This window comes from Actinia tenebrosa, unplaced genomic scaffold (assembly GCF_029948245.1).
Source record: "Actinia tenebrosa isolate PJP-AT-01 unplaced genomic scaffold, QUT_ActTen_1.0 PGA_scaffold9__36_contigs__length_13948895, whole genome shotgun sequence".
NCBI classification, from domain to species: Eukaryota; Metazoa; Cnidaria; class Anthozoa; order Actiniaria; family Actiniidae; genus Actinia; species Actinia tenebrosa.
In genome coordinates this window covers 8,427,786-8,571,964 of record NW_028292586.1, presented here as the reverse complement: position 1 = coordinate 8,571,964, position 144,179 = coordinate 8,427,786, and the positions used below count along the sequence as shown (strand labels likewise).

The following is a 144,179-nucleotide window of genomic DNA, read 5'->3' as shown; positions in this document are numbered from 1 at the left end:
AGAGACAAAAGGAAACAAAAGGATCGAAAAAACAATAAGTGAAAAATGGAAAGCGAAGCAGGACTAATTAAAAGTGAAGCGTTCATTCATCCCATGGGGACTGACAGTGCCAAGTGAGTGAATAAGCCGCATTTCTAAAGTTTTGCTGGAATTATTACTGCCGTGTAATAAACTTAAACCAGATTCTGTTAGATTCTGAATGATTCGCGGAATTAAAGTGGCGGGAAACTGGTTTAGAAAGATCTTGTTTACGAATGTCGTAAAGGTGATCTCTAAAACGGTCCCCTAAACGTCGGCCAGTTTCGCCGATATATAATGAATTGCAAAGAGAACATTGAATACAGTAAATTACATTAGAAGAAGTACAATCAAAATGATCAGTAACACTAAAAGTCGATTTGGGGCCTTTAACAGAGGTACGTGAAGAAATAAAAGGACAAGTGTACGTTTACGCGAAAAGCGAAAAGTACCAGGGTCACTATCAGAGCGAAGAGTTTATTTTATACATACTGAGATTTTCTTATCAAATTTCCCTGTGTGAAAAACAAGTTCGCGACTTTTTTTAGCCAATCAGAAAAGCGAAACGATTTGTCACACGTGAAAAAAGCGTTTCGTCCAATCGCAAACCACTGTCGAAGCGAATCGTGTTTTCGCGGTCATCGCGGGTAGCTTTGTCGAGCAGCTTTCAAATACTTTCAGTGTATTCAAGTTGTTCGTAGTTCAAATTAAACTTATCTAATCAAGAGCTAGGAGATATTTGTGAGGATGGCTGAACAATCAAGAAGTTTTTTGTGTCTCTTGACAAACCTATAGACAAGTTTATCGAAGACCAAAAAAAAAAACAAAAAACAAAAAAAAAACAAAAACAAACAGAAACACTCTGTCAAAACACGAAGAGATGTAAGTTTGCTGACTGAGTTTCTCAACTCCAAAAATGAAACGAGAAGAGTCGAGAAAATCCCGCCAGAAGAGCTTAATGGGTATATCAGTGAATTGCAGAACTATCTCAAACGAACAACAGAAAAACATGTCTTTGATTCTGAGTGGAAATACTACAAGTACGTCTATAGAAAAAAGGCCAGTTTACAAAGTGCAGTGGGCAACGAGTGCCGTGAATCTTCATTCATGAAAAGTTCTAGTTTCCCTGCAGCAGGTCCATTCAGTGGAGCAGTTTTTCAATGAGGACAGTTTGACATGACAATAAAAACTTTAAACAAGTCGCCGAGTCGACCCATTGCTTCATGACGCATCAAGCGTGTGTTTGAATCGTCGAGACGAAGACAGCCCTCCGTTTTGACAAACTAAGTTTATAAGACTTCATTGACCACTGATTTTGGTTGCTTATTTCGTTATTTTCTAAAGAACAGTTTCATATTTGGTTTAGAATTTAAACGTTTTGCTATTTACTTTGTACCAGATATGTTTTTTGATTTAAATAGTGATATTTTTACATGTAGCAAGCTTTTAGCTTTTCGAAGGAGAATTTTAAAATACAGCAGTTTTGTATTTTTTTAGAGAACCCATTAAAAGTGAATAAATAAAAACAACAAAATCTCAGTATGTATAAACTAAATAAATTACAGCATGGAAAGCGCTTTGTACGGGATTTTCCCATTCGTTGGTTTTGTATCTGAAATCTCACTCTTTCGCTTCGCTCGCTCGTTCGATTTCAGATACTTCACCAACTCGTGCGAAAATCCCGTACGCGCGCGCTTTCCATGAAGTAATCTCTATATCTTTGATCAAAAAAGAACGCAAATTACGATCCCTTTTAAAAGAAAACATAGGGCGTTAACTAAAAATATTAGCGGTAGTAGAGTCCGAATGAAGTAAATTAAAATTTTGATTAATGATGGGTTTAATCGAATTGTTAACAGGATGAAATGTAAGAGTGAAAAGACGAAGGACTAACGTCCGAAACGTTAGTTTCACAAAGCTTTTTACGGTGATCCAGTTTATCTACAAGTTCCTACTGTTTTATTCAGAAACATCGACGCAGTCCACGCTACGTCTACTAGTTATCACCACTGATCTCTTATACAGGCTTGAATAGAAGCAAATTGGCAACATTTAGGCTTCAGATGAAACTACTTATCAATTAATTCGTAATTTTAGAACACGCTTGCAAAGTGTTTTTGCCCATAAGTTAATTGGGGATGGGATTGGGCTTTAGGTACTCAATTTAGTATGAGGCTGAATAATTGCATAACAACTGGTTCCAAAGTATTTTGGGTTTTTCCATTTTAGAAAATAATAAATTAGAAAGGCTACTACTCCTCTTTAATTTCGGATAGTTCGTCAGACCCTAAAGTGCTTTTTAGCTCGGTTGACAATTTGCTCCACCGTAAAGCAGAGAAGCGCTTTCCAACAACTTCTTCTACTACTGAGCTAGTAAATAATTTTGCAAAGTTCTTTGAAGGAAAAATAGCTGATATAAGATCTGAATTCAATGAAGTGAGCCGCCATATCCAAGCCTGTATAGAAGAGGAGGAAATTTTATGTGTCTCATTCTCAGAGTTCAGAATGGTGTCTGAAAAGGAGGTTGATGATTTCATGGGTAAGGCTGGCAAAAAATTTTGCGAGCTTGACCCTATACCAGCCACGATTCTAAAAGAGTGCAAAACCACACTATTACTCGTTATCACTAAAATCACTACAATGTCGCTCCAATAGGGATCCATGCCAACTAGACTGACGAAAGCTTTGGTTAAACCGAAAGTAAAGAAAGAGTCCCTTAGATATCGAAAAATATCCCAATTTCAATACTGTTTCAAATCTTGAAGTTGTATCGAAGATAATTGAAAACGCAGTCGCCTGTCGAATGAAAGATAATATCTCCGATACGACCTTGAGGAATCTCTTCAGTCGGCTTACAAACGCTTCCACAGTACTGAGACAGCTCTTTTGAGAGTACAAGATGACATTCTCCGTGAGATTGATAATCAGAAATGTGTTGCTCTTTTGCTGCTAGGCATGTCGGCTGCTTTTGACACAGTTGTTTATGAATTGTTGCTTAAAAGGATGTCTAAGCATTTTGGAATAAAGGGTAAAGTGCTGAGCTGGTTTCGTTCTTACCTCAAAGACCGGAAGCAATTTGTCATGATAGACGGAATTAGGTCAATGGCAAAGGAACGTCGTTATAGTGTTCCTCAGGGATCAGTACTAGGACCGATGTTATACCTGATATACACTTCACCTATAGGGGACATTATCAGACGTCACGGTCTTAACTTTCATCTTTACGCTGATGACACCCAGCTCTATCTCTCTTTCAAACCAACAACTACTGATCAACCGGGCTCCATAGCAAAAATCGAAGCGTGTGTACGCGACATAGACTCATGGATGGTTAACAATAATCTGAAACTAAACAGAGATAAGACGGAGCTTCTGATCCTTAGTGCTCGCCACCGTCCACCTCCATCAATAGATTATATCGATGTATCTGGCGAGCAGATCCATCCTACTACTTTTGCAAGAAATATTGGAGTTACATTTGATGAGCATATGTCCCTAGACAAACATGTTACCAATATTTGCAAGACATGCTTTTTCCATCTAAGAAAAATTAGCAAAATACGGGATTGCCTATTTCTAACTGACACCGAAACATTAATACATGCATTTATAACTCCAAAATTAGATAACTGCAACTCATTATTATATGGATTGCCTAAATTCTTAATTGGCCGACTGCAGAATGTTCAAAATGCTGCTGCACGTCTTATTAGTCATACTAAAAGGTATGACCATATAACACCTGTGCTAATGCAGCTTCACTGGCTTCCTGTTATTCAGCGCATTAATTACAAAATTCTTCTGATGACATACAAAGCGCTTAACGGCTGAGCACCTAATTACATCAACGAAATATTACAGCCATACAAACCGTCAAGGAGCCTGAGGTCTACTTCTAAAAATCTGCTGAGACAACCACCTGCAAGATTGCCATACAAACCGTCAAGGAACCTGAGGCCTGCTTCTAAAAATCTGCTGAGACAACCACCTGCAAGACAGCCATACAAACCGTCAAGGAACCTGAGGTCTGCTTCTAAAAATCTGCTGAGACAACCACCTGCAAGACAGCCATACAAACCGTCAAGGAACCTGAGGTCTGCTTCTAAAAATCTGCTGAGGCAACCACCTGCAAGACTGGTAAATTATGGCCACAGGTCTTTTTCATATGCAGCACCGAAACTCTGGAATGCTCTTCCAGATCATGTCCGCCAGAGCAGCTCATTGCCTACTTTTAAGAACAATACAAAAACACATCTTTTTAAACAGTTTTTTGATGTACTTCTCCCGTAAATTAGTTATGTTAACATTTATAAGTTTTAGATATATTGTAAAGCGCTATTGAGCTTCAGGAAATAGCGCTATATAAATTTTGTATTATTATTATTATTATTATTATTATTATTACTATCATTATTATTATTACTATCATTATTATTATTACTATTATTATTATTATTATTATTGTTATTATTATTATTATTATTTTATTAGCCAAACTAACATGCCAATGGATGAACCGCCATTCGTTGTTGATTAATTTTTTTAAACACTAGCAAACTTCAGCGAAAATTCAATTTTTTTGGTTTGAAAACCTAAGAGAGGGACTTTGGAAGCTACTTCAATAAATAGGCAATACGCAAGTATGGTTCTCCTTTACTTTAATCAACAGGCAAAATATCTGTGTTTACAATATGTACATTATGAAGGCATGGATTACTTTAACCTGCGATAATGATAACAAATCGCTTCTATTTTTCTAAAATGGAAAAGTCCAAAATACTTTGGAACCGGTTTAATATCATAATAGCACTGAAATAGCATCAGTGATTCAAAGTTTCTGGCTTATCTTTTCATTTAGAAACAGCGTCCTTCCAGACCAAGTTCAGCTCCCATCAAACGCGAAGTTCCTCTTTCAACACAAACCGTTCCCACGCCTCCTCGATCAAGAATTACATCTGCACAGGTAAGCTTTTTGAAAGCATAATAAAGCTAACAACTGAACCTGTAACCACAGATCTAGCCTCCTTCGCAGCCGTTCTTAGGGTCGTCACGCAACGTTTTAAGAACGGCTGCGAAGGAGGCTACCACAGATCTTGATTCAGACTGATTTAAAGCATTTCAAAAGTGTTCAAAAGAATTAAAATTGACAATTGAAAATAAAACTTGAATATATTATTTAAAATTTTATTATCAAAATCAACATCTGAAGGTCATTGCTGTAATCTGGTGATTTGTTTGGGGGGGGGGGGGGGGGGGGGGGGGAGGGGGGAGGGTGGGGCTAGGAAGAAGGATGGGGGGGGGGGGGGGGGAGGATTTTTGTAATGGATAGGATAAAATCGTGGTCACTTCCTGAGATGCGTTCTAGGGTTTTCGAACAAAGATGTTAGCTCATGGACCCTTTGGTTTTTATATATTCTCTTGGGGGATGTACGTGGTCAAGGTCAATGAATCGCTTTTAACTTTTGGCTGGTGGATTAAAGACTAAAGTCCATATAAAAGCATCTTATATAGTTATACACTCAACTTATTCACAACGTTTGATAAGGATTGAGCAATTCAGCTATCTCAAACCCTAACACATCTTATCTTCAGCTTTCTGAACACTTTTTTTTAATGCCTTAATTTGCATTACCAAGCTCAAAAGAATAATCAATACGTTGGCGGATGATACACGGCAATTTTTTACCCACTGCCATATTTATCGATGTTTATTTAATCACACACTGTGTCGATATCTTCATTGTCATCCTATTAAAACTGAGAATCTAAAGATCATGTTTAAAAAATTTTAGTCGCGGACACTCAGCCTCACGATAAATAGTTCCCCGCTGTTCTACGGAAATGTTGTTCAATAATCAGTTTGGAAATGTAATGCGTTGCTGTCAGTATTCCTTTTAAAGGTAGTCGGCTATCAAGTCATTTAAAGAGCTTTCGAAATGACCTCGAAAATAAGGAAGACGAAAACGATTTCAGTCTTATGCATCGCACGTGCCCTTCCATGTTTTATATTTTGCTGGTGATTGCACATGCGTATTCTTTCAGTTTACAGAAAATAGAAAAAATAAGGGGAGTCATTTTCAGTAATGTCAGCGTGTTAAAAATTGATTGTTAAAAGTTGAGATGTTGCGATATTAGTCATGTTTACAGATGATAAAGTACATCGATTAGAAAGTCAAGCTCTAATGGTAAGACACTTTAAACGACGGAAATCTTCTTAATGACTATAGGAAATGTACATATTGAGCGAATATTGAGACATATTAAGTCATAGGTGTATGATAAATAAGACTTTCGAATTTATTTATTTTTTAATTTTAATTTTTACGATTGTCAATAAAAATATCATAATCATAAATTATTAATGAGAATAAGTTTCATTGGCTATACAATTTAATAATAGATAATACTGAAGAAAGAGAAAATTTGACACTTTTATTCTTAAATATTTCCACTTTCCAGTCGCCATCAATAGTAGAATTGAATATTTAATGAGAATCTTCAAGTGAAAAAATTAATCCCGCAGCTGGTAATATTATCATAAAGTAGCCTTAAAAACTATTTTGTACAGTTCGCGCGATTTTATAACTAAAGGGTCTTTGGACTTTGGCCTGAGTATGAAGTATTACTGACAAACGGTGTATAAGATGTTTTGCGGATTTTTGTGTCGCTAAATCTTTGTAAGCTTACTCTATGCTATATATTTTCAAAATGAATTTTACATAATTCATTGCCCAATTTTGTTTAATAACCAACCGTCCTTTGATTTCAATCATCCCTACATTCTCATGGTTTTGTAATCATTTCACTATTTTCTGTCTTTTCGTCTTTTCCACTCTTTTTGCAGAAAATGTTAAAAAAAAATGGTTTGATTGAACTGCTCTTTTCTGCTTTTCAAGTTTCATGTAGTCTCCTCTTTTCGGCCAAGTACCTATATTAAAGTCTTTACTGAACATTTTTTGAGCGTTGATCAAGGCTCTGTACAGCTGTTCTGCTTCAGATCTATGATTACAATCGTTGTCCATAATCCCTTCTTGACACTTTTCTGATACTTCATATTATCAAATTGATGCCACTTTTAGTCACGGTAATTACTTTTGCTGTCTGCTTCGTTATTGATCTCTTCCTTATTGTTGTTGCTACTGCTGACTTTGTTAATGTTGTTGTATGATTTATCATTATTTCATTAGCTATATACTTTCAAGGATTTCGTATTTTGAAAGCACATTCTCTTCTCTTCACTATTGTTTCTCATTATGATGACGATGTTCGTCCGGTTCTTGACCGTCCTTTATCTATCCATGGCTGCCGACTCGAAAATTCGAGGTTATCCTTTTAAAAGCAAGTCGAAAGTCGCGACTTCTTGCACCGTAAAGCAGTGGATTCAATGATGAACTAATAAACATTATTGTATTTGTCCAATAGAAGTATTCAGGTATCTTGCTACAAGGCTGGAACGTAAAGGCGTAAAATACATTACAGATCAAATTGGGCGCGAATGAAACCAGAAATACCACAGTTATAATTGCAAAGGTTAAAGAAGCTTTCCGGTTTTTGATATTGTTGCGGGCTTCAGATTCGTTACATATTTGCTCTCCGCTCTGTAGTACTACAGCATGGGTCTTTTGCTGTGCCTTTGTTATCTTTAAAATCTCCACATAACAGAAACAAATAATCCCAAGCGGAAAGATTAGAGTGACCAGTACAGTCACCAGCCAGTGGATCATCAAACCTTCTCCGTAGATAAACAAACCCGGGAAGGCTAGTAACGACGAGGATGTCCAAGTGATCCCAATAGCTACTGAAACGAATTTCGTCGTCAAAATCGTCAAGTACTGTAAAGACCATTTTATGGCAATATATCGGTCAATACTTACTAGTACTAGGTTGAATGTTGTCGCCATTAAGGTTTGTAATACACAGAAGTCAAAAATCTTTCCGATTGCCGGTAGATAACTGGCTGGAATTGAGGGCTCTATTCGTAGGATATTCAGCGGTGAAGCGATTAGACCAACCAAAAAATCCGCTACTGCTAGCGAACATAGGAAGTAATTGGATGTTGTTCGGAGACGATAAGATTTGAAAACTACAAAGAGAAGGAAAAAGTTGCCAACGATGGCTAGCAACGCAGTAAAAACGTTGATAAGAACGTAGATGAATCTTGTGGCCAGATCAGTCTGAATTCGATAGCTGGAGGAACAGTTCATTTTTTTTCTTGTTGTTCCACTTTGAAAAGTAAAAATATATGACTGGTATGTTGTTTTGCTCTGGAAATGTGAGGCAGGCACCAAAAGGAGACGAACCCTTTTCAGATATCCTTGTTTGCAAATTATTTTATTGGATAGTTGGTATCTTCACCCAAAATCTAGAGATAACGAAACGACACGTTTTAAAAATCATTCCCAGCTGGTTTGGAAACATAGAAGGCTCGAAGCATTAGCAGAGGACGTGCGCTTCCGACTCTATCGCCTTGAGTTGTTTCTGGAAGATTTAACCTATTCTTTCTGTTTTTATAGGGGCTTGTTTGACGATTATAAATATAATATATAATTTACCACACACTTGTGTGACATATTTCAGTCTCAGCTGGTACGAAAAAACGAAATTAGTCTCAAAGGAACTTGATGAAGAAAAAGGAGGTACAATATGGTTTGACAAAAAAAAGCGCCTTTGAATTAATGAAAAAACGAATAAAAAAAAAAAAAAAAAAAGGGAAAAAAAGGGGAAAAAAGCGGGGGGAAAGACGAGGGAAAAAAAACAACAAAACAAAACAAAAAACAATATCGAAAACACAAAACAAAAACCAAGACAAAAACTAAACAAGCAAACAACTTCTTAGGAAACGACATTTACGCTACGAATGCAATTAATTTTAACTTTTTAAGGCCATGATTTCTACGGCAAACAACTTATTGCCTTCTGTTCAAGTGCCATCTTCATATCCCTCTATTTAAAGTTTTTTAACGCTATTTAAGGACCCAGGTTAGGCATTTCGAATAGAGAGATCAAAAGCGCCCGGCAGATCAATAACGTCGGGGCTTTCAATATTTGTTCAAATATACTAGGCGTCTTAAACAGAAAGATAAATAATCAAAAATCAATGTTGACCTTATGGTCTTTAACTTGATATTATTAAAAGGCGTTACCTAGGTAACGATGCGGTTTTAAAACAATTATAAAGAGTCAATAAACTAAACAACACTCGAATATTTGACTAACAGAAATGACCTTTCCTTTCGTATGTTTTCTTTTTGCTATAATTCTCGCTGTTCAGTTTAATCGATATTTTTCATATTATTAGTTTCATTGACCAACGCACCTTTTTTAGTGCAGCTGATAACAATTGACTACCATCTTTTCTTCTTCTTCTGATTACTAAGCACCTAACCACAGATTTTTTATTATTGAGTGGAAAGAAAATCAGTGACTTATGATCGAGTCCTACATTGAAATCATCCTGGGAGAATGCGGCTAAAGCGGTACTCTCAGAGCAGAGGCGAGTTGGAAGAATAGGGTGAACGCCTTATGCACGTACTGGCTCGCTGTGAGATGATAATAGTGACCATTAGATCCGACGACGAGTACGAGATCGAGTACGAGTACGAGTTTTAAGATTGGTCCTGTACACGTGGTTAACACTAAATCGTAGTCGATTTTCGGTTTTTTACAATTTAAAGTTTCAATCTACGTACACAACCACGAATACGAAATGACAGTGCCAATCTTGAAAAGTTAGAAACTCGTACTCTTAATCGCTCTCTTACTCGTCGTCGGATCTTAAGGCCTCTATAATCAGTCGGTGAACAACGCCCTCATCAAGGATTGGATCGAAATTTGGTTGTTGAAACCTTAGTGGAAAAAAAAAAAAAAAAAAAAAAAAGAAAAGAAAAAGAAAAAGAAAAAAAGTAAACGCTTGCTTTTCACACAGTTCCCTTAAACTCGTGTTTTAATAGCTTTACAATAATGAAGAAATAGAGAGCGCGCGCGCACGTTATCTTAGATAGAAATAACGCAACTGAAAGCGCGTGCAAGTGCTGTGTGCTCTCATAAAGCACGCGCTTCCACCAATGAGAACCCGAAATTTAAATCAGTTATCTTAAGCGCAAAATAGATTTAGCTTCTAAAGTATCAGAATATGTTTCAGACAGTTATCCGCAGAATCCGCGAAATTTCGCGGGCGTTTGCGCGCTTTACAAGGTCCTTTTATAAACTCATTGCTCTATGACTGTTTATCGTTTAGCCACTTTAGATCGAGACTAAATTCCTCTCAGTTTTAATAAAAGAGGTTCTTGAGGATATTTGCTTACTATTCTCAATCTAGGTTTTGTAATTAGAATTTTATAACTTGTAAGTAAAAAAAGTATTGAGTGAAGGTCTGGTGTAGAATAGTTTACCAGCTAATCTTAGAAAACAAGCGAATATGATGGAGGAGATTTCGGGAGGAGCAATTATCAGTACCTTATTTCAGTGTTTGCATATCTATAATCTTAGTGTTTAAGTAGTATTTAATTTTATCTTTGTTTCATCTTATCTTAATATATTGTATTTCATAATATTTTTGATCATGGGGGAGGAAGAGACAACTACCTGTCAGAATGATCAGTTTTTCATTTGTGTAATACTCGTAAATGGTTGGAGTATGCACATACAGATCAGTGACATGTTCTGGATCTATAGGTTCAGATAACTTGCAGGTGTGCCGAAGAGAAATAAATGTGGTCTACGTGCGTTAGGTGTAATTTAAAGTTTCCATTTTACCGTGAAGTGATATCGTATCACTTCACTAATATGGTTTTTATTCACGGCTATATCACGCTCATCGAATCTAAATGTGTAATAAATTATGATACCACGTACCACAGGTGGCTCAGGCTCAATCTTAGCTTACCTTTTCTCTTGTTTACTCAGTGAATCATCAAATTTCATTTGTTAATGAACTAACTATTATCATATTAGTTATGGTAATAGTTATGATATTTCTTATTTTGAGCTATTATTTTTCATTTTATTTTATTTTTAGCACAATCGAAGTGGATCAGAAGGCAGTCGACGCGTAAGACCTGTGTCTGCGCACATCAAGAGGCCGAGGTAAATTTAACCATCCCTTGATAAAATATCTTGCAATCATTTATTTATTGTTTTTATCTTTTGCTACCATTTTCCTTTCAGAATCTTTAACTTTGTTCGTATGATTTATATGTTTTTCACCTGAAAGGCCCTAATTCATCAAATTCAGCCCAAAAATAAACATTTATTGAATTCGGTTTTAAAGATATCCGGGATTATCAGTGTCACAGCAAATTGATAATTCCAGATATCATCAAAACCTCATCCAATAATTGTTTAATAACTAGCTACACCGACGCTTTGAAGACATAGTATACTTTAGTATACCATGTGATATGTGTAGTGCTGCTATAACACCCTCTGGCATATTATCCAACAGACATTCCCACGAAAGGGCGCGCGAAAATGTTCGTATCGGGATAAAGGGGAAGTTTCTACCTTCCTCCCTGTGCTGTCCTTTCGATAATTTTTTTTTTTTTATCTTGTTTAAGTGCCAAAGAAAATCGCCGGGTACGAGAACGAATTCATGCACCAATACCACCAGGTAAGGGATTGGGTACTTTCGTAAAAGATTTTCGCCCTAGAATATTTTAAGTTAGTGAATGTTAGTGCATTATCTATTTGACGACTTAACTGATTTACATTCGGTTAGGGTTAAATTTATTTAGTTATCTGTTTTTATATTTAGACAGTGTTTATTCATTTGATTTCTTTTTACATTTAACTTACATAGTGCGATAATTGTTTTGATGCATATTTATTTTAGTAAAAACACGCAGGTGATTATAGAAAATCTCGCGCGCTGATTGGTCAAGAAACTCACACTATCACACGATAATCACCTCGAGCGAAAATCCAAAATGGCGGCCAGCCGCTTTGTTGCTTTTACCGGAAAAAAATACCTTTTATCTTCTTTCTTTTCTTTCTTTGAAAGAATCACCTGTGTATTTATACTGAAACAATTACTTACCTCAGGCTCAGTGATTATTGGGGAATATTCATCTCGCCGCTCAAAGACTCGCGTCTCGGTAAATATTCCCCGATAATCACTTCGCCTTCGGCGAATAATTAATAAATAACTGCCATAGCTTATTGAATTGACGCATCCTATGCGTCGTATCTTATGCGGGTATACAGCAAAGGCTATACACCGTATGTACACAATTATAGTTTGCTTAGAAATTTCGATGAGTTTATCCCCTAGTCTTTCGTAATTAACTCCATCTACTCTGACATAAGATGATCACCATCAAGGGAAAGGCTGTGTTGGTGTTCATTAACTTTGTTGATGTTAGGTTTTGGTATAGAGAAGAACCTCTATTTAATGGTTTTAACCATGTTAAAACATCTATAAAAAAGCTTGTTGTCAAAATCAAAAAGAAGATTTTTTGCACTACTTTTTAGCTCTATAAGCGGTCAACCTCTATCTATCGGCCACTTGACAATTCCCAGCTTTATACAAGTTTGACTGTAGTCCTTTGTTCCACATAGAAACTGTAGGAATGTTTTCACATCTCATGTGGATGTTGAGATATTTAAGTATATACGCGCTGTCGTGCTGTAACAGGCTGTATACCATGCATAAGAGTTATATTCGTGATCCACATTATCAACAAGGATAGTGGTTAATATTCGTATTTTCGATGCGCTTTATCCTCTTTTTTGATTGAGAAAGCCATTATAGTAGTTTTAATACTCAAGATGGACAAGCACTAAAGGCGTGGTCTTTGTTGATGTTGGGGCATTCAATATGTTTAGCCCCGTGCTGTGGTGTACAACCTCATTAATCATAGTAGTGTTAATATTCTAGATGGACAAGCAAGGCGTGGTCTTTGTTGATGTTGGGGCATTCGATATGAGTATCCGTGCTGTGGCGTATAACCCCATTATAGCATTGTCTAGATTCTAGATGGACAATCAAGGCGTGGTTTATGTTGATATTGGGGTATTCGATATGTGTATCCGTGCTGTGGCGTATAACCCCATTATAGCATTGTCTAGATTCTAGATGGACAATCAAGGTGTGGTCTATGTTGATATAAGGGTATTCCCGTGGTGATAATGGGGTATTCGATAACTTTATTCCCGTTCTGTGATGTATAACTTCTTTCCTTTCTGCATTTCCAGCACTTGCATATTCAGTACCATTGGACTTACTGATTGTAATACTCTTTTTTCGAGACCTCATTCACCAGAAGCTTCGGTGCTATACTGCAAGCCGGCCTCAATCGCTGGCACTGACAGTGGTCACAGCCAGGGTTTTGTTGTGTTCTCAATGTTGCTTTTACATCCCATTTTATTGGAGACGGGACTGCTATTTAACGTTGTCGTCCGAGCCAGGTTTTGACACCTCAATATTGGCATTAGCCAGGGATTGAACCTGGGACGTTCCACACCAAAGCTGAGCACTAAGATTGCGCCACCGAAGCTCTCAATTATAGCAGTGTCTATACTCTAGATGGACAAGACGTGAAGGCGTGGTCTATGTCGATGTTGGAGTATTCGATAAGTTTTTCACTGTGCTGTCTTGTACCCGACCATAAACTATATTATTCCTGGTGTCAATCATGTGAATAGACGGAGGCTTTGTCATTGAGTTTTGCCCCAGTCGACAACATTTACACGTCAAGCGAAATAGTGCAGCTCGGAACTCTGGCATTCTGCTGGCATAAATAAAAGTATTGATAAGGGAGTTCATGTAATGTAAAAGTTTAATAACATTTAGGGCAGTTTCGTTGATGTGTAAATAAGTGTAGTAATGAATACCATTTATAATAGCGAAGGGGAACCAGGCTAGGATCGACGCAGCGGAAACGATAAGTAATGTCTTGGCAAGTTTCTTGTTCTGGTAGTGATTCTGCCTCACACGATTCTTTCCAGCCATTCTTTGACTGCAAAGCTTAAAGTTCGCGAAAACCACAGAATATGAAATGATTATCAAGAAGAGTGAAGATAATAGAAAAGAGAAAGGAACCCAAGCTGCATAGACGGCGTGGTCTTCAAAGAAACCATTAATATACGTCGTCACAGCTGCTACCATCGCAGCGAATATCCACGTGGAGATAATGATGCTGACGTAAGCTCGAGATGTCGTAACTCGATGACGTAATGGCCACACCGTTGCGAGCATGCGCTCCAGAGAAATAAGAGCAAGATTCATGATTGACGTTAAACCTGTAAATATATCTAGATAGTGATAACCATGGTATATAATAACGTGCACTCGAGGTGATGGTTTGGACCATGTTGAATAATGTAGACCAACAATATATATATAAAGAGGTAATGGCAGTATCCCCACGAGGAAGTCTGCTATTGAGAGATTGATGAGCAGATAAACGCTACGTTTCCTAAGGTGCTTGTTCAAACCAAACGTGACGATTGTCATGCAGTTACTAACGAGGATACCGATAGCTTGGAATGAGAAGGCGCTGCACCACAGTAAGCCCACGCTTGGGTTACGAAGAACAGTGGAATTTGAACCATTCATTTTCTTCGTTTCCTTTTGAAAAACAAAATGCATGACACATCATTTATAAGAATATGGCAAGTGCTTTTTTTACAATAACAGCATATAATATTCTAGACGATAGGAATAGTGTATTGGATAGTTATGTAATCGCCATCCATGCTGAAAGTATATTTCAAAGAATATTTGTTTATACTCATACATTGTTGACATCCAACTTCCTTCCCTTCAATAAACCTCTAAAAAGGCTTTCATCGATTGTTGAAAAATACAACCTGAGAAATCCAGCCATTTTTTTTACTACATTAACCTGTGCTCTCTGACAGTCATATTTTAAAGAAGTAATATGCCTAAGGATGTGAAACGTTTTCAATATTACTGTCCCAACATACTGATAGAGAAAATAAATGCCATATAAAGTCGAATTAGGAAAATTCAATTCAATTTCTGTGAAGAATGAATAGGAATAATAATTGATATTTATTATTTTATACTGCATGGGCGGCCATAGATATCCGTAAGTAAACCGCCCAGACAGGAAAAAGGCTTCTGTTTTAGATTTTGTTTGATATAAAGCAGTTTACGGCATTTAAACTATTGTAACTACTATTCAAAATAAGGAAGTTTTCTCCAAGTGAAAGAAAGATGGAAAATGAACTGGCAGTTGATAAGAAAATATTCTACTATTTTTTTACTTAAAAGTTTAAAATTTCTAAATTTTCAAACATTTTGTTAAGCACGAAGTGAAATGATATTAATGAAAAAAGCTCTCAAAAATATTATAGATCTCAAATCGTTTAGCTATGGACGAAACCTTCTACATAGCTTGAAAGAGGAACATTATAATCCTAGGGGCTAGACTCTTCATTGCGAAACCTTGGTCTTCGTGTGAACTTGGTCTTTGACTGATAAGCGAAAAAGAATAGACAGGAAGTAATGCCAGTCGCTGAAAGATAACTTTGATTTTAATAAACCATAAAAGAATAGACAGGAAAACAACGAAAATCCCATGCCGAAATTTGTGAATAAACTTGACTTTAATTAGTGGCAGAACATTATCTTAAAGACATGTTTATTGATATTAGAAGAGGTTTCATGACGAATTTGCTCGACAGATGTGCAGAGAACATTTGTGAAATTTGGGCAAATGATCTGCTTTTCGATTCCCTTTAACACCAAATATCTTATGACAAATAAATGATAACTGCTGGGATACGCATATTGTAATACCTAATACTAATTAGGTCGAAAGAAATAAAACATCTCTGAGCAAAAAAGAAAATTCTGTCGCATCTTCCATCTGTTTTATGATATAGAAGTATCCTCGCAATCATGATCACCGCGGTATACAGGTTATACCTATATCATTGCCAAAATCAACATTTGTGGGCGCCATCCCCTCCCTGCTGGTCGTAAATATTTCTTTCTGCTGAATTTAGTACGTTTTCGACCTAAGAACACAAATCTCATTTACAATAAGCTAGTTTCTCTTAATGAATTCTTGCTTTACCCAACTACTGCTTTTGCTTTACCACTAGGAGCTCTTAGTCAAACATATTCTTTATAACGAGTTAACGTAAAGCTTTTTGAATGCTTAGCTTGTCATAATCACTGACTTTAGCTGTCTGATTGACTTTTACAATCCAATGTTATTAGTATAAGCATTTGACAGAATTTACACTAAATACTAAAACTCCTTGCTTGACATACCAGATTCTTTCTTGCGTGTCAATGCCAAAACACACGCCTTTATCCTTGCCTCTAAGGAAAAGAATATTTATCGTACTGGACCGTTCTTCTCTTTGTTGTCCTCATAATGTGACCACATCAAAACTAATTTTCTTTTCATTCGCAGTTATTCTACGTTTTGTTTTACACGTGATGTGTCTATTTTAACTTGACTGAGTGACGCATGCTCAATTAATTGGTGGCAAGCGTGGAACTCATTTTAAAATCCTATTGATGAAACAAACGATAGCTGCTCCCAATAATGATATTTCTCTTTCATGACTCACATTTTGAGATATTATGTATTCATGTATCATTACTGTCTTACTCACTATTGTTAGCCACTTGAAACATTCACTGGTTTGAACAGGGTAGTCCTATATTTCTCTTCTGAATTACGTGTTACAACGAGGTGAACACGTCTTAAGCCCTTCAGTTCTTATCAAAAGATCATAAGTCATTTAACATTTTATATTTAGTACGTTATTGTAAAACATTTCTCATTTTCTTTACTGTCTTGTTTCCATTCAAATGTCTAGTCCATTTATGACACTTATTCAATAATGCTTCTTCAAGCTTTGGCAGTTTTTCTCATTTCATCTCATTTTCCCACTCTATTTTTCTCCTCTATTTATTATTTGTCAGGCTCTCAAAAATTAGCCAGTCAACCGATCGGTAGCTCGTAGACCAATATTCCATACTCACTGCAGCGTTTCGACTCATTAAGCATCAGCTCTTATGGTGAATTACAAATACTTCGCCACAGAAAAGGCGCAGCATTTTGTGTGAAAAGCTAATAATAATTAAGACTACAATTATGAGGCTTTACCAGTATTTTTCTTCCAATTCTTGCTCTTCCTCTGCATCGAGTTTGGTACAACTGGTTTTTGCAGACCGAGGAGAACCCGAACTAAGAAAAACGTCGCGGCAGAACCAACAAACGACTTTACTGATTAATGTAAAACACCACCATGACCAGAATTCAAAGTTGTGTTACAGTCTCAATCACAGCCAAAATAACAGGAAATATTTCAGGAAGATTAAGCAACATTGCCCAGTGTCTCCACACTAACCTCAACAAATTATCCCCTTCTCTTAAAACAGGTGCGCAATGGGAAATGGTTTCACAAGAACCCTTAGAACTACCCCTCCCCTCACCCCCTTATCGTATGTTCTAGAAATTTAAAAGTAAACTAGCTGAAATAGATTATTTAGAAATAAGTAGGTACGAGAAAATTCGTTGTCATAAAATAAAATTTGGTTGGCGTCTTCCTGGCGGATTGCTAAATTGTCTGGTGATAAATGCTTACTAATTGACTTGGTAAATAATCATATCTTAGATAGTCGACTCTATCACGCCTCATTTGCTATCAGTTTCTTGATATTTTGTTTTTATATGGTTTATATTCGAGCATCGGGGTTTGCTTTACACCTCATAATTAACAGCCATTCCTGAAACCATCTAGAATCACGTTTCATATGAGGTATTCTATGTTATGTAACTTGGATTGTCAAATCTTTTGAATCTATCTTCAAGAAAGTGTATTTTTGTACTATACACCAAGCATGGGTAAACTTACTTAATGGAAAAGGGTTCTTTCTTTTAGAGTCGTATAAATAAGTATAACAATCTCGATATATTTGTTTTGAATATTCGAGATTCCAAACAAATATGGCTAATAGTGGATTGCGATTATTTTGGACTGTGATCTTATGATTGTCCAACCTTTGTTTTGGATAATCTAAATGTGAATCATATGGAAGTTCAGTAGCGTAAGTAGGATGCTGTTGGAGCCTCAATGTGTTACTGATGAAGCCAAAAAGATCTTTATCGTTTTATGTATCAATAGTGTTCATATTGTAAACAAGAAGAAAAAACATCCCATTACAAGGAGTTTCCTGGTAAGATGAAATCCCATTTCATTAACTTCCCTTGGTATAATGCTTAAATCAAAGCTTTATCTCTTTATCTCAGTCTGCAGTTGCGTAACTTCCCCTCTGCCTCGAAAGGCTAGACTTTAAAAACCTGCTCCTATTGTAGTCCAAACAAATATTAAGGGCTGACAGAAAAGGGCATATATGATGATAATTTTGTTTCCTATTTTCATGATCTGTTCCTAATGAAAACAACGGAAATACAAGTCAACTGGAACTCGTATCATTCGTTCATTTACCAGTTTTTGCTGCCATTATGCTTTTATAGAACTAATTAAAGACGAAACTTGTTCTGCTGTTTGGATGAACAAATCTAGTGTTATATTATAAATCTACTTTTGGTTCTCTGTATTTCTAAACTTGTGTTTATTGTTAAAGTCATTAGCAGATTGTAAACTAGCTTTATGGTATTTTCCAGCGAACATATCGATCAAGTTGCCAATTCCTTTACAGGCAGCATTAGATTAGTTAGATGTGGATGAAGTTATCAATTCTCCTTTGCCATTAAGGTAAATGACATGAACTTGATAGGAGAATATTGACCTTGGTCAACCCTTTCTTCTAAAGCCTTGCCTAATTTTTTTCTATAAAATTGCAGTGTTTACTTTTACCATGCTTATTTACTTTGCATAACAAAATGAGAAATTATAGATTTTGATAGCGTTTGTTTTATCAAAGTGAACAGAATTATTATTTTTTTCATACTTACTTTGAATCCCTCGTTTTCCAAATAAATACCATCCACTTTGTTAGGATTTTACAGAATTAAAATTTTAGAGAATTTGTAGCTTTTGAGACCCTATTATTTACCAGACAGAAAATTGAGAGGTCTGTGGAGGCTGTAATCGCATCAGAAGCAGTTTGGGGTTTGACGGTGGGTCGTGCGATATTGCAATCTCTCAGCCGTCCAATAAAACACTTGATGCGCTTCTTAGATTATATTGTATTAACGTCGTAACACGATTGTATTTCAAATTTATAGGACGACGTCACTTAAGCAAAAAATTAGCAGCAATAATAAAAGCAGTCTAGTTAATTTCAATCGTTCAGAAACAGAGCTTTCATTCAGCTTGAGTGTTGCACTGAAAGAGCCGTCAACGCGCCTGAAAATTCAAGGGCTTTCATCCGATCATTATCATATTTAACAGCTTCCTTGATGGGCTATTGTTTTAAACAATAGTTGTGGTAGTGCAGGAAATAAAAAGATATAACTAGCTAAAAACTAGTGTGAGCTGCGTCGGTGTTTCTAATGAAACAGTAATGATGAAAAGGTAAATTATACACCGTGAAAAGATGGAAAAACTTAAGTTTTTTCATCTTTTCACGGTGTATAATTTACCTTTTCATCATTACTAGTGCAGGAAATATTCATCTGGCTGATATTTACTAAATAATTCTTTCAAGTTTGTGATGTTGGCCTTCTTTTCCCAGAGCAAATTTTAGAGGAAAAACTGAAATGCGATCTAGTTTGTCTCTTCTTTTTTGGTCGCCATTTTGAATATTAAATGAGGATGTCAGAATTCCGCTATTCGCATCGGTTCCTAACAGAACGAGTATAAATAAGTTCGCTCCCAGATCCACCTCGCACAGTTTCGTATGAATCTTGTAGTCAATTTAACAAATCGTTCATAGATTTCCATAGATTTCCAAAATGTTCAAAACTCAAGTGGAACCACGAGCGCAGGGAATGAAGAATCGCTCGCGCTGACACTTTGCGCAAGCGATTCGGCATTCTATGAGTTCGTCCTCTTATTAATCAAAGCTATCAGCCAATCAACTTGACGAAATATGAAATATTGACGACTTCCTATATATTCCTTTGATCTCTCGCGCTCATCCTATCCGTCCATCAACTGTGTTCAGCCTTTCCCCTCCCCCTTCCCACCCTCATTGTCAGTTTCTTTCTGCTCCGTTTTAACTGAACACGGTTGCAAGTACCCCATTCATATTTATCCAGCGTGGAAGGGACAAGTGCAAATAGGATACTATTTCATTCACAGCTTCATGTTTCCATATGAACAATATTTCAGTTTTGAAAAAAAAAAGATGTTTCCGAGTAAAATTTGCTTGAAGAAACACGAATCGCATCTTTGATATTTTTTTGTTTTATGACGTTCAATAGATTCCTTTAGTACTCTAAAAAAGAATATGCAAAGTATTTCCATATTTTCCGAATTACATCTCTTTCTCTTCGCATCAGCATTATTGAAAAATGAGGATTTCGAGCCTTTCAGAGGTTGAAGGAAAACATGAGGAGCTTAAGAACGTTCATGGGCAAAAAATCCCATCGTCAGATTTAAAAAAAATTTTGCATGATGAAAGAACATCTTTCTAAAAGTAAAATAAACAAATAAAAATGGGGGTCCCCGACATCGTTTAGCCGTCAGAATTCGTGGAAGTTCACCCTTTTTACGGTACAAAACACGCCGTGAACAACGTAAACATGGAAAGCTGTCAAAAATAAGTCATATTTTATTGAAAAAAATCAATTGGTCGACGCCATTCTTCACAGAAGACCAGAAAATAACGAAATAACTAGTTAGCATTTGAAATTTGTCAGTTAAAAATTAGAAATATTATACACTTAATGTCTGGTCGCGAGGGAAATAGTTTTGTTTTCCCGAGTGTCTCGATGTTTTGGCGCAGCTTTGTTATATAGCAATTGAGAAATATTGAGAAGTCAGTTTACGAAATAAGAACTTTATTTAGCAAGTTAAATGCATGAAAACTGACCAAATGACCATGATTTTGCAAATACAACTCACATACGGTCTTGTATTTCTCTACCAAAAAGCGAGGAGAGTAGCAACAGCATTTTTAGTCGCTTTTTTCGTATTTTCCAAATCCTCTTTCTCAATAAAAGTCTCTAATTTCTCTATTATTTCGCTTCGAGCTCCATTTGTAATGAAAATTCAAGCAAAATATCTGCTCCCGCTCTGTTGTTTTTGATTGGTGCAAAATTTCACGCCATCAGCGATTTTCACGTTCTGATCACGTGCACTTGTTTATTTTCACGATTGTTGTCAGGTACAACTTATTCCCTGACTGGGAAATAAGTAACTTATTTCCCGGTCGAGATACATTTAGATTTCACTAGTGTCACGTGGTCTTCTTTCAGCCAATGAGAGTGTTCGTTATATCGGAAAATTTCGTAGCTATATAACAAAAAATTTTATTGGGCTACGAGTGTGGACTTGATTTTCTCTAAAGTTTGGTATTACCGAGTACTTTCAAAACACTAAATAAAAAAGGGGGTGCCCGACTTAGTTTTAGAGCTAAAAAGATTAAAGACGTTTTTATAATATTTTGCTTCTCGAAGCATTGGAAAGTCGTCATCACGACGAGCGCCCGCTCACTAAATTCATGCGTAGAAAGGATGCGCGCGAACAATGCCCATGAACGTCCTTAATACAACTCAGGATTTCTCTTCATGATGTATATGACGTCACGTAAATCTCATTTAATCTTTGGTTGCAATGTAATTGGTTGCTGAAAGATATTTTTAAGAATCTATGTTCTTAATGACTGGGTCGAGTTAATATTGTGGGATTTTTTTAGGGGATTCTTTCTCAAGATAACGACTATGTTGTCACAGCTCCACAATGCCCAGCAACGTCTACTCGACCCAGATATTTCTCAGCCTCGGAATGGCTAATTGTCAGGGCTTTGCATCCGGTTTTAACTTATTAATACCTTACTAATAACACTCAATTGATCCACCATTTACTAGCAGTTTGATTGTTCGATAAAACAGATCCAAGAGTGAAGAGGAAAAAGGAGAACAAAAAAGATCAAAGTGAACACAAGGACATGGGCTTCGTATGGGGACCTGTAAGTATTCACTTATTCATATTCACTTATTAATGTTTTCCCATCTTAACCCACGTCTGGGTCACTTTGGTAATGCCTGTGGATATAAAATTCAAACAAATAAACTTATTATCACGAGGTTAAAAATAGCGAAGGAATACAAAAACTATAGGCCGTAAATATTTATTGAGTGTTTTGTATTAGCGAAAAAAATGGGTCACGTTATTACAGTGCAGTGTGGGATTTTAACATGGGACAATAGACGAAAAAAGGCGCCATCTTGGAAATATGTCCCCTAAAGCAGTCCCATTTTGCACTGCAATAACAGCGCGATCCATTTTTCCCTCCACCTCAGAATGGCTAATAGCTGGCTTTATATTTTCCAACTGCAAACAAAAGTCCGACATTTTATAGTCAATTCCTATATACTGAATCCAAATATGGCGAGCAATTTAAATAGCTATTGTTCTGGACTGACTAGCCTCTCTTACATATGAAAACGATTTTGTCTTTCCACCGAGCACGAGGCAAGTCAGTCCAGAACAATTAATATTCAAAGTGGTCGCCATATTTCGGTTAGGCGTATATCTTATGTTGCTATATTTTTATTAATACTAGCCGCTATGTTGAATGATTTACATAGGTTTTTTTTTGTATACTCTCCAACTTGGCTGCATCGTCTTCTTGGTTTTTTGTTTTGTTTTGTTGTCATTTCATTCTCTTGGGATACAAAATATTTTTTCTTATGGATCTACTCCTGAAGCGAAAAGTTATTCCGAAACTACCGTGAAGGCGCGCAAAATCGACAACACTCGCTATCAATGACACATGCAGTATTAATTTGATAACAAAGGGGACGGAAGTCTTGCATATAACCTGTATTCCCACCTCCAAAATCACCCTAGTTCAGTTTCTAACATTTTTGCTTATATTATATTTTTATATTATATAAATTATGATTATAATACATAAATTATAATATATTATAAATTATGATTATATTTTATATTTTATATTATATTTGCTTTTTCAAGGGAGAAGATGATGTTGCTGCATCTGAGGAATGCGAAGAAGTTTATGCCAAATTCAAAGAAAAGGGAATCAATATATCTATGCAGACTGTGAAAAGGTAAACATTCTGTAAATAAAAGGAAACGACACGGTAACTTATAACACGAGAAAGGTTTTAAGTATGTGGCTGAGGCATAGATTCTACTCTTAACTAGCCCAATGCCATGAGTAACAACATCGATTCTTTTAGTCTGTTTCTTCAAGAAGTTTGTTCTGTAGATATAGTTTTCAATGATGAATTAAATGTCAAATATGATATAACAGCTTGACAGCTACATCAAAGAGGTTGAGTGGTAGAACAAATTTCCATTCTAAGCCGGACAACAAAAAAGAAGCAAAAAAGAGGGGAAAACAAAAGTATTTAAAAAAAACATATTTATCAAGAGTTTTTCATATTTAGAGGCTTGATGGCGCCCGCAAGAAGAGCGTCTGAAAACTGTATGGCATCGTTTTCCATGTCATCTAGTTCCGGGTAAGTTCCGTTTCGCCTTAGGGCCGGTTACACTTTGAAAATGTCTGACAAATTTTAATTTACACTGATCCAACAATTCTAATATTGTACGAATCATGACACGAGCCCATATTTCTTTTTAAGAAACCCTTCAAATTTTATCGACACCTTGAAACAGCCTCGAGTGGGCTGAACAAAGTCGAGGTACGGCTATCTCACAGATCGAATTAGCATTTAGATTGTTGAGTTTTGCGGACGGAGAGCAAACCAGGGAATCAGGAGAAATACCTTCTAACCATGAGTGAGACATAGTAGTGTATGAATTGAAAAATCTAACGCCAAAGTTATTTCCTAACTCTTCCAGTTTGTTGAGCAGACCAGAAACATGGCTTCCTGAAGAATACGCGCGTGTAAAAATATGGGACGACGTGTTAAGTAAGGACATTCCTCATTCGTCGGAGTAATCGTGTTTTAGATATATGTTTATTGACCAAGCTTTTTTTCCTTTCTAACAGAAAAAGGCCGGTGACAAGATAGAGCCGGCTGTCTGAGTTATTTATGCACTATTCGTCATGTCATATGTACGCCCATCGTTATTCACGTGACGAAGTGCTATCACGTGAGCAATAACTTTTTGCTAAGAGAATGTGAGATGAGTCACACGATATAGCCTAAACAGTGCCAGCCGGAAAAAGCTGTCACAAGATGGAAGTCAACTGCACGTGACAGAAATCCATTTGGCTTTTGACAGATGACACATTTAACTGGACTGTGGGCCTTTATCACGCGGCAGCCATGTTGACTCAACAATAGATGAACGATAGATTTTCTCACGTGACTAAGCCTAAGCCAATCAGGAAAGTCATTATAAAAGGTATCGGGTGACAATCAAAATGAATGTTGCTGCACTAAGTTAATAACAAGTTGCTCACTTGAGTTTAAGCTGAAGTATGCGCTATTAGAAATGTTTGATTTGAGAGCTTTATATACTAAAAATTTGAATAACACTTGACATTTTCTATAATCATTCTTTTGGGTAAACTAATTATTATTGAAATTATCTGAAATCTTTTGCTCAAAAAATTCTTTCTCCAAAATATTTATCGTCCATTGAACATTGATCGTGTCAGTATACGACAACACGGTACAAAAGAGGTGCAGTACCATCAGGTTACAAACATAACTTTTTAAAAAAATGCATACAAATCCATCAATACTCTTCAAGCAACACTGACCTCTATGATCACTAGAGATCTACATTTTTTACTGCGGAAAAGTCGACTAATTTATGTTTTGCTCAAAAAATTCTTGCTCCAAAATATTTATCGTCCATTGGAGATTGATCGTGTCAGTAGACGACAACACGGTACAAAAAAAAGAGGTGCAGCACCATCAGGTTATAAACATAACGTTTTGCTAAAATTTGCATACACATCCATTAATACTCTTCAAGCAACACTGACCTCTATGATCACTAGAGATCTACAGTTTTTACTGCGGAAAAGTCGACTAATTTATGTTTTGCTCAAAAAATTCTTGCTCCAAAATATTTATCGTCCATTGGACATTGATCGTGTCAGTAGACGACAACACGGTACAAAATAAAGAGGTGCAGCACCATCAGGTTATAAACATAACGTTTTGCTAAAATTTGTATACACATCCATCAATACTCCTCAAGCAACACTGACCTCTATGATCACTAGGGATCTACATTTTTTACTGCGGAAAAGTCGATTAATTTATGGTCAATAATTTATCTTACTGGTAGATTATTCTCTGGTAGTTTTACCTACAATCGTGGACAAAATTATTGTTACATTGTCCTTTTAATGACATAATTTGGATGCCGGTCCTTGGCACTTTTCTGCTGTTTCCTTCAGCCCCCCCCCCCCCCCCTCCCCCTTCCCAATACCCCCTCCCCCGGGGCACTTCTTGTTCTGGTGACTGATTTGTCTCAAAACACAGCATTGGGTAGATAGGGGGATGGGGGGAACTCTTTGAAAATAAAAGTTATAAGTTATATTTTGTAACTAATTTTGTCCCAGATTGTAGTAAATCTAATGCATCTATCTATTTACGCACCATTTTCTAAACATTGTTGCCGTTTGATGTAAGGTCCATACTTGTAAAAACGTAATGTATTATGTATACAAGGTATATATCAGTTGAGTGAAAAAAGTCGCATGTAGATAATATATTTTTATTAAAAAATAAAGCTAAGATTTGATACGAATAAGAAAGAAACATATCGTTCTTTGAACCTTCCATTCTTCAAAGGTGGAGACACCCGACCAAGCAGAACATCAAAGCGTCACTTGACATTATGAATCTCAAGCTAGACTATGTTTTTGATAATCAATCAATCGTTATATTATAAAGAGCGATATTGATGATTTGAGATGTTTGATAAGACTGCAATGTAATTCATGTTCCTAAACGAATTGGTTGAAAAGCTACGATGGTTGTCGAATATATGCCTCTATAATTCTTACATTTGCTGATAGAAGGATTGATTTAAAGTTTTTCGTACAATTTGCTCCGTTCATTTGCTCCCGTAAAAAATACTCGGGATGATGGGTGCCAGATAAAGGTTTATCTTTATTGTGACTATTAAATAACACAAGTATCACAATATTTAATTTCTCTGTGCATTTACAGGCGTTATATTGATTAATACTATCCTATTATGTGATAGATAGCTACTATGACACGCAGCAATTTATTGCTGTGTCACCGAAGTAGCTATCTAATACATATTCACTTTTTAGTATCCCACCCCATTGTTCTCTCTCTGCACTATATCGTTGATTGCTGTGTGACAACATTTGAAAGCAAACATTCTCAGAAATACGGGAGCGGTGTTTTTTGTCAGAAGGGAAATTAACAGGGGTAAACTTAGTTTATAGATAGATAATATGTAACACCGTATGGTATGTAAAAATGAAACTGACGTTTCGGACGTTAGTCCTTCATCGGAGTGAACTTATACGCGCTAAATACATAGACCAAACTGCAATATTAAAAATATTGCACATAACCGACTGCAATATGTTTAATATTGCAGTCTGTTGGCTGAAAAATGCATTTTTCTTGCAAGAAATATAGTTCTAATAGATACCTAAAGTAGATTTTTGCTGCATTCGCCATGAAGAGGGAAAATATGGCATGTTTTGAAGTCATGCAGCGGGCGAAACAAGACTAAACACTTCGTAGGTCTTCACATCATAGCTCAAAAAATGCCATATTTTTTCTCTTCTTGGCGAGTTAATAGCAAAAATCTACTTTAAATATCTATTAAGAATATAATTCTTGCAAGAAAAGGGGATTTTTATCGTTATTTAGTGCGCTAACTTACCTTTTATCACCAAAAAACTATCCGAATCCGCCATCTTTTTTTACACTCGCATACTAAAATCCTGTAGAATGCCAGCGACAATGGCTGATTTGATCACGTGACCTCTTAGTGCAAGTCGCCTATTGTCCAACGAGGCTGTCCCCACGATAAAAAAATAAAAGACCTTGGGAAGCAAGAAAACTGTATGAGAAACGCATTAACGCATGCACAATCATGGAAAAATGAGCAAATAAACATGTTTTTTTTTTCGCGGGAGGCGGTCTTCTCACAAAACAAATTTCTGATTTCAAGGCACCTTGGCAAACGTCCCGCGAAAATGCGTAGCCGTTAACAAAACACAGATTTCTCACAGGAAATTACCCTATCTATGATCTATACTATATGTAGACATATAACATGTGCCAAACATATAAAGAGAAATATATCTGGTAATCCAATTTACCCCTCTTATCGACTTGTTGCCTCTTTATAGATAGAGAAGTTTAGGAAGATTAATCTTTAAATACAAGAAAAACAAGGAAATTCTCTCAGTGAAACTGTGTTCAGTACCGCCTTTACATTGTGCGTACATGAATTTTCATGTCTTCCAAATCTTGTAGATGATTTGTGAAGCTTTCGAGCCTTGTATCAATACAGAGACCCTGCCTCGGTGATGGTCAGTACCTATCGGTCAAGCGTCAATTGTCTCGCCTCTTACATGAAATATTTCCATCTTATACATTCGGTGTTGATCTGTATAGATTGTACCAGTAGGCTTAGCTTACTCAAGAATGCTTCATATCTACTTAGTAATGTTATTGCAAAGAGATTATACTAATATCCCATGGTCTTATCGTATTAATGTATTGATTACGAGTAAGTGCACTCAAGTACCTTAATCTGGAATAACGGCTCGATAAAGACATCAGACTTGATATGAACAGACTTTTGGAAAGCACCATTGACAGCAATAATTCTTTTTATAAACATTTGAGAAAAAGGAATTTTTGACAGGAAATAATTCCTCTTTTACTCCGACGAAGGACTAGCGTCCGAAACGTCAGTAAGTTTTTTCATCTTTTCACGGTGTATAATTTACCTTTTCATCATTACTGTTTCATTAGAAACACCGACGCAGCTCACACTAGTTTTTAGCTAGTTATATCTTTTCAGGCTAGAGTATGTTCTTTTTCATTTCTAGTTCGATTATACACCCTTTATTTTAAATTAAAATACTCTTGAAACTTGGCTCGTGTTCTAAGATGAGAAGACATCACGCTAAAATGGCTGAAAAGGTTTATCTATAGTCGTTTGCAAGATAGCGTCATTTTGACTCACTGTATTCAAGAATGTCGCTCTAGACTGCAACTTTTCTTTCTGTCCCCTGATGAAAATAGTAAGGAAATTAGTGCTAATTATTAAACTAAAAAACAAAGTGTACAGCTGAGGATTTTGGTAGTGGTAGTAAATGGATGATAAATGCAAACAATGCAGTATCTGTTTTGACTAGAGCAGGAGAACAGTTTACTATTACCTTAAAGTCATTCGGCCAGTCTGCCCTTAGGGGCACTTAGCTGGTTTTTTTTGTTTTTTTTCCGCTGTAGTACTAAGTCTTACCACTGGTTTGCTTGTAAAGCGAAATAATCTTTAGGATAAAGTTCAACTACTCTGATACGTGTTGTTTCAAACAAAGAAGATCTCTTGTCAAAAAAAATACAATCAAGGATTTAGAATTATATATGTTTTCGAATTATTACCAAGCACGGATGCGGTGCTTGGTTTATACTCAACCTCGTGACTGGACATGATGGATTAAATTATCTTTATAGTGAACTCAGGTGTATTAAGGCCTGGTAAATAGTTTCAAAATATCCCCCGCGAAGCTTTTTCCTTTGCTGGCAAATCCAAGATGGCGGATGCTTAGGGATACACGCGGCCGAAGATTCAAAATGAGATTCGAAGCGTTGTTTGCTATGAAAGGTATTTTTCTTTCTTGGTTGTACAAAGCTGAGTTTGTATGTTTGAAGATGGGAACAACAGAAGTTCATGAGATATGATGAATGAAGGTGAGTGATACCAAGTTGTTGTTTTAACTTGACCTTTTAAGGTCAATTAAAATTTTAAAGATTCGAACGCAACGGTAATGAAACCGTATTATCACGAAGTTTGCATTTTTGTTTGACTCTGCTACAAGTCGAATTGAGAAACATTAGAGCCGTTGAAGGTTAAACACAATAAGGCTTATCCAAAGCGATGCAAATCTTATTCACCAAGCTTTGTAAGAATGTTTTTCAAATTTTCCATTGTTTTTTTTTTTGCCCGGGTTTTTTTGCTGCTTGTTTACAAGTTGAACTTATAAATCTTATATGTTTTGCGGATGAAACAGGTCACAATACCGAGTTCTTCTAACCTAGGAATTGTTGTTGCGTTGTATTTTTATCAGTGATTGCCTCCAGAAATTTGCTACAACACTAATTTTGTATTTGCTTCCAGACAATGTAATATTGCTGGGTGTATTTGTAAGCTATTTGATAGGCTTATAATACATTAGCTTGTCATCATAATTGGTGGACAAAAGTTGTCGTTTCTCATGGTAAGTTTCGTACATTATCAATTTAATTGATCTTTGTTTTAGTTTGATGTCCCAATCTATAGCTGGATTATTCCCTATATACAACCCATAACATGATGATTCTAACTTTATAAATAAATAATTTATTTAGAAATTTTTTGTGCCCTCAAAAGTATGTAAAAAATTAATAATACATGCTTGATGTATATACAAAATCGTTTAAAAATGTGAAAATAGCAAATCATGTTTCATCTATATACAAAGTTATTTAAAATATTATACACTCGAATGCAAAAATAACAATACATGCTTCATCTATATACAAAGTTATTTAAATATTTATACAATTAAATACAAAAATAGCAGTAATGGATGCTTTCTCTATATACAAAGTTGTTTTCAAACATATTCACTGCAGTAGGTAGTTGTGTTTGTGAATGCTTCTTAACATCTGTATTTAGTCATTGGTGTGAATAGTTCTAACAGCAGCTTCATCTAGAAATACTATCTTATTAATCTCATACAAAAAAATTATTAATTTAATATACATGATGTATACATATAATGGCCCTTTTATATTTCTTGAGACATGTAAACATCATACTACCTATTGGAAGTGTACAGTTATTTTCCATAATTTAAGAAGTTCTGAAGCTGTTTTTAATTGTATTTTCTTTGTTTTGAACTCATCTACTTGTACTACAGGCTCTTCAGCATCGTCAAGGAATGAGCTCAGATGTTTGAAAGCTTTGAGAACTGCAATTTGGATTTTCACAAGGTGAGTTTCATATCTTTCAATGTGAAACCTTGATTTGGAATTATGTCTTAAATTCTCTCTTAGTTTGTCATACTTCAAAACTTCCTCACAGGGGCCTAGCACTGTACATAAGGCTTTTGCTGTCTTGGAGTTGAGTTGTTGATTGTTTGTTTCATCTGAATTCTTTTTCTTTTTGGTTTCTGGTGTACATTCATTGACCTCAGGAAATGAGTATGGCCTTTTACCATGTAGTTTGTTTCCTTCTTCAGCAGTTGTTGGTGTTTTATTTACAGCAGTCAATACATTCTCTGTCCCTCTGGTCTTGTCATCACCCAAGACACTTCCATGCATTTCTTCAGTCATCTCTTGATGTGCAGCCATTTGTTCTTCTTCTGATTCTATGTCACATGTAGTTGTAAAGGCTTCTCCATCCATGTTGTCCTCATCATCAGCCAAGGCATTACCAACATCACTGTCTTCTGTTATTAGCTGAATCATTTGCTCTGTAGAAATGGCATTGTCATCCTCATCATCAGGCACAGTTCCAGAGCAATAGCATGTTTCAGGGACATGCCACTTACCCTTGGCATCTCTCAGCTTTGTTGCTGGAATCTTGACCTTGCTCTCTAGGCATTTGTTCCAGGAAGTGTCTAGATGTTGTTGCTCCTTCTTTATTGTACTTGATCGAAAATGATGAAGCTGTGGTCCCTCTTCTCTGAAGCTTGTTTCATCATGACCATCAAGGAATTCTATTCCACCAACAACTTCTTTCCACCATACTCCTTCTCCTGGCTCCAAATAGTCTGCAATGAGCTTCAGGTGTGCCTCCCAGTCCCCTGCATATTTCATCAGATCAGTTGTGGGCACAAAGGTATTTCCCATCCTTGGAAGAGACTTAGCTAGTTTGCTGATCTCCCTTTCTTCTTTGAGAACATAGTTTAGACCAGGTTTGGATGGATCTTGTTTGACATGAAGAATGGCATTCTTTGGCAGATCTTGTATTCTCCTGCTCCAAGTCTTGGAAGTGATATCTGATATCTTCTCAAAAAATCTTTCAAACATTTCAGCATTAATGGACCTGTGGGATGTTATTCTAAGAAGCTGTGAGGAGTGTGTGATGCAGCTGTGGAAGTACAATCCAAAAAGTTTTCTGTAGCTCAGGGACTTTGGAGGAGTCAGTACTCTTCGGCATTGAATAGCATGCCTCCAACAAAGGTTGTGGAGGCGTAGGATCATCTTGGGGCATCTCTTCTCATCCTGGCTATAATAGATCTCAGCCATTTCACACAAAGTTACAAGTAGAAGTTTAACTTCCCGGTTGGCCAGTGGGTAAAGGGCAATTGTCACATAAAGAAGTGTCTTTCTGTAGTCCACACCTCTAAGTTTCTCTTTACCTAGCTGTACAGAAAGGATTTCCTTAAGCTTGATCAATGTGTCAATGTCTGTTATGTGATGAGGCAGTTCTTGCAAGATGTTTTTGATGTGGTTCATCAAACAATGTAATGGTTCAAAGCACAGCACTTCATACATTTCCAGATTGAGATCTTGAACTGAGGCATTATGGTGTAGCAATGCAGGCAGTCTAGTTGTTCCACCTAGTACTTCTGCTAGCTCTTTCTGTAGCTCATTCTTTTTCCCTTCATCAGACATACCCCTAGCTCTAAGCTCAGCTTTGAGTTCATTGACTTTCAAGTCCTTGAATGGATGCAGTGAATTCTTTCTCCCAGCAGGACCAGCAGTAATCAAATTCTTTTTCTCTTCTAACGTTTTATATTTCCTCTGGAAGGAGTATTCCATATCACAGCTAAAATTAATATCACCATCACAACCTGGACATCCATAGTGGCCCCCATGTTGAGTTCCATCTTCCATTTCTGCTGCTGGATTGTCCCCATTCATGAATCTCATGACATCCTTTATTCCTATTCCAGATTCAGTTGTGATATTGTCTTTCAATTTCTTTAAGTCTTCCTGTCTTGTAGGCACAAACTGCATTTGGTCCTCTACTGTTGATCTACTGGGACCCAGTATATACAGCTGTGGCTCTTCAATTGTGGCTTGGATGTCTATACTTCGGCCTGTCTTAGTAGCAAACTCTTCTGTGCTTAAATGAATTGCATTGTCATACAGTTCTCTTACGCAGAACAGCATATGCCCATGATTTGCCACTGTTGAGTGGTCATGCCATGTTAGCCAATGTCTTTGGCGCTGCAATTTCTTTAAGCGACTTCTCATTTCTTCAGTGTCATCTCCAGTTGTTTCGTTAATTCTTTTCAGCTCACTCATTATTTCTTCTCTGGTTAATTTGTCATATGAACTGTCATCTTTGATTCTGAGTAGATCCTTGTTTCTAACGAGTGCTTCAGATCTAATTTGCTGTAGGGGGATTTTTCTTGCAGAGACATTAGTCTTTTTTTGGATAACTTCACCCTCATTACTAATAGCTAACTTAACTATTTCGGTTTGTACCACTGGGACTCCAACATCATATGTCCCATCCTCAATTAGTTGCTTGATGGATGCCCGGATCTTCTCATTGGTGCGAGGAACTGGAACTGATATCTCACCTCCTGCCTGCTTCTTCAGTGCTCGTCTTACTCGAAATTCTGTAAGCCACATATAAAAGAAATTACTATATTTCAACTCACAGTACATCATATAACTAAGCACACATTATTATTGTTTAAGATAGTAAAAAAAAACCTGCACATGCAATAATAGAAAAACAAAGTTCATATTTGTTTTATCCATTCCCTCATCAACGTTTGAATTTCCCATTCCCTAATAGAACAAACTTATTGTACTGGAGCTTACCGGTATTTAAATATATTTACCACAGGCATCCCAACTACATTGATGACAATTCAAAATCAATGATATATAGATTTTAAATACCTTTTGGACCATCCTTATTTTCAGGCTTATCAAAATTTGCCAGGTTAACACCTTGAGTTTTCTGCAGTAAGGTCTTCAATATTTGACCACCATTTGGAGGAGTGGAGTCTTGCCCTTTGTACCGTATCTTGTACACCCTAGCCTTTTCAGACCAGTTTACTTGTTCATGCGGCCATGAGTTGATGTCTATCAAAAGCTGATCGATATCACCTGTAATGTTTTCTAGTGCAGGAATGTGGGACCTCTCTTTTATTTTAGGGGGTGTTGTACTTGCCCTTTCTTGTGCCTGTTCTGGTGTTTCAAATGACTGTGCTAATCGGCGTTGTTGTCTTGCATTGTAGGATTCCCTTAAATTTAGGTGCACACCAGTGTCATTCTCCATTAAAACCCTGTTTTCAACATCTCTCTTGGTCTGTCGAAGCTTATTCCTTTTTTCTTTTTTCTTTTCCACAGGGGAAAGTTTTCTCTGAAGACCAGCATCTGGGACAAGAACTAGTATTTCCCTTAGTGTCTTTCCAAAGTTTTCTTTACATTTTTCATTGTATGTCGAATAAATTGTTTGTCCAACAGACTTCAGCTGTTTTTTTGTTGCCTTTAACCCTTCAGAAAGCAGTGTATGTTTTTTAGAATCTGTGGCAATACTGGTAAGCGGGCCCCTTTTACCTAACATGGACATTTTTTTCAAAGGATACGCTGCTTGATACTGTGAGTTATAGAGTTGGCAAGCCTTGCAATATGTTATCGAGTGTGCTTTTCGTGTTTCGCTGGTCATCATCTTTCCCTGATCAGACCAGTTTGTCATCGAAAATTGAGACAAATACAGCTCCTTGTCTTTTTTGTTTCTCCAGTTAGCAATTTGCTCATCTATTTTCCTCGCAACACGGTTAAATTCGTACTGCGTTAGGTTAAATTTTGCATGGCCACTGAAATGTTCACTGTAAAGTTGATACCTTTCATGCAAAACCCTTGCCCCAAACTTTGCCTTTCCCTCATTAAAGGCCTTTTTTATAGAACACAGGCTCTTGGTTTCTCGAATGCACACTCTAGCCCAGGCACATTCTACTTTTACAGACATATTGAACTTAAATATTGTTCAAGTGAATTAATTATCCTTGAAGAAAAGTAAATTGCATAAACCATATAGCTTCTAAAGAAGCTGTATGCAAACTAAACTTAGGTCTTCAACTAAATTAATCCCCCTCAAACAAAAATAAGTTTGAAAAGAATTGATATAGCTTCTACGGAAGCTGTTTAAACACAAGTAATTACTTGTAATAAGGGTATGACTTCAACAGACTGTCTCGTAGGAGATCCCTTTGCCTCGACTAAACCGATAGAATTGAAGAGAAATTTGAGGCTCTGTTTGCAAATTGACGCGCGTTGCAAGGTTTTCCCGCCTAAAACTCAAATAAACATGAAGATATTGAAGAATATTTAACATTTTAATAGAGCAGAACTTTTATTTGTTAGTAAACGATCACTCAAACATTGTGGTGTGCATAACCTTTTTCAAATCAAAATTACCTGTCTAAAACTTCCAAAAAGGAATATCTTTGCTCATTTTATAATAGAAGAGGTATCAAATGATTGAACCATGCTCGTAGAATCATCAATATTATCTGTATTTTATGAGCAATTTGAAATCAAACATAGAGGGAATCGAAGGTTTTCGTCCGCCATTTTGAAATTGTGCCATTTTTTCGCTTGGGGAGGTAAGACGAAGATTTTAAAAGCTTCAAAACCAATGGGGTTTTATATCCCCTCTCTCCCCTGGATGGGGAATTTGACTATTTCGGGCCCATTCCCAGCTCGGTATGCAAACCAAAATGGCGGCTCCAAGAAATGGTTAGAAAAAGCAATAGTTTTTCTAAAATGGGGAACATTTAATCATATAAAATCATGTAAATTTATATTTTTCTGAAAAGTAGCATGGTTGTTCTTTATAAAGACGCCTTTCAACTTAGTCCAGAAAGCTTCGTTTCCAAACAGTAAAAGGAAAAGATGCTCAAAATAGTAATTTACTCGTGACTTTGGAATTTTTCTTCATTTATCTACATTGTAGTCAACCTTAAAAAGCGTATTTGAATTATTCAATTACATATGAGTACATAAGGGCCGGATAAGGCAAAGTTAAAAGTCTTTAAATTTTCCCCATTTTACAATTCTTTTCACCGAGTTTTTAATGTAGTATTTTTCAAGAAATTTTACAGACAAGGGTTGCCATAGCAACGAAAATGAAGAAAAAGACTTCATTTTGATATGATTAATAATATATGTCAGTTCGGTGAAGAAAAAATTATTTAGGGGTTAGAAATTTTTTTTTTGATTTTTAGCCTCGTTTCCATGCTAAAGTCAGGCCTTAATACACCTGAGAAACTAAGTGGGTTTAAAGGTAGATTTTCCACACTTGACACGGGATTCAGGGACGTAACAAGAACTTTTACAGGAAGGGTGCACATCGAATAAAGTCGGACCATTGATCGTATTTCTTTTAAGAAAGCAGAACCGAATAAAACAAAAACAAAAAAACAAAAAAAAAAAAGCCAAAAGGTAACCGAAAGAAAGCAGAACCAAAGAAAAAAAAAAGAGATATGGATGAGGGGACCTTAAGCTTTTATGGGATGGGGGAGGGGGAGGTGGATGTGCACCCTGTGCTCCCCCCTAGTTACGGCCCTGAATCCTTTCTATGACTAAAAATGTAGTCTGCAGGAGTCACAAATGACGTCAAATGTCAACACTAATCATAGATCAACTGCACAATGATAAGCATGAATAGTATTAATGCTGATCTGTTATAAAGAAGACTCGCATCAGCATGCATTAGCCAAAATTTTCTCTAATTGCTCTTCTGGACTATTCTTTAAATGTAGAGCGAGACTTCCATGTAAGAAAAACATACTTTGGTCTGATAGGACGGAAACATATATTATAAAAAGGCTGCTCTAAAAGAATAGAGTATTGAATAAATATAAAGAAGCCGCTAATGCATCGAGGAAGTCTGTGTTTCTACGCCAACAAGGCTAGGATTCCGTTCTCATCTTACTGATAAATAATATATTTATTTCTAAAGACAATGATTAAAATATAACAGCAATATATCAGTAGACATTAGGGGTGGATCTAGGATTTGTCTTGACTAGTTCCAACCTTTAACCCACCCATATGAAAATTGATAGAACTATAATATTTACTACATTTGGACTGAGGAGCAATAAGAACAACAGAAAATGTCTTGTTAGATACATCAGCAGTTTCATCTGCAATGTTATAAAAAAATTTTGCTGTCTCTAATTTCACGTGAAATATTATCAAGAATATACTTTCAAGCAGTACTGATCATTTCGTTCTGAATTGTTTTCGACATGACACTGATAAGTCGTATTCCTTTCTGACAAATTTAAGGCCATGAAACGATTTTTGTGGCTTTTATCAGGGGACAAACGGTCCGTGTTTGAATTGCAGTTATTCACAGTAACGGATTTCTAACGGATTTGTTTAAATAATTTGTTATCTTTTTTTTCTGTTTTTTGTTGTTGTTGTTTTTTTGTTTGTTTTTTTTTTGTTTTTTTTTGTTTTTTTTCCCCTTCCTTTTTCCTCCTATTTCATACTTTCTTTCGTGGCTTTTTAGATCTAAAATATTTCTTTTTGGTTTATTTCTTTTTCGCTTTTATTGTTAATTTGCATCTTTTTCGAGTAATACTTGGTCATATTCATTCACAAAACCAAGCTTTAATCATTTTTTAAATCAGTACTAGTATCTTTTCTAGTGGGTATTCTATCCTCAATCTTACAAAGTAGTCTCCATATTATTCATGTCATTTGAGAACAACTTCCTTGGGATTTTTTTCTCTCTCTCTCTCTCTTCTTTTGCATGGCGTACAAATTTCGAGAGCCTGTTATTTGAATTGAAATGAGATATGATTACTTAAGATTACCGCCAAGTTTATTGCCCAGATTAATGCAATGTCTACCTATGTCAAAAAAAGTATGTTGGAGCCAACGGTGATAGGCAACACTGAGGCGATAGGCAACTAAGGAGATCTAAGAATCAAGAATAACTGGAATAACTTATAACTTTTTATTTAATTTGTCAAGAACACGGACGAAGCTGGTGTTAAGATATATAGTTTTCCTGGAATCGACGAAACCATGTTAAGTCCAAATAACTCCTTAGCTTTCGGTCTTGGAATGACTTATCTCCTATCGGCTATCATGTCTCATTGGCTATCCCCTATCCCGTATCACCTTAGGCTCCGAATACCTCCTATATGGACCATCGCAGGAAAGCAGAAAGAGCCTACTTTGAGGTAATCTGACACGGAAAAATGAAGTGCTTACATCACTGGACAGATGACATGGAAGGTTAAGTGGCACTGAACAAATGGCAGGAAGAATTCTAACCTTTTTTATGATCTACTTAGTAGGCATCATCATCATGATCAGTGCATCATCGAAACTCAATGAACTCTTTAAATCAAATTGGATATGCGAGGGAGAATGTTTACGTAACGTGCTTTAGGCGCCACCACACCAACTATATTATCACACTGAAAAGTCACGTGATCTACTCACTTTTTTGTGGTCATTGCAGAAATCGCGAGTATGGAAATAATAGAGGGAAATCTTGAGCCTTTTTCCTAATTTAGATCTTCTCTTTCTCAGTATTTGCCACAAAAAGGATCATCAGAGTTTGAATTTGCTGGTAGTACGGTTTTTAAACTTATGACAGTTGACAGCCATCTTCCCAGGCATTTTTGAAAAAATAAAAGACTTGCACATTGTTTTTGAACAATGACAATCTCGATTTACTGGGAAGAGAATTGCTAGTGATTAAAGTTTCATCTAGCAGCTTGTCCGAAGCAATGGCGGGTTTTCCAGAGTGCTTTATGAGCTTTAATGCCCACCAGTTAGCTCATCGAGAACTGCCTCTCCTTGTTTAAATTCTTTTTCGTTCTCAGTTCATCATGGCTCTCTTTGACGCTTTTTTCCTAGTCAAAAGTACTAGCTACCAAATCGTTTTACTCCGTTATCAAACTACTCCGTTTACACATAGTTAATAGAGGGACTGGAGTATAGTTAATAGAGGAGACCCAGTCCAGTCTATTAACCATGGAACTTATAACTGGTAATGTTTTTATACGAAGCCGTCTCAGTTAGATTGCCTCAGGGTATTGTAAATTAGCGTTAAGCCAACCAACCACAGACGCTGCTTTCTAAACTAAAGAAAGATATCTTAATTAGATCCTAGAATCCAAGGTGCATTAAATACATAAATTTTTATCAAACAGCAAGAAAATGAATGTTTTCATAAAGAAAAAGAAAGGGAACAAAAAAACTTGAATATGTGTAATGGCCTGATAAATATGACACAGAATAAATATTAATCATGCAAGACATGTGCCGAGTCAAATCTAATAGAGTTTACAAACTGGCTCAACTGGTATTCTCTTTACTTATGACTGACTGATCATGACTTTACAGCAAGGTGTTTGTGTCTTTCTTTACATCCTTTCTCTTAAAGGATAGCGTTAGGTTTACACCTAAGCAGACTCGGCACTTTTCTCGCTCTCGTCAGAATGACAAGACTCAGGATATGGTGTTGACCAAAAGTTGTCTCTACGCAGGGATACGTACTTTTTTGACTTACAGTGAAATTTTAAGAATGTGTCAAGACGTTTGATATCGGACAAGAGCAGGCTAAATGTTTCCTGTCAGGAGGTGAGCGTCATTGGTTTTTTAATGGAGTTATTTTTGTAAGAAAAATAAAGTAAAAATAAAATACAACACCAGGAGCACCGTTTTTGGAATGGATTTTTTAAATAATTAAAATAAAAATAAATATCTGGATGATTTCTTTGATGCCCTCGACATTTTACCCTCGACACTCGACATGGTACCCTCGAATCTCAAAGCTCGACCAAAACTCGCACTAGGTGGGTTTGGGGGGGGTCTTGACCTATAGACAAGTTATGGAAGTACGTCCCACGAGGGTTTTATAAAAAATTGATAAAAATGAAAGTAAATGTACATAGATATATAAATAAATAAGTGTAATGAATTAATAACTATTTAAATGGCCTAATTATAAACGACTGAAGAACAATAATGATCATGAAATGTGTTTTTGTCACTCGGTACAGATCTATATGTTAAGTGTATGCTGCCTCAGTTGGGTTCTCGCGGGACGCGAACCACTGACCTCTCGTTTGCTAGACGAGATCTCAACCCCTCGGCCACTGAGGCTTTTCGGGAGAAGGTCGTGTTACATCTATATTCTAATCAAATCCGCGCGTGATCTTTTACCCAACACGAGACGGGACGAACAATGTTCGGAACCCGCTCGGAATATCCGTTAATCAACGGAATTTTTTATTAATTGTGAATTTATGAAATGTTTTTATCAAATGTTTTTCTTATAGAGCGAGCAAAATCCTTGCATTTTATTTCTACAAGAAACGATATATAAATAGCTCGACTCTGTTCATTGGGCTGTAAAAGGGGGTGTAATAACCAGCCCAATACATCTGTGAGCTATTCCAGTCACAGGCAGCCCAAACAAGGTTCCTGTGTATGGTTTAAAGGGAAAGGGAATGTATGGGAGTTATGATAAAGTTACGAAAATAAAATGTTTCACTCAACAATTTGCCTCAAAACTTGCTGCAGTCGTTGCTTTTACTTTGTTCAGTCTTCTGGCGACGTTTCAGCGCGATTTGAGGCCGTTTAGTGGGTTTTTTCAAAATCCGCTCTTCTCTACCTAAATGATTTTTTTGCAGTGGTTCATCTTGTATGAACGATACCGCTGTTGCCGTTAGCTCGTCTCTTTTGTGTTGGTGTATCATACATACATTTCGCGCGTGTGATTGAGCTGTACCTCTGTAACCGACATTGCTTTTATTTTACTTTAAATTTTACTCACTAGCTAAAAGTTTTATTTCTTGGCCGGATTAAATCATTCTACTGGGTATTTTTACTGTGTGTTATTGCTTAAAATGCAAAAATGGAGTCGGTATCTATCATTTTTTTAAAATTCAGAAACGCGTATTTTATGTAGACGTATTATTATGAAAGGATTGATAGCTTTCCAACGTAAGAACGTGCAGTTGGAAAGCGTGTTCATTACGGTTCGTAGCACATTGATCACGTTAAGTGAATATGTTTATCTTGTATATTCCCTTGTGAATATTTTAGTCGCATGACATTTGATTATTCAAATATACGCTAAGTATATAAGTTAGTGTGATACTAAATGTATTTCTCTCGCTTGTTGGACAGCCAACATTTGTATCCAAACTTATACAAATTAACCGTTACAAATCTACAATTTAGAATATAGCTCTAGCCCTCGGAGCGTTAATACGTTGCATCGGTCGAGGACTACGTTTACCAGTGGGCTTTTTCCCCAAGAGGTTTTATCCTACTAGTTTTTTCGTAGTGGGCAGTGTATTATTGTAATGTAATAATGTATGTTCGTTTTCTAAACAATTGTAATAATTATATATTCATATTAATGATGAAGTGCACATGATTGAAAATAAAATGCTGGTCTAACGCTGTCCACCAGGCACCCAGCACAGTCACACTCCATTATGTTGTAGTGTCGTATATACTAGCGATTAGCGTTTGGTGCAAAGGGTAGGAACGAATACTGCGTGCTACGCACTCGTGGTATTGAGCCTCTTTCATCAAATATATACGCGTATTATTTTTCATTTATTTTTCGAGAACTCGCAGACCCATTACCATGTAACCTTGGTGTAACACAAGGAAGTATTCTTGGTGCACTCTAGATTTATTTATTATCTACATCAACGATCTACCTTACATTGTCCAGCATTCCCAATTATCCCTGCACGCTCATGATACAGTCTTATACTATTTCTACTCTTCAACTTCTGACATTGAAGATAAGCTTAATGAAGATCTTAAACTAGTTGCTGTTTGGTATAAACTCAATATTAACTCCGGCCTCTAAAAGTCATGCTGTTTGGAAGCAAGAGGAAAACCAACAATATCTCAACCATATGTCCATGCATGTACACTCGAAAAAGGTTGGTCAAATTTTGCACGGGACTATTTTGTTTTTGTTTCTTTTGTTTCTTCCAAAATTGTACAAACGCATGTCATTTCAAAAACGAGCTAATGGACACCGTAATCTTTTTTGCATTTTTGAAATCAGCATTAAATTTTAGGTCAAGGGAGGTATCAATTTTTAATTTTCTGTTCATTATTTACCAAAGTAGTCAGCCAGGTTTTACAGGACCTTCTTGAAAATCACTATAATGAAGAAGCATCCTGTTTGAATATTATTGTAAATAAATAAATAAAATAAAAGAATGATGCCTGATGGCGTCGAAACGTCGAGAAAAGTGTAGTTTACTTGTCGTCACAAATATTATAAGGAAAATTTTCAAAACGAAATGCATTCATTTATTATATGTTTATAGTCAGTGAAAATGAATTCTTAACAAGCCCCACCCCTGATAACTTCATTTTACATCAAACCGGACATGCACTCGGGCATTTAGTACATAATCATTGCCTAAAAAGAGTTGTTTAGTCATGAAAGCCTTACTTTCCAAGCCGTTCATAGTTAGTTCAATTTCGCAATAACACCTATTTCCTGTTGAAAACATTTGTCTAACGTAAGTTCAGTTTTCCAGATTTACAGTTATCTAGATTGTCAGTCTATGTTTTAGTTCTATACTTTATCCATTGTTACATGACTCCATTAACTAAGATCAGAAGAAATGCGCCGAAGAATGAAGAGGATTTCTTGCGCCCAATTACCGATTTATTTAAAACACAATATAAGAAAGAATAAGAAAGCCTGAGAAAGCCTGAAAATAAATAAAGTACAATACTAGCCTAGAATGAGTAAAAACGATTGAAGTTTGTGAGACCGAGTTTGCTGGGTTGCGAACTCGAGTAAACGATTCAGATGATATTATTTTTTGGGTACTAACTAAAAAGGACATCAAACATGAATTGGAAGCTTTTAGAGCGGAATACAACTTCGCAATAACACCTTGTTGTGGGGGAGCTGAGCCTCCTACGTGTTTAGGTAGAATCATAAAATCTTTTTTAATAAGAATAAGCGGAAAGAATTCAATACTAGATCTGTTGTTGTTTCTTTTTATAATTAACGAAAACCAACATAATATAAATGTTTGAAAAGTCGGCCAAAATGCATTTACAATCATTAAGGGAAGCCATTCAAATGCTAACCAATAAAATTCGAGACGTGGTACTTTTATATGCGGACAATTTTCCAGACTAAAAAATAATATACATAAGTACTCGACAAACTCTTTCAGCCACTCAAGTACTCACATTTCGTTTGTTAACATTGCCAAAGAATATGTTAATGTGAACGGACAACGTTTATTGTATTTTGGAAATTTTTAAAAATGATCTCCCTCACGATTCAAAGGGCTCAGCCGCCTCTGCTCAAGTTCAGTTTTCCAGATTCATTCAACCATCGATAAAGTTCAGTGAATAGCTGAATGAGTTGAATTAGCTTAATCTTCGTATTTCAAGTATTTAAATGTCTAAAGTGTTTGGATAAGAACAAAAGCGAGCAAGAGCTGTCACGAATGGTCTTGACGCGATATATGGTTTGAAAATGGAAGAATCTTCCACAAACTTAGCTTTAATAAGTCAATTTAAACGTTGTTCTTGGTTTTCCTCAGTAGTTTGATTCAGGTTGATTATTTCCAACCTAAACAGAATTAAGAGGGAATATACAACAAGTTAGTGAAAATGGAGATAATTGAGAAGATTTACCTATCATTTCTTGAATGGAAAATATATTAGAATAAGAAAACCTTAAGTTTCATTGTCAGTATTGAGTCGAACAATGAATAACGGGAAGCAACGGGATTTTCTTCGTGGTTTTGTTTAACGAGGTATTATGAATGATGTACGTTCAGAATTAAAAAGAATTAAGAGAGAATTTACAACAAGTAAGTGAAAATGTAGATGATTGAGAAGATTTACTTATCATTTCTTGAATCGGGAATTATATTAGAACAACTGAAAACCTTAATTTTGTCAGTATTGAGTTGAACAATGAATAACGGGAAGCAACGGGATTTGCTTCGTGGGTTTGTTTATGACAAGGTATTATGAATGATGTACGTTCAGTTAACGGGACACAGTCTGTTTCGTCGGTCATGGCATCAACACCAAACCAAACCATTTCCAGTTTTCAATGCCCGATAACTTTTGATTTTGATCCAACAAACATTACCCATCTTCCAGCATCAGTCGTCCCAACGTGGATTTCTGTAATTGCCGTCAACGTCGTCACCTCTCCGCTGACTGTCCTCATCAATTTGCTGGTTATCTGGACCGTGGTGGAAAATGAACAGCTCAAATCTAACAGCTACTACCTCTTGGTGGCCATCCTGTCGCTCAGTGATCTTCTGGTAGGACTCGTTATACAGCCGCTGTTTATCGCTTTGATAATCTGCGTCATAAACCAGTGTACATATGTATGTGAACTGATCATGGCCTATACGTTGTCTGCTTTACTTTGCTATGGATGGACAGCTGTTACCATGGTGATTGTCAGCCTGGAAAGATACTTTTTCATAGAACATCCACTGTACTATCAGACTTCAGTCACCCCCAAGAAGCTGATGATAGCATCGGCAGCTAGCTGGGCCCTTGTAGGGATTTCAAGAATATTTATAAGATTCCTGATGAACGAGTCCTTCTGGGTCAGACAGCTTCCTGGAATCCTATTGTTTGGTCCCAGCTTCGTCATCATTGTATTTTGCGTCAGTAAAGTACACCTGACGGCCCGTCGACAGATGAGAGCCATCGTCGCCCAGCAACAATCGGTAGCCATGAAGCAAAGTAAGATCAAGGAATACAAGCGCACTTTCACTCTAGGCTTGATAGTGCTAGCATCCGTGGCGTGTCTGTGTCCATTATTGGTTTTGAAGATCGTAGGAGCTGTGAAGGGCAACTTCAATGACGACATCAGATATACATCGCAAGCTATTTATTTCACCATCTTGCACTTGCAGTCGATTATCAACCCCATCATCTATTCCCTTCGTCTATCGGACATCCGCACTGGGGTGGCTAAAAGACTCCAATGCAATCGCCAATAAATATGAAACTCAAAACTATACCTATTATTTTCAAGAGCACGTTAAGACGAGTATCCAAGCTTCGGTTAACAACCATATAAAGATACCTCATGGTCTTGCAGTAAGAAATTCCACAGAGCATGAATCAAAATTCCTGTGAAACATTTTATTGTTCTATAAGTAAGTAGTTGGTGTAGCCTGTGCTTTGAAGTATATATATACTCAGATGGTTGAAGGACAAATAAAGGCTTGATGGGTGGGGGGAGGGGGAATTATAAGTACCCCTCCCCTCACCCCTACTACCTTGGAATTTTCCCCTCTAGCCATGGCCAAAACCCAAGTAAAATGAGATAACAGCAACAAGTTAGGCTAGGCTTTGAAGAGAGAGAACTGCCTATGATAATTTGAAACTGTCTGTATTCCTCTGAGATAAGAAGTAAACCAAGGCATGAGGCTGTCCTTTAGTCCTAAATATATCTAAACTTATGTTTATCTCTTAATGGTAACCTGTTGTTGTTGTTGTTTCAAATATCTTAGTAAAGGCAGAACAGTCGTGATGATATAGCTCGTAACACTATATACTCATACATCATATTTAATATTGTCATTTACATCATATTTAATATTGTCATTTACATCATATTTAATATTGTCATTTACATCATATTTAACATTGTCATTTGTAAGTGAATGATGGGGAGCTGGCTTCGAAAACTTTTGGTACTTCAGCTCCCCAGCACCTCATAACTATTTTTCTCGCTATTTATATTTTACTTTCTTTATTAGTTGAAACTTGTTAATTTATCATCTATTTTGTTATTGTAAAGTGTATCATGAGTGCAAACAAATAAAGAAAAATAGAGAAAAAACCACTGTGACCAATAAAGATATTTATCAAATAATTGAATCGTGACGTAGAAATGATATCACTGTAAGGCAGAAGTGTTCGACTGAAGCCCGGCTGCGAAAGTCTTATGTGAGTAGAGTTGTTTGTTGGCTTTGTTTTGTGCTTTGACTGTTTTTCTTCGGTTTTTCAGCCCTCCGCAACAATCAATTTCTATATTGCCTTCGGAATCTTATCGAAAAAGAGACAGTTTGTGCAACCCCTGTTAATTCACATTAAAAGCGATGCTTCAGTTTTGCAATTTTTTCGACTGTGATTGGCTAACTAATTTTCCACATCAGCTGGATACTCTAAGAACTAAAGGTCGATTGGTGCAAATTATCTTCGATAGAAATTAATAGATGCATAAGAAAAAAGAACTCGGATAGATTCAAGTGTTGAATACGACGCTCACAATTTACTGTTTTAAAATTTTTTACTAAGAACTGAACGAAGCTAATTTTTGAATGTCAAACAATTTATTACACATATATCAGTACAGTATTAGTTTGGTTTACAAATTCATGGAAAGATCATTGCCCTAGAATATGTACAAAAGAGAGTGGAATTTAATTGATGGATACTGAACAATGATTAAGCAAAAATCTTTGCTGAAAAAAGGTAAGTTATCGTCAAAAAAAAACTTATTTTCTGACATATATACACGTAGATAAACGATATTGCACAGGGAATTGGGTGAAGACAGTTGGGTTGCCACCATTGACCATTCCGTCATAGTAAAACCATTCATTGTGATATCTAAATATACACGTGTAATGACGCGCTGTTTCGTTTAGTAAAGTCGCTGCGTTAAGCTGATATCTGAAAGAAACAAGAGAAAAAAGAACCTCTAAGTTGAGGAAAATTAAACATTTTAGAAGAGGATCACTAAAGACGTCATTACAATGATAACAGATTAACGTCCAACCATGGAGCGTCCCTTTTATAATGCAAGGCTTGTTCCAGCAAAGAAACCAAAAAGCGTTCCTTTCGACTTCTGTTTCAGACCATTCAAATTGTTGAACAGACATAATATAATTAAACTTTGCTATTTGAAGGTACAAAACCTTGATGTTTCATTCCCCTTTTTTTATTTCTCTATACAATAATTGAGATAGAATAGACTGCGTATGCTGAAGTACTTGTAGAGTGGTTTTTCAGTAACTGCAAAGGACCAGAAATGTGCACTTTTATATTTCTCAACGTTATCCATCACTAGACACTCACCTGGTATTCAGCACATCGATGGTTTCTGGGAGATCTTTCCAGTTCAAATCCGTCTTTATTTGCGACATGAGCTCTACATCTACGGGTATAATGAGAGGCAGCCCATCCTTGAAAGACCTGGCATGGGTTCTTCTGCGACCATCACAACACAACGCGCTAAAAAATATTAATATGAAAATGTACTTAGAGATCACCCTTGAAATTATTTTGCCCCAAAACTAACAGAGAAAATCAATGCAAATAAAAGCCGTTTTCTTTCGCATATCTTAATTGGGATTCTCATTGCTCAATAAGCAATAAACTATTGGTTACGACCAACCAACCAATTCAACCAATTCAACCAACCAACCAACCAACCAACCAATCAATCAATCTATTTATGAAAATAAGAAAAACAATAAAATAAACAAACAAAAGCAATATAGCTAGCCAGACAGCCAGGGAGCATCCTTATTAACAACAAGATTAAGGCAAAAAATATTTACCTATTACTCTGAACAACTATTGGAGCTTCTTGTGGAGGGCGAGATGTAAATTTCTGCCCGCAATAAGAAACTTCTTTCTCTGGCTGGAACCATACTTGTACCTCCTCAGATAGTGAGATGTCACAATTTGCCCATGTGATGCAATTAGAGTTTGTTAAATATCTTTCCTTCGCAGGACAGTATCTAGAACAGCATGTAGACAACTGGGTGTTTTTGAAAAACAAGTCCATGTGTCTAATATAGTTATTCCACTCATTTCCGAAGAAATCAACCCTACCACGAAAGTCTGGGATCTTATTAACTTTCATTAGTTGATATTTCAACTTGTCAAACTGTCCAGAGTTATAAAGGTCTTCCAGTTGTTTCAAAAATTTCCCATCTGGCCTTTGTATTCGTTTTTTAATGGCTTGATTTTCCATGCAGAGATGATGGAAGATTACAATCCAATTGTCAATGGAACAGGTGTTTGTAAAGAAAACACTGCCGATGCTACCTCCCCACTTGGGAAAAGCGTGCGCAGACGGTGATTTGGAAGTCAAAGTAGAAGACTGCTTGGAGTGTTGACGACATATAGGAGGAAATGAATCTGGTACTTGTAACTTACTGTCAGTGGTGGCGCCATTTGTGTTTGAGCCTTGACCGTATCCGATGGAATTACTAAAAAGTACCTTGCTGTACGATTTCTTTTTCTTATGCTTGTTATTTCCTGAATGGGAGGCGTCCCTGTTTTCATTTTTCCCGGGTACATTTCTTGTACTGTTGTTGTCAATGACCTCTCTGTAGAAACCAGTAGATTCCTTCCTAGATTTTACATTCTTACATGATGGACGATCATCCAGTTTGAATGCTGATTCTTTCTCTAGCCCTCCTTTTATCTCCGCGTTAGGCGGTGCTTTCGCACAAGCTGAAGTAGTATGGTCCATTTTCCTATCTGCATATGCTTTTGATCCTCTATCTTTCTCAGCATCCTTCTTTGGGTGTGTTTCAAATGGAGAGGAAACCTTATTTGAGCTGCTTGAGATTTTAGGCGTGTTCAGCGTTCCCTTGTCCAGCGGCTGAACTCTGTTTTCTGAAACGTTAGGTTGCGCATCTCTATTCCGTTGACCGTAAGCAATGGAATTGCTAAATAACGTTTTCCCTTTTTTCTTTTTCGATCTATTCTTTCCGTTTCCGGAAGATCTGTCTTGATTGTCATATTTAACGATACAAGGCTCATTTCGTACCACTGAAGACTTTGCATGTTGTGTAAAATAGTCACTCACTGACGCTTCTACTACTTTCTCTGTATTAGTGGATGACTTCCGATTGTTCGTCTCCGAGCAAGGGATATTTGGACTGTTAGAAGAAATATATTTGTCTTTTTCTCCATTGTCTGCATGTATATTTCTAGAGGGACACTTGCTACAGCATCTTTCAAGCTTTTTTAGACGTTGCTTATGCTTATTTTTGGACTTCGTCCCAACAGAAGATTTTTCCGCGCTAGGTAGCGACTTGTCCAGTTTTTCTACCTCTACTTTTGGGTGAGAAGTTAGTTTTCTAGCAGCAGAGTCCGCCACTACTTCTTCTGTCTCAGTTCTTTCTTGTAGGGACGATTTTCCGGCAATCAATTCCTCTACACGTTGTTCTGTTTGTATTTTTTCCTTAAGGAATGATTCCTCGGCAAAACAATCCTCCAATACTTGCTCTGTCTTTGGGCATTTCTGAAGCAATAATTCCTCATTAGGGCAATCCTCCACAACTTGTTCGCTCTGTGTTCTTCCCTCTTGGAATAATTTCTCACTAGGAAAATCTTCTACAAGTTGTTCTAACTTTGGGCTTTTCTGGAGTAATAATTTCTCAGTAGGCGACACGTCAAGATGTTCGCTAAGTGTTCTTCCCTCTTCTATTTCCTGCAGCAATGATTCCTTTACGACGTCCTCCACTACTGGTTGTTTCTTTGGTGTTTCCTGGAGGAATGATTCATCTACAGTGATGTCCTCCACTACTTGTTGGGACACTGATGTTTCTTGGACACATGATTCCTCTACAGTGATGTCCTCCACTACTTGTTGTGACACTGGTAGTTGCTGGAGGCATGATTCGTCTACAGTGAAATCCTCATCGACGTGTTGTGATACTGATGTTTGGTGGAGGAATGATTCCTCTACAGTGACTTCCTCCACTACTTGTTGGGACACTGGTAGTTGCTGGAGGCATGATTCCTCTACAGTGAAATCCTCATCTACGTGTTGTGATACTGATGTTTGCTGGAGGAATGATTCCTCTACAGTGATGTCCTCCACTACTTGGTGTGACAATGGTGTTTGCTGGATGAATGATTCCTCTGCAGTGACTTCCTCCACTACTTGTTGTGATACTGATGTTTGGTGGAGGAATGATTCCTCTACAGTGACTTCCTCGACCACTTGTTTTAACACTGGTAGTTGCTGGAGGAATGATTCCTCTACAGTGACTTTCTCAACTACTTGGTGTGACAATGGTGTTTGCTGGAGGAATGATTCCTCTACAGCGATGTCCTCCACTACTTGGTGTGACAATGGTGTTTGCTGGATGAATGATTCCCCTACAGCGATGTCCTCCACTACTTGGTGTGACAATGGTGTTTGCTGGATGAATGATTCCTCTACAGTGATGTCCTCCACTACTTGTTGTGACAATGGTGGTTGCTGGAGGAATGATTCCTCTACAGTGATGTCCTCTACCTCTTTTTGTGATACTGGTGTTTGTTGGAGGAATGATTCCTTTACAGTGATGTTCTGCACTACTTGTTGGGACACTGATGTTTGCTGGAGGAATGATTCCTCTACAGCGATGTCCTCAACTACTTGGTGTGACAATGGTGTTTGCTGAAGGAATGATTCCTCTACAGTGATGTCCTCCACTACTTGTTGTGACAACGGTGTTTGCTGGAGGAATGCTTCATCTACAGTGATTTCCTCCACTACTTGTTGTGACACTGGTAGTTGCTGGAGGAATGATTCCTCTACAGTGACTTTCTCAACTACTTGGTGTGACAATGGTGTTTGCTGGAGGAATGATTCCTCTACAGCGATGTCCTCCACTACTTGGTGTGACAATGGTGTTTGCTGGATGAATGATTCCTCTACAGTGATGTCCTCTACCTCTTTTTGTGATACTGATGTTTGTTGGAGGAATGATTCCTTTACAGTGTTGTCCTCAACTTCTTGTTGGGACACTGATTTTTCCTGAACGAGTGATTCCTCATCCGTTCTTGAGTCATTTACTTTTTCATCTGGTTTTGTTCTTTCTTCCTGTATTTCAGTTGTACCATTTTTCAATGACTTTGTTTTGAAGCTTTGAAGCCTTAAAGAAATTTGATATAGAGTTATTAGTAGTTGTTGGGGGAAAAGAAAGACGTTTTTTTTTTCTAGTGCAAAAGCTACATGTTGCAGCTTGTTTTGGACGTTTTCTAGAGAACTGGAGATTTTGACAGGTATTTTGTTTATATCTGGGGTACTCAAGCACATCCCCAAACCCTGAGACAATTCCATTTAAGGATCAGTATTATCTCAAAAACCTGTGTGTAGTTGAGGAATTTCAACTTCAAAATTGACTTCTGGCTTTTTGGTAAGTTTTTTTAAGGGTTAGTTTTACAATGTGCGCGTTTAAAAGGGTCTAAACGACACATTAAAAACACATTAAACGTTACATTAATCTGTAAAATGATTCTACAATCTGGTAAAATATAATAGTCACTTTAAATACTTACCATTTGATCGGTGTTACTATAAGAAGTCCTAAGGGAAGACCACCAGGGAAAATCCACAACAGGCAGGGGATTGAGGAGAAATGTGTCCTGTAGATTGAACCAGGATATTGGCTTTGGCCACAGCTGGACCATTCAAGATCTAGATGGATATGGAAAAGATTATAAAGAAATAGTCAAATTTCTAAATTCTTAGTAAGTTGTGGTATCTGAGTGCTACCAGATTTTTCTAGGCGAAAAGGAGTTAAGGGGGTAGGAGAGGGGAAAAAATTAAATTAAATTAGTAGATCAAATGCCTGCCTATCTGCTTGCCTGAATGGATGAATAAAAGAAAAAACTAAACTGACTCATAGAAATAGAAAAATAATTAGTTGCACAGACCTGCTAGTGCTTTGATGTTAACATTGTCTTCGTTTTCCTTTATTAGAAGATTTTCTAATATGGGAATAAAAACAAAGAATTGTCGAAATAAGAAAGTTAAATAAATAAATAAATTATCAATAAATGGATGTGAATGTGGATGTGGATGTGAATGTGAATGTCTCATAATAAATCAATAAAATAAAAACACACACACGAAATCTCTACATTTCTTTTTATATTTCTAACGGCACTCGAACATCACTCAGAATAAAATTTATTTTAAAATAATTCCATCAGGACGCTCTCATTGCCTTATAAAGCGAAAAAAACAATCTAGTACCGCATATTTTCCTGAACAGAAGTTTGTTCAAAAAATCTTGAAAAGCTTGAAAAAGAAGCAGCTCGTTATTGGTTTTTGTTCAATATGTAAATCTTGTTTTTGCCTCTTTATTTCTTTCAAACTGTAATTGGTTAAGAGTATATTGTATTAAATGTGAATAATATCCAAGTAAAAACGGTTTTTTTCTTTTAACTTATCGTTAGATTATTACAAAGTTTGGGGTTTCTTTTTTTCATATTGAAATATTTTTGGACATGAAAATCTTGTTTTTGCCTTTTTATTTCTTTCAAACTTTACTTAGTTAAGAGTATATTGTGTTAAATGTGAACAATATCCTAATAAAAACGGTTTTTCTTTTACCTGATTGTTAGATTTTGACAAAATTTGGGGTTTTTTCTTTCATATTGAAGTAAGCTTGTAAAATAAAAGTGAACCTAAAATCTACGGCTAGCATGCACCAAAGTTTCGTCAAGTTTTGTCTTATTTGAAAAATCAACCAAAATGCAAAGACGACATATCTTCGTTATTATAAAAGAAAAAAATGAATTGCAAAAAAGACGAGTTTATTATACATTAATAAAGAGAAATAGAGCTAACTATTAAACTTACTTTTGTACCAAGAATCCCAATGTTGAACGTTTTTTGCCAATCACGGTTTTTCGAGTCCATTTTTGATGTGTTTCAGACATTTTCATTTCCCAAAATAGCTGTATTTGTTCTTTAAACATCGCTTCGAAGTCTTACTAAACCTAAATCCTCCTTTGCCTTAATAATGAGTGCTTAATAATTCAAGAATTTTCAAATTCTTCGACTCTGTAAAGTCAAAAATCCCGAGTATCTTTTTGTCCAATCAAACTACCGGGCAAAATATTCAATGGCAAAGCTGTCACTTTTGAAGGCATTTCGTCCAATAAAATTGCTCGTCAACTCGAGGCGCACTGACGTAGATATGGCTTCTGATGACTGAAAGCCAGTACGTGTAATACACAATATTTCACATAAAAATTAATTTAAAAAAACCCATTAATATAAAGTAATAAAACTATTTTGTTTCCTCGTTATACGACTCTTAAAAAATAAGATTGCTCTTCGAAGTTCGAAGCGCACTGCCATAATAGATATGGCTTCAGATGATTGAAAGCCACCGTGATAATAAAAAAAAGTGAAAAATAAAATAATAGAAAGAAAAAACATTTGTTCCCCCTTTATAAATATCTTTAAAAATTATGTATTTAAACAGTTGGGGTGGGGGGAGGTGGAGTAAGTCATCTGTCATCATCTATGTTAACAAAATGATCTGTAATTTTTTTCCTTTTTTCCCCTTTATTTCGAAATCACGAAAACGGACGACAGAAAAAGTACCAAGAAGAAAGACGCTCTATTTTATTGTTTATTTTTGGAGGGATAATACAAGACTGCTGACAATATTCTTTAGCCAAAGGGTAACATATCTTATTACATCCAAGAAAGTGTACGAGTTCGTTTACTTACCTTTTTTGAAGAAAGGAATACGATGTATTTTAAAGAGATCATACTTAGGGTAGTACAGTTTGATAGTTATGACACCTGCACCAACGGCAGCGAGTGCTGTTAGACTAATCTTTCCTAATTTTGAATTAATAACTTCAATCATGTTTACTCCGCGACTTGTTCAACTAAACTGACTTTGACAGCGGAGATACTTGCTTATTACGTCCAAAATACAATTATGACGTCGAACCAAACCCTGACGTCATGTATAGAGTGCGCGCTCTAGTCATCAAATCTAAGGCATTTTTCTACAAAAATCTAAAGATATTTATCGACGCAAAAACAAATTTTAAAAAAATGAATAAAATAAAAATGAAAATTCCCAAGAGTTTTTTCCTAGTGGTATTTTAAAAAGTACAGTTTGTAAGGATTTCACGAAATTCTAGATGTTTCATAAGGCACAGGGAGCCCAATTTGTAGTAGCACGGACTTCCTACATTCTCGTACCCAAAGCCTCCTCATAATATGACTCCCGGGGGTAGCCTGGAAACTAGTCGTTCTTCCTCCTTCCAGGATGGCAGGAAAAACTTTTCATTTTTCAACTTTTCAAACAATTCAGTTTTATCCTTCAAAAATATAACTCAATCAAAATACAAATTATTCAATAATAGAAGAAAAGAAAATCAAAAAGAAGCTAATTATATATGTACGATAGCAAGACATGTAAAATATCTATAAGGAGCATTCATTTTGGGCCGGAAGGCCTTGATCTTTCTTTGCTGTGCTAAAGATCGTTGCTGGGCAACGATATGGTAGTTAACCGAGTCTTGGATACTCGACTTAATTTTGCTCTTCAAAACATAAGATATAGTTTTTGATTTCATTCATTGGCGATTGCAACAGAGTCTTTTAGCCACCCCAGTGCGGATGTCCGATAGACGAAGGGAATAGATGATGGGGTTGATAATCGACTGCAAGTGCAAGATGGTGAAATAAATAGCTTGCGATGTATAACTGATGTCGTCATTGAAGTTGCCCTTCACAGCTCCTACGATCTTCAAAACCAATAATGGACACAGACACGCCACGGATGCTAGCACTATCAAGCCTAGAGTGCGCTTGTATTCCTTGATCTTACTTTACTGCGCTACAGATTGTTGCTGGGCGACGATGGCTCTCAACTGTCGACGGGCCGTGAGGTGTATTTGAGTGACGCAAAATAAAATGATGACGAAGCTAGGACCAAAGGTTAGAATCCCAGGAAGTTTTCTAACATTTAGAAGGTGTCGTTTGTCAGGAATCTATTCGGTAAGAATGCTATCCCAACCAGAACCAAGCAAGCTGCCGATGCTATCATCAGTTTCTTGGGGGCGACTGAAGTCTGATAGAACAGAGGATGTTCTATGTAAAAGAACATCTTTCCAGGCTGATAATCATCATGGTAACAGCTGTCCATCCACAAGAAAGTAAATATTGTTATTGAAGATATTGCGAAGGCAATGGTAAGCTCACATAGACGCCAACAATTCCTTATGGTGAAGACTCCAAAAGCAACAAGCAGCGGTTGTACGACGAGTCCCATCAGAAGAACACCCAGAGAAACAGGGACGGCGGAGACGGGGGTCTTTGCACCCCCCCCCTCCCCACACACACACTTTTTGCAAGAATTATTTTTTAATTTTGTCTAATTTTTGGGTGTGTAGGGTAGGGAGGGTAGGCAAGGACTGCCCGTGTCAAATAGTTTCATTAAATGTATTGATTTCACTTGACAAATTTTATTATGACTGGAGATTGAGATATTACGAATGCACTACTGACAATGATATGAAAACTGCAGTATTTATTCAGGAAAACACAAAAAGTAAATACAAGGATTCAAAACGAGTAGAGTGATTGATTTCGGCCCGTGACAAAGGTAAGATGTTGGTTTATTTAGACTAAAATGGAAGAGTAATGATAACACTAATATATTATTGCGTTTTTAAAAACTCCTATGATAGGCATATGAAAGATAAATGTCGATTATAGTGAAATACCCGTGTGTAATAAGAATTATTTAAAGGGGCACTTGGATGAAAACGCCCCAATTTTTGAAAGTCCGAATAATTGAAGTATATGAGTATAATATGACTCAATTATGATAATGTAAACCAGATTAGTGAACATTTTAGCCTGGGAGCCACTTGCTATTGAGATATTTTGGTCCAAAAGCAGAAAGAACAATAGGGTTGAGTAAATGACGTTATTTACTCCAAATTTAGATGCTGAATAAAACTGATAATTTTTATCCGCTACATTTTACTGTTAAGAAAATATGTTGCTTGGCTACTATTGGGGCCATATAGATAGGTTTAAGTAAGTTTAAAGTCATTTCCAATTTTTATCCATTTTCATCCAAGTGCCCCTTTAAACTATTGAGGAAAAAATACGAAATTGGCTTAAATAAGTTCTAAACTCAACCATGTTAACGGAAAGTATGGCTTGTTTACTTTCGTTGTTGATGAACTTTCTTAAATAATTCACATCGAGTTATCTTCTCTTCCTTTTGAACTTACCCTTTACAGAAGTCTTAAGGGGTTTCTTACTCATAAAATTTGCTTTTCCCGTTTTTCTTATTTTCTTTTCTTTTCTTTCAATTTCATTAGCGTTCTTATCTTTCCTGGGCTTCTTTTTCGTGACAGCCTCACTTTTGTCGTCGGATTTTCTTTTCATTTTTCGTTTGGTTGATGTTTTCGATACTTTGCTCTTATTGGTCAGGATGAGATCTGGAGAAAATGACAAGCGTTAAATTAAAATCAGGCCTGGCCACAGGGAGCCCATACAAGGCATATTTGGATATGAAAATAAATAAAGCAGATGCGTGGTGTGCGCTGCTGCTGGGGTCGTTGGTGCAATCCTCAGACCTGCAAACTCATGTCGAAGGGGCGTTTTTTCCTCCCTTTGTAAAATCAAATCTTCAAAATTCTTATAGGACTTTTGCATGATGACGTCATTTACTAGCACTACCAGATTCCCTTGAACACTTTCTTTTGTTCAGTTAAGAGCAGCAATTGTCTTACCTTCTCAAGGGAACACAAATTTGAAAAAAAGAAAATTCTCCAAGCATTTTGGTGGTTTTGGTAAAATGAGATCATCATGCAAATGGCCTATTCAAGTTACAGGGGTCAAATGTTTGTTGGTTTAGGTCTGCTGGCGCAAAGTTAGCCGTTTGAAGGTTAAGAAAAAACTGGGTAGGGTTGGCATTACAGTGCATTATAATTGAATGTTTTTGAGGGCAAAATGTTACCATCAGGGAAATATGTCCCCTTAACAATCCCACAATGCACTGCAATGTCAACTCAATCCAGTTCTTTCCTCTACATCAGAATGGCTCATACAGTACTCAAGGCTTTAAATCTAAAGTAGTCAGTTATTATAAATTTTCTGACCTGGATCCGGGTCTTTTCCAACTTCATATCGATACCAGTAAGTATCGTCATCTTCTTCATTGCTGTCATCATCACTTTTATTGGCATCTTCATCATCACTCAGTGTGGGATCTGTTGCACCTGTGAGGACAGCAACATTAAATTCATTAATATAGTTTTTCTGAATTTGCTTGTATCACAATTATTAATAGCTCCAAATCCATGATGTGTGTGAACACATCAAGTCCAACTTTGACTTGGAGCTATTAATTTTCGTGGTTGCCCAAATGAATAGATCTTTTTAGCTTTGTTGTTTGTCGTGCACATTTCAGACCATGTGATGCCACTCTTGGGAGTTGATTCTTTCATGTGTAAATATTTTAACATTTTCATCATAAAAGAACAATTCTCAGGGGAAGGTCATGAGGTATGAAATGGGCAATTTGCACATGAAGGTAATCATACAATGCATCATTGTGTTTTTTCATTATTTAAATTTACAGTGTAGACCACTGAACAGAAATGTGAGAAACAAAGTCACAATTTTAAAGAGGGTAAAGAAATATTATCCAAAAAGAGTCAATATACGATGTGCACCAATTAAATTTTAAAAAAAACTAAATGTTTTTTACTAAGGATAGGAAAACCGGAAGATCAGAGGAAATGATGGGTTAATGGGAAAATTCTTATCATTCTCATAAATATACTAAAACTGATTCATTAACCTTCTTTTGAAGCTTGTTTTCGTTTTTGTCCTGCTATGCTGCGCTCTCTGTGATATCAATCATAACATATTTTAGTAAAAATCTAATATACCCAAATAGACTTTCACATTATCACATCAACAGCAACTTCAGTGTTCATGTGTAAGAAGGTACAGTAAGTAAGGATGGTGAGCGCTGCTATGCAATGCATCTCACAACTGTGTTCTTGAGTATGACTGTGTTGTTCCAGAAATTATTCATACCCCCACAGAGATTTTTTTCACACCCTGCCCCTGGAAAGAAATATTTTGTCAAATGGCTCCAACATGGCCACAATGACATGGGTTTTTTCAAGGTTTTTTCTCATAGCCCTCTGGTTTTCAAGCATCAAAAAATCAACTCAGAAAAACTCAAGTTTTTATTTTTAAAGTCTGTTGCTCAGGGTTAGCCTCGACTTTGTGTAGAATATTCATGTGTTCCAGTGAGGACCTGTTGAATTTCAAAGCTTCCAGGTATTTTTTAAATATTTGACAGTGATACAAGGATAAGCCTGAGTAAATGAGTCTGTAATCAAGAAGCACAGCAGCAATTTGGACTTGAAAGACGTAATATTCAATCAAATTTTTGGTTGAGGTATTTCAGTCATGAGCCTCTGGTTCATGAGAGTAAACAATTTATCACTCCTTGCACAATTGGCTGACGTACACTGTATGTTGTACTTACTTGTTCAACTCCTTTTCTTTTTCCTTTCTTTTCACATTTTCTTCTTGTGTTTTCTTTCTCATTTCTTTTAATTTTCTAGAGGAAAATAACAAATACTGTACTACTAAGTAAAAAAAATTATGTACAAAAAAGAAACATTAAATCTCCTACCTTTTCTTTTCTCTCTTTTCTTCCAAAGCTCTTTTTTCAGCTTCACTTTTAGAAACTACAAATTATTAAATAAAAGATAACAATTATACAGGATTAAGTAAATATATGAGAGATGATGTTGGTTTACTGATTTCTCTGGCTTTGAGACACATATGCAATTACAGTAAAAACAGCATGTAAGAACTTAGTAGTTTGTTAGAGTGTTGATCATCACAGTGAATAGGCAATCTAAGCGAACGCTGCAAAGAAAGACCTGAAAAAATGATTTCAGGCTTCAACGGGAATCAAACCCATGACCTCCGCGATGCCAGTGCATCATGCTTTACCAACTGAGCTATGAAGCCAATCCTGTTGGTGAGCGGTCATTCAATTCACACTTATTACCTATATAGTGGCTTGATGAACCCAACAAAAAATGACCGCTCATGTAATGTTACATGCAATGTAACTCAAATAAAGGATCTTATTCTCAAGAGAATGAAACTAAAGTCTGAAATAAGAAAACATTATGCCCAAGGTTAAGTATAGGGCTTAGTTATTGTTACAAGACTTACTAAACTCATGGTGTAGAACTTCACCATTGCAGAGTCCATCTTCAATCTTTACCAACTGAATAACCATACGAGGACCCAACTATGCATGATAACAAACACAGATTAACCTTAATAAAAAAATTACAATCATGTATCTATACAAGACAGCCTAAACCAGGAATATCCAACTTTTAATATTCTGGTTGAATGGTCAAGCACAAGAAAATCAAAGTCAAAGCTTCAGGGAAACAATAATGTAATCATAATTAATCTTTTGTATCAATGGAGCCTCAACTCACATTGCTTTGTGTTTAATCACTCAGCCAGAAATATTGAAAGTTGGCTATTTCCTGGACATATGTGAACTGTAATTCTTTTTAATTTTTTTCATTCATTCAACCATCAACCAATAGGTCAGCTGCATTATTAATAGCATCATTTACTACCACTACCAGAATCCCTTGCACACTTTCTTTTGTTCAGTTAATTAGCACTCATTGTCTTACTATTCTCATGAGGAATAACACAATTTGAATAAGAAAGAAAATTTGCTAGGTCTTTTGGTAGTGGTAGAGTATAAAGATGAGGCCATCATACAAACAGCCTATTGGCTAAGTTGATAAGGAGTTCCAGGTTCTAGCCCCATGGCCCAACCAGCACTTGAAGTGTTTAAAAAAATGAAAGTTTGTCCGTGAATATATTTCACAGGTACTGTCTTTGCTCTAAAAATGGCTGTACCCTTTTTTTAGAGGACTTTAAACCCTGTAGAGGAGCATATGTTTATCAGTTCCCATATGACTGTCACGTGTGACCTTCTCTTGGGACCATTCATTTTTTTACTGGGGATTGTGGGAGGGGGGGGGGGGGGGGCGGTGGGATTTGAGGCAGTCAATAAAAAATCAAGCTCAAGAGGAGAGAGGGTACACAAAATAAATTCCAAGTACATTTTGTAGCATAGCAATTTTATAATAAAAGTTAGAATGGAAAGCAAGGGAGGGGCAATATTTTTTAATCCAATAACAGAGAGGGAGGGTCAGATACAGTATCTTAATGTACTGGTTTCAAAGCAATCTCGCTACCCTCGATGAAAATGAACAGTTCAATAAATTAAGGTTTTTTGTTATTTCATTTCATTTTTCACTTACTTCGGTCAATCTTATGGCACTTTTTTGGGATTTAATGTTTCCTCTTCCTGGTACACTTTGAGGTAGAGTAACATTACTTTCCATTGGATCCTCTCCTTCACTCTCTGAACCATATCCACAACCACCTCTGAAAAGGTATTGACAAAAAAAGTTAATTACATGACAGAATGATAGAAAAAATCAAGTAAAACTGTCTAGTACACAACAGCCAGGGCATGGCTGACCCTGAAACAACCTCAAGCTGATAAACGTCAGAACATGTATGCATGGATGCTGTAGGATGGAATTTAATATTTTATACCAGGTTTTGTGGAGGAAGGAATGAAACTTGAAAAAAAAACTGGAAAAAAACTTTTGAATCAAGGTGGGTATAACATTAGATGCTGAATCCAGAAATCAAAGTTATCAAACCAAAGACTGTGAGGAAAACAAAACTCTTTCCCTCAGATATACATGTACTGTATCTCAGTACAATAAGCTATGATAATTATACTCACCCCAGTACATAATCACTAATATCATCTAGTTTAGACAAATTGGGAATTTTCGTCTGAATGAGTTTTTTTACCCCTCGGCTCATTCCAACAGGTACAACTCGTATGTTACTGATTAAAAAAAAAATAACCAAGTGATTTTAACATAGTATACTGTATCATACTGTAAAAATCTGTAATGTTAATTCCTACAACTTTTTAAAGGTTGAAGGGGCGAACAGTGATAGGTAATACATATCAAGTGATGAAGGCAATAAGTGATAGGAGATACAAGTACGACCACAGTAGGTCATTCCAAGATGCAAGAATAGCGTAGACTAACTTTTTTTCTTATCATTATTCTTGTCAATAACGAATATGTTGTTGTTGAGATATTTAGTGTTCACTTGTCGACAAAACCATTTAAAACACCTTTTAGTCAATTATTTACGTTTAGATGCATGCCGACGACTGTGCCTTTTGGTCATGCTATTGCCAATCATGCAAGCAGCCAGCTTGCAACTAAAGAACTCCCACAAACCAACATATAAAATTATGTCTCATTCCTTTGAGTATTGGAATTATTCAATCAAGTAATAACGGATGTTTAATGTATCTACAGTAGAGCTAATAATTAATATATTAATGGTTACCAAAAGATATCCAATCAAGGGAAGGGACGTGAAATGGGAAGACAGTCAGATATTACTACAACATATTTTTTACATTCTGTGCAATGCATGCCTGCAATGTGCTGAAAACATTCTCCTAACCGAGCTTCTAAAAACTTCCATGAATATGCAATACTGTGAGACCAAAGAATGCATCACTCTTCATCATACTTACTAATGTCTGAAGTCGATAAGTTTTGTCTCTTTGTTATAGTTTAAAAGAACGCATCTTCTTATGTCACCAAGGCGAACCTAAAGTGTTTAAGGATTTGAAATATGATGTGAACTAAATAAATTGAATTATTAACTTAACCTTTTACTTTGTTTATATAAAAGATGGCACTTGACAGTACTTCAACTGATAAATTTGTAGTCCTCTTAATGTCTCTACAGTTGTAGTTGATGGGGATGTGACCACCATTAACATGGTTAATCCAAGCTCCACGTGTGAAGGTCTAACCATTTGAAGATTTTATTACAAAGGCAGCACCTTATTTTCAGTTATTTTAGAACCCTGATTGTTGGTCAGGTGAGGCCTGAACCACAGCCTTCCTTACAACAGACAGACAAATCTTACCAACTGAACTAACAGGGTGACAATATATTTATGTATCATGATTTTATGAAGCAATGCATTCACTGAATAAAATTTAGGTGCAACATGTTTACAAACCTTCTGAATATTGATAGATGGAAAAAGATTCTGAAACATTGTGGTCATGAGCTTCATTGGTAGAGTATCTGTATTGAAGCCATTAAGTACAAGCTGTAAGGGAACAAATGACATAAAGGAATTATAAATACTTAGTAGTAAAATATTTTTGTACGATTTCCAAGTGTGGGTATAAATAAAAGGGTTGGTTTGCTGCTTAACCATTCTACATGTACACTACATGTGAACTTACAGCTGCATGTACATTGTAGCTCTTATCAATATCTCGACAGGAGAACTACAGTGTACCAGTGAACATAATAAAACTGCAGTAGGATGTGTCATTGCTATGCCAAATACTTTAAAATTTGTACATTAAGCATGTAAGCACAGCAAGTACACAGGTCGTGTATACAGTACATAACACTACAAACACTAACTCACACATGTCCTTCCCACAACATGTAACTAATTATATTGAATGATGTGGTACTATATTGTGTCCCAATACCACAGAAACTTCAAATTGCCTAGTTAATTGCAGAATTGTTTCAGTACTGAGTTGTTAATACTTTTCTTTTTCTTTTTTTTTTAAAAATCTCATCTCAAATCATACATACACTGAATCAGATTTACATCAAATACAACCATAGACCAAATGCGACACCCACCCTAATGTGAGGCCCAACCCGCGAACCAAGCGAACCGGTGTGATCCGTGACTTTCAATCACGCCAGATCCCCCCGCCCACAAGCCAAGCCCACACCAGCGCGAGTCCAAGAGTTGTTAATACTATTATAGTGACTTACCAAAGGAGGCTTTTTGTACTGACTGCCAAAAGTCTTGGGTCTTTTCAGTAATGATATGACATCTTTAGCCAAAGAATACTTTCAAATAAAAATTCAAAATCTGAGTAATGATCAAATTTGTTTACACTTTGTTCTGTAAGTGAACTGATATTATAAATAATATAAGGTGACAAAAGAATAAACACCATCAAATTTATGATACTTAACTATTGGATATTAGTAATGCTTTCATGTATATTAATAAGCCCTTGTCACAGTATACAGCGTATTACAAAATAATTGTATGCAATCATTATACAAACACAGTTGAATACCGGTCTTTTCGAACCAAAGTCTTTTCGATCCAGGTCTTTTCGAACCAGGTCCAGGTTTTTTTTGAACCACCTATATACACTTTCGATCCACATACATACACATTCGATCCAATATAGTTGTGAAATATTTTATAGATGTTTAGTGTTTTCTTTCAGAAATATTACAGAAATATCACAGAAGAAGTGAATTAATCCAACTGAGTGAACCAAGTATCGTGTGTGATCGTGTGTGATATGTGTTAGTATCGCTTACGAAGTCAATAAGTTAGCCCCCATAGTCACTTCCAACGTAAAGTCTTTAGCCAAGAAAAGATGTTTTCTCCTTCATTTACGTGAAAGTGAAGGATGAAGAAACCCCAAAACTTTAGAAGCGAATGATTATTGTTGTGTGAGAAGCGTGTATGACAATTAGCGTGTGTGTTGTTACTGACTCGTCAATGAAACCGGTAAATCTTCTATTTGGTAACGAGTTATTTATTGATTTTTTGAATCTTCTTCAAAATCTTTTTTATATTCAAGATGCTTTGAAATACCTTTCAAACAAATAAAGTAGGGGAGCGAACATCGCGAATGAGTTAAAAAAAGTCTGTAAAAGACGCGAACGAATAGATGTTGTGTGACGTGTTACATATGAAACTTGTCAATGAAACCGGCAAACTATCCGATTTATGTAAGAAATATTTGCTTGTTAGCCCAAATCTTTCTGCAAAAACTAGTAAATAGTTTCAGAAGTCAACAGTTTTCATTTTGATTTAGATGTTGATTAACTTTAGAAAAAAGCTTTAATATTCAAGTATGTGAAACACATAAATAAGCTTAATCAATCAGAACTGAATGGCGTTTTGAATGCATTATTTCGCAGTGTCTAAATTATTTCAATCCAAAACGATTTGATCGATTACAAAAACAGTTAGCATTTCATACGCTAAACTTAGCCACTGATATTTCCACTTTATGTTTATACACAGTAATTAGATACCATAAACAAGAATTTAAAACGATTTTCTACTATTCAAGACAGGTTAAAGGCGTTTGTTTGAAAAAGTCCGTGACATCGATGTGTCATCATGCCCAGCCAAATTCATAGTACAACGCGCATAGTTTTGATTTCTTTTTTGATCATAATCTTTTATTCAGTGCTCAAGACAACTTTTTAAACTATACTCTTTTAAATCAACTATGTACACAGCATATAGGACGTGTTATATGCTTTAGTTATATAGGTGGATCGAAAGTGTATATAGGTGGTTCGAAAAGACCTGGACCTGGTTCGAAAAGACCTGGATTGAAAAGACTTTGGTTCGAAAAGACCGGTTACCACACAGTTCATATATACTAAATACTGTAATACTGTATACTTGTCAGTTGTTTGATCATACATAAATTTTAACAAAAAAATAATAAAGGTACCTCATGGATCTTGAAAGTCAAGGTTGGTCCTCTAGGAATACGAACGAACCTCTAAGAAAATGCATAAAAGAAAACCATTTAGCTATTTAAAGGAATACAAGGCTAAAAGGCAATTATTTACTGGGAAAATCATCTTTATGAAGAATTGAGATGGGAAGCAAATGTCCTTACTTTTAAATTTGTTATTTTGAAGTCAAACAAGTGAAGGTAATGGATCAGTAAAATGCAGAACTCATAAATCAAACCCTGATATTACATTTTTTAAATACAGTATACATAATCATTGATATTCTTTCTCTGACGTCAGTGTGGTCTGGCATCCTCTGATTGTTGCTAAGCAACAACAAAAATTTCAAAAGAAAATGAAAAGTACTTTAAATGGGAAAATTTATTATCGTTATTATGACTGTACATGTACTGTATACCTGTAAGTACAAAGTTGGTATGTACAGGGGAAATTAAACTGTGCCCTTGGCATTGAAAATGGACCTCAGCCTAATACTCTTGTGCACAGTCTTTCCCTAACCAGACCTTCTTGCTGGTGTTGTAAATAACCTTTCATAAATATACCGTACATACCAGACGTCTTCCTGGTAAATAACCTTTATATGTATGTACGTACCAGGTAAGTACCAATCTCAGTCTTGGACAGAATCATGAAATGACTGACACCAAGTGGTCCAGCAACATTCACAAAATCCTTCAGGACATTGTTTTTCCGAACCTGCAATGATAATAAGACATTAATGTTTACCCTTCTTAAATGAAATTTAAGTCAGTCGTAAAGGTTTTTGTAGGTTGGATTCATATTATGAAACTAAAGTTGACTCATCAACCTTTAGATAATTTTATATTTTCCTTAGCTTTCGACCGACACAGTCATCCTCAGAGGAACTAAAATACGTTACAATATCGCGTAGTTTTTATTAATATTGTAGCCTATTTTAGTTTTATATTTTATAATTTTATATTTTCCTTAGCTTTCGACCGACACAGTCATTCTCAGAGGAACTAAAATACGTTACAATATCGCATAGTTTTTATTAATATTGTAAGTAATGTTTAATAAACGAGCAGGAGTGTTTTATCGGGTATAAAACACGAGGGTGTTTTATCGGGTATAAAACACGAGGCGCAGCCGAGTGGTTTTAGACCCGATAAAACACGATCTGCGAGATTATTGAACGGCTTAGAAAACTTATGATGTTTGTTCTCATTGTGTACCGATTTTTTTACGAAATGAACCAAGTTTGATAGAGAAAATCCAAGTTAAAGTTTATGCAAATGAAGACGAATCTTTATCAGATATAAAATCACCTTCATGGTCATGATTTCTATTGTGTTTTCTTCATGAATTATTAATGAGTTTTCTAACATATTTTAGTCCCTCTGAGGATGACCGTGTCGGTCGAAAGCTAAGGAAAATATAAAATTATTTAAAGGTTGATGAGTCAACTTTAGTTTCATAGTCATTTAAGTCATTTAAGTCAAGACCTGTACGGATGTTATAATATAAGAATGTTGGCCATTAAATATCAGTATAGCAAGGCCCTGAAAAACTGCCCAACCAAAAGCCAACATTTGTTTGGTCAAATGTCCGGACCATTTGTCATGATATATGCCAACGATAATGTTGGGATGTGATTTTTTTATGTTGGATGAATGTTGGGTCAAGTTTGATTTTGAATGAATATTTGCTCAACATCACTCCAACATTTCTATTCTAAAAATACTGGGCTCGTTCAACATGGCTAATAAAGATTTAACCATCATGTGTTCACAAAACACATGCGCATACACTTTTTATATCTGTTTCTAAACCGAGTCTTACAGGTCAAATTATTGGAAATACTGGAACAAATGTTGGGCTTGTCATGCCATTTTTTATGACAAAACATGGCCCTTATCAGGACCCTTATCTTTTACTTGCTCTAGATCAGTTACAAACTGAGCAAGCTTGATTTATCATATACCATTACCTTTAAATGTGTTGCAGTGTAAGGCTCCATCAAATGTCGTAAATCCTGTTCCAAACACATGACAGACTTCCCAACAGCTCCTCTGTGCATTACAAAGGTATGAGGGACTGTGATGCTTTCTTCTTCTTGAGGGTTTATTGTCTTCTTCTGCTCATGAATAGTCAATCACAGCAAGTTGTAATGGTTTAAAACACTGACATAACTCAGTGATTTAGGGCTCGTATGTATCCAAATATTTAAGAACAAAAACGTCTAAATGATCAAAAACGTACCTTTTTTCTTCTGCCCATTGTCTGTATTCGTAATAATTTGATAAACCTTTAAAAAAACCTTCAAATTAAGGCAAAGGAATGACTAACTTTTCTTTTTTGAACGTTTTGCTCCACGTGAAAAGACAAACGCCAGGCGTTCTTCGTAACCTAGTTCCAGACTACACTCAACACAGGGACCCCACAATAAAATCAAATCATCAAAAATATCTAAAAGTAATTTTCTAAAAGCAGTATGCCTTGCCTGCGAATAGAGCCGACTCACTCTGTATTCGCAGGCTACAGTATGACTTGGTTAATAGAATTTGTTGTTTCTTTGGACACGATGTTTTCTATAAGACCACGTGTCATTGTCTAGAGTATCATTTCTTTGCTTAACGGTTGTGCATGAGAATGAGAAGACACATGGATAAAACTAAAACAAAAATCTTATTCAAGTGAATAACTTGTGGTCTGTATTGGGAATTGAAAACATAACTGAATGAGCTAAATGAATGAACGGATGAATAATGCCTGTATTTGTGTATCTTTACGCTTGGGGTTCCTGTGGTGAAGGTCAATATGGCGGACATTTCAAAACAAGAAACAGTAGAATCAGATGAACAAGAGCTCAGCAAAGCCTCCGCTAAAAGGAAATATCTCTTAGTAGATGCAGACCTAGAGGATTTAGATCACGAACTAAAGGATAATCCATTGAGCAAAGCATATGGTCAGTACTATTTGTCTCTAACTTATTGGCGGGCTGCAAGCATTCCCAAAGAGAGTTAAAAGACAAAAGCATGCATGGCGCCCATTGTAGTGCCGTTACAATGGATGCTAATAAGAAATCTTTTGTTAAATGGCACCAACATGGCCGCGATGATGTAACGTGCAATCGAAGAATAAAGATTAATGTATATAATGTTATTAATAGTTATTTACATCTACATCGCATCAAGTCAATACCCGGGAATTCTTCCCTCTCGCTCAAATATGCTGTTTGATTAGAGTTTCTCTCGTGTTTTCTTAGACTTTACTAGCTTAGGTCCTTGTAAATATTTTGAAGACCAAAACGCAAGGGTTTTCCCCTCCCCTCACAAAAGTCAACTTCTAAAATTCCAATTCGATCTTCGGTATAGACCCCCTGCATGTGATGTCAAAACAGCTCCATCTCGAGGACAAAACAAAAGAATCCCAACGATCTCCTTAGAATTGGAACCTATTGTTTGGTACCCCAGATTGAGCTGCATTCCGACATGCTGCAAGGGGTGTATACTGTAGGAGATATTATTGATTTGCCGGCTAGGGTTAACCTAGCTCTTATACATGTATCTCCTTTTGCACTATGATAATGCATTAAAAAAGAGTAAATGATAAGTTGGAGTTTGGTACCGGACAGTAACAGTTCATGCCTGACAACACCCTTTCAAGGAGGTAACCATGGTAACTGGGCAACAGCTTATTACTACACATGGCTGAACTTGTGCATTCTTACTTTTTAGACACTGATACGAGGCTGTAATCAAAGAACACAGCTGTAATTTGGAACTCGAAATTTGTCTATTTTATAATTATTCTTTATTATCCAAAAGTGGAGGAATTAAATCCCATTTTCATTTTGTTTTCAGCTCCCATGAAGGTTTTTAAAGCAGGTGAGGTAAAAAGAGTTGCAATTGATAAATGGGGGAGTTTGGAAAACATAAAAATTGAACAGCAAAAGAGAAACGAGAGACAGACAAACTTGACAGAACAGAGAGAAAATGAAATGAGACAGTTCTGGGATCGCGAAGAAACTTATGAACCAATGAAGAAGTTTATGGACAAAATTGATCTTCCAAAAACAAATTTAGCAGAAGAGCAAAGTAAGTCATTTGATTAGCATATTGAAATAAGATGATTTAAGTTTTGTAATATTACATTGCTGGTCCAACGAGTATAGCTGCCACACTTTATGTTTGCCAGCAAAACCATTTTCACAAAAGCTTATCACAAGTTGCTTTGTGTCACTAACTAATCAATCTCCAGATGGCACATAAGTAACAAATGCTATAGCCTCCTGTGCATGTAGGATACTTGATACTGTATTTATTCCAACCCAAGAATTAGTAATAGATGGTCCATTTTCAAGTTCCAAATTCCTGCTATGTTTCTTAATGGCGCACTCATTTACTCAGGCCTTGAATCAGTGTCTAATTCTTCACAAATACCAACAGTAAAGTAAAGAATGCACAACTTCAACAATTCAAACAGTTCAATGTTCCTCGGACCTTCACTGGAATTGTATATAATTATTCTGCACAAAATCAATTCTAACCCTGAGCAACAGAGAACTCAAAACTGGAGTATTTGGATTCCTGTGTTAAAATGTATGGCAGAGAAGAAAGGAGATGCATGTGCATGAGGCTAAACATAGGCTTATGTCACATGAAGTATCACTACAGGGTAAGGGATGTGTGGTATTAGGAGTGTGGTGTGGGTAGGTGATAAGAAGGGTCTGACTCCTTTAGACCAATGCTAACTAAATGTATAAGACTGAATAAATCTTTCTGCTTACATGGACATATAATTAATTATTATATCTCAAACTATGCTTGTCCTTCCCTTTACTATAGCTTCTCTATATTTAATAACATGTGAGAGTAAAGGTACCCTGCTCCTAGAGGTTTTCTTTCATGCTTCACAGCTGGCAAAGAAAAGAAGATAAACCTACAAGAGAAAACCTCTGAGACCAGGGTAGAGTAAATAAATTAAATATACTTAATATAAATTTTATACATTCAAGAGAACACATGACACATAGACTGATGTTAATAAACCCCAATACCTGCATGTTGGCATTAAGTACTAGACTGGGGTATTAGTTTGAATTATTTTCCTTTTCGTAGCATTTTCTTTTTTTTTCATTTGAGCAGTCATTTTCCTTTATGTAAAGCTTTACAGAAGCCCCCCACAGTAGATGGATTGAAGTTAAAATTGGAACTAAAATCAAAAAAATTCAAAATGAAATGAATGGTGATTTTTATGAATGGGATTTTGTAGGTGCAGATGGTTGCAAGAATATTCTATCCAGTGATGTTATCTTGTGTTTTTGTGACTGTATGAATAGCAGACCACCAGGGAGTAAGTATCAATACATTGTCTTGAAATGGGATCGGCAATCAATGGCCTCCTCTGGTGTAATATGATTTATACACAGGGATGTAGGCAGGGTGGGACCAAGGGTGCAACCCCCGGCCCTCCCCTCCCCCCTTCATGGCAGCAAAATAGCAAATTTTTAGAATGGATGTTAGGGTCTGTTAGGATACAATTCTAAAGAGTATCTGATTACTGTTAGTAGTGGATCGTCGGTGTGACTCCCATCTGAAAAAATATAATAGATCTACCTCTAAATCTATAAATCTATTATTATATATATTTAATCTATTCTATATTTGTATTCATCTACTGTATAAAATACATAAAATAATTTTTTTATTGTCGGCTTGATATATTAAATAGATACTTCAGGTATTAATTGTGATCACCATAATATTGGATCTTGTTGCAGGATTTGGAAAAATGATTTACAAAACATTTCCAGCTGCCTCAGACGTGAATAAGGCAACACCATACAATGATAGAAGAAAAATGGGACATTTTTCATGGTCCTTGGTAAATAATGGTGACAAGGATCAGCTGATTGTAAATCTCTATGTAGTGCACAAGGTAATTGGATCACAGATACTCAGATATTGTTTTTTTGCATGGGAGCAGTCTGGTAAAAAAAAGTACACACTCATATTTTCAGGCTCTGCACTTGTGCATTTGGGATACTTGTGGTAAAAATATTTTCCCCCATCTCTCTCCCCTGAGTGAATATCAATTCTACTTGGGGGAGGGTGTGGAGGGGCAAGGATATAAGAAATCTGACAAACCAATGAACTCAATTTACCGCCATTTGCATTGCTACGCAGCCACCCCAGACAAAAATCGCGACGTACACTTTGCAACAGACTGCCGTCAATCAAACACGTTGACGTCATTTACACGTGTTTGGATCGGCCCGGATATGCTTGGTGAGTGTGGATCAATAATACTTGTAAACAATCGACAAGTTTTGGCGCCTTTTGAATCACACGCGTGTAAATGATGTCTCGATTTTTGTCTGGGGTGGCCGCATAGCAATGCATACGGTGGTAAGACAATTATCAATATACTTTACTTGTTTCCCATTTCAAACCATGTGCCTTTGTTTTGAGAATAGGATCCTTTGTTTGAGTTGCATCCATATTCATGTGTTTTCTAATGCACAACCTTTTAGCAAAAAAAAAAAATTGTCTGAAATAATGGGCTGAAATGGGAAAACATGTCAAGACAAATAAGGTAGCTAATAATGTCTATAAGAATTACACTTTACAATATTACAGAATGGAGTATTTTTGTTAAGTGTATTATAAGGAGCTAAACAATACCCTGCAAGCATTTTATAATCCATTTTATTAGTGGACCTTCAAGTCAAAAGGCCAGACGTCATTTCCGGTGCTTATTTTTGGTGCTTTGGAGCTTGCCCTCAAGAGATTATCAAAGCTTCTTGCAGACGAATGGAAGAAAAACTCACAAAACGAGTTTGGTTTGAGCATTGGTACATACAGTCCTTACAAAGTTGAACCTGAAAAATGTGAGAAGCTTTACAATTTTGCAATTTCTATTCAGTTTCTTGTCTGCCTATCTGTTAATCTGTCTGTCTGTGTAGTTTCTCTCATTCATCGGTCTATCTGTGTGTCTACTGTATTCCTGTCCTTCAATCTATGAAATTTTTTTTTTTTTTTTTGGAGGGGAGCTATTTCTGTGGGGTGGGTGGGGGCGGGGGGGGGAGGAGGGCGACGGAATGAGGGGAAGGAAGAGGGGGTGAGGCGTAGAGTGAGGAGAGGGCGGGACGGGAGGCGAGGAGCGGAGGAGAGGAGAGGAGAGTAGAGGAGAGGCAGAGGAGAGGAGAGGATATCTTCGCTTCTCTTTCCTTCTATTCTTCTTCTCTTCTCTTCTCTTCTCTCTCTTCTTTCTCTTCTATTCTCTTCTCTTCTCTTTCTCTTCCTTCTCTCTCTTCTCTTCTCTTCTCTTCTCTTCTCTTCTCTTCTCTTCTCTTCTCTTCTCTACTCTTCTCTTCTTTTCTTTTCATCATTTAGCTCACCCGTCTGGCTATCCCTGTACCAATTGTACACGAATCTCATATTTCGGTATATTTTTTTATTGTCTTGCAGTCAACAGCACATTAAAGGAAAGCTTTGAACTTCCTGTTAAAGTATTCGCTGATTCAGCCATTGATTAAGCCCCAAACACATCACTACTACTCACTGTTTCCTACTCTGCGGTCCTATCTGTGTAAATGGACAAATTGCGTTGTTGTACTTGTGTTCGTGTTCTAATTTAAAAGTCCTTTACTAAAAGACAGTCTTATTAAAATAATGATTATTTGAACTCTTGAAGGAATGGAGTGCTTCAGAAAACGTGAATCAAGAACGAATACAAAACAAAACAAAAAAGCCATTAAATACATGTACATCAGGTCAAAAACGTTTCTTGCTTCTGTGGTCTTTCTTCTTTATTGGACTTAGATTAACTCGAACACTCAACAGTAATATTCACTTTCGCCATTATTTCCTATAAAAGTTTCTAAGCGCTTTGGAATGTATCCGTAAAAAATGGTGCGCTAAAAAATGAATCAGCTGCTAGTTCGGGCATCTGTGTTTTTGTATTTTGAGGCGGGAAATGACGTTAATTAAACCAATATTCATATGGTTTTTTAAAATTCTGATGAAGTATACGAAAGGCCTTTTCGAACTTTTTCTAGTTGAAGAACTTATTTCGTTCATTAATAAAATTAAAATATAGAAAATAATGAAAACATAGAGCTGACATAGGGCCATTATGTTTAGTGGAAGATGTGCGCAAGGTTTCATCGTCCTCTGCTCTTGATAAAATCATTATTGTTATTAATTGTTTCCTTCTAGTGACGTCATAATTACCGTCAGAATTAGTATCACTATGACGTCATCATTTTGAGAATCAATGATGCCCTTTTGTTTCATTTCTGTCGTCATAATAATACATAATGGCATTGTGATGTCATCAGTACGCATGATAATCGATGAGGTCGTAGTTTGGTTGTAGATTTGTGACGTCACATAATTACGCATAATGGCACCGTATGTCATCAGTACGCATGATAATGGATGAGGTCGTAGTTTGGTTGACTTGTGACGTCACATAATTACTCAAAGTGGCACTGTGATGTCAGCATTATAAGGACATTGTCAGTTTGTAAATTTGTGACAATGCTTTGGTACTGACACATCGGTAAAGAGCTCTCTCCAGCTCTTGAAATAATTTGTAGATGACATTTGCAGTTAACGGTCACGTGTCTGTACTGGTGAGCAACATTTATTTATTTATTTTAAATTGGAGATTCTTTATAGCTACTCGTAAAGAACTGAATGAAACGATCTGTAACCAGTGTGTTACGAAATGCAGTTTTATTACGATCTCTCGAAACAGGTTGTAGAAATTTTGTTTGCTCTCCAGTATATTTCACCCATGGGAATCAAGATGTTCATTCATTTGCTCTCAGTGAATTAATCAGCACGTGATTACTGAGCTGCAAAGAGCCTGGAACTCAAAATTCAGGTAATAGGGACCTCAAGCTGCAGGACGGCAACGTGGGCGACAACGTGGGCAAAATTGAGGCGCTCCAACATTCTATTGTTTTATTATTTCGTGTTTACCTAGTATTTTACTCAATAAGCACCCCCGTTTTAGAGTGAAATGTCGTCTTTTGGGAGCGCTTTACTTATAAGGAAATCAGCAAAGATAAGCTTTTGGCATAGCCGTTCTCTTTAGTACGTAAAATTAGGACATTTCACGTCTTACTTTCAGCATAAGACGGCAATGATGCACAGTATTTCGTACATTCCAACGAGTATCTATTGAATAGTGCAGTTAGTGCTATTTTATGTTTGCCGTCGACGTCGTCGTCGTTGCCGTCCTTCAGCTTAAGGTCCCTAATATTGCTATTTGTGGAACCCGGGGTAACTATAGCTTTGCGGTGTTTGCATAACATATGTCAAAATAAGACGAGGGTAATTATCGAAAAAATATCCGTTGTTTTTTTCAAGTCTTTGTGTTCGTAAACTGCATAATCAGTTCTGCAACACTAGCTAAAAGCCAACTCAGGAAATTTTTTAATTTAATTTTATTTTATTTTTGATTCAGAAAAGCTGTGCAGTTCATTAGGAGTTTCTCAGAAATCTGTCAGTTCTTTTTCTTATACGAAATGCGTTCTATTTTTTTAAACACGTCACGTCTTGTTGAACAAACACCGAATTTTGATGACGCATATACTGAGTACGCGCGTGTGTAATGCCGCGAGCTCTAGTGACAAACTTGAATACGCGCGCGCGTGCTGTTTGCTAATGAAAACCAATCAGGAAGCGAGATTTACAACGTCGAGATATTTCCTTTGATTCACAACGGTTATTTCGCAAATCAAATGTTATTCGCTTGTTTCAGGAATCAGCTTAGCAATGGATTCCCATATTCTTGCAAGATTCAATGCTTTTGAATCAGGTAGCATTGCAAGATACAACGCCTTTAGGAAGGATGTCACAGAGAGGTTCTACAACATGACGATTGTAGCATCCATCTTTAGTGTAATGGAGTCCCACCCATTCTTAGATCAAGCCATCCGTCTTCTTGCTGCTGTCTCTTGGTACATACTAGTCTTGAGCATGGTTCCAGTTATGTTGCTGCTTCTCTTCCTGTTCTGTGGTCTCATTGCCGTCTTGTTTAGTTCGACATGCTTCATCCTAATCATCTTCTCTCCTTGGCTCCTTCCATTTGGTAGTGCATTTCTCATTCTTATTTCTATTTACGTTTTATTTAGAATAGCCAGAACAGTTTTTGTCAAGGTATATAAAACTATACAAGAGCCTTTATCGTTACAAGCTCATTATATCATCGATTCAACACCTGCTTGTATTCCAGTCGTACGACTATGGCGAAGCTGCCTGCGCAACGGTTTTATTCAAACGTTTGTTTCCTGTGGATCGAGAACTGCACTTTATGTTCCTGAGAGGTCGATTGTTGTTCTACAACACCTTGCTAACCAGCCCGGACTATGTACAACTTTTATCCAAGATGTTATTACCTTAATCCTGACTCCATTAGCTCTCTTGGTGAAATTAGGGATACTTTTCTTCTACCCGTTTGTCACTGCTTGGAGAAAAGTCAGAACAACTCTAAGAAGATTTTTCTCAGTTTTGACAACCTTTGTCAAACTTTATATTTGTGCAAACGTTAAGATTATTTGCTCTCGACTTTCTAGCTTCCTATGGTCAATTTTAATGGTTTTTCGATACATTTTGGCAAAAGTTATTGGATTGTTTCTGCTACCTCAAATGCTGTGGTTCTGGTTGGCTTCCAAAGTCGTATCGGAAGAAGTACTTGCCATGGGAAGTGGGGAAATCATTCTGGAAATCCTCCGAAAAATTCCAGTTATTAGGAACATTGCGGTGGTTCAACGTACGGCAGAATATGGTGTCAGACGAGCTAACGACACATTGGAGAGGTTTGTTTACATAAGGGATTACGTGACGGGTGAAGTGTACTGCCGTATTCGAGCTGCGAGGGACGGCATTCATTATCATCTGGATTCATACGTGAATCTTCCAAGGGAGGTCGTATTTTTGTTGGTTCGTGATTATCTGATGAATGGACCTATGAACACAGCAAGGCGATGGATGCAGGTAAAAAGATGTGGGAAAAAAACATAACCTCGTTGATAATAATGCTTTCAAGGGAGGTGACTCGAGCCGTGAGCATTTCAATTTTTTTTTTCTCAGGTTATTATTTCTTGAACTTTCTGCATTTTCATTCAAACATTTTAAAAAGAAACATTGAATTGAAATACGAGTGGTGATCAAAATAAATCTTATTTCCAATTTATTGGTTCAAGGAATGATTTACAGTATGCGTTTTAATGGTGCAAAAATCTCACCTTTCACTGTTTGAGTGTCTTCACTGTAACCAGTAATGACAGCGGTCGTGGTTGCTGTTGCTGTTGATGGTTGGTGATGATGGTGAGGAGATGATGGTGTTAATAACGATGATGACGATGGTGGTGGTGGTGATGGTTAGAGGTGATCGTGGTGATGATGGTGGTGATGATGATGGTGGTGATGGGTGGAGGAGGTGGTGGTGGTGGAGGCGGTGTTGTTGAAGTTGTTGGCCGAATTTCTTCATAAACCTTTACATTAACATGACACATTTTAAAGTTTGCTTTGTTTGATTCGTTTCAATTCGTCGCTCGCTTGTAATCCAGTGGAACAAGAGACCATGAAGCAGGCCTCCTTATGGTCTCTTCAGTGGAATTAACTTTAAAATATAAAAGACAGTTGATTTTTGAAAACTGATCGAGCGCAATTACACCTTTTGCTGTTCATTAACAGAAAATGTACATTCATTTGAGCCAAAAGTTGTATCAATAACGTGTAATATACTTTCATCAACACCACAAGTAACATCATTAGCGCGGATCAACTTTCAATAACGATATTTGACTATGCGTGCACATTCATGGGCATCAATGGACAATCAATAGTGCGTTTGTACATTCATATGCGCGGAATGTATTTTCTTGTGCGCGAAATTCAACTTCAATAACACCAATTGACAAACAGTTGCGTTTATTGACAATCATTCGCCTAAAAGTGAAAATTCATTAGTGCTATTAGCATAATCATTGACAATCTATAACGCGTTTGGACAATCATGAGGGTCAACGTTATATTCTATAGCGTGGTTCGACAAACATTTGCGTGATTCGAATGAACAATAAGAGAAATAAAACAATCATTAGCGATGTTCTTTTTTATCACTTTAAAACATATAAAAAACTCAGGAAACTGCCTCCATAATAGCGGCTGCATAGGAGAATAGCAATTAGCTCACTTAAAGCAGCAATCAAAGCCGACATCAGCCGTCCAGAGATCCAACAACATACGAACGATCGGGCCTTAGGCAAGACGACAAGGGATTGCTCTAGGTCACTACAGAATGCAGTTGCAACTATCACTATCGCTAAATGTGGTCAGTGGTTCAGATATATGCAAAACGTATTTGCCACGATGTATAAATGGCGAAGAAATTGAAGGCTAAAATTAAAAAAGAACATCGCTAATGATTGTTTTATTTCTCTTATTGTTCATTCGAATCATGCAAATGTTTGTCGAACCACGCTATAGAATATAACGTTGACCCTCATGATTGTCCAAACGCGTTATAGATTGTCAATTATTATGCTAATAGCACTAATGAATTTTCACTTTTGGGTAAATGATTGTCCATAAATGCAATTGTTTGTCAATTGGTGTTATTGAAGTTGAATTTCGCGCACAAGAAAATACATTTCGCACAGATGAATGTACGAACGCGCTATTGATTGTCCATTGATGCCTATGAATGTACACGCATATCCAAATATCGTTATTGAAGTTGATCCGCGCTAATGATGTTACTTGTGGTGTTGATGAAAGTACATTACACCTTATTGATACAACTATTGGCACAAATGAATGTACATTTTCTGTTAATGAACAGCAAAAGGTGTATTTAGTTTCTGTTTCCAAAAACAACTTTTGTGTCATTACCAAAAATAGTATGTTAGGGTTTTCTTACTCACTTGTACTAATATAGTACTGATATATTTTCCAATTTTGTTTAGGCCAACCTAGATTTCCCATTCTTGTTACGAGAATCAGCGGGGATAGCAATGAACGAAGTGCATTCCGAAGCGCATCGCCATGCCACGTCGAACAGCATCAAGGTACACAAACCGTGTCTTGTACGATCTGAATCGGAGCCCAGTTCTTCGAAACGTCAAACCCATGCGAACAAATCCCGGCGACTCTCAACACTAGCTTTTAAGAACACAATAAAAGAACCTTTTCTTGGAGAAGACGCAGAAGAATAGAGGCTAGGATGGGGGTTGAGACCGATTTCTTTGCTTGCTAGTTAACGGTGTATTTGAACCCATTGCAAACAAGGTTGAACCAGCTTTGGTACCGATTGTAAAGTCCGCAATGTAAAAATAAAATTATAACAATAAAAAAGGTGTTATCAAATGGTAGCGAATTTAATGAGTTGACCTGGTTTTTGCTTGGGGGATACTGGATACTATCAGATATCGATTTGCATGCCATGGCCATGGAATATCCCACGAGTAATTTTTATGGCATTGGCTAGTGGCGTATCGATATCAAAGGTTGTGGGCTGTGCAAAGCGTCCTGGCCTTTTTCCAAAAAGGGGTGGCTAGCTACACAATCCCCACCCTTATGGATCCGCACTTGGACCTTCAGCTAAGTGTGTATGTGTTTTCGTTATTGTTGTTGTTTTGGTTATGGTATGGGATAAATCAAAGAATTAAAAACCCGACCATGCCAAAGCTATAACATGACAAATCGCCACGCGGATCTTGGTGTACTAGATAGCATTTCTCTAATGTAACTGCTCTAATGCGTGTTGAACGTCGGTCTTCAAGCTGCTCCTGGCGAATAGGCGGAAAGTTAGGCACGAGGAGATTAATCAGCCACAATCAAGGGTAAGTAGACCCACTTCATAATGATCCTGGATGCATACGATAATAACAGGAAAAAAGGAAAAATAAATCACGTTTTTCTCTTTGGGTTTTGTTGCTATTTTTTTCTTGTTAGCCTTGTATGCATCTGAATAGTTTTGAAAGGGAATTGCATGAGACCAGACTGTGCGCTAAAATCACTTTTTCCAGTTTAGTTGTGTTGAAGTTCGAAAAACCATCATTATACTAGATGCTGCAACTAGATTGATAGCAAGAGAATATTCTCTTGATTGATAGTAAGTGTAAAAATACATCAGACTTGGTTGACATTTGAAGATGATTTTATTAGATTATTGTGTATAATGATTACAGTTGAAAAAGCGATGTGTCTACAAATGTCCAGGTTATTCATACCTAATGCATGTACGGCTTTCAAAACCTATTGTTCATTTTCGCTCAAAATATCCAAATTTCGTTAAGCCCCGTTTACACTAGCGATATTTGCTGCGATTTTTTTTACGATTTTGTCCATAATAAATAATGGTAAAGAATTTACTTGTAAATTTTTTTTAGGATACCAAGATTTTCCTAGACGAATGTCTCTTTTTAAGGATGAGATTTTATATTTCCGAAAATTGCCACAAAAATCGCAGCAAAAATCGCCAGTGTAAACGGGGCTTTAGTCTGCGCCATATAGAATGGTAACCTGGCCTCGGTCATAACCTCGCGGCTGAATCTAAAGTTGATAATGGAAACTCAGGACTTGTGCAGAAACTCGCAATTTGGATACTTGAGCACTTTTCGGCATTTTCTTGAAAATTCTAATTATTTTACTTAGTGATTTTAACGGTAGCCCTAAGCTTGGAAAGTTTGGAAAACTTCATTGTCACAACAATGGACTATAGACATTAGTGGCCCAAGGTTTCCCCAAATTAGTTTCAAAATGGAAAAGTTGGAAAAATCGATTACAAGCTGATTAAGCAAACGACGTTGCTTATAGGTAACGTCGCATAAGGAATACTTGTCAAACCTGAAAAAATGCCTTTTCCGGCCTTAAGTTGTGCGGAGACTGGCATATATATTGAAGGGAATTTTTCGAAATTGCCTTTTTAGGTACTTATCCTATCTAGCTGCTATTTATTTATGTTTTTGTTTAATTGCACATAGAAACTTTGAAAGCTCTTAATGAAGCAAGTTCAGTTTTAAAGTTTTAAGCAGTATACCTTTGCCTCTTTGAAAACTCGGAGAACTAACTAATCAGTTCACATAATAGCTAAATGTATGAATGTGGGTGGGTTAGTGATAATAGTAACCAACAGCGCAGTTTCGATTAGATAATTTATCTCTGCTAAACTAATAACTTAAAAATGTAAATTTTGTTTTTTAAATTGTTACCATTTAAAATGGATTAAAATTTCAAATGCATACGCCTACCTAAAAAGGTCAATACCTGAATTGCAGAAGCGTAATAATGTGCCATAAAACTTGGCATTGTTCGAGAGAGCTAAGCCAATTTGAAATGAAATCACGCCCTATGAATGCCATCTTGAAAAGGAAGCAGGCCTGATATAGCTTCCATGTGCCACAAGCATATTGTATTCTTTGATAGCTTTTTCTACTGCATAACTTGGGATCTTTTTTATTTTTGTTTTGTTCGTTTTTGTTGCTATTGAATAAAACTGTGTCCGGTACCCGAAAAAGGAGCCGACATCGGAGTGGTGGCTACCATTTTGAAAAATATACAGGCCTCATGACTGCCATATTTGAAAGGTAACCAGGCCTCTCATGAGTGCGATATTGAAAGGTAACCAGGCCTCACGAGAGCCATTTTGAAAGGTAACCAGGCCAGATGGTTTCCATTATAAAGTGGCTTCCGCTATCGTTTCAAGTTGCGTGCTATTTTTTTACAGACGTCAAACTAAGAAAACCTAACCTAAGTAAAATATGTCTATATTCATACAGAAAAAGCTAAAAAAAGCTATTCCTGGTTTGCTTATAGAATACATGTGCATAAAAGAGGTTTTTTCGAGTATGTAAACAAACTATCCATCTACTGTAGTTTGGTAATGACGATATTTTGTGTCTAGCAGCTCTCGCATGTGATTGGTTAAAAAACAATTCTCATTCCAGATGGCATATTTTAGGTGTTTGTTTTCTTAGTTTGACTGTAAATTCAAAATGGCAGATTTGCTGAATATGTACCTATAAATATACAATTAATTAAAAAAATATGACAATTCTTAAGGTAAATAATAATAACTAAATTAAACATTGAGTAGTTTTAAATATACCCTACCAAATTCCTTTTAAAATTGCTATAAAAACATTCACAGATTCCCGGCGGAAAACATTGAGTATACTGGTCAACGGGTGACTACATTTAGACCTCACGTGATCTTAGAATGATCACCTGACCATTAGTAATTACGCGCTGAAGGCTTTTCTAATACCTTCATTTAACAGCTAATTGTATCGACAATTAATAGAGAACTACTTTTCTTTTCGCTCTTCCTTTAGATCTTCACGTAGTCGTACCCATTCCTCTAGACTATCCTCGTCCTTTTCTGTAAAGTATGCCATGAGACTTTCTGCCAGCCCTCTGTCCTCAACTTCCTCCACATTTTCAAATGACTACTGATAAAGAAAACGTTTAATACGCTCATTTGCAAAGCGTTCTTGTTTATTGTTTTAGATTTATGAGAGTTTAAGGAGGAGTAGTTAGATGTATATGGTTCATAGATTGTATTCATATTTCTTATTTCTAGCATCTCGTTTTTTTGCCATGTATTCTCTTATATGGCTATTCTTTTTAATTTTTTTTACCTGTATAAGCTCAGTTATTTATTTTTACCCATCACTGTTATTTATTATTCATCGTTAAATCTCACCTCACCTCACCTCACCTCACCTCACCTCACCTCACCTCACCTCACCTCACCTCACCTCACCTCACCTCACCTCACCTCACCTCACCTCACCTCACCTCACCTCACCTCACCTCACCTCACCTCACCTCACCTCACCTCACCTCACCTCACCTAGCTCACCTCACCTCACCTCAACTTACCTAAAATAATTATTTTTCAATTAAACACGTTACATTTTATAAACGATATTAAATTTATTTATGTAAATTAAATTTGTTAAAAGATTACCGGCTGAATTGCAATTTCAGCTTATGTCTACGTGCACTTGCTTATTCTATCTTAAATTTAAAACAAAAAACAAATTAAACAAACAAACTTACCACTGCAGTAGGCCTGGAGCCATCAAGTAAATTACTTTCTTCATCGCTGTCATCTTTGTCAAGATCATCCGCCGACACATCAGTTAAGCTATCGTCATCTTTATCACCATGAGAATCTGTCTTTGTATCCTTTAAAAACTCTTTTCGCTCATTATCATCATCGTCATCATCGTCTAAAAGATTCGCTGCCCTTGGGGGAGGGGTTGGGGGTGATTCGCTGGCTTCAGGTTCCGGTAACGCTTGTGTTCTAGGGGGAGACAGTGCCCTTCCTTTACTTGCCGACGTCTTTTCGTGGGTCACTGCACTTGAGCTTTCAAAACTCTCGAAACTTAAAACGCTTTTCTTTTCTGAAGTCTCGGATTTTTCAAACGAGGACGTGCTCGTTGTCGACTTCTTTGTCATCTTCGTTACCACTTTTTTGGTTTGAGTTGTTGAAGTGGTGCTTGACGATGTACTCAGAGTTCTAGGAACAGCCGAGGGTGTCCCCGGGGGAGTCCTGGATGGGGTACTTGTAGAATGCTTTCCTTCGGCAAAGAAAGTTCTAAAGTGACTCAGTTCTTCATCAATTTCTTGTTGGTTCAGCAGGTAAGTCGGATGTTGAGCAATGTCGTCTGTGCTGCCTTTAGGGCTTTCGTATTTCTTAAGTTCAACTTTATTTGCATCGGATTTTTTGGCCATACGAATGACCTCCTGGCGAGTCAAGCCTCGAAGTAAGCGAGGTGATCCTTCTTGTGGTACGGAGAATGGGTCTTCCTCTTCTTCTTCAGGTGGCTTAGATTTACCTACCTATATAAAGCAAGATAATACAAATCATTTAGTATAGTAAGTGGCTATTCTTGAGAGTCAGGCACGTAGCAGGCTTCTTTGAAAAGAGTTTGAGGGATTCCATCCAAGTTTGTAGAGAGGTCTCGATTATAAGGGGGCAAAGTGCTGTTTTTCCCGCCAATACACAAACCTACGCGTTTGCATTTTCCCGCCAACACACAAGCGTACGCGTGTTATATATAGAGTTTCCCGCCATATCCACTCATGTGTTTGGAGGGGCACCCCTCGCTACGACATTGATTTTATCTGAGTCGATCGCTCAAAGTAATCATGAATTTAAAAGGAAAAATCGCAAACAGGGGTTCGAGCTCTGTAGTGGATTTACTTCTTAGTTATCTGCCACGCTTCATTGGAGAGCTTTTCATCGTTTTTCTCTATCTTTTTTTTCTTCTGCTTTATCATGAATTAAATCATCAAGCTCGTACCTTCGCATATACTGGCTCACTCTCTGGAGGTTGTTCCTCTTTTTCCGGTTCGATGGGAGGCTCTTCTTCAGGCTTCCTGACTCGCTCGTACAACGGATCATCAATGGAGCTCATCGAAGGCTCTGACTGAGGTACAGGCCTAGTTACAAAGGCTATTATTGGGGATCGTCGATGTTCTTCTTCAATCAGCGGCACTTGTGTCATTAGTGTCTCTTCTCTCTCCTGTGGTTTAATGAGAAAAAAAACCCAATAAATTATTGGATATATTCAAATCTCGGATAAGTCAATCAATAATGCCGACCACAAAAAAAGATATACCAAAAATCACACTATTATTATTTTATTCTATTTTGAAATATAATAACGTAAGAAAGAAGATTGAAGCGACGTTTGACGTTTGAAAATCTGAGCCCAATACGGGAATCGAACCCATGACCCTCCGGATACTAGTCGGATGCTCTAACCACTGAGCTACTGGAGACTCTGTTTGGCAAGGATACAATGGGTGAACCATATACGGACCACATCACGCAGCCACGTACAGTCAGAATAAATCAGCAGCCCGGCTCTAACCGCATCACGCGGTCACATTAATATATACATATCTAAAATATAATAAGTTTTAACACGGCTCGTCTTGACCATTCACTATACAATGTCCTTTCGCTTGGTATCAATGGATGAATGAATCTCATTATCAGTTGCCTAAAGAGACAGGCAAATAACGTGCTTTAAATAACACATGATAGTTTCTCCAACCAAGAACGATATGTTTATGGTACTATCGAGAGATTACCAGCCCATAATGACAGACAAACTGGACTAGAGTGTTTGATAAAATGTTTGATATAAATAGCCATTTCACACTTCCGCTTCGCCCTCTTGAAAGGTAACCGTGTTTGAGCATTGACGAGAGGACAACGGTGACCCTGCAATAATAACCAGGGTGTCAAAAATTGCAAGTCATTGCAAATTCACCGTTGTCCTCGCTTCAATGCTCAAACACGGTTACCTTTCAAGAGAGCGAAGGGAAGTGTGAAGGGGACTATTAGCTGACTGAAAGAGTGTCATGAAATGAACCTCCCATAGTTCAAAAGATGACCTCAGTGCATAAGACTGTGGGCGCTGAAAATAGCATCGCCATTTTTAGCAAGCAAATACTGTTTTCTTTATCGTGTAGTAGAGTGTAATCGTACCGCTGGTTGCTCTGCTGGAGGTCCATCCTCCCAGTAGTCATTCCCTTTCACCCTGTACCTCCCGTGTCTCCCTCTGCAACAGTAGCAGCAACATTCTCTGATGCCATCATCAAACTATAGAAAAAAATAACAAATTTTAACAAAAATCTTTGTTTCTTGTGACAAGCAGTTCAGCAGGTTTGCGCAGTTTGAATTAGTAAATGGCAGACATCTTGTTTATAGGTTAATAAGAGAAAAGATCTTGAGAGAAAGAAAGCGCATGGTTAGAAGTGGAACAAATAACACAAATATTATAATTATTCCAAAAACTCTTGTCCTCTATTCAGCAAACTACTGAGACTTGATTCAGGGCATTCGATTTGGTATGTTTAGGTATGAATCAAGGCATTTTGATCGGATAATATGAATTTCCGTGCTATTCGATCGCCTTATGAAAGCTGCTCTACAGTCGATTAATTCGGTCACCGCGCGAGCGGTGGCCCGTTATAGTAGGGTCTCCGTATTAAGCGAGCGACTGTAATAAGCTAGCTCACGTAACTAAAGCAGAAAAGAGGGTCTAAAAGAACAGTCGAGCAATATTAATTTGAACACCGAGGGGTCCATTCAAGGGGCGGTCAAAATGTTCGTGCTAGCTTCACTGGGCCGTAAGAAGCCGTTGTAACGAAAGGAATAAGGTATTTTACTTCACCTCTCGGTCCAAGATAACATAGAAGATCAAGATGACCAGTCCCTGAAAGAAAACAAAAAACAATATATGAAGCATTATTTGGCAGAGTTGTGTCGTTGTGAGCTATAAAAAGCTCTTTTCCAGGAGGCATTTGAAAATTGTTCCCGATTGAAAAGATATGGACAACTCAGAGTAGGATTATTAAAGTACCCAAGAGAGGGGTCCAGGGGTTCATGATTCTTTTTTATTATATTTTCAGAACTATTACTATCTGTGTTTCCCCTTTTTCGAAATTTATGTTATGGATCCACGCTCGTAAACTAACCATATTCTTTCAGTTGTATACTGTACAAAAGCATTGATCGATATGTACTGTATTTTTAAATTCAAAAGGGTTGGAATCTAAAGCCAATATATATTAGAAGGATAGAAAGCAATCTCGCACTCAGAGCTCCTCGGCTTCCTTCCTACCCCGTAGGAACGAAGCCGAGGAGATCTGGGTACAAGAATGCATAGAAAGTTACTAATGCTAGTCCTCGCTTCCACGTCAGTGTAGCAAGTTTGAGACTAGAACGAGGATTAAAAATTTATCAAAACCTGAAACGACGTACTCACTAATCTTGGTCAGTGCACGTCAAATTCACAAAACGTACCGTTATTGCGCAACAAGCGATGAATAAGATGCAGAACACAAGTTTTAGAAGTGGATCGAGGTGGTAAGTAATGACAAGAACACCCAACAGCCATATTAAAATAAAGAGGATTAAGAGAGCAACGCAGTAGCGAACATGAACTCTGAAAAATAAAAATAAAGTATGGTTCAAAAATGCTTAAAGTCAATAAGTACATAGACCTCAAGGAAGGTAATCTGGGGGAATCAGTCAACTCCAAGTATTGTGAAAATGCAGCAAGACGACTTAGTTGTCACAGGAATTTAGCAACCCCGGTCAGCGTAGCTAGTCCCCCTGGAAAGAGGCCCTTGAAATGCAGAACAGTTTGAGAGAACCACTTCAAACAAGCAAGGAAGATACGAAAGGGACAATACTGCACTGAAATAATGCAAACGGTCAAAAATGTTAGGAAATAATTACAATAACAAAAAAAGTAATATGAAAATTTAAAACTATGGCCAAAACTCCAAGGCAATATCTAGTAACCGTTAAAGATGTAATCCAAGCTCAAAAATAAGGGGAAATATTTCCGAATAATAATTGAAATTTTAGAGAAGAATGTATGAAATGACATTTGTAGAGCGAGGCAACATTAGCAACGGGAAGCAATGTTGTTGACGTTGCTTAAAGACGGTATATCGATACCTGAAGCGAGTCCTCCAGTACAGAGCCTTTAGAGACACCCTCAGTTGACCAGTGGCTGACTTCCATACTTGACGGAAAATGGCGATGGCAATCTGTCCGAATATGAATTAGGGCATCAGTAAAGAGACAAGATAAAACGAAGTAGAAAACCCATTTTACAAGGTTTTTATGCATGACAGCTTCGTGTACTACAAGTACCGGAATCCCTTGCGCGCCTTTTTTTCGCTGGTTAATTTGAATTTGCTATTTAAATATTCTTGTCATGCAAAAATCTTAGCTCGAGATGAGACAAAATTGGCACTGCATTCTGGTAGTTGTAGTACAACAACGCAATAGGTATTTGTTTCACTTAGTTTCTATTGATAAATAATCCACCCGAAGGTTGGAAACCTAGAGAAATTTCTTTAAACTAAACACGGAACAAGCAGTGCACTCTGCTAGGCTATATAGTAAGTAGCTTCCTCTTTGCCCGTCAGAGCCAACAAAGCAAACCAAGCTTTGAAAAGCTAGTGGACGGCAAGGCTAGTAGTAATTGCACTGATCTCATCACAATCCCAGACGTCTGGTTGTTGCTAATTGTAGGAACATTTGATTGACGGAAGCCAAAAAGCCAGACGTCAGTGTCCAAGCTGTATAAATATTGTTCGATCAATGGTTATAATGCAATACTTTATGTAATTACCAGTGTATAAATGATTGCAGGAACAAAGAAAACCCAAATGAGATTAGGAAACAGGCTCATCCAGCAACTGAAAGAGAGAGAGAAAAATACGCTTGAATAACAGCTGTTTAGCAGTGTTCAGCGCATGCGCACATGCACGTAGTTCAATTTGATGTAACTTTTTTTACAACTGAAGCTATGACAGTAATGACTAAAAGGGTGTGAACAATAGGAACTGAATCCCCATATCGCATCCATGTGCAACATGCACGGAAAACTTTGGTTGCAAAACACTTCTTGACGACGGATGACTGACACTGTGTTACAGATGGACTTCACTGGTGATAGAACATCGCAAGCCAGTAAAAACCTTCAAGGTTCATCAGATATGAGTTCAAGTAAAAAGTACAGGCAGACATGAAAAAAAGGAGAAAAAAAAAGAATAACTTACGATAAGGGGCTTTCGAAATTGTAGGTTCCATTGATAACCCAAGCGACTGCCATAGGGATTCCAGGAGGGACTGAAAACAAAAACAAACACAGGAATCAATTTTTTGCCATCTAGAGTGAAATGTTTTGAATTTTCAATTTCTGCCATCTAGAGTGATATGTTTTAGGCCAAAGACAAAACTCTAAACGTGTCCACCTACGTTGGTAGGTGAGCTGTTGTGGTCAGCAAGCACTGCCGACCTAAGACATGGCCTAAACCAACGACAATCCCAATTATAACGTTTGTCATTTAGTCAGTACAATTTTTTATTGACGTTCTTACTCTTTTTCATGACAGATGACTGACACTAATTAAGTGGCACCAGAAAGACAGTGATCGTCAATACGACACACAATGGACTACAAATGAGAAGATATAACTAGCTAAAAACTAGTGTGAGCTGCGTCGGTGTTTCTAATGAAACAGTAATGATAAAAAGGTAAATTATACACCGTGAAAAGATGAAAAAACTTACTGACGTTTCGGACGCTAGTCCTTCGTCGGAGTAAAAGAGAAAGAGGTGGTAGAAAGGAGTGTATATATGATAGAATAAGACAAAAGAAACAAATGAGAGCAAGGTAATAAAAATGGCCGCAGTATATAGTAACAAGAAGATATAACTAGCTGAAAACTAGTGTGAGCTGTGTCGGTGTTTCTAATGAAACAGTAATGATGAAAAGGTAAATTATACACCTTTCTACCACCTCTTTCTCTTTTACTCCGACGAAGGACTAGCGTCCGAAACGTCAGCAAGTTTTTTCATCTTTTCCCGGACTACAAATGGTACAAAGTAACACCCAAATCAAAGAAGAATTTCACAATGTATATTTAATATATTTATATGCGCCGACAACTGACAAATAAAAATGCATGTCTTACCAAACCCTATAAAGAAGTAACCAATCCAATATCTCTTTTTAGTGCCATCGTTCGAACTCCACACGTGCATGTACGTGGCCTCCGCCATGATCCACGTAAAGGCGCACAGGAAGAAATAATGCACTAAAATAGATAATAGTCGACAGAATACCTGGAAAACAGGAGAAAAAACATGAAGCACGAATGAAGAAAAAGACCAGGATTGGTTTGATGACGTATTATTTGTGTGTCAAATATCTGGCACCGTTGCTTGATCCTGATTGGCTTATGATGAAATGCGTCATTCTTATTCAACATTTTAATTGGTAAGGAGATTTCACGGTTGGCGATTGACTTAACCAATGCAATGTCAGTTCTACTTACCACATCGTTGTAAGTGTACAAGCCAACGATGATAAGAGCAAAGGTAACGATAAGAGTAGCGCACACAAACATGTGCATTGCCCAAGTACGGTCTGGTTTCATTCTCCTATTAACAACCATGTCATTAGTATACGTTGTATTATTATTTTATGTGGATTCCTTGCAGCAATGGGCCAAGTTCTAGATATTACGCGTCTCTCCGGAATAAAATGTTCAAAAGTACATTAAACCTACTTGCAATCTTACGGACCTTTTCAACACCTTAGACAATGGACTACTTGGACAATACGGCGGCCATCTTGGATTGCAAGGCGTTAAAGGGCGTTCAGGGGGCCAATAAAGCTTTGCTAGAGTAATAATGTTGATTGATATTAAAAGCTCACCACAACAGAGTACGACAAAAGTTGAATTTAGACGGCACATCGATCACCTTTACCCATAAACTTAAAGACACTTAAAGACATATTTTTATAGAAAAGCCTTTATTTAGTTGTTTTTGCAATTCCCATTGATTAACTTTTATGTTTCTAGTTATTGTGTATTGTTTCTGTATTCAGCGCAGATGAACATCTTGTGCTAATCTGCGCTTTATAAATGTAATTTATTATTATTTATTTATATAAAAGAAAGATAAACACACCAAACTCTGCAAAATATGCAAGGTCACCGCCGTTCTCACTTCGATGCACAAGCACGGTCACCTTTCATGATGGCGCAGGGAACTGTGAAGGAGACTATTGCTGATCTAAAGCAAATCGTGAATAAAAGGAATGGATGTACTCACCAGGCTACAAGTAGAAGAAGGAAGAGAGTGATAGCACAGAAACAGATCATGATGATTGCACCAATCAGGATACACAGTAGAAAGGGTGGTACGATAGGAGCGCTCTGGCAACAAAAACATATAAATATCAACAAAACTATGGTCCGCTGTTAAAAAAGTAAGGCATCTCTATTGCAATCGCATTTGGCTTGGCAAGAACATCCCAACAACCCAATTATGTTGGAGCTTTGTCGTTATGGTGAATACACTAAATAGCAATATCATTCTTAGGTTCAAAACACAGAACATTGAAGCTGATACCGTAAGGTTATATATGGGAAGTATTGTACGTTAATTAGATCAAGGGCACTAGGACACCGAATATGGTTGGATTTCTATAGGTTTTTTCCCCTTTCGATTATTTGAATTAAATTAACGTTATATACTTGTTTACTTATCTTGTGTCCGTGTTCCTTCGTTGTCTTCGTTCGCTGTTGTAGTGCAGACGTTTTCATTCCAAAGGTCAAACGGTTTGAATAGCCTACGATCGTTACTTCTTTAACGGCTGTTCCGTACTTGACTCTGTTTGTACTATACCAACAACAACGCGACCGCGCGATGCTCCTTACGTCAGTAATATTCAACCGTCAGTTAATATGGTTAATCAAATTCACCTTAAGTTCTATATAGGGTACTCTATATAGAACTTAAGGTGAATTTGATTAACCATATTAACTGACGGTTGAATATTACTGACGTAAGGAGCATCGCGCGGTCGCGTTGTTGTTGGTATAGTACAAACAGAGTCAAGTACGGAACAGCCGTTAAAGAAGTAACGATCGTAGGCTATTCAAACCGTTTGACCTTTGGAATGAAAACGTCTGCACTACAACAGCGAACGAAGACAACGAAGGAACACGGACACAAGATAAGTAAACAAGTATATAACGTTAATTTAATTCAAATAATCGAAAGGGGAAAAAACCTATAGAAATCCAACCATATTCGGTGTCCTAGTGCCCTTGATTAGATGTATATAGTGATACAACACGTAAAATTTTCATATATCGTTGCACTGACAGAAATTATGGAGGCTTTTAACACATGCGTCATACTGACTGTGTATCTCGAATACATCAGAGGATATTTATGTCATTTCCAAGAATACCTATCGGTCTCAGCTTCTAATTTGTATGTTTTGAACCCGGCAATACTTTTACAATTGAGTGTATTCGAATTGGGAATTTTTTTTTCCCATTTCAGACTTTATTCCCTTGAGTATTACTTCCTTCTTTACTGGTCACGCTGGATACATTAGAAAATGATCATATATAACATATTTATATAATCATCGATTAAATATCTATTTTTCTGTATTACTAAAACGTGATATCTTCACATGTGAATAGTAAAAACTTCACCAAAATTGTACTTCATCTATAATTATGTATTAAGCAAAATGCTACTTGCTTGGAGATACGGGTTTTACCTTCTCGTGTTGATAATATCTCACTCGTTGACTGTGCTCACTCGTAAGATATTTCGTCAACACTCGAAGATAACATCCGTATCTCCGCGCGCCTACGACGTAATAACCTCCATTTTACTTACTTTCTGTTCAGCGTAAATTAAAATAGGTTTTTCTCTGAGGACGGCGAAGTTAGTCAAGTGATCACACAAACAAGTGGTGTTCTTCGTGTTGTAGTGAGTATACCAACAACCTTTTTCTGACCAGCCACCGTGAGGAGGATTCCTACAAGAAAACGATCAACCATTCTATTTAGTAAGACAAGGTATGGAAGATCCGTTATAATATCGGCAATCTCGTTAACTAGACATGTGATTAGCTTGATGATGTCCATCACCGGCACAAGAGGATTTATTTTACCAACCCTCAAACACCTTCTGGGCTGAAAGCTAATCTTAATCAGGATATATTCAGGGTTCTTCGGACATTTAATTGAAAGTTAGTGCGAGAAGAGATTCAAATCTGTGTACATTTGGTACCGAGTACAGGAATTTAATCCAAAAGAAAAAAGAGGTCAGAGGCTAGTTACTACCCTTAAGGTACCAAGCGAGGCCACATTTAAAGATAGCCTATCAAGAAGGACAGTATAACAGAAGGTAATCGCAAGAAGGTTCTGGTCAAATTGAACGCGAAGGTTACTCACAGGTTAAAGTCCCAGAAGGCGCAGATTGGGGAATCTCCATCAAGCTATAAAATCAGTGATAAAAAGATGTTAATGCAATTAGTAAAGAAACATAGCAACCAAGTTGGTGGTCTTCAGAAAAGGATCTAACTAGAGATATGTCTACTAAAACACTATCAATTAAGATGGCAACGATAGTGTAAGTGGTAGGTAAATAATGCCAAAAGTGCGGACTTGCTGATCACGAACAAGTGAAGTCAGGACCTAAAAAATTTCAGCCTTTTTAAAGAAACATTTACAAGCTTTCTTTTTCAGTTTCTTGAATGAACAGGCAACTCTGGGAAAAATAACTTTGTTGTGGCTTACCTCGACTGGATCCAGGTTATTAGAGGCGATAATCACTGGTCTCTTAAAAGGCGCTTTAAGTTTTGGTTCAGTAGACAGCGCGACCACAGCGGAGTTTATCTCAAACCCTTGACCAATCATACTGTAAGCACTAAAAAAGCGAGGGAAAAAAAACCATGAAACTCTTATTATTCAACCGCACTTCATTCGTCAAATATTTATCGCAGGGGGTGGGGGTGAGTAGGAAGACGAGTGGGACTAAAAAATCGACTTATATGGGCCCACTGGAATACAGAAGTAGGTTGGGTGGCTTGTGATTTTGTGACTCTAAAGGATTTTGAAATTGCCAAATTTGCGAACAGGCAAGCGCTTCAAAATTACCAATTTTAGTACAATACACGTTCTGTTGGTTACAAATGGTTTAAATTAACCTTACCTTTCGGCTGACAATATTCTTGTGAGCGTTTTGTACAAAAATCCAGCAACTTTCAACTGTTTTACTGAAATACAATAGAAAAATAGAATAGAATAAATGAGTCATCTTTCTAAAATGCAATGTCCTTGCCTACCACAGTTCCCTAGTTACCCGAGAAGGATCACGTCCCCCCCGTTCTCTAGTGAAATTGAAAATCTCATATATTCAGAATATCATTATATTTCAGTGTATGGGATTTAATTTTTAAATACTTTCTCTTGAATGCCAAAATTGCCCCATACAAGATTGCCTGGCTCAGAAAAGTGTGCGTTAGATTCTACGTCAACTAGTAAGTTCCAATGAGCTTAGAACTTAATTAACTTCTTTTTGCCATTCCGAGGTTGTGGAAAAAACTGGATCGAGTTGGCATTGCAGTGCATTGTGGGTCTTTAAAGGACATATTTTCAATATGACGTCTATTTTGTCGCCTTTCATAGCACTGTCTACTTACCCACGCTTACCTCCGAGTCCAATTCATTCAACTTTGTATCGATAGTCTCTTTATCGATAACAATAAAGCTACTAAATTTCCATGCACTGCGCACCGCATCCACTTCGGGTATGTCGTAATTAGGAAACGTCACATCCTTGGATATCTTGAGAGGCTCAACTGTTCCTGCTCCCAAAACTTGAAAAAAATAGATTTAGCAATTAATAGGTAACTGTTTACTGATATCTACAGTAGGCCAACTAGAATGACGGTGATGATGGAAATGGCTGAAGGGTTTTAAGTACGGGCTAAATTCACAAAAAATAACCACACAGAGCGAAAGAAGTGCTATTTCTCAATGATCGGGTAAAATTTCGAGGCTTTATTTCACGTTTCAATGATTTCATTGAAAGTTTTGAAGAATCCCCATACATTTCCTTATAACATGACACCACAGAAACCAAGCTTGGGCTACCTGTGGAGAGATGGTAAAAAACGTAGGACTAGGAAAGACTTACCAACATTCTCTGCTATAAAGAACCTAAGGTCTTCAGTGCCATTGGATACTGTGATAGCAGCCTGTAGCCCGTACTCTTCAACAACACGGATCAGACTCGACGCCGTCTGAACCAACTAATAAAATAACATCAAATAACTATAATTTAATCAAACTTTCTAAAAAAGGTTTTTTTCCTAGGAATTGTCATATATAATATAGCGATAGTAATGATCGCAATATGAAGCCATATACATTATCCAAAAATTATATTTAGCTTTCGATATTGTATCTCATTTTGGGACAACCACAACAGGGCTAGGCTCCAACTAGGTGAAAGCCTAAAGATGGAATTAGAGTTTAGTAGTTGATTTTTGTAGAGGGAGGAAAACCGGAGAAACAGCAGAAAAACCCTCGAAGCACAGGAGAGAACCAACAAACAACCCTACTCACATACAACACCGAGACCGGCAGGACTCGAACCCGGGTCGCATTTGTGAGAGGCCACACATTAGCAGCGCACGCCACTCTGCTTCCAAAACGTTGTTAATACAGGACGTGTTTGATGATGGTGTCATTGAGCTCTACTACCAGACTCCCTTACACACTTTCTTTTGTTCAGTTAATTAGCACCAATTGTCTTACTACTCTCATGAGGGAATACAAATTTAAATAAGAAAGAAAATTCGCGAATCATCTTGGTAGTGGGAGTCATATGACGCCATCATGCAAACATCCTATTTGGAGAAAGTGTTTCACTAGCTAGTTTTACTACTCTTTTGATGAAAAAGTGTTTCATTAGCCTGAGGATTGGGGTAAAAAAATATTTATCGCATTTTCTTTATATTTTTATTATTTCTTTATGTTATATTTCACTATATTTTCTGATTTTACCTTTTGAGAGACTATGAATTCCTGTTCATGGTACTTGATAAGCAAGTTACTTGTGATGTCTACAACAAGCTGTTAAGCAAAGAATATGCATTAATCAGAATGACAAATAGTTATCTAACTGACTAACTGGATGGTATTCAAAACGTGAATGCAAATTTTAGCGAGCAAAGCCTTGGTGGTCAATTGTAAGTCCGTGAGAGGGCATCAAGGTAATCGTGTTGAAGTCAAACAAAATTCACATCATTTAGTCACAATGGTCTAAGTCCGTAATGTTTTCCCATTTCAGAGCACGTGTCACTCTCATTCTCTCGAGAATAAGATTCTTCGATAGAGTTTTGTACATATCTGTGTGTCTTCCAGGGGCGGCGGAACCGGGGGGGCCGGGGGGGCACGTGCCCCCCCCCCCACCAAATTTTTGGGGGGGCCTTGCCCCCCCAAAAATATTGGTTCTTAGTCATTGTTTTACGGCTCATGCGTCTGCAATCAAACAAAACATTGTCATTATCACATAGCGTTAAATATAATCTTCAGTGCCCCCAAAAGATTTTGCAGTGCCCCCCCAAAGATTTTTAGCTTCCGCCGACCCTGTCTTCTCATGAACAACCGTTAAACAAAGTAATAGTACTCTAGTGAATGCCACGCGGTATGTAATGGGAAAACTTTACGACCAAGTGTATATGACTTTTCTGTTATCCCAACAAGGAGCAATGTAGAATATCTCAAAACCTTCGACTTTTCTGGTCAAAAGTAACACATAAAAGTTAATGCTGAACTTTAGGATGCAGACATTCGTTATCCCTCGCCCTAGTCCATACTTCACTGGTTGCAATATATACATAGAACACATTACAGGAGCGGAACTAGGAGGGTTCTGTAGGTTCCTCTGAGGCCCGTTAACCGGATCTACTTTTCAGATCATTGATTGCATCGAAACTGGGTTCCTAAATTTTGATGACGAACCCCCCAATTGGTCGATTTGGAGAAAAGGAAGTGGGTCGGTTTTCTAGTTGTTGTTGTTTGTTTGCTGTTTGTGTGTGTTTGTGTGTGTTTTTTTTTTCTTCTTCTTCTTTTTTCGTGAGCCAATTTTATTTTTCGGATCCCCCTTGTTAAAACCCTGAACCTGCCCCTGCATCATGAGTTATCACAAAAGTATTGCCCGCCAAACTGATCGCCAGAAAAGCTTCTACTTACTTTGACTTCCTCATCGTTGAATGCTATATCATTTCGCTCATGTTTGGTGTAGTTGGTCAATGCTTCTAAAATCTCCACACACGGGATCAAGTCTCCTGCCATGTGTGAATATTCCTCACTCCCTACAGTCAGTTGTTTTACTTTTTCCAGAGTCTTTAAAATCTCCATATTAGGAGCTGAAACTGAACCGTTTGTTGCCAGTTCCATCTAAAGGACAAGAGGATTAATGTTAGATGATCTTTATAAAATGCAAAGTAAAAAAATACATGGGAGTTTGGAAAGAAGAGAGGCTCTTCGTTATGTGTGCGTGAATAAAGAATGAATAAATAAATAAAAGAACATGAATGAACAAATATAAATACAGATAGATAGGTATACGGCGAAAGAAAGCTAGGAATCCATCAACCAATATGAACAAAACGAGAACTGGAAAACGTTGAAAAAGGGAGAGAATAGCTGAAAGACGAATGAAAGTAGGAAGGGGAAAAAAGAATGAATGAATCAAAAAAAAAAAAAAAAAAAAGACAAGGAGATAATATTAGTTATATTTAACTAAAGTAATCAATCAAAATAATGGCAAAATGAAATGAAGGTAGGTTGATGGTGCCCTTTACGTGTGGTAATAAATTCAAGTTGAAAGAAGAACTCACGAAATTCACACAGCCATATCTTAATGTCTAAAAGTTTATCGTGTCCTCACCTCTTCGCGAGCTTTTGTTATGTTGTCACTCTTACACTGTGTATAGTCAGGGTAATACCAACCTCTCTCAGTACAGTTACGGCGAGCCACACCTTTAAATAATGAACAATATGTGTCATTTCAGCACAATGCCCTGAATTAGCAAGTGTCTCTAAGTTTGATAGGGCGTTGCAAATTAGAATAAATCCATCTTGTTGAATAAGTAAGCTACAAGTGTGTTTTCGTAGTACTAAAGATACTGAGTCGAATTAAAGTGGACGGCATTTTCCGCCTTTATTTTACTCTTTTGATGAATGAAATTAGACATCGGTTCTCAAATCCCTTAAAACACATCTCTCCATCGAATGCACAAGGGCGCCATTTTGATGAAATCGCTTAGTGAATGCTTACCTTTTGCTTCTCTAGGACATTTCTCTAAGGCTGTCCCATTAATGACCATGTCTGACCAAGTAGTGTTGAGATATGTTCCAGAACATGCTGTAACGAATAACGAGCAGAAAAGTACAACATTGATGGTCAGCGAGGGTAGATGAACGCCAAATGGTAAAAGGGTGGCAGATGATGGTAGTAATGGTAGTAATGGTAGCTGATACTCAACAAGTAATATAGGGCAATGGTAAATTATAGTAAACAGTGATAACTGGTGTTCAACAATGATAGACTAAACGGTTAACTGTTGAATTTAATAAAATAATGCGCTCTTGTTCCATCAAAAACAAAAAGCTGGCGGGCTCCACCAGTGCAAGCGGCTGCATGTGAGAAAGTATATCTCACCTCTTGCAGGTTTGATGCTAAAGAAATACCGATCCACCGGGATGGAACCAAAGCTGGCATCTTCGAATTCTTGTTCCATGACTTTCATAACTCTGTCTTTCGTTGAGTTTGTACTTTTAACTAGAACATCAACTATAACAGATCCAGAACTGAAACACGAACGGAAATCATACTATAGTAACGGTAACAACCGAACAACAACCACGACAAAGACGACGACGACGACGACGACAACAACAACAACAACAACAACATTACCATACAACAACAACAACAACAACAACATTACCATAGAATGAAAAATATATTTTTAAAAAATTGAAAAAAATTACAGTGTATATGGTAAAAGTTACCTAGAAAATAACTAAAAAGCTAATCAATCTGGGTAATAGTAACAGTAAGAGAGAGTAAGAGTATCGTTTCATTAGTAAGATAATAGTGCATCCTAGTTAATGAGTTGATTGGCATACAACGGACTTTGAATGAAATAAACCTTTTTTCAGTCCGTCATATACCGCTGTATTCCTTGATTACAGACTAATTTACTCAGGGTTAGCCTTACTTTAGCATCAACATATAAGTCCGTCATATACCGCTGTATTCCTTGATTACAGACTCATTTACTCAGGGTTAGCCTTCCTTACTTTAGCATCAACATATAAGTCCGTCATATACCGCTGTATTCCTTGATTACAGACTCATTTACTCAGGGTTAGCCTTACTTTAGCATCAACATATATTCCGAAATACCAAAGCAAAAATGAAATCTAACATCAAATTCTGATATTTCATGAACCTTCACTGTAAACCTTTGTACATTTTACGCAAGGACGAGGCCGAGTCCAAACAACAAATACCCTGAAACTGAATCGGAGTACTAAACAATAGGACATTTGAATTATGGTCATTTACTACCACTACTAGAATCCCTTGAACACTTTAATCCTTTTGTTCATTTAATTATTAGCAATTGTCTCAATATACTCATGAAGAAATACAAATTTGAATAAAAAGAAAATTCGTGAAGCGATTTGGTAGTGGTAGTAAAATGACGCCACCATGCAAATTACCTATTACGCGAAGGCTTTCATTGGCTGTTACTATGACAATGGTATTAATTAGAAGGAGCGTAGCTAATATATCAATGTGGTGAACAGATTGAGTTTTTATATGTATCTGGATAACAGCCCATTGCAGCAGTTTTGAATGACAGTTACCATGGTCACGGTGCTCTACTATCATATCTTATAAAACGTACCTGACTTTTACCAAGGACACTCCGTAAAACCCAGAGAACTCGTTAAAGATGATATCAAACTGAAACAAAGGAAGAACACTGAAACACTAGACCTTAATTCTTTACAAAAAAACATGCTATTATTTTCATTCAAGGAAGTCGAAATCCCTTAAGGTACCAAGTGCCCTTCTGAACCGTGAGTGTCATCGTTTCCTACCCTTCTCATTGGTTGCCTATGCAGCTGTCGTGCGTCATGTCACTTTCCCATCCTTGTAATATGACCTTATTCGTGGGTTTTGTTATACACAAACTACTGTTCCTGCTTACCTCTTTTTTGATCCTTTGCTGTAAGTCCTGGAACGCTGAGGAGCTTATGTCTTCATAATCTTGAACATAGTCTTCCTTGATTAGCTTCATTTTCAACGTCATATAGCTTGTACTTCCTTCTGTTGAAATATAAACAGAATATCGAATCAAAACATTTCAAGACAAAAAATGATATTTATTTAACCGCTTGTATCAAAATAAGACGCTACGATAAGTTTGTTTGTGGATTCAAGGCTAAGGTAGCCAGCAATGTTATGTTTAGTGCAATATATGCTATCGTAGGGTAGCCGAAGGAATTCCCCGAGAAATTTCCCGTACACGACGATACAACCAAACAACGCTCTTCCATCTCAATTCCTTTGGATGTGCTCGAGTCATTTTACTTTTATTTCGATTTTGGACTGAGGAAAACATGTCGGATGGCAAACGTGGATCGAGGTCAATCGAGGACTTTTAAATAAACTCCACCTCCTTCACGTGATTGACAGATCAGAAAAACCCAAAATAAGACTGAAAGTTGGAAGTTGTCGGTCGCGATACAAGTGTTTTTGCGGTAACGGAGACTACAAGTATCGCAGGCTCAAGAGAAAAAGACAAGGTTAAAAAAGTAAGAGTACAAAGAATGATACACTGGACCTTTTGAGAATAAAAACCAGTACGTATGAAATATCTTATTCCGGCTGAGAAAGACATTTTAGTGCACTGATATACTGGGACGAACTGGCTAAACTTTTCCCATAGTGAGTTTAGATGACTGCACTTACCTTTTACAGTGACCCTCAAAGTAGCTTTTCTCCGACCAAATTTATTACTAGCATGACAGACTATTTCGGACTCGTGTTTCACCACAAAGCTTATCTTGGCCCCTTTATTCAGGACTCTGAACTGTTTGGATTTCTTCGTGTCCATTCCATTGAATATGATTGTCACGTCGGGTTTTGGCAAACCATCGACTTCACAGACAACTTGGGCAACAGAACCGATTTTTAGTTCCGGGTTGAGTTGGTATAAAGACACTATTGGTGGACCTAGAAAAGTCAATAGTGTATAAAGAAAAAAATAAGATACCAAAGAATTTGTTACTTGAATCTCAAAACGTCAACTCAGTAATGCAGCTCGAAATTAGAAAGATATTATAATTTGAATTAGAATGCATGTTGCACTTTATTCAAACGTAGTTTGTACTGATTTATGTTTACAATACGGTTTTAAACCCGTCGTGTCATATGTGAGCAGAGCTGGTTGCTGGTCCTTTGTCTGTAAATCAAGGTTTTCTTTCCGGGTTCTCTGGTTTTCCTCCCTCAGATAAAAAGCCAAGTGCAATTGCATGCGCAATTGTATTTAATGGAAGAAAGAGCAATCCTTTGAACCAATGCTGAATACAAGACTAGAGCACGAACACGAATTTGTATATTTTCTATTCCTACGATTCTTTGTATTGCGTGCGCTGTTTTGCAAATACCATAGCAACACTTTTTTTAGTTACGGATTGTAACGTACACTTCTAACTCTGAGGATGGCCACAATGGCCAAAAGCTTTCTTCAAATATAATATCTAAAATTACACGCTTTTGAAGCAATTTATTCTATGATTTAACACAGGCCTACGTACAAAGGAATTTTAAGAGTACTAATCAGGGTCATGACCACCAGTACGGTACGTCCACTTTTAACCGCACCACTTCAGAACCTTTTTTCATACTCGTAAAAAATATTAATTACACAAGTAAATAAGAAAAAACAGGACCACCTATTTTCAAAGCCGCACCAAAGTCCACGTAGTGGCAAGCTACGGGCTTTCTAATCTTGTTTATAATCGTGATTTTGGTTGTGTATATGCATGTGTTGGTTGAGTATGCATGATATATCATGAACGTTTAAAATAATACAATGCACAAACCAATAATGAATAAAAAACAGTAGAAGCAACTTAATGTAACTTTTACATTGTTACGTAAGAACATACATATGCTAACCTGGAACAGGCGGGGTCGTGATTTCAACTGTGGTAGGTTCTTCAGTAGTTGTCGGTGATTCCGTGGTGGTGGTGGTAGTAGTGGTGGTGGTGGTGGTGGTGATGGTGGTGCCTGTGGTGGTTTGTGCGGCTATGGTTGTCGGTGGAAGTGTTGGTGAGGTAGTGGTGACTGGTTTCTCAGTAGTCGTCGGTGATTCTGTGGTGGTTTGTGCAACTGTGGTTGCTGGTGGAGGCGCAGTTTGACCTGTGGTTGCTGGTTTCTCAGTAGTTGTCGGTGGTTCTGACGTAGTTGGTTTTCTGGGGATTGGAATTGCTGTGGTTGTTATAAGTTCAGTTGTTGTAGTTGTTGTACTTGTTACATCAGTAGTTGTGGGTGCCTCAGTTGTGGTTTTAGCCACTGAAGATGATGGAAGCGATGCATAGATCGAAGTGGATAACATGGTGGATATTACTGCTGATGATGAAACAGTGGCTGATATCGTGGTTGATTGGTCCGTTGATGAAGGTGGTGGTGGTGGTGGCGGCATGACTGCCATACCTTTAGCTGAGGATGTTACCGGTGTTATGACAGTAGAAGGTTGAACCAACTGCGATGATTCAAGCATTGAAGAAATTCTCTCGCTCATTAGTATTACTGGTGCGCCAGTACTTGGTCGTGGCGTTGGAGTGGGTGTTGCTCCTGCGTTTAAGATAACAACGGTATTTTAAAATATGGCGATTCTCTAATAAGTTTGATCGTAAATCGGGAGTGAGCCGTCAATATAAACCCGTATTGTCGCCTCTGAATTACCGCGCTATAGAAAAATCGCGATACAGAAATTTTGAGTCAATAATGGCCAATACGTAATATATTTTCTCTGCCCTAATAGCCGCAAATATAAACCCGTATTCGTAACTCAAAATCGTAATAAGATATAACGATGAGACTCGGTCGTCTAGATATATTTCCATATTGCCGAGTGTCTTTGCTAAATAACGGGAAATGAACTTGAGCATATGTTTGCATATGTATATCAGTTTCACAGCAGCAATATAAAACACTATTACACGGAACAATTTTATCTGTAGCTTGTCTCGCAACAGCCGGTTGCGACACAAGATTCCGGAGTGTTTACACGGTGCAAAGGAGACGCAATCATTGCCAAAAGTAGAAACGAATTCTACTTTTTGCAACAGATTGCTGCAATTGCTTGTCTCGCAACATTTTTTGTCAAATTGCGCTTTAGGTTACACGCTGTAATTCAGATCCTGACGTTCAATATACTAATATCATTTTGTACTTACTACATTCATCAGTCATTTGGCTTCCAGCATAAGTTAATGACTGTCCATGTCTCTTGCTTGGCTTTCCACATTGTCCAGTCAACTTAACTTTAGCAGTCGTCGAAGCGAGATGTTGCTCCCAGTATTTATAATATTTGCAATCACATGTGATTGGATTTCCAGCTAGATTCCTGTGTCAAAGGAAAAGAAACTATAAGCATTGTCAGGAGCAGATCTAGGGGAGGTTCGAGGGGTTCATCCGAAACCCCTAATCTACGATTGAACACCCTAATTAACTTAATTATAACCGCTTTACAAGTATATAATTTATATATATTCTCATATACATGGACAGCCTAAATAACAACTACAGACACCCTAATTAGATCATCTTGATTTTATCGAACCCCACAAGGGACGACAATTATATTCCCCTATTTAGAAGCTAAATGCTGGTTTTGCTGTTGTTGTGCTGTATTTTATTTCATTTTATTTCATTTTATTTTATTATTTATTTATTTATTTATTTATTTTTTGGCTGTTGTTACGCTATTTTTGCTGTTGCTGTTGTTGTTTTGTTTGCCAAAGTCCATCTCCCTTTTTTGGATCGCGTCTCCACCTTGAAGCCCCCTAGTGAAAATCCTGGACCGCTCTTCAGCCAGGGGCTGCTGTAGGACGCTAATGTAGGAAAACTTGCCGTCACCATACCGTAAGAAACAAAACAATAAAATATAAGACGTTTTTTTTTTCGAGTAAACTGGGAAATTTAGGTGCCTGAGGCATCTGTGGTAGATACAGTATTACCCAGGGAAGACTATAGGCACACAGTTAAAAGGAAATACGCGCCCTCTGAACATTTTCCGCGTGACGACTATCTTCAGTGCCCCGGCGTGCTTACACTATAGAGCCCTCAGTAGGTGGAGAAACTATATTACATGGTGGTGCCCCTACTTTCACAAGGAAAGCTAAATAAAATAAATTTTTAAAATCTTCTATTTCACACAAAGTCATTGCCTTCAGCCATGTTAGTCGTAATGTTTTCCAAATTTATACCACATGTAGTTCCTTTGACATCTTCATTTACCCGTATATCTTGAGATAATATGAATATTATTCCTAAATGAATGTCACGCGATACAGATTGGGAAACGTACAAGCTTGGAAGCTAAAATAGTCTTTTGGCTGTTTATTTTTTGTTTATTTTACAAACGAACTTGTGCTTCCTATATCAAGACCAATAAAAACGATCGTCCCCTGGACATTTGTTAGGTCACGCCGCACACATTGCAGTCTGTATAAACATCATGAGCCTTTTATCAACAACATGTGTTATGCTCGCGTAGATACAAAGATGAACCTTGCTCTCTTAATGTGGTTAATGGGTGTTTAGTATAAACTGACCCGTACACTTATAAAGATTGCACATCTTTGCATTGACTATGAAAATACAGTTTCCCGCCATTTGCAAAACCGTCAGACAGCATGTTAAACAGAGCAGATCAGACGAGAGCAGTGAAGAAAGTCTATGAGCTTGAACGCTATATATATATATAACTTGTATCTTCATGCCGCCACAGAAACAAAGCATTATTACGCAACAGCTAAACTACATCCACTAATTAATTATGTATACTTTTTCTATATAAATGATAGTAACGAATATTCTTATCATTAAATCCCCTGAAGAGTGAAGCAATTCACGAAACAGGCTTGTCGGGAAAAATGTTGTCTTGACTTTTTCTTCTCAAACAAATATTCTGCTCTACTTCTATCGATGTATTGAGCACTATTTTACGGAAAATTGATTCACAGATTTCTTATATATATATATGAAACGACATTGTGCAGAAGACTTGTTGCACTTTTTTAGTTGTGTTTGTACTACAATAGCTGGTTTTCAATCATTCCCAAGAGGATGAAATAACAAAAGACACGGTGGCCATATTGGATGATATAACAAAAGAAACTAATGACGAATCTTTTGTTAAATTCATCCAACATGGCGGCGGTGAAAACCATCAATACAATGTAACTCTCATTTCAGACCGCGTTTCATTCCCTAGAGTATGATTTCTTCGTTTAACGGTTGCGCATGAGAAGACAAATGATTATGGATACGACTCAAACAAATAATCTTATTTTCAAGAGAATGACAAGTGGTCATGAATAATTATTAATTTATTGTTTTATTCATTTATTTGATGATGTTTTTCTTCTTTTTGATTTATCGTAATTGTGTTTTATCCAATGAAGTCATAATGGAAGTTAAAAAATTTTACACGCGTTAAAGAAAAAAAAAAATCAAAAAAATCAAAAAAATCAAAATGAAACGTTAGGATGTGTCATAGTTTTTTAGAATTATTCCTCTAAGCTTAAAAGATAAAAAAACATATTAGTACGAAGAAGACGTTTGGACATTCTTTAAAAGAAGTTTCATTTAGCCACTCTGTCAAAGTGTGTGATTTCTTTCAACGCGCAAAATCGAAAGTCAAAATTATTTTTGCGATATACTCAAAATATAACATTCAGGCTATAACAGAAAGACATGAGTGCTACGCTTACAATAATGAACAGGACGCGCGTCTCCTCGCTTCTAACTATAAACGTACACTATCAACAGTCAGTTTGGGGTGGGGATTCAAGAAAGTGCAATTAAATAAAGTGTTTTTTCAGCTCAAAGAGAAACAAATTCGATTAATCCCAGCTGGAGTACAATGAATACTTCAGCGTCGCGAATATGGTTTCAGAGGGCAAAACAATTGTTTAGTTGTTATTCACTATTCGTAGGTGCAGACATTCTGTCTAGCAGAAATTGATTTTAATTAAGGCGAGTAAATAATTCATGTGTTTTAATCTTCGAGTTTTCCTTGATTTCTCAATTCGTCTGGAAGAATACAAATGTTCCTAAAAAATTGCTATAAATTCGATAATGCAAAGAAAAAAAAAGGTTCGCAAAATTTCAAAATGAACACGTTTTTAAAGTGATGATATATGTTTTGTTGTGCTAACAAAATCAATATTAGACTCCTCTATTACCTATAATAATTATGATTTATAATATCCCAAAGTAATCAAATAATAAACCCCTTTTTCACAGTCACACACTCAGTCATCGAATTATTATAATATACATTTGTTCCAGTGGAAGTCCGTGGTAGACTTTATATTTAACAAATAACACAGCTTTTTCCGTGCTCCGTTCAGTAATAAAGCACGCAGGAAGTGGCGCAAGAACGAAAGAAGTGTAACGTAAGGAGAAGCACGAGCCGTAGATGAGTCTTCCTCACACTTCTTAAGTGCTTTATTACTGAATGGACCACGGAAAAAGCTGTTTTATTCGTTTTATCATATAGTCACTATTTTATTTTGGTATTGAATTTATTTACGCAAAAAGAAAGACGGTCGCAGGATCTGGCAGCACTTCGCGCGCGCGGATGGCGTCAGCACTGTGCTCCGTTCACTATTAATAAAGAACATTTTTCGACCAATCAGCGCGCGAGATAAACCAACTGAGATAAAAATAACTCTTCAATAATGAGTTTTTAATTTACATCAAAATATAATTGATGCTGAAACTGGCAAAAAATGAAGTTTGACTCTTCTTCTGTTTGCGTGCCGCATGAGCCCACAAGTATCAAAAACAGCACATCGCATATATACCCTTTTGTAAAGTGTTTTGAAATTGAGTCTAACAGAAAAAAAAAATCACAGATTTTTCCATGGCCGGAATTGTGCTCTTTATTTTCCTGTTAGCCTCGCATTCAAGGTAATTTAAAGGGGTCTGTTCGCTTGAATCCGACATCAACACCAAGAGATATTTCTACTCAATCTGGAACACAATGGACGCATGTGAGCCCGCGATAGGCAGTGTCAAAGTTTGCATTCACGCGGAGCATGCGCATAAAGCAGTACTTACAGATCAGTTAATTTGTTAAGTTTAGCTAGAGAAGGCCACTTGATATCAGTAAGGTTAGACTTGGATAAATCTCTGAAAAATAGAGTAAGAAATACGTATTACAAAAGCTTTTATTTTCCCACAGTAGCGTATGACACGAACAAAGATTGAACCACTGACCCGTGCAGCTCGCATTCTGCAATAGGCGTTACGAACAGCGGGCTCAGCTTCCGCCCACTTTAAGAGGTTTGCTATTCATTCCAAAAATAAAGATTAACAATCTTAAACGGACGCTTAACTGAAGCCATGACTTACATCTAGAATATTCCAACTATTAATATACTTTAGCATGATAATATTTCTCGCAGTGTTTCGTACAGGACTACTTTGACTTAATCACTGTAAATAAGTTGAATATATAAGTTACTGTAGGAAGCCGCTTCATTAGTAATCTTGAAGATTATTAACAAGAGTTACACAAATAATCTGCACTATGGGCCATGAAATATTCGTTCATTTGGCGCGTTCTAGAAATGCCAACCTTGACAGCATATCTTAAAAATAGGTTATTCTCAATTAGTTTCAATAATCTATCTTTTTATTTTACTTATTATCCCCGAATAAAATCAGCCAGCGTATTTCTCGTAATGCACGGCTAAGTTTAATTAGTCATCACAAGACTTGAATTCGAAACTCCATTAACACTACATCCAATTTGTCGAGACAACCGGTTCGAAATGACACTGTTAAGGGGATAGTTCCTGCGGGAATTAGAAACAGGTTTTTTCTTGAGCCGCAATAAGTAAAATAAATAACAGCCTGAAGTGTCTACTTTGGCAGAACACACTTGCTCAAATATATTATACAAATGCACTATCTATCATAATTATGTCTTTCCTAAATGAATAGTCTTGCATGAGTGGTAATTCACTGTCTGGCTCAGGTTCAAGTATGCAAAACTCGGTCCAATATATTTGGAAATACTGGAGACTACGATTTGTAAACTCTAAACTGTCAACTTTAGGCTGACTTAAAAACATTGGAAGTAGCAAAATTCCCAGAAAATTCAGACCGTCAGTCGAATCACAAACTAATAAGGTTTTACCTTAGTATTTGATGAAGACATTTTTGACTGAATTTGGCAAACAAAAGTAGTCAGTTGTAGGATCTGTACTGAACCTGAAAGTACTCCAAAATGGTCCAGTGTTTTGACAAGTGTCTTTAAATCTCTTGAAGAATATAAGAAAAGAGATGACGCTAAAAGATTTTATTTTTTTATTTTATTTTTATTTTATTTATTTATTTATTTATTTTTTTTTTTGCAAAGCTCCTGAAATCACATAAAAGAATGAACATTCTACTCCACTCGCTAGTTCGCGGTTAATCAAACTACGTCACCTATTGACAAACGCGGGTGCATGAGTCACACTATATTTCTTTCTATCTTTCTTTCTTTTTTTTCTTTTTTTTCTTTGGATACATGATTAATGACCAAGATGAACTATATTTTTCATAACGTTACAGGAACAAAGCACTAAAATTTGGAACGGTAAAATTGAAAGTCACTTGGAGCTTATTTGCCATTCACCTTGTTTTTCCTAGCCCCCTATGTGCTCGTTAAATATACATGTATGTACTGCAAATTATTCAATTTATCTAAACGATTTTCTAATTTCCTAAAGAAACCGCAAACCATTAGAGAAACACAAATTAGCACTCGGTTTAAGTACTATTAAAAGTCATTATGTAAGAAAATCTGCTTTGTTTTTGAACGGAAAGAGCATGGGATAAATATAGTAGGGGCTTCAATTCAGTCTTGACACTAAGGTTTAAGGAATCTTACTAAGCATAACATCAATAATTTGTCGTTTGAAGTGATTGATAATCTTCTGAAACGAGAACTGAAGAAATTAGGGTTTTTTCTTGTATGTTGTCAAGAATCGCCGAGAAAGGCCTTTTGCGGCTTTCTTCTTTATCACTGTTATGCCCAGAATATTCTAGCTATATAATGCTTAATCTATTAAAATGGATCAGTGGTAATGCCTTTAGTCTTTTGTACACCGATCTCACACTAAAACAAAAGAACTATTTGCCTAAATCTACTTATGTTCAACGTACAAATATAAGATGTCATCCTTGAATGACTATATCGCACTAGGCTTAAAGTTAGAGCTGCAACACTGCTGGAAAAAAACTATGTTCCAAAAAAATAGGATAAAAGAGTGCATTCATTTGGCCTGCAAAACAGTTTTATAATTATAGTGAATGACAGTCCAAGTAAAAAAAAAGATAACAATGGAATATTTTCCTCTACTTATTATGTATTACGATGACTATTCTTTCACGGGCAAAGAAAAATCACTTCATTAAAATAGCTCTATTTATTCTGCCAAATAGCAAACAAATCGTAGAATAAAAGAAGTAGGTGATGGACATGACTAAATGATGCGACATGTTACACAAATCTCGCTCCACTGACTATGATTGTGGGTAAGGTCTACCTCTTGAACGCGGGTTCTTACTCCTTTACGCAGTCATAATACTGCATAATAATTTAACATATACGAACTAAAAGAGAATATAAACAAAATTTCAAGATTGAACTTGGCCGGAATGCTATTCAAAAACAAACACACGTTCTTTAGGGTTTCCGGAGATTTCGGTCTGGGGGTTTAAGGTTTTAAATTCAGTATTTTTCGACTTTAAACAACCCTGATCACCCAGCAGTTATTATTATTTTTACTTATATTTAAATTATATTGCATGGCAAAATAAAAAGTCGAAGGCTTAATGATAGAGCTATAGGAAAAATTGACAGCTTCTTTTTGCAAAGAAAGTAACACAAAAAATCATTATTTAAAATTAAAATATCTGTCACTCTCTCGTATCCACTTAGATTCTTATAAAGATACGAAGCACGTATTTAGTGATTACCGGTATTCAAATCAAATATTTGAGCCTACAGTTCTATGATCTGGAAAAAATTAATAAGTGTTTGAAGGTAATGGGCAAAGTACAGCTATAGTTCATAACATTTGACTATTTGCAAACGTTGAATTGGTTTCCGCTTAGCAGATGTTATCTCCCAAGGACATTTATTGTTTAGACATCAAAACCATGACTTATGAGTCTAGAACATCAATGTCTAAAGTTAAAATTGAACGATTTCAGGACTCCCAAATCAAACCTAGAACTGGATACTCCGCGATATATTATACCTGAGAGTTTCGATTACAATATAATATGAGGCTCTTTACACAGCGCCTCTATATATGTGACATATTTTCAAAGTGACTCTAAATAGACGCGAAATATACTCCATCGAACCCATGGATATTCCGCACTAGGGGTCAAACAGTGCGCTTCTATAGATATGTTTAGCAAAATACCGTCCTTGAAATGCCATGTTTTTCTCTAATAACACGGCTACAATAAACTGGAAAGCTATAAACACTTGGGGAATTCTCTTTGCGATTGTATAAGCCTACAATATGCACTGAACTACTCTTCTTGAAATACTGTAAACAGTAAATATGTGGAAACTCAAGACTGGGAGGTCATGTCATAGGAGGCAACCACGAATCTAAATACATCCTGAATATTTTACACATGGTCTTTTAATTTTAACTGCGAACAATCTTCTAATAATAATAAGCAGATTCATAGGTTTTGGTATCTCTCTCACGTGGAACTATTAGCCTTTGTTTGATTCAGAACACGTTCTAAAGTGAATTTCACTTAAGAGGTTTACTTACAATTTCGTCGTAGAAATAGGCCATGATTCCGGTAAATTCCCTTGGTAAGAACTACAGTTTATTGCTGATATGTCGTCGTTTTTTGTTTTTGTACACTGACTACAGCCTCCAGGACATTCTTGTTGACTTGAAGATTGACTTAAAGGTAAAACAACCACCAACACAAAAGCGACGGCAACAACGGTCATCGTTCATACAAGACGAACCACCGCAAAAATGCCGTGGAAAATCCTTTCAAAAGCAGGCTAAACAGGTAGAATTAATGCTAACTCTTTCTTGAAACTCTTATTCAACATTTTACACTCTCAACCCTATGTAATAAGTCGTCCATCGCCGCACCGTTCCAGTCGCTTTGGTCTCTTGAAAACATAGATCACGCAAGCTATTCCCAGCTGATTTACATACTAATTCAGTGTTAATTTATTCAAACATTGGTCGAGTCTGTTTACGTCTGCCAGATGCTTCGTGGGATGACTTTGGTTTTTGTTTTTTAATAATAAGTTATCTTCACCTGCCTACTCTTTTTTCTTTACCTTTATACCGCTATTTACGCTTGGGTGCAAAGATGATAGAGCTCGAGTTGTTGTAGTACAAGTTAGATCTAAAAACTCGTATGTACTAACCAGGGTTAGCCCACGATTTATAGGCTAGATATTCCACCCCTTTACAGCCCAATGAACAGAGTCGACCTATCTACATATAATTATCGATTCTGTAGATAATTCCGAAGACTTTGCTCGCCTTATAAAAGCACGATCATTATTCTCCCGTCAGTCTGGATCGTTTACAGTTACAAGCCCTCGTGGGGCTCCCATGACTTGTCTATAGGTCCAGCCCCCCCAAGCCAACCAAGACACACCCTCATACATTTGACATTAGTAAGCAATATTAAAACATCTTTTCGATAATCTTTATTAAGACGTATACATGATGAAAAAGATGATGGTGAATAAATTACGATGCACACGTTCTACGTACTGTCATCTTGGACAAATGACCAGCTAAATTTTCTAGTATTAACGGAAAGAGCTCCGATAGCCTTCTGTGTGAATGAAAAATGAAGAGCATTGCCTCTGTGTTTGGCATAGTTCTGTGTGTAAGTGTCAAAAGGTTTAGATTTTTATTAGTTTTGAAGTTGCTGTTTAAGTTGAAATGTCAAACTGTCCTATCGAAAGTTAATTTACCATTCAGATGTCACGTTATCTTTAAGCAAATATTGATTTATCGTTAGCATTCGATAATCAACGTAGATAATTGGACAAGAAAATAAAACTATTGATCAGTTTTCAAACATTAAGATTTTTCAAATCGTAAACATTTTCGATATCCAAACTTTCTAAACTGTAAGAAGTCATAAATTTGAATATTTTATTCTTGATACTTGAAAGCTTCACGCTAAAAAAATGAGCATGAAATGATTCCATGAAAAGTTGAACTGTGAATACACCATTTTCGAGTTCCAAATTACCGCAGTGTTCCTTGATTACAGACTCATTCACAAAGGGTAGTAGCCTTGAATCAGCGTCTAAATATTCACAAATACCAACGGTAAAGTAAAGAATGCACAACTTCAACAATATAAACAATTTGAAAATTCACGGACCCTCATTGTGCACATCAATATTCTGCACAAAATCGAGGCTAACATTGAGCACTCGAAACTGGAGTATTGGATGTATTTGTATTTGACCAAGATATTTTTTTAAAATACATGATACTTGCAGCGAGTACTTAGTTCGAGTATAACTGAGCAACTAACTAAATATATACCATTACATCCTACTGAACGCCGAAACAATTTACACTAAAATTTGCACCGTTAATTGCAGCGAGCTGCCGACATGAACCAGCAACATCCCGGCCCACGTGTTCATGTTCCAAAGGCACTGAATTGAAAATACCGGTACTCCTACACAGGGAGGAAGGAGTACGTTTGATCTGACGGCCAAAGTTATCTTGAGTGTTGTCCTTCTTACAAGAACTTGAAAAATACCGGGTCTGCTAAGGTGTGAACCACCTGCTGACCTGCCAGAGAAAGGATGTAAAAAAGACACAACCACTTGGCTGTAGAGTTAGTCATCAGCAGAGAGATTACCATTTGTGCCAGTTTGTAAATTCTATTAGATTTGACTGCACATTTGAATAATTACCAATTCAATGTTATACTTTAACTTCCTAGCTCTGATGCCGAACGCTCATTTCCTTACTGTTAATCAGCTTATAAACTCTGAAACATTGATGTATTTAACGTACGTCCTTGAGTTCTAATATATAATTGAGATGTCTTTCTTCAAGTTCAAAAGCAGTGTCTTTGGTTGGTCGGCTTCACGGTACATAAATGGTACCCTGAGGCAATCTCAGACGGCTTCGTATAAAAACATAATAAGTTGAGACGGTGTAAAAAGAGTAGTTTGTTAATTGAGTAAAACAATTTGGAGCTATTTTTGACTAAAAAAAAATTATTAGCTATAGTTAATGACGATTCAAAGAGAGCCATAATAAACTGAGAATGAGAAAGGATTTTAAGCAAGGAGAGGCTAAAAAAATAAAAAAATGCAAGCGGTCAAGGAATAAAAAGAGAGTTCTGGACTCAGTTTACTGACGAGCATCAAATCTCACAAAGCACTCTGGGAAACCGAGTACAACATGGATACTATCAGGAAAAAATACTCTGTTATTTAGAAAATAGAAAATGGTTGTAGAAGGAAAAATTATCAGATTAATTCTTAGAGGGTCCAAGTAAGCGTTAGCGCTCAGTTTCCCATCATGCTTTGCGAAGGGGTGATTAATTCCTTGTGCACTGCTTCGCTCAGTGATTAGAAAGGAATTCGGCTATGATCCACGATTTAGAAAAGTGCATTATTAGACGTGCTGAAGGGAAATCGTTAAAAGGGAAGTAATTAAAAATATCGATGAATGATACTTGACATAAATGGGCCTTCGATTACCACAGGGTTAAAAAAAGAAGTAATAAAAAATATCGACGAATGATAAATGACATAAATTGGCCTTCAATTACCACATGGTTGAAAAAAATGGCAATGAAATTTGCATATTACGTGATATCTCAAAATCGCTGGGGGGGGGGGGGGGGGGGGGCGGGGAGGGAGGGATGGAAAACATAACTTCATTTTAAAATTTCATATCATTCTAATTTGGAAAATGGAAAACGTTTTAATGACTAATACAGCTGGAATCGACTTAACGCAGTCCACACAGTTAAAAGTATGGATACGTAGAATATAACCGGTCGCATTTGACTATAGCATCATTCAACAATATCAGCCGAATAGTTCAAAAAGGATCAGCAACAGTGACAAAAAAAGAAAGAACAAGAACAAGAGCAAAAAAACAACAACAACAACGACGACGACGACGACTAAAGAAACCACGAAAACAAAGAAACGAAAGAACGAAAACGAAGAACGAAAGAAAAAAGAAAAGAAAAACTAGATGAAATACGAGTACATAAATGATTAAGATGCAGAATTTCTCATATGAGAATAATTATATATACTCTCTGACTGTCACTTGAATGGCTTGTCTGGATGAATCAAGAATCAAGATGACCGAGCGCCATCCAATCACACCGGTTCAGTATATCCACACCACCGATGATGGCTTTAATCTCCTGTGTATCACATGTGTAGCTCTTATGTAACTACACTGATGGTGCCGTAATTACATGATAAAAAAATCTCCTGCCTACCATCTGCTGCCACTTGCATGCATGTCATTTTTAGGTTCCAATCCAATGACATACGCCATGTCAGATTACCTCAAAGAAGACTCTAGTCATATCATTTGATACTATCAAGTTGGCAAAACACCTTTGTAAAAAGGCTTTTGAAATTGACATTTGGTTGAGCAGTTACACCTACCCATTATACTGATTAAAAATTAAACGTCGACGAAACCATCAATAACAAGAAAACACGATCAAGAATATTTTTAACGGAAAATGAGCGACGACAAAGCCATTGATCCAAGTCGAGGTTAGCTTGATAAAATCAGTAAATGTATGAACCGTATCAAGTGCAACCTTGCTTAGAGCTATTGTTTTGTGGTCTTTCAAGCGAATTCGCAAAAAGGTCTCTTTTTTTTAATGGGAAAAGTGAGGTCGTAACAAGTCGGAGCATTGTCTCTGTAATCGAGAGCCGTTCTTAGCTGAGACCGTTAATCCACTGGCGTCATTGGGGTTCATTTTGGGGAGAGCGGCATTTTTATTATTAAACGCCCGGTCTGGTACGACTGATGTTCGAGATATTTGACAAAGAATAAAATAATATTAAGAAACATAATTTATTGGTTCTCCTCATTGCCTAACGCCTCAGTGTTGCCTATCTCCTTTGGCTCCAACAACCTTTGTTGAAATTGGTAGACATTACTTCTGTAACCTGGGCTATATATTACCTAGTAACCTGGAATAAACTCAATGATATCGCATTTCAATTGAAATGACGGGCACTTGGAAATTTATACTCCATTCAAAAACAATTTTTAACTGATAAAAAGGCCCCCTTAAAGTGTTTCTGAGATAGATATGGAGAACTGTGTCTGATAACTGAAGAGGATAGAATACAGACTAGAAAAGAGGCTTTGGTAAATAGGAAACTACGATTACAACTTTATTTTGTGACAAGGATTATGGCCAAGAATTATTAGAAAAGAACGCAAATTATCTCCAAAAATTAAAGAACGGACAAATAAACGAAAAAGAAATATTAAGATCTAAAATGAACGAAAGAAAGAGAGGAAAAAAGGGGAAGAAGGAAAGATATAAATGACTAAAGCAAAGTTATCGGTTACAAATCCGTTACTGCGCATGTCTGCAGACCAAATCAATTAAGAATTTATCTTCTGATAAAAACCACAAAAAATTGCCAAATACTAAGTTTCAAGGCCCAGAATGTCTTACGACAGTACCTCAGCAATAGCAAAAAGCCGTATACTATATGTTATATCTCAATCAGCGGTTTTTAAATCTTTTTTTTTTTTTTAAATGAGAACAAAATCCCAGTCGATTTGGCGTCGAAGCACAAACTTCCTCGATGCATTAGCAGCTTCTTTATTTACTTAATACTATATTTTTTAGTGCAACCTTTATTGAATATATTTTTTCATCCTATCATAAACAAAAAGATTTTTTTGTGAGCCCACAATAAATTGTCTTAACTAGTCCAGAAGTGGGAGAGAAAATATTGGTTGATGATGCAAGCTTGTAGTCCCTAATACTTAGATAGCTTAGATGCATCAAGAAAACCGAAAAAAAATAGGCTATTTGTGCAGTTTGACATTTGACATCATTTGTGAGTCCTGCAGACTATTTTTAGTCACAGAAAATCCCGTGACAAGTAGGGAAAATACACCTTTAAACCAACTTAGTATCACTGCAAGGCCGGACAATTTAATCCAACACGTCACGCGGTATTTAAAAAACTCAGCATCGCATCCTTCTTAAGTAATGATTCGAAAGCAAACTTTAAAGCCTTGGTTTGCTTGTAAAGCGAATGAATCTTCAGGATAAAGTCAGTTGAACACTTCTAATACGAGTTGTTGTAAAAAAAGATCTCTTTCCCAAAATAACAAATTGGACAAGAAATCTTCTTTCTTTGCAACAACCCGTATCAGAGGTTGAACTTTATCTTGAACGGATTATTTCGCTTTGCAAGCATAACAGTAGTAAAACTTAGTCTTGCAGCAAAAACAAAGCTACGTGCAAACTGACCGAATGACTTTAACCAGTTTAACGTAATAGTAAACTGTTTTCCTGTTCTAGTCAAAACAGATACGTTGTTTGCGTTAATTATTCACATACTACCACGACCAGAATCCTATGCACACTTTTTTTTTAGTTTAATAATATGCACTAATTTCCCTACTATTTATAGTATTTTCAGGGGCAGAAAGAAAAGTTGCAGTCTAGAGCGACATTCTTGATTATACTGAGTCAAAATGGCGCCATCTTGCAAACGGCTATAGATAAACATTTCTTCAGTCATTTTAGCGTGATGTCTTCTCATCTCAGAACACGAGCCAAGTCTACTTCGGAATTATTTCTTCGTTTATCAGCCATGCTTGAGTCAAGAAAACACAGCCAGAAAGAGCCAGTTTTTTGACTGACAGTTTATCATCGAACTTGAAATGAGAAAACATACCCTAACCTGCATCGATTTAGCGTAAAATATTTTTGCAATTTTGAAGGCGGCTAGTGAACTGACATTGTCTTTATCACATTTCTTTTCTTTCAAATGCTTATTCATCAGATGAATTAAAGCTACATATTGCTATCAATAATGATTTCCAAAAGTGTGTTCATATCAAGTATGACGCATTTATCGAGTCGTTATTCCAGATTAAGGTACTTGAGTGCACTTACTCGTAATCAGTACATCAATACGATAAGACCATGGGATATTAGTATAATCTCTTTGCAATAACATTACTAAGTAGATATGAAGTATTCTTGAGTAAGCTAAGCTTACTGGTACAATCTATACAGATCAACACCGAATTTACTCGATCAAGTGACCCATTCACACTGGATTGACATACTTTATTAGGCTCTACCAAACATTATGCCAAATTCATTCTGCTTCCATCAGGAGTGTGAGGGCGTCTCTATTGTTGTGGCAACATTTCGTTCTATCTATATAAACCTTTACTTTTAACATTATTTAACATTACGGCTATTTACGTTTTCAAAATATAAAACAAATATTAAGTTGTATGGTTTTTTTTTTTTCGTGATTTTTTTTTTTTCGTGTTTTACGTTAATTTTATACACATTTAGACATAAAACATTATATACGCACTTTGAAAGGCGGAACTTAATATAGTTTTACTGAAATAATTTTTCTTGAATCAAAATCGATCCTCCTAATCATAAACTTCTTAGTTTAAAGAGGCCACGATAAGTTGATAAGAGGCGGAAATTGGGTTACATCAGATATATCTATCTTTATATCTTTTGCAAGTATAGATCATAGATTGGGTAATTTCCTGTGAGAAATCTGTGTTTGTGAACGGCTACGCATGCTCGCGAAACGTCAGCCAAGTTGTACATGTCTTGAAATCAAAAATTTGTTTCGGTGAGAAGACCGTCTCCCACCAAAAAAAGCGTTCCTTGAAATTACCTTGACCAACACCATCTTCTATTAATGTCAACACGTCATCATGATCATTGGCATGTTAATGTCATTAAACGAAAAATGTTTCTGATTTCTTTTTTTTGTTTGTTTGTTTGTTTTGTTTTGTTTGTTTTTGTTTTTGCTCGTTTGTTTTCGTTTGTTGTTTTTTGTTTGTTGTTGTTGTTGTTGTTGTTGTTGTTTTGTTTCTTTCTGGTCAAACCAAACCAAACCAAACCAAACCAAACCAAACCAAACCAAACCAAACCAAACCAAACCAAACCAAACCAAACCAAACCAAACCAAACCAAACCAAACCAAACCAAACCAAACCAAACCAAACCAATAATGCTAGAACTTATGGAATATTTAAGTAATGGAATATTTATTAACTGTAAACCCATTCAATAATTTAACGCCACGACACTAACTGCTCTCGGGTCAATGTACATGGCGCGTATCCTTCTCATAAGAATAAAGAACAAGAAAACATTACTGTCATGAGCCTTGACATTGACATGGCAGGTATGACGTAATTTCACTGCCATGTCACGAGTCTTACTCGAGTTACAATATCGTTAAGAGAACATCTTAGTAGTACAAGACTTTGTGGCGCCAAGTAAGATAAGGATCTAGGTAATCAACTCTATTATTATTAATTACCGCTAATAGTAGATTATTAATAAAGATAAGGTTTGCAAATGCACGAAGGAAATAAATTGCGATACTTGACTGTTGTTATTCAATAATATAAACCTTTACCTGACACGCACCAACATCCCGAGTATTTTATAAGGAGCAAATGACACGGAAAACTGAACTTTAAATCAATTCTCTTTTGGCAATGTAATGACGAAATTTATCGTCAATAAGAGGACAGACACATAAATTGCTGATGTCAATTTTTCTTTTACTTTTTTTACTATAACAAAACGATGAAAACGGCTCGAAACAACCAACGGAAAGAGCGTGCGCAGGTTGATGTCAGCTTATCTGTCTGTACTTTTATTGATAAAAAAATAACAAATCAGCTCGAGAGAATTTTTTAAGCTATTGTAAAAATAATATTTCAGGTGTTAGTGCTAACACGGTATTCTTCAGTCATTTTAGTTCTTGCAGTGATGTTCCGTACGACTTAAACTGGCGCATTAGATCAATAGATCCATAGTAATTCACTAATTACACTGTTTCCATTTCCTCTTAAACACAAACTATTGTTGGTTAAAGCGAGAGGCTCACGGACGTTTCTACAAATACATCGATGAAATACCTTATATATTGTCTTTTAGTGTGCAGTTGGAATCGGCTACACCAAGAAACACAGTCAGTAAATTTTCCTTGGCTAACAAAAGTGTAAGAAGCAGCAGTAAGGGGGACTCGCGGTCACCCCCCGGAATTACATGGGTATTCCCCGCGCTCACGTAAAGGCGGCCGCCGCGGGTATTACCCGTAAGGTCGTTCTGGGTATTGCCTGCGTAATTCGATTTGAAAAGCTCTCTACGGGTTTTACTGGTGCCCCGCATTACTAAGTTAAGATAGTGTCGCAAACAAAGGTTAAAATATTTCCTAGATATAGATGGACGCCATCAAAAGCATTCAAAACAAAACTGTGCGCAAACTGCGAACTCAGGTATTGGATCGTTTGGACGCCGACTTCGCCTTCACGACATTCACAGAAGGAGACACAGAAGAAATCATGGACGAAGAAAGAGCCGAAAAGATAATAGACCTGATGCCTGAAGGTAATTACCGTTTACAGTTAACGTTCATAAAGTATTACGACGGCGAATGGATGATAGAAAGAGGTCGTAATCCTATTCGGGCGTCCGGTAAGCAGAGCTTGTTTGTCCTAAACAAAAATACCAGGCCCGGAGCGCTGGTAGGCATCGACATGTTGTTCTACGAAGTTGCTTACCCTGTTACAGTAGTAATCTACGGTGCGTATGAGATTAAAGAGCCGGACGTCAAGAAGTTGAAGCCAATGCGACATCCCGGCAACTGTGTAGGAAAGTTAGTCAGGGAATTCTTTGAGGATTCTTCCAGAGGTGGTAAGCTTACCCCAAAGAGGAAAGAAGCTATCAAGAGATGGGAAGATGCTACTCATAGGGCTGGAGCTACCATAGACAACATCAAAAAGCTAGAAGTCCTTTTAGAAAGGCGAATACATGTGAAAGATATCACAGACGGGTACATTTATCCTGGGACGCATAAATACGGCGGCAGAGGCGCGCCTATAGTCATCTACCAGCATAACGGACACGCTTGGCGAGAACTTCGGTTCCCAAAAAAGAAAGAGACAAAGGTCTACGAGAATTCTCCATTGGCGGAGTTGATTCATGAGAACTCCGTTTGGCTGATGGATCCCGAAGGAAGCCAGTTTATGACGCAAGATGGTACTCTTTACCGCCCCGAAATCGAACATCTGCGCATCCAGAGCGCCTGCGAAACCCTTGGGGAAGACTTCTCAGATGAAGTCCTTAGCTCCCGCAGCTTAGACTTCTTAGCGGCCAAAAAGAGAAATGGATGGAAACCTACCCCAAAAGAGTTCAAAGATATCTCCAAGGCGTGCGTAGAACACGGTCATGGAGGTCTTTGGAACATGGAATATGATGAAGAGGAGTACGTCTCCTTGGATATGAAGCACTGCTATCCTGCCAGCTTTAAAGGCCTGGGAGATTGTAAGGAGTATCATGACAGATACGGGCATCCAGACTCGCAATTCTTTAGGGTGTCCTTAGACGGCACCTACGATGCGCCAGCAACGGGGTTCGTCAGGCTAACATCTTGGAAGTTGGCTAAAGACTTACATCCCATAATTTACGCATGGTACGGAAAGCATCTACAAGAGAAAGAATGGATACCAGTGCCATTGTTAAAGTTCCTTGAAGAGCGTAAACTACTCACCTACACAGCGCATGAAGCCATACTCTGCCATAGCGCCTTCACTAAATGGTTACCAGAACACAACCCCACCGCCCGAATTGTCATAGGAAAGTTCACCCAGGGCGCTAAGGAGGGAGAGAAACACATGCAAAGGCGCCTAATAACAGACGAAGGTGAGTTAAGTTTCCTCATCAGGCGTGCCCATGACCAAGGAACGATGGTGTCCGTGGAGAAGTGGGACTATTTCATAGAAGCCGAGCAAAAAGAACGCAAATGGAATGCTTTATGCTACTACCAGGACCATCGACCGCAGTATTACCATCTGCGTGCCAGCATGCTCGCATATGCGCACATTAACCTATTAGCGATGCTCCTGCGGTTTGACAAAGAAGATATCCCCCGCGTAGCCACGGATTCCCTATACGTGAAACCGCACGTGTTGGAAAAGATGAAGGAATTCTACACTGCCGATGAACTTGCAGAAAGTGGCCAATGGCGCGTCAAAGATGAGGAGATAAGGTCTTGGAGGGCACGTGTAGAATATCACGGCGAGCACACCCAGGGCACCGTAACGCCTACCAAAGAGCCTCTACCTTCAGTTGCGGACCCTATTTCCTACCAACGCTTCTCTTACCTCTATGGTACCGGCGGCAGCGGTAAGACGACGCGTGTGTTAGAACTCTTTCCTAAGATAAAAGTGCTAACGCCAACGCATCGTTTGGAAAGAGAACTCTGCGAAATGGGCCACGACGCTCAAACGTACCACAGCTTCTTTCGTTGGAATGGCCAAAAGTGGGTACCAGAAGCCATCCACGACATACCTCCGGTGATACTTTGGGATGAGATTTGCACCGTTCCTTTAGAAATCCTCAAAGAATTCGTAGAATTCCTCCGTGGAAAGTGTCAAGTAATATTCGCCGGAGATCCCTGCCAGCCTCCTCCAATAGCCGGAGAGATGCCCCACGAATGGCTGAAAGATTTCGTAGACCATGCGGAGGAAATTAACACCGACTACCGCAGCAAGGATCAAGTAAGATACCTGAAAGCGGAATTAAGGGGGCTCAGTGATGCCGACCAATGCAAAACACTGCGCAAACGCGTACGAGCGAAGAAATATGAGGACTTCCTTTACACATGGCATCCAAAGGATCTGGTGCTGAGCAGCAAACGCGCAGCACAGTCTCGCATACAAAAGGATTTGCTAAATATACACCGAGAGCGCTTCCCTACGCATCCCGTACCTGTTTGCTACAAACCCCACGACACCCGCATGCAGCGCCGCGACGTCTGCGTACCCGGTACCGACATCCAACTGCAAAATGCGGTAACGCATGATAAAGCCTGGGTGCCCATAGAAAAGGTGGAAAGAATTACCTCCCATCCAGACTGGCGCTTGGGTTATTGCATGACAGTCCACGGCGCGCAAGGGCTTACCATGAAAGAAACCTTATGGATCATAGACCAGCGGCTGTGTTGGAGCAACCTTATCTACACCGCCGTAAGCCGCGTAGAATATGCCAAACAGTTAAAAAGAGCCTGGGGGCCGCAACTGCGTTACGACCGCACCCCAGAAGACATAGCAAAGGAGAACATTGCTAAGAAACTCCTTCGCTACAAAAGACACGACGAAGAGAAGGGTCATGTCTTTGACTTATGCGTGGACGACGTCTATAAGAAAGGGGCAAGGTGTGCCAAATGTAACATACCTCTACTATGGAGGTTTGACCCAAATGACGATCAGCAGTTCTCCGTGGATCGTATCAACAACAAGCGCAGCCATTGCAGAGGTAACGTAAGACTGACATGCCTAGAGTGCAATCGGGCGCGTGGAGCAGCACTACTCTGAGTCTTTGGGAACTATGAGCAGCTCTTCCTTGACAAATCCACGACTTGGGCCATTTAGGTAATACAACACGGGTTGCCCTTCCTTGGTGACGGACTTCGAAATCTCATACGTTTCCAGGGACCAGTTAGGATCCGTGGCTCTCTTACTGCCACCTTCGAGTTCCCCCGGCTGATAGAGGTATCTGACCACTATGTTGCGGGGGAGCTTTTTTTCCTTCAGTCCGACCGCCCTCGAACTTCTGACGTAGGACTTGTGTTCCACGTGTTTCTTTTTTATGGCATCCTTGGGTTTCATTCCCGTAGCCCTGGCCGCCTCGTTGTTCAAAGCCACGATGACCTGGGGGAGCCTCTGAGTCCATTCCCTGTTGCGTTTGGAGGGATCTTCCAGCTCTTTCCAATACTGGTACCCAAAGAGACGCTCGGCCAGGGTCTTATTAAATCTTTCGACAATGCTCTGACCCTGTGGTACTCAGCTTCGGCTCTCCTAATCTTGGTGCTGTGGTCTTTCAGGGTCTTAGTAACCACGCCCATGAACTCTGTCCCCGCATCCACTTGCAGCAGCTTAGGCCATTTCAAAACGCGCTTATAAATCCTACCTAGGGCTTCTGCGACTTCCCCAGAATCCTTGCTGGTTATGGGTTCGGCGTCCTTGTATCTGCTTGCGATATCAACTACGGTCAAAGCGTATCTATAGGTCTTTCTTCTCACCTTGTCGTGCGGTAAGTAAAGCAAATCCGCCTGATGAACTTCATTAGGGGTATTTACGGTAAAGCTGGGCCTGGGAATGTACTTCGGCACGGGAAGATAAACCTGCCAGAGGGTTTGTTTTTTTAACCAGTTCTTAGCCGTTTCTTCTGATACCCTGGCCGCGGTCGCGAGTTTCTTGATAGCCGACGCTCCTTTCCAATAGCCTTCAGGCCCATAGTAAATCCTCTTAAGTTTGTCCTCTACGCGGCCCATTATATGAATTCCAAAACGAGATTGATCTTTCGCCCGTTAAAATCCACCGTCTTTCCGTCCACCTTAATGGTGATGTTTATGCTTTCTACCAAATGAGACAAGTCATAGCTCAAAGAAATGGGAGTGTATTCTACTGGGTCAAATGGATTACCTTTGGGCAGAAACTTGGACATAAGAGAAGACTTTTCTCCATTGTTGTAACTATGTACCAGGTCGCAATAGACTTCGTAAAAGGATGCGACTTTCCATTTCACGGGTATGGCTGTGTCGGTAATTGTCTTGCCTGAGGCACATAATAAAGATCCCAATGGGTCAAACTTTCCAAAAGTTACTGAATAGTTTGGCATATTATGTTTGAGGGTCATTTCGTGCGGCAATCCTGTGGTGAGAGTATAACCGCGCTTGGCGAGCTCCTTAGCAAGGGTGATTGGCGTGTAATGTCCATCGGGCAGCATTTCACCTTGATATTTGCCAGGCGCCTTAAGTACGGTGACCAAGGCATTGACTAAATTATACCAAGAATTGTACAAAGAACAACTAACCAGCCTAACCTTATGAGCTTTGATGGGAGGATTCAAGTAAGTGGTAAAGTCATTCTTGTCGCTTTTCAAAAAGACGATCATTATATTCTAGGCGCCAAAGGCGCCACTAGAGGCTAAGCGCAGCTTAGACTAAATACGCCAAAGCTACGCCTCCTGCCAGCCCTGCGATTCCTACGAAGACCAGCTCACTGTCTTTTTGTTTCTTAGAAGGCTGATAGTAATTCTTAAACTGAGGCTTTCTCAACCCCGTCGATGCCGCGGGGTGTGCTTGCGCATAAAGTTTGAAGGCGTAGTCTGTGTTTTCGAAGTTCTTGTCTGCCTGCATCTTGTCTTGGTAGTTCTTATCCAACCAATCCCTGTAAGCTTGTCTTTTTTCATTCCAAGCTGCCATGTCTCGCTGATATTTCTCCAGCGCTAAGTCGTGTCTCTTCCTTTCGGCGGCTAAATCTCCGCTGCGATCACCTCTAACTAATCTATCCAAATACTGACCACCATAATTAGCTCCAGTGAATGCTAAAGCTGCAATGACTCCGCCTACGACCACGCTAGCCATTTATACATTAGGCAGGTACTTTTCCTTCCGTAGGTAATCCTTTACCATGATAGCCCCACCCACGGCAGCGGTCATCTTAGCAAAATTAGCGAAGCTCTTGCTTGGGTCTTCAGTAAAGTCTTCTTTGAGCACTTTCTTACCTACCCAACCAATACCCGCAACGATGGAAGTAATGATAGCTGCTTCTTCAACAGTTTTCAATAACGCGGTTGACATTATATTACAAAGCGAGAAGGTTATTACTCCATCACGGGGATCCTGCTTCGCTTTGGGTGCTCCTGCGTCAAATGCACGGGTTCTAATTCTACCTTTGGCTTTGCTGCCTTCCATTGTAAGTAAAGGCTGCCTGCTGCTATGATGACTCCTAACGCGCCGATGACGTACCCAGGATTAATAAAGGATTCCTCTTCTTTTTCCTCCACCTTTTCTTCTTTTTTGGCTTTGTTCTTCCTGTTCATCTCCGCGAGCTTCTTACCGGCAGCGACTCTGCCTGGAGATTTAGCCTTGGTAATCTTTTGCTCCTCTTGGGGCTGCTCTACCTTCGACTCTGGTTCACTCATTTATATCTAAGGACTTGAAGGACTTGATAAGTAACTTAAGGTAACCTGAGCAAGTACTTGAGAAGGACTTGATAAGTAACTTAATAGGACTTGACTAAGTACTTAAGGACGACTTGACTAAGTACTTGAGGCGACTTGATCAGGTACCTCAGCAAGTGCCTCTTGGAAGACCTTTTCAACGTCTCTGTCCTTCTTGAAGTCCTTCCAAGATGTTCCGAAGGAACCTAGTACCTCCTTCAAGTTGACATGCTGAGCTACGTGCAAGGCCGCAGAGGCGACTGCCGTGAACTTACCGCACTTCAAAGACAACCACCCGCAGGTTATCTTAAGTTCTTGGGATATGACATAGTCCTCGCTTATGTCCTTCCGCAGTTGCTCCACGTCGTCTATGGGCAGCGCAAGTCCAAGCAATTTAGTCGCAAGTCGGATAGCGGAGTCTGCTACGGCGTCCGTGGTCTTACTTGCAAGGGCAGCCTCGTATCTCTTATGGAACTTCTTAACCTCCTCTTCTGACAACTTATTAACCTGCTCATGGGTAAGTTCCTTGCCTATCATTTCTTTGCACTTCCCAGATGACACAAGGATGTTAAGTTGTTCCTTGAGGTTACTTTCATCTAGTTGTGTGGGGACTTCATCTAAGAGCTGCTCAATCTCCATATACATTAGGAATCATAGATTCCAACCTCGTACGGAAACCTCAAAGAGAAGATCATTTTGGAATGTTGGTGCGTTTTTAAATGCCGCATGTATTCATGCAACTGTTCCTTGCTTATCTCGCCGCCGTAGTCGCTTAAGATGGTTTCCAGATCAGACTTGCTCGGAGTATAAAATACGACAAGTGAACCTATGTTTTCCCTAAAAGGCTTAGAGACACTGGTAAGCTGCTGCGAGAGCAACCAAACGCTAATATTGTCGTGTCTGCCGCTAAAGGCGAGTTTAATGAGCTCTGACGTGCGTCTTTTTACGTCGTCCCCGCTGGCAATGTCATCCAGTATGAGGAGGGTTTGCGTATCCTTGGGGAATTGTTTGTGCCAGAACTTAAGGTGGCTGGATAACTCGTTAGGGTCTAAGATATCCACGAAGAAGTCGTCATCTTTCACTCCTATGCCCGTCCAGGTGCGGTTATTCACGTAGGTGGGGCAAAGTAGCACTATGTAGTCGAAGCGGTATCTAAAGGGTCCTAATAGCTGCTCTACCACGAACTGGGTCTTTCCGCAGCCGGTGGGTCCTACTATCAGAGCGTTACAAGGAATATGGTTCGGATCCATTATATCCCTTCTTTCGAAGGGAACTTGTTCCCTGATATATATGGAGCCAGTGGAAGCAGTCAAAGCAATGGTTAACGTCGTCAAAGAAAAATCAGACCTGGAGAGGACGGTCGAAATGCAAAGGGAGGAGATAGACCGGCTGAATGAACGCGTAAAGGAGCTATATGATGAAATGTGCGGTCTGAAGCGCGCAGAACGGTTTGGCGCACTGATAACGAAGGCAACGTGGGCAAAGGAGTCCGTGAAGGACTTCATGCGGTATCCCATATAAGGATTAATAAATTCTTATTATATATGGAGTGCGTGCACTGCAACAAGAGGCTTAGTTCTAAGCAAATGCTAGAGTATCACGTTAAGAATAAGGTCTGTAGGAAGTCGCGGGAAAGGCGCTGCGAACACTGCGATCGCCTATTCAGCAGCGTGCAGATGTTGAAGTACCACGCGGATAACAGGGTGTGTCTAAAGAACATCTGTGAGCGCTGCGACGAAGACAAAGACGACGAATAGCATCGTTTCCGCTGCCTTGCGCGGTATGAATTGGACGGCGTAGCCTGCGAGATACACGGCGATATCGCAGCGCGCTGTTGCCCCAAGGAAACGAGGGTAAAATTGACGCGATTAAAAAAGGAGATAGACATGAGCTTTGCCATGTTCGACCGCGTTGAAGGTGTGCGCTGGGAAGACAGGGAGTATTGGGAGGCGGGCTGCCCCCGTTGCGGTTGTAATAGGAGCGATCAACATATTTGGCAGTGTTTGTACGTGCAGGCTGATGGTCCGATTACCTTCAAAGAGTACGTGGATCGATTTGACGAGAGGAGCGCTGATAACCTAAGGATCAAGGAAGCGCGCTAGACTCCCCCAAAATCAATCCCTTATTCTTATTTATTATTTATTAGGATTTACCAAAGCCGCTCGAAAAGGATTCTTATTTTTATTTATTATTATTAATAAGAATAAATAATAAATAAGACTCCTTTCAAGGCAGTTCCGGTAATAAGAATAAATAATAATAAGACTCCTTTTATATGACAGCCTACGCAGCTGCATTGGAGGATCCCTAATCGCCCTTTCAATATATGGACTGTATTACATGTGAACCCCCTGCAGACTGCATCGTTAAAAAAGAGTCGCCGAGCACTGCCGACGACCCTACTTTAAATGCGCCTAACTACATAGAGGCGAAGGAAGGACGCACTTTGCGACGTCAAACGCCCAGCGACCATCCTTCTTCCCATACGACCTCAGATGCGTAAACTCCTGCCCCTCTATCACGTATCGGACGCGATCCGGCGCCCACAGGCTGTACGTAACACCCTCATGCGCTAATAACAACCGTAGCCTGTCAATATCTTCAAAGGCTACATAATTTTTTATTTCATAAGTAACGCCCTCCTTTAAGTCTCTCCAGTGTATCTGCCTTACAGCCTCAAACTCCATTTATTCTATGGAATATCTTTAAATGCGTTCCCAGAGTCTGCGCGCTTTTAAAGCGCTTGCAGCACCACCTACATGGTAAACGCATTCCTTGTGCATACTCCGTGATGGCTCTGCAGATGTCGTCGTAATCGTTACTGATCATTACTTTATAACCATTTCTTTCGTATTCGTGCAACAGGCGACGTTGGTCCTCAGATAATACCCCATTGCCTTTAGGGGTCTTCAGCTCTACGCAGAAACCACGGTATCGCACGTGTGCATTCAAGATAAGAAGGTCGGGCTGACCGCGTTGGTAGCCCTTCTGCCAGCACTTTATACGTTTGCCGTCCGAATCCTGCTGTTCGCCTAGACCAGGGGTCACGAGCATTTGGGGGTAAAACCTGCGGATGTAGTCCACTACCTTTTTATGCAGGTCGAATTCATTTTCGATCTTAAATACCAACTTGTTTGGACCGCCAAACCGCTTTTCTATTGCATATCAACCGTCCTTACGCAGCGCGGGTAGGACTTCCTCAAAGACCCAATCCTGAAATGCTTCTGCCTTTGGTAGCTTTGAGCTAAATATCAGCTGATACAACCCAGGTTCGGAAATAAACACGGAATGTGGGTGTATAGTACAAGCGTCGCGATTCACGACCCCTTTTAACTCAGACAGCCTTTTCTTGTACTTATCCGAAACGTGAGTAATTAAAGCATCTCTAGCATTGGAATATTCCAACGCAGCTGCCACCTCCTTTCCCCTGAAGTACAGTTCGTTGCCTTGCACTATGCATTGGAGTTTGGTTTCGTTGTTTTGAAATACGCGAAGCATATTATACGTAAGGAATATTTTAGTAGGCGACGCTCTTTAGCTGATTCATTTCCACGCTCAGTTGCGCGTCAGACACCACGAAAACGTAGCAGTTTATCCTATCGTCGTCGCCCGCACTGTCGTTCTTGGTGCGCTTAATCGCCAAGGTGATGCCGTCTTGGCTATTTATTAGACGTAAACCCTGACCATGTAGGTCTTCGTCGTTGGTGATGCGCATGTCAATCCACAGCGCGTACTTATCCTTAAAGAATTCCTCAGGACTTACCTGGTCGCCAAACTTACGCTTTGCCTCCCTGTAGATGTCTACGGGCTTCATTCCCTGGGGGTAGACCTTATCTGGAATGCCGTTGACACCTATTCCTACGTTAGTAATGTTGGGGTTATGAAAGGCCTCAGAGTCGCGCTTGCCGGCCTCGTAGGGTTTGGCAAACCCCAGCATTAGCCCCGTGAGACTTCTTCGGGGGAGATTGATAGCTTGGTAAATAACCTCATCCGTCTTATCCAAGAAGCTAAACATCTTGTACATTGCCACGTGGTCGTATAGGAATGCCTTGCCGGAGCTGTATTCCATGCCGGCGCTACGGGCCAGCTCTTCACTGCGCACGGTTTCGTACTGCAGCTCTAAGTTGGTAATAGAGTATGGAGTCGTTTTGGTAAGTGCAGTGCTTAGCCCACCAATGATGTTATTAGCATCCGTTAAGGTTACTTCAAACTGTAACTCGCATAACTGTCTTGGGTAATACACACCGTGATTCGTAACAACTTCGAAGTCCAGTGGTATGACATACTTACTACCATAGGCTGTCTTTATTCGCTTTGCGTCTGCCACTGCGGTTTCTCCGCTGCCGTCAGTAGGTTGCGTTTTCGTAGGTGTGCGGACCTTACGCAGAATGACACTACCAATTCCTTGTTCTATCCTTTGCGCGCGGTCAAAGGCTGCCAACCATAAGTCTTTGTACGTGGTATACAGATCGTACCTACTTAACTCCAGCAAGGATTCCCCTGCGAACTTTACGCGCATCTTAGAGACTAAGTTTCTACCCACGTTGTTAACGATACTTCTTTCGTCTGTGGGGTCAGACTGCACCGCTAGGTCGAACCTTAAAGCCAGGGTGCCAGGAACTAAGACTAGGTTATCCGTTAGACTGGGCACGCCCACGTACAAGGTTTCTCCTGGCTTCGCGCTGGATGGTGTGAACGTGGCCCGGCGAAAGGCGCGTTCTGCCTTTAGTCCGCCAACCTGCTTGGGTAATACGTTGGGGTTTAACTTTGAGCTTATCATATATAATGGAGGTAGACAAAACTACTGACTTTAACCCCCTTACCGAAGAAGGCCAAATCGATATTAACGACGGTGACGAAGAACCGCTGCTTCCCACCCAACAACCCGACGATTCCCTAAGTAGTAAAATTACAAAGGCCCTAAGACATCCCCGAGCACGTGAGTACGTATTTCCGCGCGAGCACATAGAGCTAGAGGACTTAGGCACCGTAAACTCGGCCATGCAGCGGCTAAAAGATATGTATTCCAACTTTGACTCAGACGAAGTAAGGCTCACAGAACGCGGCGGCAGAGTCCTCATAAGCGTCCAAGACCTGAGATTTCCTGACAAAGACCGCTGGACGAAACCGCAACCCCTCTTTGATGAGAATGGTGACGTTAGGGGCGACGTCTCAAGATTAAAAGGCTTTCAGCAGGCTACTAGGAGCATGTTGGGTAGGCTGGAGGCGTTAAACGAAAGGGTCGCGTTAGAAAAACGCGCCGAAGGCCTGCAAGAAACGTTGGAAAAAACAAAAGCAGAATACGATAGGAAAGCCCAAGTACTCGCCGACATACACAACATAGAACTTGAAGATAAAGACGATCGAATACTCGAATTAGAAAATGAATTAAGTCACATTAGGCGTCAAAAAAACCTAATCGAGGAGAACCTTGGACGCACCTTAGCAGAGTTGGATATGAGCAAGGAAGAAGCTAAGAACTTAAAGGGTAACTTAGTTAACTCTTTAGAGGAACGGCGGCAGTTGGTTGCCGAAATTAACACTAAAGAAGAGCAAATCCGGCAAAGAGATCAGGCCATCGAAGACCTGGAGGGGCAAATAGAGCGGCAGCGAGAAGTAGTTGCGGACCAGACTCGTCCCGAAGAGGAAAGGGAAGCAGCTCAAAGGGAAGTGGAGGCCCTCGAGGTACGCCTTGCGGAATTACGGGCGCAAAAGGACAACCTGGAAAAGGAGCTGGGGCTTACCACCAAGAAAAAGGTAAAAAGAGCCCTTTTGAAGTATGGCGTTCCACTGGCATTTGCGGTCGCTATTAGCACCGTAGTAGGAGTAATCCTATCCGCGCTTAAGGCTACGGGCGCGGGCGTAAAGAAATTAGGCAATGGGCTGACGGACTTGGGAAAAAAGATGGCAGCCGGTCTTCCTGGGCTGCTTGGTAGCGTTCTTGGCCTGGTGCTTAGGACCGGCGGAGAACTGTTGAAGTTCGTGGGGAATAACATTTGGATCTTGGTTGTCGCTATTGAAGTGGTACTCCTGAAGAAGATGAAGGGTTAATCTTATCCTTGTGTATTACTGGTGGCTTATCGTCGTCGGGCATCCGAGGCGTCCTCGACTGGGGATAAGTAAAGATAGTATTCGCGCCGCCCTGATAATGCGGAACTAGCGGCAGCACGCTCATGGTGCTAATGGGCTTATGATTCCAAGTAGCATCCGTCGAAGGGTTAACGGTCGGGGCGGCATTTATTCGTATGCGTCCGTTACCATCGCTGGGGCGAACTTGAAGCTTCGCATATTGGCAATTAGCAATCATATGGAAAGTTACCGGTGTTATGTCTTCCCCTTGCGGAGGAACGGGCTCCGACGAAAAATGAGTTGGATGCCTGGTATTACTTTTTACCCTGTATGGCGGCAATGGGTGGTTATTCTCATCAACGATCCTAAAGCCGGCATTGCATGAGTACCCCGCCGAAATACAAATAGTGCACATGATTAATCCCAGGCCTCCAACCTCCACCCACAATCCGGCGTCTTGCCACTTGTCGCCCACGTACTCCTTTTCCTCCAGGTAATGGAGAAACCAATCTTCCTTCGCGTGTGGGTTCATATATTTCAGCAAATAAATTTGCTTCTAAAGGCTAAGCACCGTAAGAGTGCTAATGGTAGCGTGATTATAAGGTCGATCTCTTTGGTCATGTATGCTATTTATCGTTACTACGCCCGTGTCGTCTACGCGTATTTGCAGCTTTACCTTCCCATGGCAATCAGCAACCACGTGGAAAGTCCAAACCGAGATGTTTTCGGCGCTGCCGGGGTTGGGCTCTACGGAGAAATGCGTAGGCTCCCTGTTGTTTGTCTTCACACGCATAGGCTGCAGTATGCCATTGTCATCCAGGAACCTAAAGCCCACGTTGGCGTGGCTGCTCGTGCCAATGCAAATGCTGCATATTATCAGCTTCTTTCCCGAGTAGTTCAAATTCACGGACATCCCCGTGACATCAACCCAAGCCGCCTGGTTGTATTTTTTCTCGCCTGTGTAAGTCGTATAGACACAATCTACTCCAGCTACGTAGGGGTTGTTCATCGCCATATATAATAGCCCAGACCAACGCTTGCAGCTGCTAGGCCGGCTTTTAATAAGTTATGGTCATATTCCTCAGGTATCGTAGGCCGGACCTTCTTTTGAGGCTTCTTCTTTGGTTCGGGGTTTTCTGCGTGTTCCTTTTTTGGCTTCTCTACGAAGTGTGGAATGCCCTTGGTCATGTCAGAGTTCACGTCATTCACCCCAAACTTCATATCCTTAGTAGCTCGTTGAAGTTTGTTGTTGTATCCTACTACAGAGCCAGTATTTATAGATAAATTACTAGGCATTAACCAACAACCCGGGGCTACTGCATAGTCCAACCTTGCCTTAGAATTTTGTATAGCTAGTTGGTAACGCTGTACGCCCTTGCTAATGCCACCCTCCAAGATTGAACTTTCAAATAAGATCAAGGCTTCGGCTCGCGTCTCTTCTGCGGCGCCGGTATTTCCAATTATGCTAGATCGGGTGTTTACCTGAGCTCCAAGGATAGAATACACGTAAGCTTCTATGCTGCGGTTCAAACGGGCAAGGCCGGCTCTAGTTAGTCCTTTACCTTCTGGGGGTATGAAATTAAGATATTGCTTCGTTTGCTCGTCGTTGGTAATCTTAATAATCAGTGGATTGGCCCCTGCATACTTACCACCCTCGTCTTTGAACAGAGGTCCGTCTCTGACTTCCTTAGTGGTCTTAGCATTTGGTTCAAAGAAGGTGCTACTGTCGTGAGTTTCTTTGTGATACCCAGTGTTCCATCGTAGATTCAATGCATGAACTTCCTTATCACTTAGCTCGTGTCCACCAATCCCCCAATAAGCCCAAATATGTCCCAAACCATTGTTAGCACCGGCAGTGCATCTAAAATCCTTCCCTACAACACCGAACTCCTTGCAAAGCCTGTTATAGGCTGGAACGTCGTATTTGTTATCTCTTGGATAGAACACAGCATCTCCTGGTAATGCAGTAACACCCATCTCATGCAGTATTCTTCTAACCGTGAAGTGAAAATGAAACATAAATATTGAATTCTTCATCAAGTTTGCACTTACACCACAGCCGCTAGTGGCACACCAAATCGCAAAGTTTAGTTGCTGCGCCCAATAACGCATGTTAGGACCACTTAACCATTCATGAGATTCCTTAGCGGTGGTATGAACAATGGGCACGTTTTTGAAGATATCTCGCACCTTTAACGAAAAGGAATGGTTGTTAGAGATCCGCATGTTCAACGTTAGGTCCAAGCTTGGATGTTCATTAAACGTAACTGCGGGTATCGGATAAGTACTGGTACCAAGCAATAATTCCTTTGACCAACCTTGCACGGGTTTAGGCTTAGGATGCTTCAGCTGAGAGTCTATCTGATCGACCAGCGTAGGTTTCAAATCCTCATTGCTGTACATCCTAGAGCCGTTATAGTAAATACCATCGGGCCTTCTTTCGAACTTACTAGGGTCTGCATGAGGAAACATCTTCCTAAATGCTCTCCAATTCCAGTAATCCCGGTTGTCATGATGTGGCTGCTCCTCAATATCATTCCCAAAAGCGTCGTACATTAGTATATATAATGGATGTTATACCATCAGCACCTCAGTTGTACCCAGATGTTCCTAACGAACTAAACGCTGAAAACTTTCGTCTGAATAAAGCGAACTTGATACTGGCTTACTTGGAAGGGCAGACAAAACACTACGAAAAAGTCCGAAAAAAGTACGTCAGAGCCCGGAGTACGCTACATAAGATTTCGATAACTTCAGGATCCATATCTGTTGTGTTAACAGGCTCCGGCGTTGCTACTTCGCTTACTGGGCCGGGAATAATCGTTGGAGTTCCTTTGGCCGGCGTTGGGGCAGCCTGTGGTATTATTTCAGCCGTTGCTACGGGCATTATGAAACAGTTGTCAAGCAAAATATCCAAGCATGACACGACAATAGCTCTGTCAAGAGCTAAAGTAAATACAATCACCGATCTTGTCTCAAAGGCTTTGCGTGACAGAAAGATAGACGACGTAGAATTCTCGCTTATTCTGGCCGAAGAAGACAAATACGAGAAATTAAAGTCGGACATAAGGAATAAAAAAACAGTCGTAAAAGATCTTTCCGAGGAATCTCGCAAAAAGATCTACCAGGAGGCAAAAGAAGAGCTTCAAAGAAAGCTTGCTCAGTAAACATCTGCTTTGAAAAAAGCGTGACAGCATTCTATTTACATATCGAACGTCAGTCTAGAAAATATGCAAATTAGAGTGTAAGACATAAATATAATAATTTTCACATACATAAGCGTCCAGATGTGTCTGGCGTTCGCTTGTGATCGTGGACTTTGGAGCTGGGGAGGCCTAAAGTCCCGAGTTCAAGCCTCGCTGTAGACGCATTTGGACCGGTTGCTGTGAGTGAAAAAAAAAAGCCTCCCCCACTCACAGCAACCGTGGGGGGAGGGGTGGAAAAGATGGAAAGTGCGATTCAACCCCGCGAGGGGGGGTTTCGCGATTGGAAAAGTCAGGGGGTGTCTCGGGACGCTGTCCGGAGTTCATCCACTGGTGGGTCGTAAGAAAGATATATGTGTATGTACTAGAGGGCCTCTGGCGCGGGATGAAATAAGCCCCGTAAGCCCAAAATGCAAAAAACCCCACTGGGGATAGCTTGGTGTTCTGCGCGATGCATTCCCCAGTGGGGTTTCTGGCAAAATAAACGCCAGTTTTGCATTTTTATTTTCTCGGAATCCATCCTAATAGGGGGTGGTTGGGGTCGATTTCGTGAAATATTTCGTAGATTACGTCAGGGTAATAAGGAATATCCTTATCCAACCGACAAAACATCCACTCGGCTTTTGTCATATCAGAAACCTCGGGAATAGACTTACCGGTAATTTCAGACAAAAGATAGGGAATAGCTTTGTAATATTTCCCTAGTTTTAATTTTTTCAGCGCTTTCCGTAGACTTTGTGGGGTTGGCTCTTCTAAGTGGTCTATGATTTTCTTTTTTACTTCGTTGTTTAAATATACCGGTCGATAACCTTGGATATGACTCATCCAGTCCCTAAAGTATTTTATTCTCTTATAAGGTGTTTTCTTACGACCTCCATTAGCGTAATATTGCTCTCTAGTAGCATTTGGTACGGCATTACGAATATTCTTACCACACTCGTAACACTGTGCTGACGTGTCGTCTTCTATTTGCATTTTCTTACCACAACAAATATACTTATTTGGCTTAGTAGGTACAAACTTGGGTTTCAAGCACTTTACACAGAAATCATAAGCAAACTCTTTACATTCATGCATCGTATATAAGACAAATATTTTAACTCAGCAACGCGGGGCACCAGTAAAACCCGTAGAGAGCTTTTCAAATCGAATTACGCAGGCAATACCCAGAACGACCTTACGGGTAATACCCGCGGCGGCCGCCTTTACGTGAGCGCGGGGAATACCCATGTAATTCCGGGGGGTGACCGCGAGTCCCCCTTACTGCTGCTTAAGAAGAAGACAGAAAATTTGATCGAGTCAGTTAAATCGGCATAAAATGTCTCTTTAAGTTCAGTTGTTCAACTGATAAGATACGAGGGTTTTGCATTTTCTTTACGCACGTGAACAGACACGCCTCGTTAAAATCTATTGTACAAAATATTGCTATAAATATCTGAATGAGCTTTCCCCACCTGCCTTTGGCAAATTGTTTAAATAAATTATAATAAAAAAACAGTTTTAAAAATTGTTTGGCTTGAAACAAAATTAAAGTTACTGGGGTTTTCAATATTCCACAAACTCAGACATTTCAACGGCTTGTTGTGAAATTGATTTTTCACTACCGCCAGTCAACAACATAAAAGGTACCGACTGATTAATTTTTATTGATGGCAGCGAAAAACCAATATTCAGCGTGCAGCTTGTAACTACTAATTTCGCAGAATATCGAAAAAAACCAGTAAGGAAACAAAAGTTTTGGTTGAAAGGGTTGACGACGGATGAAAATCTATTTAATGGAGAGATTAAGTTAATTGGACGCATTCTAGTTTGTGGGTCATGGCATCAACACCAAACCATGCAAACCATTTCCAGTTATCAATGCCCGATAACTTTTGATTTTGATCCAACAAACATTACCCATCTTCCAGCATCAGTCGTCCCAACGTGGATTTCTGTAATTGCCATCAACGTCGTCACCTCTCCGCTGACTGTCCTCATTAATTTGCTGGTTATCTGGACCGTGGTGGAAAATGAACAGCTCAGATCTAACAGCTACTACCTCTTGGTAGCCATCCTGTCTCTCAGTGATCTTCTGGTAGGAATCGTTATACAGCCTCTATTTGTTGCTTTGGCAATCTGCATCATAGATCAATGCACATATGTATGTAAACTGAACACTGTCTATGCGATGTCCGCTTCACTTTGCTATGGATGGACAGCCGTTACGATGATGATTGTCAGCCTGGAAAGGTACTTTTTCATTGAACATCCTCTGTACTATCAGGCGTCAGTCACACCCAAGAAACTGATGATAGCATCGGCAGCTACATGGGCCCTTGTAGGGATTCCAAAACCATTCATAAGACTGCTGGTGAACGAGTCCTTCTATGCCAGACAGATTCCTGGGATTCTAACCTTTGGTACCAGCTTCGTTATCATTTTATTTTGCGTCAGTAAAGTACACCTGGCGGCCCGTCGACAGATGAGAGCCATCGTTGCCCAGCAACAATCCGTAGCACAGCAAAGTAAGATCAAGGAATACAAGCGCACTTTCACTCTAGGCTTGATAGTGCTAGCATCCGTGGCGTGTTTGTGTCCATTATTGGTTTTGAAGATCATAGGAACTGTGAAGGGCAACTTGAAGGATGACCTCAGATATATATCGCAAGCTATTTATTTCACCACCTTGAACTTACAGTCGATTATCAACCCCATCATCTATTCCCTTCGTCTATCGGATATCCGCACTGGGGTGGCTAAAAGACTCCGTTGCAATCGCCATATATAGAAACTCTTTTAGCAACTTGCTAATCAGCCTGGTTTCCAGGTTACCTGTTACTTATAGTTGATCACATTTGACACTAACATTCCGCAAATAGTCTCTTTTTGACTGTTAATGAAGAAAGGTCGTCTCAGAAAGAAACGTACCGTACGTAGTAAAGTAGTACTTTGTAATCATTACTCAAGCTTCCTCCCTCTTCAAACGAACCGGGTTTCCTGTGGCTATTGCGGTTGTCTTGCTGATGTTGTGCCTATTTGTTTGGATTAAACGATGAAAGGCGCAGTAGTGTTTGTAACAGTGAGTAGAACTTAAGGCACAAGGAATGCAAGAATGAAGTATGGTGTGGATATACTAATTGATCCACGATTATCGCTTTAAAATTCATCTATTCTGAAATTAGTTTGTAGATCATCTCTGGGGATGCGTTTTCGGTTACGTTGGATTGAAAGGAGATTCTGAGAGGTCGATTTTGTCCAACAATTAGTGAACGCGGAGTTAGTTCAGTTTAGCTCTGTCATATTTGGATTCTGGCTCAACGATACTGGCAAAAATGACTGAAAAGGCAAATATTTGACCAGACAAGTTCCAATTCTTGCCAGACATTGTCTGATGACCGGCAATTATTTTAAGCCTTGCATGACATGGACTATTATTTTCAAATGTTACTTCAGTGGCAAGAAAAGCTGCAGGTCTTATAAATAATAGGGATCATGGATCACTGTTTCGAGTAGTGGGGAGGTGCTAATCTGTGGAGTCCAGGGTAATGCACTCCTGCCCCCTGAACATCATGAAATTAAGGCTAAGAAAGATAGGGGAGGGGGGGGGGGGAACTTAAATCCCCCCCTCCCCCAACCTTGCTTGTGATACAGGACTCCTTTTTGAATTAAAACTGAAAATAAATAGAGATTACTTCATGGTTAGTGAGCGCGTACGGTTTTTATTATCGAGTTGTGAAGAATTAAACAAACGAGCGAGTCTTCGAGCGAGTGAGTTTGATTCTTTACAACGAGTGAATAAAAACCGTACAAGCGAACTAACCATGATGTTATTTATTTAGAAGTACTGAGATATTACAAGTAAAGATTTTTTGAACTTGGAGTTGAGAGAAAAATTTATTGAACCTCGAACAATTGGTTCAAACTGAAATAGAAATGTCTCTTTCTAATAGTGTGATAAACTTGTAAATATAAGTACATCTATACTTAGATCAGAATTGTGTACTTCTTCAATATTAAAGTGAAAACCAATCAAAAAATAACCTAATGACTAATACACGAAAAATATAATACTTCCTTTTCCTTTCTGTTTGAGTTCTCGTTGCTTTGATTGCAAAGCTTTTCGTGTCTGTTCAAAGTCAGCGTCTTTGATGATGTTCACCCAATAATTTTTCTTCTTTAGATATCGTTCAAAACTAGCTATAAAAGCTCGTAGAGAGCTTGGTTCGTAGTTTTCGTTGGCTGGTTCTTTCTTACGGACACCGAGGACGAATTCCCTGAGGTATTCGTTGAGTTCTTTTGCAGGAATCTGTTCTATAGCCCTCGTCTCTCAGTTCGTTTGTAAAATTCCCTTAGGAGTGCCCTGTGTTTTTTTTTCTAGTGTTTTCGTTATCCTGGCTCTCGATAAACTCAGTGATTGAGTCGATTTGAGAAAATCTTGAGCAACAACCTTCCATGTTTAAGAACTTTTGACAACAAACACTCAAAAGCAAGCTGACACTTTCTGCAAAAAGCGCGGGAAAACTCGATACGATTTTTTTTTACTAGCGAAAAATATCGTATAGCCAATCACAGTGCTGATACGATGTTCTTCACTAGTGAAGAAAAACGTATACCCAATAGGATCGCTTCCCGTTTTTGTGGTATGATTTTTATCAAATAGCTTGCGAACATGTAAATCTCAGTACTTATATAATAATATTCATTACACCCATTTTCAAAATTACGCGACCTAAGACGTCTCTATTCGTCTGGATTCGGAGTTTTGGCTTCCGTCAATCAAAGAAATCGGAAGGGCCGAGTTGAAAGAAATTCCCTTGACTCCAAATCCATTAAATTGCTTTGTACATTTAAGGCATGGAAACAATTGTTTGTGATTGGTTGAGCAGGAATTTCTTTTTGACTCTGCGCGTCTTAACTTTGATTAACGGAAGACATTACACCAGACGTCTGAAGCCATCTAGGTCGCGTAATTTTAAAAATAGGTGTAATTATTATCAAGGGTCTGAGAGAAAGAGAACCAAATAACGGGAAATGATTTCGTCTCTTAGTGTCTGCGGTTCTGTTACTTTCCTGTATAGAAATTGTTATCAAAAGTTGGCCTTTCAACAGCTTCACTTGCCTAAATATTATTCTGAATATTATAGTACATGTAATTATATGGTTTCAAATTTATATTCTACGTATTTTGCAAAAATTCCATTTCCCCGCGTGCTCCAGTATTAGGTCTATTTCAGACTTGGTACCAGTTTTGTATATCATTATTGAGCAGTTGTTGGTCTATCACGTCTATTCATCTTGTTCCCTGCTGCTGGATTTTCACGGGTTAGATGTGAATTGGTTTATCATGTTCTTGTCTACTTTCATTTGTTTGCAACGGATGTGAATTTAGTTTTGTCTTGTTCTATTGCATAGAATCTTTCAAACCATTTTTTTCATCAATTGCATGGCATTCCCCGTGCTCCAGTATTTGGCTTTTTAATGGATTGTTGCTGGTTTTGCGCACATTCAAAGGTGCAGTAATACGAGCAAAAACTCGTACAATTTTTCGTGTACCAGTTACCAGTGTTGCGTTGCAAATTGCAGCGCGAATGTGACTCGTATCACCCCCCTCATTCCCCCTTTGCACGAAAAATTTCCTTTGTTACAGAAAATAGAAAGAGCTTCTACTTCTGCAACGAAGTCGTGCAACAAAATTTTGTTGTTTTACGGGGTAATACGAGCAACATTCACTCTGCAACTTGCATCGAAGCAATGTTGCGTGACAAGTTGTAAGATTTTGTTTCCCGTATTACCGCACCTTAATGTTGAGCGGACGTTCTATATTCATTTTCGATTTCGTTTTGTTACCCGCACTATGAATGTATCTAGCTTTGCTTGTCATTTTTTCAGTGAAATATAAAAAAATTTTTTTGAAATAATCCAGGTTTCGAGATGGCCGCTCCATACATTTTAAAAATTGCGTCATGTTTACTCGCCCATCACCCCGCAACGAAATACTTTCCAGCCTTGAAATTCGATCAGTATATGGTGTTTTGACCGCTTTACGAGATTATATATATTTTATTTTATTATAATGCGAAATTGCATTTTGGAAATTTATGATGACATAGGTGAAAAGCAAGAATAACTACCGCCATGATTAAAAAATAAAAATAAATTTAACGTTGGGAGGACTGGGAATACATGTATCTTCGACTGACTGCACAGGCTACGTGAAACTTCAAATTGTTATATTGATTCCAAAGAAAAACTTTTTATCTTGAAAAAAATCATTTACTTACATTTTTTATTCCATATTTGATGACTGAAGTGGGTAAATTAACGATTGTAATTATAAGGAAAAAACTGAATCGTATGAAAAAAGTTTCTCCATTTTAAACACAGGCAGCCCAAGCAACATATTTGCTGTAAAACCGCTAAAAAAAAAAAAACTAATCAGAAGAACGTTAACCGGCTTTTTTTAAAAAAAAACATTTACAAAGGCAAGCCATGTTCACATTTAAAAAAAACATACATTTTTTCGTCCCATACATTTACTGTAATGCTATCATACGCACCAAAAATACATTGCTTGGGGTGCCTGTGTTTTTAGTTTCCAGGTTACTACCCGGGATTTCGTATTACCACACGTTGGTCTCCCTGTGCCGTAAGAAACGCATAGAATTTCGCGAAATTTTTACAATATTGTACTTTTTAAAATACCGCGAAAAAAATATTTGGAGAACTGTAGGGAAATAAAGGTAAATACTTTTAGATTTGTTGACTAGAGCGCGCACTCTATACATGACGTCAGGGTTTGGTTCGACATCATAATTGTATTTTGGACGTAATAAGCAAGTATCTCCGCTGTCAAAGTCAGTTTAGTTGAACAAGTCGCGGAGTAAACATGATTGAAATTATTAATTCAAAATTAGGAAAAATTAGTCTAACAGCACTCGCTGCCGTTGGTGCAGGTGTCATAACTATCAAACTGTACTACCCTAAGTATGATCTCTTTAAAATACATCGTATTCCTTTCTTCAAAAAAGGTAAGTAAATGAACTCGTAGACTTTCTTGGATGTAATAAGATATGTTGGCTGAAATATATTGTCGGCAGTCTTACCCTCAGAAATTGCAAAGGAAAGAAAAAATGTTTTTATGCATCTTCATTCTTAGTTCTTCTTCCCTCTGCTTTGGCAATTTTAAAGAATAAATTCCAAACAATCAAACAAACAAAAGAATGACAGATTGATATTTTGGTAACATAGACAATGTCGAATGATGACAAATTACTCCTTAACTCCTTAACTCCTTCTCCCCCCCCCATCTTCCCTCTAAAAAACCTAAGAAAATACTTTCTTGATATACTTATTTTTTAAAGATTTATAAAGTCGAAAGAAAATGGTTATTACTTGGTATCACTTTATTTTTCACTTATATATTTTTATTATCATTGTGGCGTTAAAATTTCCCCCAAATTTTGCAATATTTCAACAATCAGATAAAAGAAAACCGTTTTTATTTGGGCATTATTTACATTTATTACAAAACTCTAAACTAATTACAGTTCGAGAGTAAAGAAAAAGACAAAAACAAGATTTTGTCAAAAGCCGAAAACGAGCTTTTAAATTGCTTGCTTGCTAAACTAAGCGATTTTTTCTAATTTAATTCAACGAATTGTCAGAAAATATTAAATTTTTCAGCAAAATTCGATGAAGACAAAACTTGTGGAAAAGTCAGACAACCAGCATCTAGAATATTCATGTTTTATTATTTTATATTAATATATTAAAGGGCGTTGACATCAATCTATACATTCATTGATCATTAATTTCTTGTACTCTCTTATTTTAGCAATTCTTTTATATTTATTCACATCATAGAAAATCTCATAGTAAAAGAAAAGAAAGACAATGTTAACAACAAAAAAGCACTAGCAGGTGTGTACAATAGTTATTTTTTCTATTTCTATGAGTCAGTTTATTATGAGTCAGTTTATGGGGCACGCAGGCATGCAGGCAGGCAGGCAGGTTCCATGTAACTCTCTCCCCACGAGTTAGTCTTATTCAAAATTCCTTATTATTTGTAATTTTTAAGGGGAGATGTTTGACATTTCCAAAAACTCCTCCCCTCCCCCTCTCCCTCACCCTTTAACCCCATAACCCTAGTTCTCCCCCCGAAAAATCTAGTTGTGTCTCTGTTAGATACTACAACTTACACATAATTCAGAAATTTGATCATTTTTTAATATGTGGCCAAAGCCAATATCCTGGTTCAATCTACAGGGGACATTTCTCCCCAATCCCGTGCGTGTTGTGGATTTTTCCTGGTGGTCTTCCCTTAGGACTTCTTATAGTAACACCGATCAAATGGTAAGTATTTATTAGACATAGCCAACTATCATTTCACCAGATTGTAAAGTCAAGTTAATACCCGTAAATACCCATTACAAAACAAAACTTCAAAAAACATACCAAAAAAAGGCCTAACGAAAAAACATTTTCTTTTTTGGAAAAAAGAAAATGCCTATAATTCCAGTAGAAAATTAAATAGCAGAGCCTACTGTGGAAATATCAGCTTCACAGCAGGACATATATTGGAAGGAGAGGGGGAAGGATGCAACAGTGTCGGCCCTAGCTGCACATGTTTGTCTCATTCGTACATGATGCGATAAAACATTTTGAAGAAGAAATCTCTTGCTAACTCTTGCATTTTGAGATATTACTGAATTATGAATAAGATTCAAAGTTGTCTCAGAGCTTCAGGATGCACTCCAGTACTCCATATTCATCAAAGGAAAAGCATGCTAAAATGTCCAGTTTTCGAAAAAAAGCTTTCAAAGCATTCGCATGCCTTCTGCACTAAAAAACCCACAATTATTCTAGTCTCGCTTTTTTCAAAACAAATTAATAAAAATTTTATATCGTATTTCTTTAAGGCTTGAAAGCTCCAAAACAAAGTCATTGATAAACGATATGACTAAAATTCCCGAAGAATGCACAAAACTAGAGGAAAAACTAAATACCTCATGCGCTAATGAGGGATCACCCTTCCGGAAAATACCACAAATAAAACAAGAGGTGGAGGACATCACTGTAGAGGAATCATGCCTCCAGGAAACATCAGTATCCCAACAAATAGTGGAGGACATCACTACTGTAGAGGAATCATTCCTCCAGCAAACACCAATGCCACAAAAAGTAGTGGAGAACATCACTGTAGAGGAACCATTCCTCCAGGAAACACCATTGTCACAACAAGTAGTAGAGGACATCACTGTAGAGGAATCATGCATCCAGGAAACATCTGTATCACAGCAAGTAGTTGAGGACATCACTGTAGAGGAATCATGCCTCCAGGAAACACTAGTGTCTCAACAAGAGATGGAGGATATCACTGTAGATGATTCATCCCTCCATGAAACATCAATGACACAACAAGTAGACAATGGAGAAAAAGATAAATCTGTTACTTCTAGCAGTCCAAATATCACTTACTTGGTGAGGAACAGCCACAAATCATCGACTAATACAGGGAAAAAAGCAGAAACGGCAGCGAGTGTCTCTTTCACTCAACATGCAATGTCTTCAGTGACACAAAATGAGCCTTGTATCTTTAAATATGACAATCAAGACAGATCATCTGGAAACGTCAAGAATAGATCGAAAAAGAAAAAAGGGAAAACATTATTTAGCAATTCCATCGGTTACGGTCAACGTAATAGAGATGCGCAACCTAACAGTTCAACGAGCAGATTTCAGCCGCTGGACAAGGGAACGCAGAACACGTTTAGAATCTCAAGCAGCTCAAACAAGGTTTCCTCTCCATTTGAAACACACCCAAAGAAGAATGCTGAGAAAGATATAGGATTAAAACCATATGCAGATAGGAAGATGGACTACACTACTTCACCTTGCGCGAAAGCACCGCCTAATACTGAGATAAAAGGAAAGAAACAATCAGCATTCAAACTGGATGATCGTCCATCATGTAAGAATGTAAAATCTAGAAAAGAATCTACTGGTCTCTACAGAGAAGTCATTGACAACAACAGTACAAGAAATGTACCCGGGAAAAATGAAAACAGGGACGCCTCCCATTCAGGAAATAACAAGCATAAGAAAAAGAAATCGTACAGCAAGGTACTTTTTAGTAATTCCATCGGATACGGTCGAGGCTCAAACACAAATGGCGTAACCACTGACAGTAAGTTACAAGTACCAGATTCATTTCCTCCTATACGTCGTCAACACTCAAAACAGTCTTCTACTTTGACTTCCAAATTACCGTCTGCGCATGCTTTTCCCAAGTGGGGAGGTAGCATCGGCAGTGTTTTCTTTACAAACACCTGTTCCATTGACAATTGGATTGTAATCTTCCATCATCTATGCTTGGAAAATCAAGCCATTAAAAAACGAATACAAAGGCCAGATGGGAAATTTTTGAAACAACTGGAAGACCTTTACAACTCTGGACAGTTTGACAAGTTGAAATATCAACTAATGAAAGTTAATAAGATCCCAGACTTTCGTGGTAGGGTTGATTTCTTCGGAAATGAGTGGAATAACTATATTAGACACATGGACTTGTTTTTCAAAAACACCCAGTTGTCTACATGCTGTTCTAGATACTGTCCTGCGAAGGAAAGATATTTAAGAAACTCTAATTGCATCACATGGGCAAATTGTGACATCTCACTATCTGAAGAGGTACAAGCATGGTTCCAGCCAGAGAAAGAAGTTTCTTATTGCGGGCAGAAATTTACATCCTGCCCTCCACAAGAAGCTCCAATAGTTGTTCAGAGCAATAGATAAATATTTTTTGACCTTATCGTCTTTTCCACAATAAATACACTAAAACCTTTTTCTTTGAGATTAAAAACGTTTTTTTCGCTTTGACCTGTCTAGTAATTCCTTTGACGTGTCACTCATTTTTTGAATTTGTCACGTAATCCGTTTCTATAGATACTAACTGCTACCAACATAGAGTGAAAAAATATTTTCATTTTGGATTGTTTGATTGGCTGAAAAGGGTCACGTGGTTTACAGTTTCACTCCCCTCCTTTTTTACACGTCGCTTCGCTCATCGCAAGATATTCGTCGGTTTTCGGAGTAAATTCGCCAGCCCGACTAAAACAAGGAACGCCTGCCATTAAGTGTAGTGCGCGCACGTAAACAAGCACTACAAGGAACTCCTGTCATATCTTAGATTACGTACACTATATTAAAAAATCGAAGATAAATCAACGCAATCAAAATTTTAACGTGCTCCCTTGTTTTGTGACCCTCTGTCTAACATCCCTATTCCTAAATGAAAACTGTCATTTTACATGGTCATCAAAGCCATGTGAAGGTCTAACTATGGCAGATATTTATAGAGCATAGGCAGCACGACGGCACCTTCTACTTACTAGATATTTTAAGGCCATGAGTGTTGGTGTGTGGCTGCAGCTTGAACCAGAAAAACTGGAAATTCCAGTTTGAAAAACAAATGCTACACTGTATGTGTCATTCTGATCGGAAAGTTCCGGAAAACTTGGTCTTCCGATTTAGGTAATCTAATTGTCCTGCTCTTTTGGTTCTTCTGGTAGACCCTCATCTCGGTGAAAATCATCTATTAAGTAGTGGTTTTACTGTTTTCCCAACATTTTGTATTGTTCACAAGTTTGATTGAGTTTTCTAAGAATAACAAGACCTGATATTTCTAATCCTACCACACTAGAATAACCGGCAGATATGTTGCCTTCAAACAATTGTTTCAAGCATTTAGGTCAATACAATAAAGGTATAAAAACTGATGCAAATGCAAAGATTGCTTAAAGGCAATAGAGTGTAACACTAATATTTGCAATTATGCTTGTTAGGAAATTTCTCGACGTGAGAGAGAACTAGAGGCCACTATCAGACAACCAGCTGAAGCTGAGAAGTACAGGCTTGAAAAAATTGCTGAAGCTAACAAGTATGTAGCAAGGTGCAATTCCATACTTACTTTAAACAAAGCCGAGGCGAATCACTAAGCTGTGAGTTCTTTGATTCCAGAAATCGCATTGTTCTTGAAGCAGAAGCTAATGCCGAGGCTATCAAGGTAAGTGCCTTGTTCTGGAAGCATGATACAAGAGGTTATAATCTCTATATCTTCAACTGTGTTGATTTTAACATATTTCTTAGTCTTAATTGTATGTTTCATCTGATTTG

The 144,179-nt window shown here is 38.0% G+C and overlaps 8 protein-coding genes and 1 long non-coding RNA gene across 10 annotated transcripts in view; 4 read left to right on the top strand and 5 right to left on the bottom strand.

Annotated features, from left to right (window-relative positions):
- Window positions 1-25,427, top strand: part of LOC148904698 (uncharacterized) — a 33,235-nt gene extending 7,808 nt beyond the window's left edge. The window contains exons 7-14 of the mRNA XM_089024902.1: window positions 4,877-4,981; window positions 11,036-11,103; window positions 11,574-11,626; window positions 21,969-22,045; window positions 23,059-23,153; window positions 23,496-23,567; window positions 23,911-23,981; window positions 24,062-25,427. Of these exons, the coding sequence (XP_088881028.1) occupies window positions 4,877-4,981; window positions 11,036-11,103; window positions 11,574-11,626; window positions 21,969-22,045; window positions 23,059-23,153; window positions 23,496-23,567; window positions 23,911-23,981; window positions 24,062-24,075 (555 nt within the window). The 3' untranslated portion in view covers window positions 24,076-25,427. The remainder of the gene's footprint in view (window positions 1-4,876; window positions 4,982-11,035; window positions 11,104-11,573; window positions 11,627-21,968; window positions 22,046-23,058; window positions 23,154-23,495; window positions 23,568-23,910; window positions 23,982-24,061) is intronic.
- Window positions 6,454-8,471, bottom strand: LOC116303519 (melanocortin receptor 4-like). The gene has a single exon (XM_031713074.2). It carries the CDS (start codon window positions 8,220-8,222, stop codon window positions 7,311-7,313), a length of 912 nt encoding a protein of 303 aa, XP_031568934.1. The 5' UTR covers window positions 8,223-8,471; the 3' UTR covers window positions 6,454-7,310.
- Window positions 11,821-14,524, bottom strand: LOC148904699 (adenosine receptor A3-like). The gene has a single exon (XM_089024904.1). The coding sequence runs from the start codon at window positions 14,468-14,470 to the stop codon at window positions 13,565-13,567; it is 906 nt and encodes a 301-aa protein (XP_088881030.1). The 5' UTR covers window positions 14,471-14,524; the 3' UTR covers window positions 11,821-13,564.
- A 4,635-nt stretch (window positions 25,428-30,062) lies between the features above and the next one.
- Window positions 30,063-32,887, bottom strand: LOC148904697 (uncharacterized). The gene has a single exon (XM_089024480.1). It carries the CDS (start codon window positions 32,868-32,870, stop codon window positions 30,063-30,065), a length of 2,808 nt encoding a protein of 935 aa, XP_088880606.1. The 5' UTR covers window positions 32,871-32,887.
- Window positions 32,888-43,231: 10,344 nt separating this feature from the next.
- Window positions 43,232-44,227, top strand: LOC116303515 (adenosine receptor A1-like). Its single transcript, XM_031713070.1, has one exon. It carries the CDS (start codon window positions 43,232-43,234, stop codon window positions 44,225-44,227), a length of 996 nt encoding a protein of 331 aa, XP_031568930.1.
- A 10,292-nt stretch (window positions 44,228-54,519) lies between these two features.
- On the bottom strand, window positions 54,520-66,063 carry LOC116303520 (uncharacterized). The gene is made up of 15 exons (XM_031713076.2): window positions 65,944-66,063; window positions 65,672-65,818; window positions 64,315-64,416; window positions 63,693-63,743; window positions 61,969-62,046; window positions 61,181-61,273; window positions 60,683-60,759; window positions 59,861-59,968; window positions 59,364-59,490; window positions 58,240-58,318; window positions 57,686-57,740; window positions 57,536-57,610; window positions 56,834-56,880; window positions 56,130-56,249; window positions 54,520-55,466 (listed from the first exon to the last, which is right to left on the bottom strand). The coding sequence occupies exons 1-15, from the start codon at window positions 65,959-65,961 to the stop codon at window positions 55,231-55,233; spliced, it is 1,413 nt and encodes a 470-aa protein (XP_031568936.1). The 5' UTR covers window positions 65,962-66,063; the 3' UTR covers window positions 54,520-55,230.
- Window positions 66,064-66,470: 407 nt separating this feature from the next.
- LOC116303521 (uncharacterized) lies at window positions 66,471-71,471 on the top strand. Its single transcript, XM_031713077.2, has 6 exons — window positions 66,471-66,649; window positions 67,548-67,781; window positions 68,959-69,039; window positions 69,467-69,624; window positions 70,402-70,576; window positions 71,157-71,471. The coding sequence occupies exons 1-6, from the start codon at window positions 66,502-66,504 to the stop codon at window positions 71,222-71,224; spliced, it is 864 nt and encodes a 287-aa protein (XP_031568937.1). The 5' UTR covers window positions 66,471-66,501; the 3' UTR covers window positions 71,225-71,471.
- Window positions 71,472-77,847: 6,376 nt separating this feature from the next.
- Window positions 77,848-108,451, bottom strand: LOC116303512 (uncharacterized). 2 transcript variants are annotated; one of them, XM_031713067.2, is made up of 30 exons: window positions 108,264-108,451; window positions 104,530-104,601; window positions 100,635-100,804; window positions 99,352-100,029; window positions 98,140-98,403; window positions 97,376-97,494; window positions 97,070-97,128; window positions 95,812-95,960; window positions 95,428-95,514; window positions 95,038-95,129; window positions 94,338-94,544; window positions 93,147-93,215; window positions 92,275-92,389; window positions 91,778-91,954; window positions 91,288-91,351; window positions 90,873-91,002; window positions 90,528-90,571; window positions 89,968-90,109; window positions 88,378-88,481; window positions 87,594-87,699; window positions 87,231-87,381; window positions 86,313-86,382; window positions 85,883-85,949; window positions 85,201-85,292; window positions 84,538-84,679; window positions 83,906-83,947; window positions 83,218-83,331; window positions 82,022-82,243; window positions 80,772-81,557; window positions 77,848-80,155 (listed from the first exon to the last, which is right to left on the bottom strand). In XM_031713067.2, the coding sequence occupies exons 1-30, from the start codon at window positions 108,449-108,451 to the stop codon at window positions 80,015-80,017; spliced, it is 4,863 nt and encodes a 1,620-aa protein (XP_031568927.1). In that variant the 3' UTR covers window positions 77,848-80,014. The 2 variants fall into 2 exon arrangements, with proteins under 2 accessions (XP_031568927.1, XP_031568928.1); XM_031713068.2 differs by having other exon boundaries at window positions 80,020-80,158.
- On the top strand, window positions 108,415-110,565 carry LOC116303513 (uncharacterized). The gene is made up of 2 exons (XR_004197966.2): window positions 108,415-108,516; window positions 110,093-110,565. It is a non-coding gene; the product is annotated as an uncharacterized LOC116303513 (long non-coding RNA).
- The last annotated feature ends 33,614 nt before the right edge of the window (window positions 110,566-144,179 follow it).

What these genes read in the sequence shown, in the direction of transcription:
- LOC116303519 (XM_031713074.2), bottom strand. Translation starts at nt 8,222, where the DNA reads ATGAACTGTTCCTCCAGCTATCGAATTCAGACTGATCTGGCCACAAGA.
- LOC148904697 (XM_089024480.1), bottom strand. Translation starts at nt 32,870, where the DNA reads ATGATGTACTGTGAGTTGAAATATAGTAATTTCTTTTATATGTGGCTT.
- LOC116303512 (XM_031713067.2), bottom strand. Translation starts at nt 108,451, where the DNA reads ATGACCGTTGTTGCCGTCGCTTTTGTGTTGGTGGTTGTTTTACCTTTA. An exon ending in GTGTCCTTGGTAAAAGTCAG is followed by an intron (nt 95,961 to 97,069) that starts GTACGTTTTATA and finishes TTCGTGTTTCAG; the next exon opens with TTCTGGATCTGTTATAGTTG. An exon ending in AATTTCGAAAGCCCCTTATC is followed by an intron (nt 85,950 to 86,312) that starts GTAAGTTATTCT and finishes TCTCTCTTTCAG; the next exon opens with TTGCTGGATGAGCCTGTTTC.
- LOC116303520 (XM_031713076.2), bottom strand. An exon ending in CATCTATCAATATTCAGAAG is followed by an intron (nt 60,760 to 61,180) that starts GTTTGTAAACAT and finishes TAAACACTTTAG; the next exon opens with GTTCGCCTTGGTGACATAAG. An exon ending in TGGAAAAGACCCGGATCCAG is followed by an intron (nt 55,467 to 56,129) that starts GTCAGAAAATTT and finishes CATTTTCTCCAG; the next exon opens with ATCTCATCCTGACCAATAAG.
- LOC148904699 (XM_089024904.1), bottom strand. Translation starts at nt 14,470, where the DNA reads ATGACAATCGTCACGTTTGGTTTGAACAAGCACCTTAGGAAACGTAGC.
- LOC116303521 (XM_031713077.2), top strand. Translation starts at nt 66,502, where the DNA reads ATGGCGGACATTTCAAAACAAGAAACAGTAGAATCAGATGAACAAGAG. An exon ending in AAATTTAGCAGAAGAGCAAA is followed by an intron (nt 67,782 to 68,958) that starts GTAAGTCATTTG and finishes GGGATTTTGTAG; the next exon opens with GTGCAGATGGTTGCAAGAAT. An exon ending in ATCTCTATGTAGTGCACAAG is followed by an intron (nt 69,625 to 70,401) that starts GTAATTGGATCA and finishes CCATTTTATTAG; the next exon opens with TGGACCTTCAAGTCAAAAGG.
- LOC116303515 (XM_031713070.1), top strand. Translation starts at nt 43,232, where the DNA reads ATGAATGATGTACGTTCAGTTAACGGGACACAGTCTGTTTCGTCGGTC.